Source organism: Salmo salar, chromosome ssa19 (assembly GCF_905237065.1).
Source record: "Salmo salar chromosome ssa19, Ssal_v3.1, whole genome shotgun sequence".
Classification (NCBI taxonomy): domain Eukaryota; kingdom Metazoa; phylum Chordata; class Actinopteri; order Salmoniformes; family Salmonidae; genus Salmo; species Salmo salar.
This window is the reverse complement of record NC_059460.1, coordinates 30084242-30201796: the sequence shown is the minus strand read 5'-3', so window position 1 is coordinate 30201796 and position 117555 is coordinate 30084242. Positions and strand designations below refer to the sequence as shown.

At 43.4% G+C, this 117555-nt stretch overlaps 2 protein-coding genes and 1 pseudogene across 10 annotated transcripts; 1 reads left to right on the top strand and 2 right to left on the bottom strand.

Annotated features, from left to right (window-relative positions):
* Window positions 1-729: 729 nt before the first annotated feature.
* Window positions 730-28896, bottom strand: LOC106578679 (transcriptional repressor NF-X1). Of its 3 annotated transcripts, none has more exons than XM_014157768.2 (24): window positions 28599-28896; window positions 26860-27879; window positions 26349-26510; window positions 25864-25941; window positions 19611-19716; window positions 19421-19492; window positions 17379-17518; window positions 17136-17235; window positions 16732-16949; window positions 16554-16651; window positions 11451-11481; window positions 11252-11334; window positions 10949-11057; window positions 10469-10588; window positions 10189-10268; window positions 9736-9966; window positions 9377-9450; window positions 9122-9220; window positions 8961-9002; window positions 7912-8010; window positions 6749-6815; window positions 5925-6070; window positions 5608-5715; window positions 730-1133 (listed from the first exon to the last, which is right to left on the bottom strand). In XM_014157768.2, exons 1-24 carry the CDS (start codon window positions 28618-28620, stop codon window positions 1058-1060), a joined length of 3381 nt encoding a protein of 1126 aa, XP_014013243.2. In that variant the 5' UTR covers window positions 28621-28896; the 3' UTR covers window positions 730-1057. The 3 variants fall into 3 exon arrangements, 2 of the variants coding, with proteins under 2 accessions (XP_014013243.2, XP_014013244.2); XM_014157769.2 differs by having other exon boundaries at window positions 862-1133; window positions 5604-5715; XR_001322500.2 differs by lacking the exons at window positions 730-1133; window positions 5608-5715 and having other exon boundaries at window positions 7895-8010.
* Window positions 28897-29978: 1082 nt separating this feature from the next.
* LOC106578677 (arf-GAP with SH3 domain, ANK repeat and PH domain-containing protein 1) lies at window positions 29979-104696 on the top strand. Of its 7 annotated transcripts, none has more exons than XM_045702193.1 (32): window positions 29979-30233; window positions 30584-30674; window positions 32135-32261; window positions 59794-59866; window positions 62685-62830; window positions 69972-70046; window positions 71358-71407; window positions 73088-73217; window positions 78001-78086; window positions 79388-79463; window positions 79686-79772; window positions 80944-80952; window positions 81319-81419; window positions 81552-81621; window positions 85241-85328; window positions 85687-85735; window positions 87646-87833; window positions 89832-89965; window positions 90164-90255; window positions 90621-90807; window positions 92128-92213; window positions 92921-93036; window positions 93169-93236; window positions 95446-95553; window positions 95740-95974; window positions 97628-97696; window positions 98626-98764; window positions 101687-101764; window positions 101899-101963; window positions 102089-102591; window positions 102852-102974; window positions 103298-104696. In XM_045702193.1, the coding sequence occupies exons 2-32, from the start codon at window positions 30664-30666 to the stop codon at window positions 103370-103372; spliced, it is 3444 nt and encodes a 1147-aa protein (XP_045558149.1). In that variant the 5' UTR covers window positions 29979-30233; window positions 30584-30663; the 3' UTR covers window positions 103373-104696. The 7 variants fall into 7 exon arrangements, with proteins under 7 accessions (XP_045558149.1, XP_045558147.1, XP_045558148.1 ...); XM_045702191.1 differs by having other exon boundaries at window positions 30584-30678; XM_045702192.1 differs by lacking the exon at window positions 80944-80952 and having other exon boundaries at window positions 30584-30678.
* An 872-nt stretch (window positions 104697-105568) lies between these two features.
* Window positions 105569-107043, bottom strand: LOC106578711 (elongation factor 1-alpha-like; annotated as a pseudogene).
* Window positions 107044-117555: the final 10512 nt, after the last annotated feature.

Genomic DNA, 117555 nt, shown 5'->3' with positions numbered 1-117555 from the left:
GTGAAGAAGCCGGATTGTGGAGGTCCTGGGCTGGCATGATTACTTGGTCTGTGGTTGAGGCTGGTTGGACATACTGCCAAATTTTCTTAAACGACGACGTTGGAGGTGGCTTATGGTAGAGAAATTAACATTTAATTATCTGGCAACAGCTCTGGTGGACATTCTTGCAGTCAGCATGCCAATTGCACATTCCCTCAAAACTTAAGACAGCTTTGGCATTGGGTTGTGTGACAAAACTGACCATTTTAGAGAGGCCTTTTGTCCCCAGCACAAGGTGCACCCGTGTAATGATCACACTGTTTAATCAGCTTCTTGATATGCTACACCTGTCAGGTGGATGGGTTATCTTGGCAAAGGAGAAATGCTCAGTAATAGGGATGTAAACACATTTGTGCACAACATTTGAGAGAAATACACTTTGTGCATATGGAACATATCTGGAATATTTTATTTCAGCACATGAAACCAACACTTTTGTTGTTGCGTTTTTTTGTTGTTCAGAAAATATATATCACCTGAGCATCATAATGTTGATAGTTAAATGCAACCCAATTGATCATGGCCAAAATAACAAACTTTAAAGATTACATTACAGAACATAAGTAAGCCTTTCATTTTAAAAAACACCTGATTATATTTTCATAAAGTATTATCTTGTGTAGTTTTATAGCATTTCTAACAATGTGAATACAGGTTCTCTGCATTATATTGTTAAAGTAAAGCATCAACACCATTGAAAAATTGCTTTATTGAAATAAGGTATGGCATGTCCCCTCAGAATACAACAATTGCACTTTGAGAACTAGTGAAAATGGTTAACTATTCAAATGCAATCCATGATTATTTTGAAAGTCTGGAGATTCGCTCATGGTATTTGCATATGGCAGTTAAACACTTTTCACTTGGTTACAAAACTAAAACAGTATTGCAGTGATATTTTCTCTTGAAGGCAAACAACAAATGAGGTGAGATGGCATTACAGATTTCAGACCATCTTGGAGCAGCAGATACATTATTTACTATTATTACTTCGAGGTTTGCTTGTTTTGGGCCTTTATTAATCCTGGACATCGAAGTAGTCGATCGCCGGCTCTTCCTTGACCGCCTTGGACCAGCTGCTCACACCATCAGTCCTGATGACAAACACAAGAACCACAGTTAACTAGCTGTAGCTGGATAGTTACAAGTCATTGGGACATTGAGAGCCTACAAACTAAGGTCCAATTCAGGCCCATGTTCTCAGTTCCAATTTAGGCCTGTGTGTGTGCGGAGTCTTTCAGTGTGTGGAGTGAGGAGTCTTTCATTGAAAATCCTAGTCATTGGCGACTCCATTACCCACAGTACTAGACTTAAAACGAATCATCCAGCGATCATACATTGTTTACCAGGAGGCAGGGCTACCGACGTTAAGGCTAATCTGAAGATGGTGCTGGCTAAAGCTAAAACTGACAAGTGTAGAGATTATAGGGATATTTTTTATCCACGTCGGCACCAACGATGTTAGGATGAAACAGTCAGAGGTCACCAAGCACAACATAGCTTCAGCGTGTAAATCAGCTAGAAAGACGTGTCGGCATCGAGTAATTGTCTCTGGCCCCCTCCCAGTTGGAGCTCATCACTCCCCCTACAGCCGAGTCTCACAACTCAATCGCTGGTTGAAAACTTTTCTGCCCCTCCCAAAAGATAGAATTTGTAGATAATTGGCCCTCTTTCTGGGACTCACCCATAAACAGGACCAAGCCTGGCCTGTTGAGGAGTGACGGACTCCATCCTAGCTGGAGGGGTGCGCTCATCTTATCTACGAACATAGACAGGGCTCTAACTCCCCTAGCCCCACAATGAGATAGGGTGCAGGCCAGGCAGCAGGCTCTTAGTCAGCCTGCCAGCTTAGTGGAGTCTGCCACTAGCACAGTCAGTGTAGTCAGTTCAGCTATCCCCATTGAGACCGTGTCTGTGCCTCGACCTAGGTTGGGCAAAACTAAACATGGCAGTGTTCGCCTTAGCAATCTCACTAGAATAAAGACCTCCTCCATCCCTGCCATTATTGAAAGAGATCGTGATACCTCACATCTCAAAATAGGGCTACTTAATGTTAGATCCCTCACTTCCAAGGCAGTTAGTCAATTAACTAATCACTGATCATAATCTTGATGTGATTGGCCTGACTGAAACATGGCTTAAGCCTGATGAATTTACGGTGTTAAATGAGGCCTCACCTCCTGGTTACACTAGTGACCATATCCCCCACGCATCCTGCAAAGGCGGAGGTGTTGCTAACATTTATGATAGCAAATTTCAATTTACAAAAAAAAGAAAAATACATTTTGCATAATACCCTAGATGCAGTCACACCCCTAAAAACATTTGTCATAAGAAACTAGCTCCCTGGTATACAGAAAATACCCGAGCTCTGAAGCAAGCTTCCAGAAAATTGGAACAGAAATGGCGCTACACTAAACTGGAAGTCTTCCGACTGGCTTGGAAAGACAGTACTGTGCTGAATCGAAGGGCCCTCACTGCTGCTCGACCATCCTATTTTTCCAACTTGAGGAAAATAAGAACAATCCAAAATGTATTTTTGATACTGTCGCAAAGCTAACTAAAACACAGCATTCCCCAAGAGAGGATGGCTTTCCCTTCAGCAGTGATAAATTCATGAACTTCTTTGAGGAAAAGATCATGATCCGTGTGGCTCAAATGGTAGAGCATGGTGTTTGCAACGCCGGGGTTGTGGGTTCGATTCCCACGGGGGACCAGTACGGAAAACATTTATGAAATGTATGAATGCACTACTGTAAGTCGCTCTGGATAAGAGCGTCTGCTAAAGGACTAAAATGTAAATCATTAGAAAGCAAATTACAGACTCCTCTTTAAATCTGCATATTCCTCCAAAGCTCAGTTGTCCTGAGTCTCCACAACTCTTGACACATTGATGAAAATAATCATGGCCTCTAAACCTTCAAGCTGCATACTGGACCCTATTCCAACTAAACTACTGAAAGAGCTGCTTCCTGTGCTTGACCCTCCTATGTTGAACATAATAAATGGCTCTCTATCCACCGGATGTGTACCAAACTCACTAAAAGTGGCAGTAATAAAGCCTCTTGAAAAAGCCAAACATTGACCCAGAAAATAAAAATAACTAAAATCGGCCTATATTGAATCTCCCATTCCTCTCAATTTTTTTGAAAAAGCTGTTGCGCAGCAACTCACTGCCTTCCTGAAGACAATGTATACGAAACGCTTCAGTCTGGTTTTAGACCCCATCATAGCACTGAGATTGCACTTGTGAAGGTGGTAAATTACCTTTTAATGGCGTCAGACCGAGGCTCTGCATCCGTCCTCATGCTCCTAGACCTTAGCGCTGCTTTTGATACCATCAATCACCACATTCTTTTGGAGATATTGGAAACCCAAATTGGTCTACACGGACAAGTTCTGGCCTGTTTAGATCTTATCTGTCGGAAAGATATCAGTTTGTCTCTGTGGATGGTTTGTCCACTGACAAATCAACTGTAAATGTCAGTGTTCCTCAAGGTTCCGTTTTAGGACCACTATTGTTTTCACTATATATATATATATATATTTTACCTCTTGGTGATGTCATTCGGAAACAATGTTACCTTTCACTGCTATGCGGATGACACAGCTGTACATTTTGATGAAACATGGTGAAGCCCCAAAATTGCCCTCCCTGGAATCCTGCGTTTCAGACATAAGTGGATGGCTGCAAATTTTCTACTTTTAAACTCGGACAAAACAGAGATGCTTGTTCTATGTCCCAAGAATCAAAGATCTTCTGTTGAATCTGACAATTCATTTTGATGGTTGTACAGTCATCTCAAATAAAACTGAAGGACCTCGGCGTTACTCTGGACCCTGATCTCTCTTTTGACGAACATATGAAGACTGTTTCAAGGACAGCTTTTTTCCATCTCTAACATTCCAAAAATCAGACACTTTGTCCAAAAATGATGCAGAAAAATGTATCCATGCTTTTGTCACTTCTAGGTTAGACTACTGCAATGCTCTACTTTCCGGTTACCCAGATAAAGCACTAAATAAACTTCAGTTAGTGCTAAACACGGCTGCTAGAATCTTGACTAGAACCAAAAAAATGGATCATATTACTCCAGTGCTAGCCTCGCTACACTGGCTTCCTGTTAAGGCAAGGGCTGATTTAAAGGTTTTACTGCTAAACTACAAAGCATTACATGGGCTTGCTCCTACCCATCTTTCCGATTTGTTCCTGCCGTACATACCTACACGTACGCTACGGTCACGAGACGCAGGCCTCCTAATTGTCCCTAGAATTTCTAAGCAAACAGCTGGAGGAAGGGCTTTCTCCTATAGGAGCTCCATTTTTATGGAATGGTCTGCCTATCCATGTGAGAGACGCAGACTCGGTCTCAACCTTTAAGTCTTAATTGAAGACTCATCTCTTCAGTAGGTCCTATGATTGAGTGTAGTCTGGCCCAGGAGTGTGAAGGTGATACGGAAAGGCACTGGAGCGACGAACCGCCCCTGCCTGGCTGGTTCCCCTCTCTCCACTGGGATTCTCTGCCTCTAACCCTATTACAGGGGCTGAGTCACTGGCTTACTGGTGCTCTTCCATGCCGTCCCTAGGAGGGGTGCGTCACTTGAGTGGGTTGAGTCACTGACATGGTCTTCTTGTCCAGGTTGGTGCCCCCCCCTTGGGTTGTGCGTGGAGGAGATCTTTGTGGGCTATATTCGGCCCCGTCTCAGGATGGTAAGTTGGTGGTTGAAGTTATCCCTCTAGTGGTGTGGGGGCTGTGCTTTGGCAAAGTGGGTGGGGTTATATCCTGCCTGTTTGGCCCTGTCCGGGGGTATCGTCGGATGGGGCCACAGTGTCTCCCGACCCCTCCTGTCTCAGCCTCCAGTATTTATGCTGCAGTAGTTTGTGTGTTGGGGGGGGGGCTAGGGTCAGTCTGTTATATCTGGAGTATTTCTCCAATCTTATCCGGTGTCCTGTGTGAATTTAAGAATGCTCTCTGTAATTCTCTCTCTCGGAGGACCTGAGCCCTAGGACCATGCCTCAGGACTACCTGGCCTGATGACATCTTGCTGTCCCCAGTCCACCTGGCCGTGCTGCTGCTCCACTTTCAAGGGTTCTGCCTGCGGCTATGGAACCCTGACCTGTTCACCGGACGTGCTACCTGTCCCAGACCTGCAGTTTTCAACTCTCTAGAGACAGCAGGAGCAGTAGATACTCTGAATGATTGGCTATGAAAAGCCAACTGACATTTACTCCTGAGGTGCTGACTTGTTGCACCCTCGACAACCACTGATTATTATTATTAGACCCTGCTGGTCATCTATGAACATTTGAACATCTTGGCCATGTTCTGTTATAATCTCCTCCTGGCACAGCCAGAAGAGGACTGGCCACCCCTCATAGCCTGGTTCCTCCCTAGGTTCTGGCCTTTCTAGGGAGTCTTTCCTAGCCACCGTGCTTCTACACCTGCATTGCATGCCGTTTGGGGTTTTAGGCTGGGTACAACACTTTGTGACATCAGCTGATGTAAGAAGGGCTTTATAAATACATTTGATTGATTTCAATGTGTGAGTGCAAAGATGCATGCCTACTTGCTGCTATGTTGTTTGATATGGGCAATGGGTGGGGGAGCCCTTGAGACCCCTGTATCTCTCTCTATCAGGGATGTCAGGGTTGAGTTAGGACAGGCAGACTTCCCCCTGCACACAGGAAAAAGTACAGTTACAGCATATCCTCAGAATAGCAGAGGCACAGCACTGTCTGAATTGTTCACAATACACATCCCTTCATACAAAATATACCCAGCTGATACTGTTGCACAGACAGTATTTACAAAGTATTTTTAAAGCTACAACATGCATCTATTTTGAGATTGTCATAGATTGTAATGCGCATGTGGAGGCGTTACCTGACGGCGGTGATAACCACGTTGCGTTTGGGCTCACTGTCGTAGCTCACGCTCTCTACGTTGTAGACCTCAGCCAGCTCGTGGACTATCTTCCTGTGCTCTCTGTTCATGGGCGGGAAGCAGTGGCTCCTCTTGGACAGTTTACCCTGAAAACGGGTTACACACACACACAAAACACGTCACTCAAGACTTCATGTTTCCACTATGAAAGATTGTTCCGAGTTACCATTTGATTTAAGGTTTAAATAAATGTTGTCCTAATAAACATCGCAAGCTACCGAAGCTGATTCACTGGACATTACGCTGACTAAAGTACTATTTTCCAATGTTCAGAACCAAAAGGGATAACCAACGACAAATAGAACCTTTAGCGAACATCATCAATACCCATCGTAATACCCAAGGACATTCAAATATTTAAAGTCTTTCCTGCACTGCTTCAACTAAGGGGACCAGAAGCTTTTAGCTAAATGCAGACTACGCAAACTGAAGGTCCTCTAGTAAGCTGGTAGCGGTTTAGGGAAACCCAGTCATGTATGGGAAATGCTGGCCCTGTATAAAGTATTTAAATCCAACACCATCTCATCTAACTGCTCTTAAATAATACACACTGTACTCAATTTAAGTGGTGGGTGACATTTCATGGCAAAGAGGCGTGTGTTTATTCTTGTCCCTGTGCTTTAATTCTGTGTTAAATTCACCCCATCTGTGTTCAAAATGGCAACCTATTCCCTATTTAGTGCACTACTTTTGACCACGACCCATAGGGCTCTTAGGGAATAGGGTGTTATTCTGCACACAACCTAAGTCTATTGGTCCCTTACCTTGCTGGCCAACTCAACCAGATTCTTGATCTCCTCTTCAACCTCGCTGACAAACTTCAGATCTTTTCTAAATTTGGAAAAATAAGAAATACGTTATGTTGTGGTAAAGCAGTGGAGAAGGTAGAAAGTTAAGTTCCTTAGCGTACACATTACGAACAAACTGAAATGGTCCACCCACACAGACAGAGTGGTGAAGGCGCAACAGCGCCTCTTCAACCTCAGGAGGATGAAGAACTTTGGCTCGTTACCAAAAACACAAACTTCTACAGATGCACAATCGAGAGCATTCATTCGGGCTGCATCACCGTCTGGTACGGCAGCTGCTACGCCCACAACCACAAGGCTCTCCAGAGGGTAGTGAGGTCTGCACAACACATCACCGGGGGCAAACTACCTGCTCTCCAGGACATCTACACCACCCGATGTTACAGGAAGGCCAAAAAGATCATCAAGGATAACAACCACCCGAGCCACTGCCTGTTCACACTGTTACCATCCAGAAGGCGAGGTCAGTACAGGTGCATCAAAGCTGGGACCGAGAGGCTGAAAAACAGCTTCTATCTCAAGGCCATCAGACTGTTAAACAGCCATCGCTAACATTGAGTGGCTGCTGCCAACATACTGACTCAAATCTCTAGCCACTTTAATAATACAAAAATGTATACAAATGTATCGCTAGTAACTTTAAACAATGGCGCTTTATATAATGTTTACATACTCTACATTACTTCTCATATGCATGTACTGTACTCTATACCATCTACTGCATCTTGCCTATGCCGCACCCCCATATATTTATATGTACATATTCTTATTCATTCCTTTACACTTGTGTGTATAAGGTAGTTGTGAAATTGTTAGATTACTTGTTAGATATTACTGCACGGTCGGAACTAGAAGCACAAGCATTTCGCTACACTCGCATTAACATCTGCTAACCAGGTGTATGTGACCAATAAAATTTGATTTGATTTAAAGACGATCCATCAATGAAATGTGAAAATGTTGTCTCAAAGGGCACCGGTAGTGGCTCGAAGTACATCGGTGCCATCAATTAGCCTTCAAATTGGGAAATACTATCCCCATAACATGCACACGAAGAAAAATATCTGAGAACATGCTTGGCATGCATTAATAATACATTACATGTATTGGTACACCACCTGGCATCTACTCGGAGGCTGTCACTATACGTGGAGGAGGAGGTGCGGATGTTGAAGGGGTCCACTGAAGGAGAAATCTGCAGGGCCACAGCCAATCGCCTGTCAGGACACATACACACAACTAAACATGGGCAGACATTAAAGGTCCACTGATCTAAAGAAGACTAGAAGAGGAAAAGGCTCTGACGTTGACTGCACAGTTTAAGAAAACAAAATCAGTTAGACAGCCTAAAGCAACGTGCTATCAAGTGGCTGTCTGTGTGCAGGGCTCCAAACTAACATTTCCCCTGGTGCCACTAACCTTTTCAGTTGTTGGCACCAGCACATGGTTTGGTCACACCAGGTTTTTCCCCCACAGCGTTAAGCAACAGAAAAAAAATGTGTAATCACTTTATAAAGTCATTCACAGTGCTTTAGATGGTATGATAGAATACTGAGATGTTAGGCTATTTAAAAAATTAGTTGTTTCATCTAACATGTCTAAGAATCCGGTGATTGTCATGAATTGTGGGTTGACAATAGGGTATTGTTATATTTTACTCTTAAAATATGACTCCAGAATGTTGTTGTTCAATAGAAATGAATTTGCCTTATTTATGTGAACTAAAACCATATGCAAAGTATTTTGGGCCCAATTCACCCCGAGGAAGTGAAAGTGATCTAATGTGTTAAGAGTTAACACTAAATATAATATCCAGTGCTAGTAGCCATTTCTTAAATCTATCAGTAAAGGTAATATCTATTTCTTTTTTTTGCAATTGTAGCCTACTACCCTATGCACTCGCAAGGGCCGATGCGCATTCCGCTTTCTTACGCTTCGTATCTCAAAACTATATCAAATTTCTTGCGATCGGTTGTAAAATAGTCTATTTAACAGTTTCAACAGTAGTTGCTTCCAAAGCTGTGTTTTTCCAGCAATTGGATTATTAAAAAATATATATATTCCCGGGGCGCACAACGGGCGGAGAGAGATCAGCAGCAGGCCCTGCTGTGGTTGCAGTCTGTAGCCCTGCTGTGTGCGAGCGCACAACAGCTGTGCAAAAACTGACCTGTTCCTTTCCAGTGCAGCACACCCTTCGTCACACTCCAACCTGAGACGGAACACAGAGACATTCAAATAAGCTGGAAACGGTACACTCATATTTTGTACAAGGTGAATAACTGTGTTTTGTATGCTATAAGCTTTGAGTCAGGTTTGGTCCCATCTTACTTGGTCTGTTTCATCTCCTTCTTAGTGATGAGACCGATGTCTACAGAGTCACCCAGCTGCATGTCAGACAGCTTACTGGCCATGGCAATGGCTGCATACCTACAGCACAGGGACACATACTGGGAACCACTGTTTGGCACTGCATGCACAGTCAAGTTCGGAAAAGTGCACATGGAATAAGTGATAACTCTGGTTTAGAGCACGCATTCAAGGTCGTTGTTTGATTCTACTGTACAGGCACATAAGGGCGCACACCTCTGATGGGCACTGGCTGCCTCCGTGCACACTACCGTTTCCTTTCTCCGGCCGCAGTCACACTGTAGCGCCACCTGTGGGACAGACGTGGAAACTGACATGAAACCCTGGCCACAAGAAGAAGACTGCTGCAGTCCAACACGGCTGCCTGTATCTCCACGTCTGACCCATGTGCCCGAGTATTTGAAGAGTTACGGTGATTTCGGGGGAAAATCTCCATATGTTTAGTGTCAGAATGTCACCCAAAATGTAGTGCAGTCTCTCTATAGCACAGGTGCCACATTTTTTATTTAATTAGCCTTTATTTAACCTGGATAAAATCCCTCGAGTCAGTTGGTTGAACATTTCACTTTTTGTACCTTGGCAGCGCAGGTGTTGCGTGGGCAGCTGGTGCCCTTGTGGCAAGGGGCGTTGCAGGGGTGGCCACAGTCGGCGCGGGGCAGCACACAGGGCTGGCGGCAGGCGCCCTCGGCCAGACATTCTCCCCGGTGGCAGATGCGGCGGCAGCGGTGGACGTCACACAGCAGCACCTTGTTGCAGGTCAGACCACAGGAGATGTCCTGCAGGTGGCACGGAATGTTGCTCCTTTGCTGTGGGGGCCGGGGGAAGAGAAGGCTTTAGTGAAGTATCCCAAATAGCACCCTGTTCCCTATATAGTGCACTACTTTTGACTACGGCCCATGGGGCTCTGGTCAAAAGGAGTGCACTATATAGGGAATAGGGTGCCATTTAGGACACAAACTATACTTTCAAAGGGAAGCCAGTTGAAGGTTAGATAGATGCAGCCAATAAGCTAATATCAGGAAAGTTACCTCATGCTTTCCCATGCACCACTTCTGAGTGAGGTAAGTACAGGGTGGGCAGTTCTCCTCACTGTGGCAATTATGGAACACTGAGGACATAGACAGTATGAGACGAGACCGAAGAATAAACATTCTCAGGCACTATAAAGAGAAAAGTTTCATCCCAAATGGCACCCTATACATATAGTGCCCTAAATAGGAATGCAGCTCGTAAGAGACGTCATGACTTGCAGTCTTCCAGGTGAATTGTAGTGATTTCTTTGGTTCTAGAGGTAGCTCGATTCTTTACCTTGGTGGTCACACTTGTGCCTCCTGGTACACAGGTTCTTACACTCTAAGGGCTTGGTGCCACAGGCGATTGGGGGGAACAGGACAGTCCCCCCACAGTGGCACGCCAGCTCATCAAAACCTATACACAGGAAACAGGCAGGCAATCAGAGCTAATGGGGCCATGTGATCTCAATGATCAAGACAGTGTACTGTATCGCACCAACACATGTTGATGTCAATTGGAGACTAAGTGAAAATTAAGTGGATGTTAAGATTCACCCCCAAAAGTCCACTGGTATAGTAAATGGACTTCCTACCTTGTGAAATAGGATGTGCTCTAGACTTAAGCAAGATAAGATATGGTGAGGAACATTGCCATTTCAACCACAAAGAATCGCAAAGCCTGGGTAAAATGACTAAATTGACTTTGGCGTCTGTGCATCTGCTGGCATGTGAACATCTGTTGGCAGGGCCACTGGGAACTTTGACTGGAACTCACTGGTTTGCCAGCATGGCTGGCAGTTCCCACGGTGACAGAGCTCTTGGCAGCGGTGGAGGCCACAGTTGAGCTTGTAGCCACAGACCAGAGAGCATGTGTGTTCTGCACCCTGTAGGGCGGGGGGGGCATATGTCAGTGTGACACCAGCTAGATAGTAGGCAGGCACATCTGGATGCCCTCTGTAGTGCCATCAGTTCATTCCTAATAACTACTACCAAATTCATTCAGGTATCTAGTGTATGACTTTTACTTTCTGACTGTTCTTTACAAACTGGGTGCCACACACTGCTTTCTGTCACTCACCACACAGCACAGCTCGCCACATTTGTGTCGGCCACAGGAGCGTTTCTTGAGGCAGCGCTTCTCACAGGTAAAAATCAGTCCATCTACAATTTGGAGGAAGGAAAGAGATGAGGACATTATGACAATGGAGGCACTTAAGTACAAGAAAAATCTACTTTTAGTAAGTACAGTGGCTACAACAGAATGAAAAAAATCTCACCTTCATTCTGGATGGTTGCACAGGGAACATCCTAAAAACAAAAAGAGAGTTGGTCTTCAGGGATGCTCTTTGGTAGAACAGAATAACACCTCCATTTGCAAACGTGCACAATCTATACAGAACTATTGAAATTGGCGCTGGAGGAGATGGCTGCCGTTTTACAGTCCCTTAACCAATTGTGCGTGTTTTTTCACGTTATTTGTAACATATTTTGTAGATAATGTTTCTGACACCGTGTCTTATGACCGAAAAGAGCTTCTAGATATCAGGACAGTGATTACTCACCCCGTATTGGAGGAATACTTTTTCCTTTAACAAGTCGGACGGGAAGGATTTACTTCAGACGCCCGACAAGGCCCTCATCCCCTGTCATTTGCAGGAGAAACAGAAATGTCGGGGACGAAGATCTGGGTGCCTTGTAAGGATCTGGCGGTGAGCGGGTCATCTCCATTTACCATCGGTCCTATTAGCCAACGTACAATCAATGGAAATTAAAATAGACGAACTACGATCACGTATATCCTACCCACGGGACATTCAAAACAGTAATATCTTATGTTTCACGGAGTCGCGGCTGAACGACGACATGAATAACATACAGCGGGCGGGTTTTAAGATTTTTCGGCAGGATAGAACAGCAGCCTCTGCTAAGACAAGAGGTGGCGGTCTATGTATATTGTAACAGCTGGTGCACTAAATCTAAGGAAGTCTCGAGGTTTTGCTCACCTGAGGTAAAGAATCTCATGATAAGCTATAGACCACACTATTTACCAAGAGAGTTTATCTATATTCTTGAAAGCTGTCTATTTACCACCACAAACTGATGCTGGCACTAAGACCACACTCAATGAGCTGTAAACCGCCATAAGCAAACAGGAAAACGCTCATCCAGAGACGGCGCTCCTGGTAGCCGGGGACTTTACCTGTTGGGGCTAGGGGGCAGTATTGAGAATTTTGAAAAAAATGTGTGCCCATTTTTAACTGCCTCCTACACCAACTCAGAAGCTAGAATATGCATATTATTGTTCAGGTTTGATAGAAAACACTGAATTTTCTAAAACTGTTTGAATGGTGTCTGTAAGTATAACAGAACTCATATGGCAGTCAAAACCCTGAGACAAATTCTGACAGGAAGTGGATACCTGATGTGTTGAATTACCTTTAAGCCTATGCCATTGAAACACACAGGGGCTTATTAATCGTTGAGCACTTCCTATGGCTTCCACTAGATGTCACCAGTCTTTACAAAGTGTTTTGAGTCTTATACTGTGAGATCTGACCGAACAAGAGCCTTGGAACGGTGGTGGCCGATTAGACTCTGGCGCGCGAGTTCATGTTGGGTACTCTCGTTCCAATACGTTTTAAAAGAGAATGCAATCGTCCGCCTTGAATATTATTCATGTTCTGGTTAAAAAAGGCACTAATGATTTATGCTATACAACATTTGACATGTTTGAACGAACGCAAATATTTTTTTCCCCCTCGTTCATGAAGAGAAGTCCGGCGGGCATAGATCATGTGCTAACAACACGGAGCTTTTTCGAACAAAACTACATTTGTTATGGACCTGGGATTCCTGGAAGTGACATCTGATGAAGAGAATCAAAGGTAATGGATTATTTACATAGTATTTTCGATCTCTCCAACATGGCGGTTAGTCTGTATCGCAAAGCGTATTTTTCTGGGCGCAGTGCTCAGATTATTGCAAAGTGTGATTTCCCAGTAAGGTTATTTTTAAATCTGGCAATCCGGTTGCGTTCAAGAGATGTAAATCTATAATTCTTTGAATGACAATATAATATTTTACCAATGTTTTCGAATAGTAATTATTTAATTTGTTGTGCTGATTGACTGGCGGTTATTGGAGGGAAACGATTTCCTCAACATCAACGCCATAGTAAAACGCTGTTTTTGGATATAAATATGAACTTGATAGAACAAAAAATGCATGTATTGTCTAGCAATGTCCTAGGAGTGTCATCTGATGGAGATTGTCAAAGGTTAGTGCATAATTTTAGCTGGTTTTCTGCTTTTGGTGACGCCCGTCTTTGAATTGATAAAACATTACACACAGCTATTGTCAATGTACTCTCCTAACATAATCTAACTTTATGCTTTCGCCGTAAAGCCTTTTTGAAATCGGACAACGTGGTTAGATTAAGGAGATGTTTATCTTTCAAAGGGTGTAAGATAGTTGTATGTTTGAGAAATTTGAATTATGACATTTAATTGTTTTCAAATTTGGCGCTCTTGATATTTCACCTGTTGTTCATTGGGTGTACCAGGGGTGGGACGCTTGCGTCCCACATAGCCCATAGAGGTTAGTGCAGGTACACTTAAATCAGTTTTACCAAATTTCTATCAGCATGTTAAATGTGCAACCAGAAGGGAAAATAAATAAATAAATAAAAGAAAACTCTAGACCACCTTTACTCCACACACAGAGACGCATACAAGCTCTCCCTCGCTCTCCATTTGGCAAATATGACCATAATTCTATCCTCCCGATTCCTGCTTACAAGCAAAAACTAAAGCAGGAAGCACCAGTGACACAGTCTATAAGAAAGTGGTCAGATGAAGCAGATGCTATGCTACAGGACTATTTTGCTAGCACAGACTAAAATATTCTGGGTATTTTCCGATGGCATTGAGGAGTACACCACATCAGTCACTGGCTTCATCAATAAGTGCATCGACAATGTCGTCTCCACAGTGACCGTACATCCATACCCAAACTAGAAGCCATGGATTACAGGCAACATCTGCACTGAGCTAAAGGATAGAGCTGCCACTTTCAAGGAGCGGGACTAACCCGGAAGCTTATAAGAAATCCTGCTATGTCCTTCCGACAAACCATCAGACAGGCAAAGCATCAATACAGGACTAAGATCGAAACGTACTACACCGGCTCCGACGCTCATCGGATGCGGCAGGGCTTGCTAACTATTACAGACAACAAAGTGAAGCACAGTCGCGAGCTGCCCATTGACACAAGCCTACCAGATGAGCTAAATTACTTCTATGCTCGCTTCCAGGAAAGTAACACTGAAACACGCATGAGAGCGAGCATCAGCTGTTCCGGACGACTGTGTGATCACGCTCTCCGCAGCAGATGTGAGTAAGACCTTTAAACAGATCAACATTCACAAGGCCGCAGGGCCAGACGGATTACCAGGACGTGTACTCCGAGCATGCGCTGACCAACTGGCAATTGTCTTCACTGACATTTTCTACCTGTCCCTGACTGAGTCTGTAATACCAACATGCAGACCACCATAGTGTTTGACCAAGAACACTAAGGTAACCTGCCTAAATGACTACCGACCCATAGCACTCACGTCAGTAGCCATGAAGTGCTTTGAAAGCCTGGTCATGGCTCACATCAACACCATTATCCCAGAAACTCGAGACCCACTCCAATTTGCATACCGCCCCAACAGATCCACAGACGCTGCAATCTATTTCACTCCAAGCTGCCCTTTCCTACCTGGACAAAAGGAACACCTATGTGAGAATGCTATTCATTGACTACAGCGTTCAACACCATAGTGCCCTCAAAGCGCATCCCTAAGCTAAGGCCCCTGGGAGTAAACACCTCCCTCTGCAACTGGATCCTGGACTTCTTGACGGGCTGCCCCAGGTGGTAAGGGAAGATAACACATCCACCACGCTGATCCTCAACACAGGGGCCCCTCAGGGGTGCGTGCTCAGTCACCTCCTGTACTCCCTGTTCACTCATGACTGCATGGCCAGGCACGACTCCAACACCATCATTAAGTTTGCTGATGACAACAGCGGTAGGCCTGATCACCGACAATGAGACAGCCTAGAGGTCAGAGACCTGACCGTGTGGTGCCAGGACAACAACCTCTCCCTCAACATGATCAAGACAAAGGAGTTGTCGCTGTTCGCTGCTCTGGCACCACAATGGTGGAACAAGCTCCCTCACGATGCCAGGACAGCGGAGTCAATCACCATCTTCCGGAGACACCTGAAACCCCAGCTCTAAGGAATACCTGGGATAGGATAAAGTCATCCCCCCCCAAAAAAAGATAGATGTACTAATGTAAAGTGGTTGTTCCACTGGATATCATAAGGTGAATGCACCAATTTCTAAGTCGCTCTGGATAAGAGCGTCTGCTAAATGCCGTAAATGTAAATGAGTTGATTATGTACTACAGGAAACAGACTGAGAATGGGGGCGTGCTCATCGACGGGGTTGTAGTAGAGCAGGTTGAGAGCTTCAAGTTCCTTGGTGTCCACATCACCAACAAACTATCATGGTCTAAACACATTAAGAAGAGGGCACGACAAAACCTATTCCCCCTCAGGAGACTGAAAAGATTTGGCATGGGGTCCTCAGATCCTCAATAGGTTCTACAGCTGCACCATAAAGAACATCCTGACTGGTTGCATCACAGCCTGGTAGGGCAACTGCTCGGCCTCCGACCGCAAGGCACTACAGAGGGTAGTGCGAACGGCCCAGTACATCACCGGGGGTCAAGCTTCCTGCCATCCAGGACCTCTATACCAGGCTGTGTCAGAGGAAATCCCTAAAAATTGTTAAAGACTCCAGCCACCCTATTCATTGACTGTTTACTCTACCGCACGACAAGCGGTACTGGAGCGCCAAGTCTAAAAGGCTTCTTAACAGCTTCCACCCCCAAGCCATAAGACTCATGAACAGCTAATCAAAGGGTTACCCAGAACCCTCTTTCACACTGCTGCTACTCTGTTTATCTATGCAGTCACTTTAACTCTACCTACATGTACATATTACTTCAAATACCTAGACTAACCGGTGCCCCCACACATCAACTCTGTACCGGTACCCCTGTATATAGCCTCGCTATTGTTATTTTACTGTCGTTTAATTATTTGTTACTTTATTTTCTATTTTTACCTTAACACTTATTTTTTCTTAAAACTTTGTAAAGCATTGTTGGTTAAGGGCTTGTAAGTAAGCATTTCACTGTAAGGTCTACACCGATTGTATTCAGCGCATGTGACAAATACAATTTGATTACATTTTAAGATTTGCCCTCACGATACAAGCATGATTCAAACACCATAGATGTACAGTACTCCTTTTTGGGGACTAACATTGATCTTAGAGCCACATCTGCATTTGATGGTGGAGGTGAGTGAGCAGGGGCCACAGCAGCCCTCATGGCACAGCTTCTCACAGATGTGGATGGTCTCTGTAATGACATAGGGGAACAAGTCAACACATTTAAATCCCATAGAAAGAACATACATGTGGACACACTGTCGGTCTTACCGTTGGATCCACAAGGCAGGGGTTTGTTGCAGGTCTTGCCACAGGAAGGGATGGGGTCAGAGCAGCTGCGGCGCTCGGGGTAGCCCAGCTCCAGGAGCTTGGCCAAGACCGTCTGCCCACAGGGGCAACTCCTCACCAGCCTGGGGGAGCGTGGGCACGGCTGGCACGGCCCACGGTGGCACACCTGCTTGCATCGGTGGGTCTCACAATCCAACATCCTGGGAGCAAGAAAATACTGCGAATCAGAATATCAATCAATAATATACAAGGCATGATTGGAGCAAGGAAAAGGATGCTCCGCAAATCTGGCAAAGACATTACTGACTAATCTTCAGGCGGAAATAGATCATATTCTCAAAGTAGTAAAATACAAAGTTGTTTCCTATCTGCTGGTTAGAACTTACTTGCCACATGCTTTCTGACAGGAGAAGTGTCCTGAGCCGTCAAAGCAGTCTTTATCCGTCCCACACAGCACCTCCCGAGAGACAACACCACAGTAGCACACTGCAACAGCACGTCAGCAAGTCAAAGGTTAAGAAAAACAGGAGACTGCATCAGTGTAACGCATTACCACAGCTAAGACATTAAGACCAGGACGAAGTCATCACTATTTTTTATATTATGTGGAACTTCTTGTAGCATCTCACCCTGCTGGACCTGTAGTTGGCACGGCTGGCACAGTCCGCTGTGGCACGCCTGGGTACAGCTGTGTTCGGTACAGTTGAGGATCAAGTCACACTGCTTGTCACAGTGGATGGCAGTGGCCTGGCCACACCGCATTGGCTGACTGTAGAGAGAAGAATGGATGCATTTTACTGTGAGTGGGGTGGGCTGAGGTGCAAAGTTTTTCCTATACAAATTGTTAAACCTTAGTAATAGTCACACAAAAATGACGAACATTTGGCAGCCTAAGCTAAGGTACAGTTGAAGTCTGAAGTTTACATACACTTAGGTTGGAGTCATTAAAACTTGTTTTTCAACCATTCCACAAATTCCTTGTTAACAAACTGTAGTTTTTGCAAGTTGGTTAGGACATCAACTTTGTGCATGACACTAGTCATTTTTCCAACAATTGTTTACAGACAGATTATTTCACTTATAATTCACTGTATCACAATTCCAGTGGGTCAGAAGGTTACATACACTAAGTTGACTGTGCCTTTAAACAGCTTGGAAAATTCCAGAAAATGATGTCATGGCTTTAGAAGCTTCTGAAAGGCTAATTGACACCATTTGAGTCAATTGGAGGCGTACCTGTGGATGTATTTCAAGGCCTACCTTCAAACTCAGTGCCTCTTTGCTTGACATCATGGGAAAATCCAAATAAAATCAGCCAAGAAAAATTGGAGACCTCCACAAGTCTGGTTCATCCTTGGGAGCAATTTCCAAACACCTGAAGGTACCACGTTCATCTGTACAAACAATAGTACGCAAGTATGAACACCATGGGACCACGCAGCCATCATACCGCTCAGGAAGGAGATGCGTTCTGTCTCCTAGAGATGAACGTACTTTGGTGCAAAATGTGCAAATCAATCCCAGAACAACAGCAAAGGACCTTGTGAAGATGCTGGAGGAAACAGGTACAAAAGTATCTATACCCACAGTAAACGAGTCCTATATTGACATAACCTGAAAGGCCGCTCAGCAAGGAAGAAGCCACTGCTCCAAAACTGCCATAAAAAAGCCAGACTACGGTTTGCAACTGCACATGGGAACAAAGATCGAACTTTTTAGAGAAATGTCCTCTGGTCTGATGAAACAAAAATGGCCATCGTTATGTTTAGAGGAAAAAGGGAGAGGCTTGCAAGCCGAAGAACACCATGCCAACCGTGAAGCACGGGGGTGGCAGCATCATGTTGTGGGGGTGCTTTGCTGCAGGAGGGACTGGTGCACTTCACAAAATAGAGAACATCACGAGGAAGGAAAATGATGTGGATATATTGAAGCAACATATCAACACGTCACTCAGGAAGTTAAAGCTTGGTCGCAAATGGGTCTTCCAAATGGACAATGACCCCAAGCATACTTCCAAAGTTGTGGCAAAATGGCTTAAGGACAAAGTCAAGGTATTGGAGTGGCCAACACAAAGCCCTGACCGCAATCCTATAGTAAATTTGTGGGCAGAACTGAACAAGCATGTGCGAGCAAGGAGGCCTACAAACCTGACTCAGTTGCACCAGCTCTGTCAGGAGGAATGGGCCAAAATTCACCCAACATATTGTGGGAAGCTTGTGGAAGGCTACCCGAAATGTTTGACCCAAGTTAAACAATTTAAAGGCAATGCTACCAAATACTATTTGAGTGCATGTAAACATCTGACCCACTGGTAATGTGATGAAAGAAATAAAAGCTGAAATAAATCCCTCTATTATTCTGACATTTCACATTCTTAAAATAAAGTGGTGATCCTAACTGACCTAAGACAGGGAATTTTTACTAGGATTAAATGTCAAGAATTGTGAAAAACTGAGTTTAAATGTATTTGGCTAAGCTGTATGTAAACTTCCGACTTCAACTGTATGTAAATAAACAGTGGGTAAGTTAGTACGATGTAGACATTTGTCAAAGTCCCAAAAGGCACCCTATTCCCTATAGTGCACTACTTTTGACCGGATCCCTATGGGCCCATTTTGGGACTAGGGTGCCATTTGGGACACAAACATTAGGTCAAGAGGATATACAGTACCTGGTTCTTCCACAGATGCAGGCTTTGGTGACAAAGGCAGGACACTGTGGACAAGGCCCGGGGTGACACAAGCTGCAGAGACAACCACAGCGGCAACACAATCAAGACAACCACTTCATGTTGTTGAACTACAGATTGTTATCTGGTGGTGGGATGAGGTTTGTTATGTATGTGTTGGGTTGTGTCTCACATGTTACAGGGGTGCTTGCAGTCCACGCCGCTCCTCTTCTTCCCACACATATCTCCACAGCTGTGTGGGATCTCGCTACGCTGGAACTCCGGGTTGGTCACTTTGCCTGCCAATCACACCAGAATAAGGAAACAGTACAGAGAAAGAACTCTGGACAAGGAAATTGATTTCTACTACTTGTTTATTTTATCAGGTCAGTGTCATTGAGATGATTCAACTTTATTCGTTTTGTACCATGGCATTGTTGAATAATCATGATTGTCTTGAAGGGCATTCTAGAGCAGTGGTTCTCAACTGGTTTTGCCTTGGGACCCAAATTGAACCACGTTGTCTCAGTCATGAACCAATATTCACATTGCATTATTTCCTTGTAATGCACGTTATAATTCAATGGCTATGAAGTTCATTCTTACATGTTCTATGTTTGAGCAGCTTTTGAAAGCAAAAGTTGAATTGAAAACATTCATTGTTGAATTCGATTTTTATAATATCAAGCTAGGACTGATGGTTTGGTTAGCTAAACTAGAAAGTATGTTTGGTTACCCAGGCAACTATTATTGCAGCTATCTAGTAAACTTGCAAGCTACTTCAGTGGATGTTGAACACATTTCTAATGTGTTAAATCATAGCCTGGTATAAAATGTAAACTGTCTCTGGAAAATAATGCAACGTGCAACGCCACGCATTAGCCATTGTATTATACTGTGCATTATAGGGAATTACACAACGGGTGATTCTAATCCTGATTGGTTAAAGACCTCATTCCAGCCAGTGTCTATTCCACCAATTACCACAGGCTAAATCTATGACCTTAAAATGACTAATCTGTTCCATCTGACTGCGCAATCCACGGTCTCAGCCAAACCAGGCAATTTATAAACTTGATCCCCACTATAAAAAAAGTATCTAGACATTATCTCACTTCTTTTAGACTAACATTTAGTTTCAACCGCGGAGACTTGCCTTGGTCGGTCTAAGACATTTGAATCATTGAATTTGAATGTTGAAACAATCTCCAGCTGTCCCATAGTAATGAACGTGTCAGGAGTTGGGATGAGACAGGCAGGCAGCGTTTCTCAGCCAGTCAAAATCATGAATCAGCTGGCATCATTTTTATGGACATATATAAAGAAATGTCAATTGAAAAAAGGTAAAACGAAACGAAGTACATCCAGTTTGCAGTCTTTCCAGCTTCTGTTTGAAGTGATTGTGTTAGCTGTGTAGTTGGCTAGCTCCTCTGAACAACAGTGTCCTGACCAGAGAGCACATTTTCTTTGCCAGGTGAAATCGCACCTCATTAGCTCATTGTTATAGATGTATCAAAATAAAATGTCTCTAGAAAACAGCTTGAACAAATGCAAACGCAGCTACTTTGCTGTTATTCTGGATGCACTTTTTGACGTGACCAAGTTAGCTACAGTTGGCTAGCTAGCAAGCAAGGGATAAGAACTCTGCCAGTCAGTACAGCAATGAAACATTTAGAACGAAAGTTACAGAACAAAAAGACTGCACGACTGGGTTATGTCTCTAGCAACCGAACTGATAGAACCAACAACCAGGGCTGTGGAGGTCACACAATTGTCATCCGGTGATTGTCAAGCAAATAACTGTCGGTCTCACGGTAATTTACAATGAACATAAACACATTTAGCATCTCCTGGCTTCCACACATTTTAAAAAGTAATAAATCCATGTAATATAGTCTAGGTCCTGATGTGCCAAATGGCTGTGGGAAACACCATTTCATTTAGCAGATAAGATTTGTTTACAATTCCGTAGCATTATTTTATAGTATGAAGAATACAATTGAACAAAGCTGAATAAAATATAAATTCTCTCCAAAGGATTTAAGGGTGTGCGCACATGCGTCTATTCTGTGTTGAGCGGTTAACAAAGAAATAGGTCCTCCTATATGCTTAATTTAGAGCTATTAACTTTAGTTGTTCTACAAACGTACAAAAGTTGTTGTAAGCTCTGCTTAGTTTTTTGTGCAGGCTGAACACACTCCAATTGTCTCTCACTCACAATTTGACAAGCACTTGATAATGCCTTGAATTTCCCGGCGGCATCCCATTTGTGGCCGTAATCGGGGACGCAACTGGGCGCTGATGAAAACAAGATGAGTAGGCCTAACGAAGAGCAAAAGCACTAGCCTATGTCAATCTACTATCCCCCATATTCCAAAAGTCGACCTATTCTATTCTGTGCGAGAAATAAATATTCCAAACAGTCTGGGACAGTTGATGGATGCGATAGATCCCAACTTAATACAACCACTAGCATGAAGAAAGGAAAAAAGAGTTTAGGCAATGTGGCTGACGCAACAGATCCGAATGTTTAGCTTAAAATGTTGATAGCCTAATAGTTTATTTCTTCACATTATAAGCGCAGTAATGCGCACATGCTAGTAGGCTAAAAGCGCGAATGTTCCATTAGCGGAAAACACCATTACCAAAAGTGACCGCAAATGCAATTATGCATGTAATGCTTTTATTATGAAGGTGAATTTTTATGGTGACAATTATCTTCCCCAAACTTGAAACTCACACGCTGCTTATACAGTGGCCAAAAAAATTACGTGAACCCTTTGGAATTACCTGGATTTCTACATAAATTTGTCAGATGAAGATCAGATCAAATTTTAAGTCACAACAACAGTGTGCTTCAACTAATAACAATTATTGTATTTTTCGTGTATATATTAAATACACAATTTAAACATTCACAGTGTAGGTTGGAAAAAGTACGTGAAGCCCTAGGCTAATGACTTCTCCAAAAGCTAATTGGAGTCAGGAGTCAGCTAACCTGGAGTCCAATCAATGAGACGAGATTGGAGATTTTGGTTAGAGCTTCCATGCCTAAAAAACACCACTAAATTTGAGTTTGCGATTCACAAGAAGCATTGCCTGATGTGAACCATGCCTCGAACAAAAGACATCTCAGAAGACCTAAGATTAATAATTGTTGTCTTGCATGAAGCTGGACAGGGTTACAAAAGTATCTCTAAAAGCCTTGATGTTCATCAGTCCATGGTAAGACAATTTGTCTATAAATGGAGAAAGTTCAGCACTGTTGCTACTCTCCCTAGGAGTGACTGCAAGAGCACAGAGCAGAATGCTCGAAGAGGTTAAGAAGAATCCTAGAGTATCAGATAAAGACTTACAGAAATCTCTGGAACATGCCAACATCTCTGTTGACGAGGCTACGATACGTAAAACACTGAACGAGAATGGTGTTCATGGTAGGACTCCACGGAAGAAGCCACTGCCGTCCCCCCCAAAACATTGCTGCACGTCAGAAGTTCACAAAAGAGCATCTGGTTGTTCCACAGCGCAACTGGCAAAATATTCTGTGGACGGATGAAACTAAAGTATAGTTGTTTGGAAGGAACACCCAACACTATGTGATAGTTGTGATACAAACCTTATTAAAACATAGGCCTATGGGCTAGGCAACATGAGGCGTCTGAAAAGTTGATTTAATCTGGTCTTTACATATACTAAATCATGTGACATTTGTTTCGAATTAGAATTGACCATTATCATGCACTTGTATCGAAACACGGATAGCGGGAAAAAAAAAAAAAAACTGGTAATCTATGCACTTACAGTTGAAGTCAGAAGTTTACATACACTTAGATTGGAGTCATTAGAACTCGTTTTTCAACCACTCCACACATTTCTTGTCAACAAACTATAGTTTTGGCAAGTCGGTTAGGACATCAACTTTGTGCATGACACAAGTAATTCTTCCAACAATTGTTTACCGACAGATTATTTCACTTATGATCCACTGTATCACAATTCCAGTGGGTCAGAAGTTTACATACACTAAGTTCACTGTGCCTTTAAAAACAGCTTGGAAAATTCCAAGAAATGATGTCATGGCTTTAGGAGCTTCTGATAGGCTAATTGACATCATTTGAGTCAATTGGAGGTGTACCTGTGGATGTATTTCAAGGCCTACCTTCAAACTCAGTGCCTCTCTGCTTGACATCATGGGAAAATCCAAATAAATCAGCCAAGAAAAATTGGAGACCTCCACAAGTCTGGTTCATCCTTGGGAACAGTTTCCAAACACCTGAAGGTACCACGTTCATCTGTACAAACAATAGTACGCAAGTATAAACACCATGGGACCACGCAGCCGTCATACCGCTCAGGGAGGAGACGCGTTCTGTCTCCTAGAGATGAACGTACTTTGGTGCAAAAGGTGCAAATCAATCCCAGAACAACAGCAAAGGACCTTGTGAAGATGCTGGAGAAAGCAGGTACAAAAGTAGCTATATCCACAGTAAAACGAGTCCTATAATCGACATAACCTGAAAGGCCGCTTAGCAAGGAAGAAGCCACTGCTCCAAAACCACCATAAAAAGCCAGACTACGGTTTGTAACTGCACATGGGGACAAAGATCGTACTTTTGGAGAAATGTCCTCTGGTCTGGCGAAACAAAAATAGAACTGTTTGGCCATAATGACCATTGTTATGTTTGGAGGAAAAAGGGGGAGGCTTGCAAGCCGAAGAACATCATCCCACCCGTGAAGCACAGGGGTGGCAGCATCATGTTGTGGGGGTGCTTTGCTGCATGGGGGACTGGTGCACTTCACAAAATAGATGGCATCATGAGGCAGGAACATTATGTGGATATATTGAAGCAACATCTCAACACAACAGTCAGGAAGTTAAAGCTTGGTCGCAAATGGGTATTCCAAATGGACAATGACCCCAAGCATACTTCCAAAGTTGTGGCAAAATGGCTTAAGGACAACAAAGTCAAGGTATTGGAGTGGCCATCACAAAGCCCTGACCTCAAGCCTATAGAAAATGTATGGCCAGAACTGAAAAAGCATGTGTGAGCAAGGAGGCCTACAAACCTGACTCAGTTACACCAGCTCTGTCAGGAGGAATGGGCCAAAATTCACCCAACTTATTGTGGGAAGCATGTGGAAGGCTACCCGAAATATTTGACCCAAGTTAAACAATTTAAAGGCAATGCTACCAAATACTATTTGAGTGTATGTAAACTTTTGACCCACTGGTAATGTGATGAAAGAAATAAAAGCTGAAATAAATCATTCTCTCTATTATTCTGACATTTCACATTCTTAAAATCAAGTGGTGATCCTAAGTGACAGAAGACAGGGAATTTTTACTAGGATTAAAATGTCAGGAATTGTGAAAAACTGAGTTTAAATGCATTTGGCTAAGGTGTATAAACTTCCAACTTGAACTGTAAATAGCAAATGGAGGACGCTTTGGCGGCAGGTAGGCTAGTGGTTAGAGCGTAGGCAAGGCAGTTAACCCACTGTCTCCTGGCGCAGAAGACATGAATGTCGATTAAGGCAGCCCCCCGCACCTCTCTGATTCAGAGGTTAAATGCGGAAGACATTTCAGTTGAAGGCATTCAATTGCACAACTGACTAGGTATCCCCCTTTCCCCCGTGGTTTATTTTCATGCCAGCCAGGTAGCCTATACTCCTGTTGTAAATATAAGCAATGCTAAGCTTAATATTAGGAGAGTTGAGAAATAAATATAGTAGGCCTAGCCTATAGAAAGCTGATGGGATCCTCTTTTTATTAGCGTCCATCACTCTTGTTTTCTCCTGCAATTGCATAGCCTATAGAAACGTTCCACAACATGAGCTCATGAAGTGTTTGATTTTCAAATACATTTGCATTGATTTAATAATTACAGGGACAACAGAGTGCTGAGTACCAGGCAGTTAGCATGCTTGGTAGCCTACTAATAACCATCAGCAGTATCAGAGTTTGGAGAAGCCTAACTACTGTGACCAATCGTTCAAGTGAAATTTGACTGTCTCGTGAGGCGGTCATACGGTCACCGCAACAGCCCTAGTTGCAACCCTAGATTTGTGTTGGGACTATAGCGTGTGGAAGGATTAAAAAGTATGAATAATATATCAAGATAGCGTTTTTACTGAAAATATGTCAATCATTATTTGAATATGTTGGTAATCCGTTGTATAAAAGTGATAATGCCCTCAAAGCCAGAGTTTGGAGGATATATTAGCACAGTTTGCCGGGCCTCGACGATCTCGGGCCTTATCACTTAAATAACGCATGCTCTAGAATGCCCTTCAAGCCAATGCGAAACGAGTCATTCATTATTTTCCATAGAACGCATAACCCCTTGTTGATTATCCCTTACATAATGCGCAAAGCATCTCAACGAGAGAGAAAGAATAGGGATGCACTACTGTCTGAGAATAATGACTATTAGCTAATCACTTACCACAGAAGCACTTGTAGGTGTTTGGGGGTTGGAAGACAACATTCTGACAAGCTGGACACCTCCACCCATCATTTGTTTCTGCAAATCAGAGCAAAAGCTTGCATTTCACATATAGCATCCTTCACAGATCTCTTTTAGAATGATGGTTATCCACAATATGTGCACTACATTTTAAATAAAGTTGTAATATACAATATATTGTGACATTGTTAGTACAGAAGTAACAGCGCACTTTAGCTGCAATTAAGATAATAGAAGGCCACTGCAATTAGGATAAGGTCACTGGGGCCACATTTTTGCTAGTGGATATTGTAGCCTCATCTGTCGTGCAGAATTTGCACTCCTGTATTGTCTGGGTGGAGCGGCAATGTGCTATCTATGGAGGACTATTGTGTTAAACTCATGAATAGATGCACAGCTGAATGAGTGACTGTTGGGCAGCGCTTAATTGCACACGTGTCTGCCTGTTTATCTGTTCGGCCTACCGTCTGCCTGTGAGGCTGGGGAGCGGGCCCACTTCTTGATGCAGTTGAGATGGAAGACATGGAAGCAGCTGAGACAGCTCCAGACTGGTGCCATCACCCTGATCACCTCACAGCACACCATGCACTCATACTTCTCCTCAGACAGCTGCTCAATCAGGCAACCTGGACAGAGATGGAGAGTCACTAGACTCCAAAACATAACCAGCACCAGTCCAGGAGGGTAAGAGCCAGAGTGGACCATAACTGGAGTGGTCTTAATAATGATGGTTCAATCCAAATGGCATCCTATTCCCTATGTAGTGCACTACTTTTGATCATGGCTCATAGTGCACTAGTTTTAACCAAAGCCCTATGTAGAGAAAAGGGTGCCATTTGGAACATACAATGATCATGATAACTACTCTCAGAACAAACTCATTCACAAATGACCGATCTAATAAAAAATGTTCAGATTTTCTTTAGCTTAGAGTTTTCATTTGGTAATTTTTTTTCTGTGAAACTGCCCTCTCACCTGTCTGTGTCTCCTTGCTCTTATTGGGCATGTTGTCCCTTCTCTTCTGCCCAGGCCTGTAGTCATAGTTGGGTGTTCTCCTCTGGCCTTTGTCCTGCAGGGGGGTGCATTTCCCCTGACCCCTCCAGTTGGGCTCTTCTTTAGTGCTGGGGCCCAGTTTGTCATGATGGGCAGGAAGGATGTCTCTGCCGCTGGCTCCCCTTTCAGACTCCTTCCTCTCCTGGGGATATTCTTTGATCGGCCCCTGGCGTCGCTTTGGCTCTTGGAATTTATTTTGAGGGTCAACACGGGGGTTCCTGTCCTTGGTCCTACCGCCTTTACGGTTTCTGGTTCCCATTTCTAATAATCGGGTTTCTTCTCTGGGCTCAACCGGATCCCAGCCTCCGCCCCCTCCTCCTGTAGCATGGTTTTCCTGGTTCTCCTGCTTGTCCAGAGAATGAGGTGGTCCTTTATAGCTCCTCTCTCCTCTCCGTGGCTCCTGGCTGAACCTCCGGGGCTTTTTAGGCCGGGTGTCCTGGTGGTCTTCGTGGGCAGGCCCCACCTCTCCCCCCCGGCCCCCAGGGTCTCGACGCCAGCTAGGCCCGTCTATGGGGGGTCCCCTCTCCATGTGGAGTGTTCCAGGCCTGTCGCCTCCACCACCACCAACCAGTCCATGGTAGCCCCCAGGTAAGCCAAGGGGCCCAGCGCCAATTTCAACTCCAGGCCTATTCCACCTCGGATTCCGGCCCCTTGAGCCCCGGCCACCTCGTCCACAACTTCCATTACCCCCTCTTCCTCGACCCCTCTGTACATCCTCTCTGTGGTGGGGAGGAGGATGGAAATTTACTAGGACATTGTCATGGACATGAGATGATTTGACCCCATGGTGAAAATGGTCTGGCTGCTGCGGTGGCAGTGGGACATAATTATTAGGACTACTCCAGGTACGGTTGTGGTCCACTCTGGCTCGACCCCTCCTGGACTGGTGTTGGTTATGTTTCTGTCGTGATGAAGGCCCATCTGGATTCAAATCCGGAGAGTCTATACATGAAAAGTCATAACCTACGGGTTACTGAGTGGCTTAACATGAGTAGCAACCACTGTGTTAACAAACTTGACAGGCTGCAAGTACATCCTAGACACTTTACTCCAAAGACAAGGCGTTTATGTTGACATCTTCGTTCGCCTTGTCTTTGGAGTCCTGTCAAGGATCTGAGTATGACAGATCACCTCTTCTGGACTTTGATACTAGAGCACGTCATCTAGTTAGTTAGGCTTAGTCAACTATCATCACACAAGTAGGCAACAACGTTCACTATTTGTTAGAGGTTCCCACTGGCTTTCCTTAGACAAGCAAGGGCATAGCCATTGCTAAAAGTCCGCATGAGTCCACCAATACCTAGCTTAGGCTATGTAGCTAACTAGCCAGCTTCTCAAGCTAAAGTTAAATGAACACGCGTCTAACAGTGTGGCCACACTGACAACCAAAGACTAGCGAAGTGAGTCACTGAGTGGGAGAATATGTCTCTGTCCGCAAGCTTGCTAACTAGTTAACGTAACGTTAGTTAAGCTAATGTCGAGTGCAATTTCACAACAACGCTTAAAACAAACCCTGTAATTTGACTTTGATATGATTTAGCTAAAGAGCATGCGTTCTAACTAATGGGTTAACGTTAGCTATTCTCTTTAAAACTAAAAGGAGCAAGCTAACTAGCCATCAAGCCAAGTTAGCTGCTAGCTAGGCTACCGTTACATCTTACCTGTGACTGAGCACTCAGCCATTCAACCCCAGCTGATGTAGTTGGCAGTGGCTCACGTTCTTCTCCCACGCGAAGGTTTTTACAGTTGTTGGGAGATTAAATGGCACTGTTTGCATTTATTATTCCCACAATGAAACATAATAAAACGTCTCCTCTTCTTACATAATTGCTATCTCTTGTCTTGTGGTTGGCACGAGCTCCGACGATTCTTCCAGATCCTGCAATGGGGTTTGAAGTTATGTCACCCAACTTTATTGAGACTCAGGGGCAGGACTGTCCGTCCTTCTGCTTGGAATAACCAGCAGGGGGACCCTAGGTCATCATGCACCATGATCCACAGTGTCACCAGTTACCATTGGGTGATACTTTTTCCTGGAGAGAATAGAATGGAATGGAATTAAATAGAACTGATCTGAATAGAATAGAACTGAATGGAATAAAAAAAGAATAGAACTGAATAGAATAATATATTGTCCCGCATGGAGAAAATTATTCCCACAGTCTTGTACAGACAAATGATCCCACCCTTAGGCCTACACACCCATCACATCCATAGTCACTCAGTGAGAAAGCCAGACAGACAGACAGACAGACAGACAGGCGCAATAGACTGGTACCTATGGCCTAAGGACAGTCTCTCTTAGCAGTAGTGTAATGGGATCAAGGTCGTCAGAGGCTTTGATAAAGGATTTGTGGACTTGGGTCACTAGGCTGTTGATTTAAAAATATTTCAGAGATAATGCAACTCTGCAAATCTTGAACTCTCTGAGATGATACACCAGGCTATAACATTTCTGCATAATGAGCTAGGTCAAACACAGAGTCTATGCTTTTATTTCAGTCAAGACTTTTTCAGTTAATGAGATCTCATCATTGTCTTTATATAGATGAGGTGTCTTAGGGTTGAGTCACTCAGTCGGTTGTGTGAAGATGTCTGTTCAGACAGTCACCACAATGAAAAACAGGAAAATTACTGGACGCATAACAACCACGTGTATAGGCTTTTTTTTTTTACAGGGAGAAAATATAGTTTTGTAATGGGGAGGTGCCAACTGGGAGCCCCAGTCTGAGGGTAAATGGAAGACAGAACAGGGAAGATTCCAAATGTTTTTGTTGAAGAATATAGTGTCCTCAAACCCTTTAGTATTTTTTTTCAACAATAAACTTGAAGCTATTGTAAAATTAAACATTGATTTCAACAAAGAACTGTATGTGGTTATCTATGACAAATAGCCTAACTTTCCCCCAGCTGTAGTTCAAATCAGCTCCAGGGGGCAAGGACACTTCTTGGCTTCTTCTGTTTACCAGATCCCACATTTCCTGTTTGACTGCCTTATGTATTTCCTCAGTTCCTGTGCCATGAGCTCTTAGATCCTGCTCATTGTAAGTGGCTATTTTCCTGCTCACATGGTCGGTTCGGTATCTCCCTTCCTGCCCCGCGCTGTAACTGATCTTCACGAGATCCTTTGCGGGAGGACATCACTCTCTCCTTCTCTCAACTCTTTACTCTGTTGAATGAATATTAAAAATGAGCCTGAAATGATGCGCGCAGCAAATAGGCCTATTCTTCTTTGCGTTAATCAAGTGGACATTCACTCTCTGTTCAGATTCCAAATTGGATGTGCATCGATTTCGGTAAGTTTAGGCGTGGCAGTGTATATTATTTCTCTTACGAATATGAGCGCTCTTGAAAGGGTTAGAGATTACATTTTTTTTCAAACAAATGTTTTATAACTTGTTGGCTACCCAAGTTGGCTACCCAATGAACCTATTCAAATCTATTTATTAATGTATGCAAAACAATGCTTTCTCATCAGAGTACATTCCAGGGTGGTAAAATGATTTTGAATAGACTAGTTGCCTATAATAGGCATATTATAAAAAGTTGTGTTGTCTTCATTCATTTTCCTCAGGCTATACCACACGATCTGATGTCTAGAGAGTAAAAGAACTCTGCTCATGTGATTCTTATTTATTTGATTTAGGTCATAAGGTGACAGTCAATGAGTCAAGTCATGAGATCCTCCTCTTCCCGTCTGTCAAGTTTCTCTTCTAAAGATTCTTTATGGAATCCGAGTAGGTAAGACCCTCTCAATTCTGTTGGTACTAGCCTTCATGTGAAACAGTGTATCACATGATAATATTCAGAGACTATTCTCTTGATACTTTGTATCTAAAAGCATTCAGTCAAAAACATGTTGGGGTATTTCTAGTTTAGTAACCTGTGTAAATGGACCAGGAGCCTTCCCTATCCGATTAAACACTTCTATTCACTGACAATGTTTTTTCTCAAGGTTGGAGCGCCAAAATGAGAACATTCCAATGATTCCATACAGCAGTGTTGCATGTACTTAATTTTATCACCTGCAGGACACACACTTGTAGCACCAGAGAATAAAATCCCTATTATGGGCAATGGAAGTTACCATCAATGTGAATGGATATGTTTTCAGATCTAGCACAGTAACACATTTAAGAGATCTGATAAATATAATAAAAATTGTCCAGTAAGTAAGCTACAATGTACACCATTGAGGTTTTTCAGTCAGATAAATTATGTTTTAATGCATTTCTTTAGGCTCCAATTAATATAAACTATTGTGCATGTTAATAAATAAGCTAATTATATTTAAATAAAGAACACAGTAGTACAGTCAATTAGTATTTCTAAATCTATATATATAATTGGTAAATATCAGTTGCTATCGGCTATTATGATAATAAATAATAATGTCTAGGCTTATGCTCCAGATGCTTGGAATTTTATATCTCGCCTACATTTTCCTTTTCACGTCGCATATTATTCGATGACTTCAGCAGAGCCCCATTAAAAGATTACATAGGTCGGAAATGAAATAGCAGTAGAGTTTTTACTGCGGACTGTCTCTGGGTATTATGTCGGAGATCATGGACATGCGCAGTTCTTCCTCGTTTGTCCCCATCATCCGAGGTGGGTGGGTGAGCGAGAGGGTGAGCGAGAGAGCGGGGGAGAGGAGAGTGGTTGTGAATGTCAAAACTGCGTTCTGCATTAAAAATAGAACTGAAAGAAGATAAGAAAAACGAAACGAAATCCTGCAATTCGAGAGAGCACGGATTATGATAGATTACATACAAATATTTCTGATTGTAGAAAGTATTATCGGCAAAAGCCTATCTTAATGAACATCCGCAAAAACGTTATGATGGAATCCGCTATTCTATTTTACAGCAAGGCAGCATAGGACAGTAATTAAGCGTTTGTGTTTTGGTAATTTAAGCAAGGGATACGGGCGAGGGGAGAAGAGAGGAGGGGGGTGAAATTGTGTCCATTCCCTTTTCCCTTGGGGACAGTGAAGTCATAGGAGAGAACCAACCAAGTAATTCGAGAAGAGACGCGTCTTTGTCATTTCGATTCTATCTCTAGTTTGTAAACTATCAGTTTTCGATCCAGTCACTGAGTTAGACATCTCGTACTTTTCCTCGCCAGTTGTTTTTTCATGATTTAGGATTTTCTCAACAATTCTTGCAATCCTCTTCTGGGCAATTCCCTGCTGAAGGATGCCGGATCAAATATCGGTGTCCGAGTTTCTCTCCGAGACAACAGAGGATTACAATTCTCCTACCACGTCCAGCTTCACGACCCGCCTGCAGAGCTGTAGGAACACAGTCAACGTTCTGGAAGAGGTAAGGCCACATCATGTTAACATTGAGTCAGCCATAGCTGCAGATGGAATTACGTGCAACTTCGTGCAAGAGCGACCATTGCGCATTGATGAATCATGACACCACGGAGATGACATAGCTACAATAGGCATAGGCTACCCAAATTGTACAATTTATGGAAATAGCCTATCCTAAACTCCATTTAGTAGTAGCAGGGGCCTGAGCCACTCATTAAAATAGACTCTGCATCTACGTTGGCGTGTCCAAATGCCCATGCCCAAAGTTGTACTGTATTCTGTATAATAACCTCAGAAAGTGTCCTTCACAGACAGCACTGTTCTGTTGTGCAAACAATACAAAAACAACATTTCTGTGATAAGCATTCCACCATGGCAAAGTTAGATTGTGATGGCTTGGAATTACTCTGTTTACATGCCGATTATTATCATTATAAACTGCCTGCTATCAATTGTAATTATTGGAAACTTTGTAACACTTATGCTTCCATTTGCACAAGTTGACATAAAAGCCAAGGGTCATGTGATAATACAAATCTGTTTAATAGGGTTGGGCATATCCAGATGTTCATACCTTTATGCCGTTCCTGTACCATACAGGGGTACACGATATTACCGGCAGTGAACACAAGGGGCGCAATTATTATTATTATATATTTTTTTTTAAGTACAAAACAAATTTAGTCAGCAGGGATCTTGATCCAGGAGGGGATTGATTGTCTCTGCTGTAACCAAGAAGATTGATCTCGCAAGCGAGCCACTTAGCTAGCAAGTTAACAAACCAAATGGATCGCTGGATTGTTAACTTATGGTTAGTTATAAGCAGTGGCTAAGCATCCCCCCTGAACTTTAGGTGCCCCAAACCCAATAAAAAAAATATATATATGTGGAATATATATATATATATATATTTTTTTACGGTATTGAATTTCTGTATTTCAAAATTCCCCGATATACGGTATATACGGTATACCACTGAAGCCTAGTTTACTGTCCTTGACAAGCTTGTAGAATCAGTTAGTTCTGTCTCTGCCCTACCCCGGCCTACTAGAAGCAAAACAGCCTATATCCAGTTAATATGTATCCTATTCTTTCAAAGCCTAATCATGTGATGTGAACATGCTCTGTATAACACACACTGTCAAAGAACTGTGCTGAGTTACAATGTTACAACATACAATAATGGTATCCAAAGTATCAGCATAAATGTTGTTTTGCGTTTTGTAGTGTAGTGATGATGTCATGATAGTCTTCTGTGGTTTGCTCATGCTGAAGCCTATGTTAATTCAGTGCAGTTCGATGAAGCTAGTTTAGCTACTACTGCTGCTGGCTGGTGTTGCCAGGCAGAGGGGGAGGATTGGATATGATAGAGGAGAGTAGAGTAGCCAGGCTGTAGCAGCGGAGTGTGTTGGCTGTCTCCACACAGAGTGGGGGTGGGGACGGATGGAGCAGCAAACCCTCCAGCCTCCAGCCACTCACTGAAAGACATTGGCATTTACAGTGATTCCGAATTGGAATGGCTCCACACATATAGCGTTGACATCAGCCTGATTCTGAACCTCAGCATGTTTTGATAGTACAGCTGCAGCCTCCTCTTTCAATCGCAATTAGTGATGGAAGAGCTTGCACGCATGCATGTATGGCCTACGCACGCACGCATGCATGCATGCACGCACACGCACACACACGCACACACACACACACACACACACACACACACACACACACACACACACACACACACACACACACACACACACACACACACACACACACACACACCACGTCTGATTAGCAAGGTGAGTGTAATCAGGTGAGACAGGTGGAGACCATGGGGAGCCATGCATCTCCATACTACCCCCATCTGCGTTGTCTTTGCCTTTAGGAAATGGGGCAACAAAGAAGGCCAGCAGCATGCACCTTTGCCATTCCCTATTAAAACCAACACAATCTAATTTTTTTATGAATAAAATAGCGATGAAGTCAATGTTGCATCTCTTGAAGTCACTGGTTTAATTTCTCACAAAGTGTATATAAATAGTAGCCATGGCAGATAATCAATGCTGATAATCATTGCTCTCCCTATTGATTCTATATCACAGTGTCAGTGGTCTCATCCTTCATTTCCAACATGTAGCAAGAGAGAGAACAGAGAGTTTTATAGATTCAGTATTTGAATCCATTGCATTTTGCCACTCCTTCAAGCCAGGAAACAGCAGACTGTCATATACACTACAGCCAGGCTTGTTGAGAACTAAGACAAATGCTAGGATGTTGCTGCATCCTCTGAAAACAAGGCTAAAGAAACACCTTAAAGTAATCAAGAGAACTTAGGTTTCAATTAAATAACATATAAGACAATCTCTGTTTATTGTTTCTCACCCAATAGTGATAGCAATGTTATTATCAGTGACCTCAAGTTAACAAAGTCCTCCACATAGAAAGAGCCATAGTAAATGGAATATCCAATATACAGTACACTTAGAAGGAAAGTTGATAGTACATGCTGCACAGATGTACGAAATGGTTGACAAATGATCCTTTTCTCTTAGAATGGCTGGTCATGGGCATTGTGTCATAGCATTTAGAAGTTCCAAATGTCTCTCCCCGAAGGTTTATAGTACAATAATAGAAAAATCTGTAAAACAGAACCGGACTCATGTTTATTCTCCACACGGTGCACATTTTTTTCGTTTAGTGTAACAAGGAAAGGCTCGCGTCATGAATCACCTTTCTGGCTCTGTGCCTTCCAGTTCAGAGAGAGAGAGACTGCAGCGCAAACGAAAAACATCTGTTGGATGGGCCGCCATGTGCTCCCTGCCCGAGCTGTAGCGGTAGCCACTCTTAAATCCTAGCCCGGATCACATGACGGGAACTAAAGAGCAGAACACCCCGTCAGGGTCCTGCACTGGGATACGACATCCACCTTCCAGGTGGCATTCCTCCTCACACACTTTATGGATCTCCAACTCTGTAAAAGTTATATAGTATTCCAGGACTCCTGCAGCATTGCCATGACCTCTGACAATAATTAGGGTGAAAAAGGTTGGTCATGTAGTATTTGAAGAGAAACAACCAAAGACATTAAAGTATTAAAGTAGGCCTGTTTGTTATTGTCTATATTTTCAACATAACCAGTGAGGGAAATTGGGAGGCCATTCTCTCATCTCTCTCTTCTCAGAAATGGTAAAGAACGCCCCTAATAACCTCTTCCCATCTTCATTCACTTTGTTTGAGTGCAGAGCAGTTAGAAAGCCATACCCCAAGACTTACCGCTCCTGTACTCACTAGACACCTTCTTCCAAGGTCTCCAAGTAATTTCCTCATTATGTTGATGAGGTAAATTATGCAAAGGTTCAGGGTGAATATTTCATGGTGTAACCTGAGAGGGGAGAGCTGACCTGCAAGTAGAGTCTAACAGTCGTCAGCCTCCCTCCTCAGGCTTCTAAACACACAGTCATCTAAAGGTGCAGAGAGGGAGAGCTGCAGCGACATACAAACTTCTTACTCCAACTCCACGCCTGAATTATTTATGGGTGGCTGCTTGGAGAGACAAAGAGGTTCACGATTCCCCCCTCATTCCAGCACTGACCTTATTAACACAACCCAGTTCGCCCAGTCACAACAGGGAAAAGCTCCCTTACATGTTTACTGTTTATGTTTGGATCAGTGCTAAAAATAAATATGGAAAACAATGAACAGCGAGATGGGCAAGATAGATGGCTAATAATAACCAGAGCCGCGTTCTTAGGTGCCGTCTTGGATAACAGGAAGTGACATCATTATGGTGTTGGGGGGCAGTAATGGAAGCTTGTTGGGTTAATTCACACCTATGCCCAATAATACATGAGGAATGTTCTAAAGAATGGTTAGACGATATTCATTCTCATCTGCAATTCAATTCCCTGAAAGGTTCAGAGAAATGTGTGGAGAAGGACTTCATGTGCAGACAGGGTTAGTTAAGCTTCCCTCCCTTTCTTAGGGAAATCGTAAGAAGATTTCTGCAGCTTTTTCCAATGAGAAATTTGAAGTTCCAACTTATCCTGATCTTGGCATCTTTGACCTCTATTCTCATCCGATGCAATGTGGAAATTTGGGTAATATTTGGTTGAGACAAATGTTCCCTCTAAGCTGCGCGCAACACGCACAGCTCCCCGGGACTGCCGGGCAGAAGAAATATCAGCCTGCACAGAGAAGCACAAGATTGAACTTTACTCAACTTTATAGTTTTCCCCTTTAGTTAACACTATCAACTTTTCCCTCTACTGTGCGAATTGTGATCGAATCAAGGCAATATTAGCCACTTTCAATGCAACATGCCGAAACAAAAGGAACTATGCAAGAGATTTTCTTGTAGTCAGAGCGCATTGGAGTAGGATTCTATTGCATTGACAGGCATGACTCAGGCCCATACTCTACACAGACCAGTGCGCCATAACCAATCAGAGCTGCCGTATTCCTATATGCAAATAGTCCATTTCCATATATGGATCTGTGCCATTCACTTTGAACTGGACTGTGTTTACAGCAGGAGTAGTTGCGAGTTGATGTGCTTTTTTTGAGATCACAGCAAGAGCTGCATGTACACGACCATTCAAAAGTTTGGGGTCACTTAGAAATGTCCTTGTTTTTGAAAGAAAAGCACATTTTTGGTCCATTAAAATAACATCAAATTGATCAGAAATACAGTGTAGACATTGTTAATGTTGTAAATGACTATTGTAGCCAGAAATGGCAGATTGTTCTATGGAATATCTACATAGGCGTACAAAGGCCCATTATCAGCAACCATCACTCCTGTGTTCCAATGGCACGTTGTGTGAGCTACGTGCCAAGTAATCCAAGTTGATCATTTTAAAAGGCTAATTGATCATTAGAAAACCCTTTTGCAATTATGTTAGCACAGCTGAAAACTGTTGTTCTGATTAAAGAAGCAATAAAACTGGCCTTGTTTAGACTAGTTGAGTATCTGGAGCATCAGCATTTGTGGGTTCGATTACAGGCACAAAAGGACCAGAAACAAATAACTTTCTTCTGAAACTCGTCAGTCTATTCTTCTTCTGAGAAATGAAGGATATTCCATGCGAGAAATTGCCAAGAAACTGAAGATCTGGTACAACACGGTGTACTACTCCCTTCACAGAACAGAGCAAACTGGCTCTAACCAGAATAGAAAGAGGAGTGGGAGGCCCCAGTGCACAACTGAGCAAGAGGACAAGTACATTAGAGTGTCTAGTTTGAGAAACAGACGCCTCACAAGTCCTCAACTGGCAGCTTCTTAAATAGTACCCGCAAAACACCAGTCTCAACGTCAACAATGAAGAGGCGACTCCGGGATGCTGGCCTTCGAGGCAGAGTTGCAAAGAAAAAGCCATATCTCAGACTGGCCAATAAGAAGAAAAGATTAAGATGGGCAAAAGAACACAGACACTGGACAGAGGAACTTTGCTTAGAAGGCCAGCATCCCGGAGTCGCCTCCTTACTGTTGATGTTGAGACTGGTGCTTTGCGGGTACTATTTAATGAAGCTGCCAGTTGGGGACTTGTGTGGCGTCTGTTTCTCAAACTAGACACCCTAATTTACTTGTCCTCTTGCTCAGTTGTGCACTGGGGCCTCCCACTCCTCTTCAGTTGTGCACTGGGGCCTCCCACTAGCCAGAAACAAAGAACAAAAGTTATTTGTTTGTGGCCATTTTGAGCCTGTAATCGAACCCACATATGCTGATGCTCCAGATTCTCAACTAGTCTAAAGAAGGCCAGTTTTATTGCTTCTTTAATTAGCACAACAGTTTTCAGCTGTGCTAACATAATTGCAAAAGGGTTTTCTAATGATTTAATTAGCCTTTTAAAATGATAAACTTGGATTAGCTAGCACAACGTGCCATTGGAACACAGGAGTGATGGTTTCTGATAAGGTGCCTCTGTACGCCTATGTAGATATTCCATAAAAAATCTGCTGTTTCCAGCTACAATAGTAATGTACAACATTAACAATGTCTACACTGTATTTCTAATCAATTTTATGTTATTTAATGGACAAAAAAATGTACTTTTTTTTTCAAAAACAAGGACATCTCTAAGTGACCCCAAACTTTTGAATGGTAGTGTATATGTTTACCCCCAAAATATACAGGGGATTGGAAATGATGAAGACAATTACATTGATGGAATCTACAATCTATATGCAATATTAAAGTTGATCCACCCCCCAAAAAATGTAAATAAAATAAAAAGAGCTTCACCTCTATGCGCTCAAATGTGATCAGACAAACACACAAGCACAGGATATATAAAATCGAAAGACATACATCTTGAAGGTGAGCCAAGTACAAGACTGATGACACTGGTGAAATGTTATATCATCACGATGAGCATGAATGTGTTGAGTGGCGGTCAAAGTGGCAGACTGCTGCAAAGTCCAGTTGTATTTGAACCAGCTATTGGAAGTGTCTTTATAGCTGGTGTTTACTAAGACCAGGGTGAAGATAGCGTGGCTTAGGGATGGGCATTTGAAATTATTTCACTATTCGAATATCATTGATTTTTTTCTGTTATCCGGATAGTCTAAATGCATGGTAAAGAAAAAAAAAAAAAAAAATATATATATATATATATATATATATATATATATATTTTTTTTAACATCAATGTGAACTTGCACGCACAACTCAGGAGAGGCGGTGCACTCTGCTTGTTGTTTCAGCACAGACGGGTGGGGGAGGGACCGGTGTGTCACAGGAAGGAGAGAGACAGAGAGGCCCATTGTAAATACAACCCATATTTATGTTTATTTATTTTCCCTCTTGTACTTTCACTATTTCCAACACTGTATATATATATACATAATAGGACATTTGAAATGTCTTTATTCTTTTGGAACTTCTGTGAGTGTAATGTTTACTGTTAATTTTTATTGTTTATTCCACTTTTGTTTATTGTCTACTTCACTTGCTTTGGCAATGTTAACATATGTTTCCCATGCCAATAAAGCCCTTGAATTGAATTGAATTGAATTGAGAGAATGTAGCCAAACCGACTCGCGTAAGTTAGACAAACTCGTTTCTGCTATAGGTTATCTAGCATCTCATCTGGTAGTGTCTGTCTTGACTGCATCAAATTAATGTAAAGAAGCTAGCTAGCTAGCGACACTAGCCAGCTAAGTTAGGTAGCCAGCTAGCTAGCGAGTCTAATTGAGGTTATTTTGCTTTGCTCCCAGTGTCCTTGTCTACAACAACTCAATTCATATTAAACAACAGCCTACCTGTTGATTGATCATCGAAGCCTACTCCTTATTTAGCCAATTTAATTCCGTAATTGGTATTCCATTTGCATTGATTAGACATCTCCCACTTCACTTGCTACACGTGGAGGCTCTGACGTTGGTGCTGCTTTGATTGACCGACAATAACAAGCTACACACATGAAAAGTGTGTAGGCTACCGGTACATCTGTTTTTATGAGGCTCACTCATAAAAACTGTCATAAAACTGTTGTTTTATTAAAATGTTTAATTGCATGGTCTATCCGATTCTCCGTTCATTCACTTTAAAGACATTCATCCATTGCTACATAATGTATATAGCAATGTCACATAGATAATATTCATTACATTTTAGACAATGCCTTTTCATTAAAATAGGCCTATATATATATATATATATATATATATATATTTTTTTATGCATACTCTTGCAAGTAATTGAATACTAACGTCCGTTCGAATATTCTAATATTCTAATAACTGTGCCCATCCCTAGTGTGGCTCAAACAAGCTTCAGTAAGTCAATCACAAGGCCACCAAAGTGGTTAGACTTTGACAAGAGAATATGCCTCTACAACTGAAAATGTTGTCTTCCCCATTTGTCAAAAAATGGGGCACGATTCTAACAGGAAGGGCGGAGAACAGATTTCATTGGCAGGACATGAGTGAACATCCCTTTCTCTGGCCTGGAGCTGGGGGAAGCCTGAACTTTCCGAGTCAGGACAAGGGAAATAGGCGGATGTAACATTTCCAAAAGTAACTGAGGTCAGACTATCTCACATAGAAAGATTTAAGGCATCTTTTGTGTCCTAGCCTGCCTCAGGTGTTGGCCAGAGAGGGAGGCAGGGCAGAGAAGGGAACATGTGTTGAGTAAAGGCTGAAGAGGGTGGCTGCTCAGCTGTGTTGAGTGTGGTCAGGCTATGGAGGAGGACTATGAGTCTGGTTCCAGGTTTCAACACTGGCTCAAATCAGTTGTTGATAGGACTTAGACAAGTTGTAAATGCAACAAGTATTGATATTGTATCATATAATAGCACTCACAGCTATAAAAACAGATACTAAATAATCTGAGACATTTATGGTCTGTTTACATATATTTTAGAGGCTATTTATACAGAAATGGGTATAAAAACTGTATAAACAGTATTTATAATTATATGACAATTATTTACATCTTTCATGGAAAACATTCACCACGGAGCTATCCGCATAAGGCTGAATTGCCTGTGCATGGCCAAGAGAAGCAAAGGTTTCCTCTTCAACCCCACTGTCCACATCAACCCAGTAACCTCAATGAATGACAGTCACAAAGTTCATGATTAAACATGAACTCTGTTCACTAGATATGGGCTATGCTTGCCTACTCTCACTCCGTCACCTGAATAAAATGGAGAGCAGGTCAATTTGAGAGTTGCTTGACGTTCCCTTTAAGAAAACTTGACCAAAATGTAAATCACTAACTGAAGTAGCATAGGGTACGAGGCAATTCCTTTTGTGTAACTGAAAACATTTTCAAGTGCAAGACCTCTTTTAAGTTAAATTCATTCTCTGTTCGTTCACTTCAAAGACATTAATCCAAAATAAATATTTTGGAGACGCAGTACAAACAGCCACCTCTCATTGAACTACCTTCTTTGTTATCAACCTTCAAGCCAACTTATTGATTTATAACACCATCATAAGGGAGGAAAATAGTCTGAAAACATTGAAACTGTCACAAAAATATCTAATAATCTCTCTCACCAATGTGATGTAGGTCAGCAATGAGGCCTGAGGGTATGAGTACAGTAAGCCGAACTCCAATTCCACCAGTAACACAAACAAACCATTCAACTCAAAGTAACAATTGTATTATTAATCTTGCTCTTATCTGATCAGTGATTGGCTGATATCTCTACCACTACCACCTCAGCTTCCTGCCCTCAAACCACAAGCAGTAAATCCAAAGGCATCTGGCTGTGAGAGCCAAGGAATGAGCCGCTCACCCCGCTTCGATAAAACACACAATCAGAAGTAGCGTATTATTTCTAGTCCCTAAGTATTTTCGTTCCATTCCACACCACATGGACCTGAACCTTACCAGAGTCACAGCCTAGATTCCTGCGCTTTACAGTATTCCTTGAAGTTTTCTAAGGACATGTATAAAGTTTCACAGTTTATGGCATTCCGTCGGTGAAAGAGCCGCTATTCCAAAACCACAAGTGTATACATTCTCACTGGCCACGGTGATATCCACACACTTGAGCAGTAGGAAATACCGAACAGGGATATTTTTACTGAGTATCTCCTCACTCTTTCCTCTCAACCTCAGACATGATGGCCTCCCTTCTACTGCATGATAATGTCACATTCAGGAGATAGTCATGTCGGAAGTAGTATCGGTGTATCCTAGAACAGTCCTCTTAGACAACATCATGTTAATGTTGTAAGATTTCCTCTCATTGTTGTTATCAACTGTCCTAAGCCAGTGTTAAGGCAGTTCCAGGGGGGCAGAGTGACCTCTGTAGGCACTAGGGAAACCTTGCCGTGCTGAGGGAGCCAGCTTGTGTAACTCCACATCTGAGCCAACAAGCCATCTCCTGGCAGGCATGTTCAGCACATCAGATGAAACGCTATATCAAATGCCTAGCTGACAACATACACAAAACCGTGTGCATGCACACACACACCGGGGCTCAACACCATGGTCTCCTCTTAAAGCAGAGAATCAGCGTTGGAGTGTTTACCCCTCAGGCCAGAAGAAGAGCATCCATTAGTGTCAACGCTGCCTTCCCCAACCCCCAGGCCTTGACTCTCACAGTCCTAGAGGAAAGCCATTGACCCCAGCACTCATAAACTCATAGAGAAAAGGAGGGGCTTGTTGTAAATGAAGGAAAAGAAAATACAGATTTAGGGTTCTTTTGTTTCAATACGGGTTCAGACACTGGCCGAATCCAAGCGTCCCATTGCCAATTTTCCACGCCTCAGGACGAAGACGTGTTGTGACCCGGTTAGGACACCAACACACCCTTTCCAAACCTCCTTAAAGAAATCCTCCAGCGATATTTCGAATCTATCTGTGGCGTGTCTCTTTCACAGCGGGAGGGTTTGGGGGCTTTGTGTTTGGATGCTGTTTCAGTTGCTTGTTTGTTGGTTTGTTTGCTGTCTGAGAGATCAGGGAAATCGGATAATCAGTCTCTGGTCGGGGCTTCCAGCTGTTGGCCTACCTTCCCTTCCTGCCACAGTTGCACTGCATCATCAAGGGCTATTAGCAGTGGATTAGCCCCTGACCATGCTTAGCTCCAGCAGTGGGGCTTTCAGGGCTGTGATCCCTGCTCTTTCCCTGATTTAGGCGAAGGGAGGGTGTGGGATACGGAGTGGCCAGGGCGAGGGGGTTCCACATCTCTCTGGGGCCCTCCATTGAAGACCACTGGTGTTAAACTGACTTGGACATGAACTCGGACACCCCCACCATGCGATCGCCAGCCTTCTCCTCTCGCTCTCTAATGGAGCTCAGCAACGACAGAGCCATCAGATCTGATGGGCTTACATGGCACTTTTAAACAGTGACCTCCGATTTAACCCCCCTTACTATGGAAGATACTGCCTCGCTCAGGGGATTATGAGTCACAGTTTATAATGCTGACAGTTTACCTAACAAACATTTTTATATGACATCCCTTTGCTTGCACTTTTAAATGACAGTTATGTGGTTGAACTAGCCTGGAAAATGTGATGGGACATCAGTGTGAGAGAGGCAAGTAATGCAATATGCCGCTGTACACTGTTCTGTTTCATTTGCCTGTATGTGACACAGGGGCCAATTCTAAAAAGCCCAAACTACATCATTAATTCAGCTTACCACATCTGTCCTGAGTTGTGAATGTTATTGAGGTACGAAACCTGCATATAGTCTGCAATCATTGTGTTATGTAAAACCTGGCTATGATGAAACGTCTCATTCTCTTGAATTATTCAGTTTTATATGACATTTTCTTGTTGGGAAAATCGCATTTTACCAAACCGAGAAATCTATGCTAGAATAGATCTTTCTAATCGCAGGTTGAGCAGTGCAATAAAAAGTAGAAAAACCATACGATGAAATAGATAAATACACTTTTACACCTCTGTTGCTAACAGAAGACCTTTAAAGGCAGATGCATCATGTGATTTCTCCATTTTATTGTTGACCAAAATGTATGTCTTATTTAACCTCACAGGGGTATGCAGCAGATATTTTCAGTAAAGTAGACACTGAAGCTGTAATAAGTTATAATGCTGATACAAGATGGTGCCGACAGACACGGCGCCCTGGTTCTAGCTCCTAGACAAATTTGCAGTTTTCTCCCTGCTCATCCAGTGTCCCATCAGCCCAGCCAGACAATTCATTAACCTGATCTCCACTGTTAAAGGCATCTAGACATTATTTCCCCTTGCTTCTATCCTAATATTTGGTTTGCAACAATGAAGGGTTGTACAAACGTTGCTGACTTGTCTTTCAACATTTGCAAAATAGTTTCAATATTGAAATTTGATCTCCACTGTCCTATTGAGAATAACGTGTCAGGACGAGACTGACATCTTTTTTCAGCCAGTCGAAATCATGAATCAGCATAATTCTTATGGATATATACGGTACTCGGCTCCGCCTCGTAACCTATGACCGCAGCACAGCCATGCTAAAAAAGTAGCTTAGCATGCCCTCTCGTGTACGATTTCTTTATTTTGTGTGTGTGTTATTTCTTACTTATATTCTCAGAACATTAATGGTATAATTTCCTACAACCAACAACAACTTCTAGACATTAGGGGCTCTATTTTAACAAACCTAACGTAATGGTAAATCTAAGGACTCTATTTTAACTAACCTAACACAATGGTAAATCTAAGGACTCTATTTTAACTAACCTAACACAATGGTAAATCTAAGGACTCTATTTTAACTAACCTAACACAATGGTAAATCTAAGGACTCTATTTTAACAAACCTAACGTCATGGTAAATCTAAGGACTCTATTTTAACTAACCTAACACAATGGTAAATCTAAGGGCTCTATTTTAACTAACCTAACACAATGGTAAATCTAAGGGCTCTATTTTAACTAACCTAACACAATGGTAAATCTAAGGGCTCTATTTTAACTAACCTAACACAATGGTAAATCTAAGGGCTCTATTTTAACTAACCTAACACAATGGTAAATCTAAGGGCTCTATTTTAACTAACCTAACACAATGGTAAATCTAAGGGCTCTATTTTAACTAACCTAACACAATGGTAAATCTAAGGACTCTATTTTAACTAACCTAACACAATGGTAAATCTAAGGTCTCTATTTTAACTAACCTAACACAATGGTAAATCTAAGGACTCTATTTTAACTAACCTAACACAATGGTAAATCTAAGGGCTCTATTTTAACTAACCTAACACAATGGTAAATCTAAGCGCAGACATAGGTTCAGGGGTGTGTCAGAAATATTTTTGCTATTTTCACTGTCACATTTATCAGCGCACTTGCTGGCGTTGGCGAGAAAGGGCTGGGTTTTGATGAATAAACAAGTTGTGGGTGTGTCGAGGCTTGGCCCCTCACTGGCCAATCAGAACGTGCTCCATGTGTTTGCTTCAAGTTGTATATTTACGTTTTTTTATGTATTGCCTTGGAATCAACTCCAATTCCAATGTTAGTTCCAATGTTGGCGCCGAAGAGGATGGCTGACGTTTTAATCCAAATCCCCGTCATTTACGTGAAGAAAATACAGAAGAAAAGGGGGCGCAGAATCCGTAGGCAAGTAAACTCCCACTGCCGTCCGGTCTACTGGCTAATGTGCAATCATTGGAAAATAAAATTGATGACCTACGATTATGATTATCCTACCCACGGGACATTCAAAACTGTAATATCTTATGTTTCACCGAGTCGTGGCTGAACGATGACACTGATAATATAGAGCTGGCAGGATTTTCCATGCACCGGCAGAACAGAGAAGAAGCTACGTCTGGTAAGATGAGGGGTGAGGGTGACTGTCTATTTGTCAATATCAGCTGGTGCGCAATGTCTAATATTAAAGAAGTCTCAAGGTATTGCTCGCCTGAGGTAGAGTACCTTATGATAAGCTGTAGACCACACTATCTATCAAGAGAGTTCTCATCTATATTATTCGTAGCCGTCTATTTACCACAACAGACCGATGCTGGCACTAAGACCGCACTCATCCAACTATATAAGGCCATAAGCAAACAAGAAAATGCTCATCCAGAAGCGGTGCTTCTAGTGGCCGGGGACTTTAATGCAGGCAAACTTAAATCAGTTTTACCACACTTTTACTGGCATGCCACATGTGCAACCAGAGGAAAAACATTTTTAGACCACCTTTACACCACACACAGAGATGCATACAAAGCTCTCCCCCGCCCTCCATTTGGCAAATCTGACCATAATTCTATCCTCCTGATTCCTGCTTACAAGCAAAAACTGAAGCAGGAAGTACCAGAAAGTGGTCAGATGATGCAGATGCTATGCTACAGGACTGTTTTTCTAGCACAGACTGAAATATGTTCAGGGATTCATCCAATGGCATTGAGGAGTATACCACCTCAGTCATCGGCCTCATCAATAAGTGCATCGACGGCGTCGTCCCTCAGTGACTTGGGGTTCGTTCCTTGTTCCTTGTCAATCATTGGCTCATTGGCAAAATTAGCATTCAGACAATATCTTTAATTAAATCAATCAAAAACCTTTATTAATGCAATTGCAGACAGGAGTTGACAACAGGAACATAGCACGCATGTTTCCGAGTAAGTTCAGCAAAATAGTAAAGGGTCCAAGTTATTTTGTTAAGCCCGAAGTCCAGCCTTAGTGATGTCACTGCCTACGTCATTACCTTCTACTCATGAGACCAAGCCCATGCATACACAGCTATACAAACAAGAGTTTCAGTGTTATCTAAAGGCTCAGCAGTAAATGTCCACTCCCCAAGTTGATTTATAGTGGAATGTCTGACTAGTCTCTTATCTCTTTCACTCCCCTGCAGAGTTCTGTCTCACAGTCACACATCTCTCAGACCATTTCTTTATAAGAGGCAGAGACTAGAAAAGACTGTGGAACAATATTAAACATTATAATGAATATATATATTGTTAATCTGTAGTCTAGGACCCTATAAATGTAAGGAGGGAGGGGTCTTATAACCCCTCCCCTTCTATTAATACAACATAAGCATAATCAATTATTATAATACATCAAACATTTGGTACAGCCCCTATCATGACCCCAAGGTGAACCCGACAGACTGTACGTACATATCCCAACCAGAAGCCATGGATTACAGGCAACACCTGCATCGAGCTAAAGGCTAGAGCTGCCATTTTCAAGGAGCGGGACACTAATCTGGATGCTTATAAGAAATCCCACTATGCCCTCAGATGAACCATCAAACAAGCAAAGCGTAAATACAGGACTAAGATTGAATCCTACTGCACCGGCTCTGAAGCTCCTCGGATGTGGCAGGGTTTGAAAACAGTAATGGACTACAAAGGGAAACCCAGACGCCAGCTGCCCAGTGATGCGAGCCTACCAGATGAGAAAAATTCCTTTTATGCTCGCTTCGAGGCAAGCAACACTGAAGCATGCACGAGAGCACCAGCTGTTCTGGATGACTGTGTGATAACGCTATCGGTAGCCGATGTGAGCAAGACCTTTAAACAGGTCAACATTCACAAAGCCGCTGGGCCAGACTAATTACGAGGACATGCACTCAAAGCATGCGCTGACCAATTGGCAAGTGTCTTCACTGACATTTTTAACCTCTCCCTGACCGAGTCTGTAATACCTACATGTTTCAAACAGACCTCCATAGTCCCTGTGCCCAAGGAACGAAGGTAACCTGCCTAAATGATTACCACCCTGTATTACTCACGTCAGTAGCCATGAAGTGCTTTGAAAGGTTGGTCATGGCTCACATCAACAGCATCCTCCCGAATACCCTAGACCCACTCCAATTTGCATACCGCCCCAACAGATACACAGATGATGCAATCTCAATCACACTCCACACAGCCCTTTCCCACCTGGACAAAAGGAACACCTATGTGAGAATGCTATTCATTGACTACAGCTCAGTGTTCAACACCATAGTGCCCACGAAGCTCATCACTAAGCTAAGGACCCTGGTACTAAACACCTCCCTCTGCAACTGGATCCTGGACTTCCTGACTGGCCGCCCCCAGGTGGTAAGGGTAGGCAACAACACATCTGCCACGCTGATCCTCAATGTGGGGGCCCCTCAGGGGTGTGTACTTAGTCCCCTCCTGTACTCCCTGTTCACCCATGACTGCGTGGCCAAACACAACTCGAACACCATCATTAAGTTTGCTGACGACACAACAGTGGTAGGCCTGATCACCGACAACGATGAGACAGCCTATAGGGAGGTCGTCAGAGAACTGGCAGTGTGGTGCCAGGACAACAATCTCTCCCTCAATGTGAGCTAGACAAAGTAGATGATCATGGACTATAGGAAAAGGCGGGCCGAACAGGCCCCCATTAACATCGACGGGGCTGTAGTGGCACTCCAAGACCATCCCGTTTTGATTTCTATTTGCCATATATTTTTAACTGTGCTGTTTCACAAAAGTTCTGAACCTATATGCATTTTACGGACACAGTATATTTTACATTAGTTATCTTGTTGTTTTTAGTCCCACCTTTCAGATCCACTCAACCCCTCCCATCTGTCTCTTAACACCATCCATATTGGATTTCTATTTGCCATATATTTTTCAACTGTGCTGTGATGCTTCACAAAAGTTCTGAACCTTTCTATTCTCATAGTTTCTACAGATTGTAAATGAAAGATACATTTTTGTTGTTGAAATAATTATTATATTATTGATCGATTGACTATGACTTTTTCAAATCACCCTTTAATGCTATCTGCAGTGTTAGCTCCAGGTAAATGTTGCGATTCTTCAGCCATTTCTGGACCTGTGACCAAAAACAAGCTACATATGGACAGTACCAAAATAAGTCATCTAATGACTCTCCCTCCTGGCAGCAAAATCTGCAGAGCTGGGAAGGCTGTATCCCCCATACAGTGAGGGAAAAAAGTATTTGATCCCCTGCTGATTTTGTACGTTTGCCCACTTACAAAGAAATGATCAGTCTATCATTTTAATGGTAGGTTTATTTGAACAGTGAGAGACAGAATACCAACAAAAAATCCAGAAAAACACATGTCAAAAATGTTATAAATTGATTTGCATTTTAATGAGGGAAATAAGTATTTGACCTCTCTGCAAAGCATGATTTAGTACTTGGTGGCAAAACCCTTGTTGGCAATCACAGAGGCCAGACGTTTCTTGTAGTTGGCCACCAGGTTTGCACACATCTCAGGAGGGATTTTGTCCCACTCCTCTATGCAGATCTTCTCCAAGTCATTAAGGTTTCGAGGCTGACGTTTGGCAACTCAAACCTTCAGCTCCCTCCACAGATTTTCTATGGGATTAAGGTCTGGAGACTGGCTAGGCCACTCCAGGACCTTAATGTACTTCTTCTTGAGCCACTCCTTTGTTGCCTTGGCCGTGTGTTTTGGGTCATTGTCATGCTGGAATACCCATCCACGACCCATTTTCAATGCCCTGGCTGAGGGAAGGAGGTTCTCACCCAAGATTTGATGGTACATGGCCCTGTCCATCGTCCCTTTGATGCGATGAAGTTGTCCTGTCCCCTTAGCAGAAAAACACCCCCAAAGCATAATGTTTCCACCTCCATGTTTGATGGTGGGGATGGTGTTCTTGGGGTCATAGGCAGCATTCCTCCTCCTCCAAACATGGCGAGTTGAGTTGATGCCAAAGAGCTCCATTTTGGTCTCATCTGACCACAACACTTTCACCCAGTTGTCCTCTGAATCATTCAGATGTTCATTGGCAAACTTCAGACGGGCATGTATATGTGCTTTCTTGAGCAGGGGGACCTTGCGGGTGCTGCAGGATTTCAGTCCTTCACGGCGTAGTGTGTTACCAATTGTTTTCTTGGTGACTATGGTCCCAGCTGCCTTGAGGTCATTGACAAGATTCTCCCGTGTAGTTCTGGGCTGATTCCTCACCGTTCTCATGATCATTGCAACTCCACGAAGTGAGATCTTGCATGGAGCCCCAGGCTGAGGGAGATTGACAGTTCTTTTGTGTTTCTTCCATTTGCGAATAATCAACTGTTGTCACCTTCTCACCAAGCTGCTTGGCGATGGTCTTGTAACCCATTCCAGCCTTGTGTAGGTCTACAATCTTGTCCCTGACATCCTTGGAGAGCTCTTTGGTCTTGGCCATGGTGGAGAGTTTGGAATCTGATTGATTGCTTCTGTGGACAGGTGTCTTTGTTACAGGTAACAAACTGAGATTAGGAGCACTCCCTTTAAGAGTGTGCTCCTAATCTCACCTCGTTACCTGTATAAAAGACACCTGGGTGGCAGAAATCTTTCTGATTGAGAGGGGGTCAAATACTTATTTCCCTCATTAAAATGCAAATCAATTTATAACATTTTTGACATGCGTTTTTCTGGTTTTTGTTGTTGTTATTCTGTCTCTCACTTTTCAAATAAACCTACCATTTAAAAGAATAGACTGATCATGTCTTTGTCAGTGGGCAAATGTACAAAATCAGCAGGGGATTAAATACTTTTTTCCCTCACTGTATATATACAATTATATTCATTGAAAGAATTTTGTATAATAATTAAAATTGCAAAAATTCAAAGTTTTGAATCTGCCGTTTGGCATGTCAATTCATAAACCATGTGCCATGGAATCGGTACAGCGAAAATCTCTTCCCAACTATTTTGCGATCTATAGCACAGCTGTCCTTAAATAAAACTGGTATATATTTTTATTTATCACAATTTTCTTTAACCAATTTTGGTCTTTAATGCATGGTCGACAGTGAAGCTCTTAGTTACAAACGAGTCTTCTTAAACTAAGGGGGACATTGTGATACCAGGACTCATATGGTGTTGGTTCTTGAACTCACTACAAGGCACTGCGTCATCATGAGTGTCAGCCCACTAATGTCAGATAGACAGACAGATAGACAGAATGGTTAGACTAGAGAAACTTGCTGATGTGCGAGACAGCGCGATCACATCTCTGTGGCAACCGCGTTACTGTCTGTCTGTACGTGTGACTGATGTTGTTATGAACTGAGTGACAAAGTTATGAACTGAGTGAGTACCAATTGACAGAGAAATTTGCCGTCCACAAATTTCACAGTAGAGAAATTAATCTAGATAACACTTCTGTAACTGTGGTCTATAACTTATCTGCAAAACGCGGTTTACCATAAGTTGCCAGTGAAATACCATGGTGTTATAACTAATAGAGAGACAAACCAGGAGGTCGCTGCTGCTCAGTGACAGTCAGGCCTGTTGCTTCCTGTTTCCTATGGAAGAAGGGCTGGAGGGGAAATGCCAGGTCTGCTCTGCACTGGGAGGATAAGACCTGGGGCAGGAACTTCAGAACTGCATCCCAAATGGCATTACTTTAGTGCACTACTTTTGATCAGCACAGCACAGATCAAAAGTAGTGCACTATATAGGGAATAGGGGGCCATTTGGGACACATACCAGGAAGTGTTGAAGCTGTAGCTTCTCTACCTTCCCGTCTCCCGTCACACACAGCCACAATGTCTAGCTACCAGCACAATACGGGCTTTCATGGTGGTAGACGTTTCACAGGGGAATCAACACACTGCCATATACTGTGGGCTAGGTTCCCTTTCAGAATATTAGGTATGAAACATCTCTATCCCCTCAACTCTTGTTTTGAGTCATTGGCCCACCCACCAATCACACTGGATTGTGTCAGAGCTGAACATTGGCTGTTGGTCGATCAGAACAAAGAATTGACTATATTGAATAGTTTGCAGGCTTTGTGAGGGAATTCTTGCTAGAGCTGAGATGCGTTCTTACTGGTTGCCAGAGGGTGCGGAGGACTGTTAGCCAAGTGAGCTGTGTTCCATTGAACTATTTTGACCCTTGGAGACTGAGCTGAATGCTCAAAGCCAAATTCCCCTCCCTCCTTCACATCTAGTGTTTATCCTCATTGATTTGATGGTAACACTTGCTTGCATATATTACAGTAAACCTAAAACAGTGTTTCCACGACATATTGGAATGAGTGTGAATTTTCCTGAACCCACCCCAAAGTCTTTACTGTGCTTTCTGTGATAATTATGTAAGCGATTTTGAATGCCAGTAATGCAATTGACAATTGACCTTGTTCAGTCGTAACTGAAATCTATACGGTTGTCACACACTGTCTGTTGCTTCATCGTCAATAAAAAATGGCCTCAATGGTGGTTTGCTCTGTGAGAAAAAAAACTGAAGCTTGTGCTACAGTAGGACAAAGGCCTCTAAAAACCCTACTCCTGTGGTCGCAAGGACCCTGGGAACACAACACATATATCCCTGTCCCTGTAATGTCAAGTCGACGTTACATGTTCCCTACTAATGTAAAAGCATGTTCATATCAAAGCAGAATATTTAATTACCGCAACGCAGACACAGAGTGGATTATGGGTGACCTTTGGCGGGGGTGCCAGCTGCTCCTCTCTCTCTCTCTCTCTCTCGCTCTCTCTCTCTCTCTCTCTCACTCTCTCTCGCTCTCTTGCCCTGTAACATGGGCACCATTAGAGAGGCAGTCTTCCTGCTGCTGCTGCATGCATTGCCTTTGATCCCTCTGGAGAATTCATCTCAGTCTACTGCCTCTCTGAATAATCATTCATGGATTAGGGTGTCAGGGGGTCCACCATGATGCCTATGACCTTGTCTGTGTCCTTGGTCTACAGTAGCCTATATTCTTATCATATTATGATGATGTAGTATATCACTAAGCAAGTACAGACTAGAGATAAACAGGTTCTAGACTATAGCCTAATATTTATGAAAAGGATGTTGATTATACCAACCACACTCTCTACAAAGTTGCCTTCTCTGTGAATACACAGAACATTCTAGTCTAGATAGGACCACACTGAAGGATCACATACAGTATGAGAGTATTTGTATGTAGGCTACTAGGTAACGGTACATACACTAGCGCCAGGTCGTGCTCCTGCGTTAGAGAGAGAGAGATCAAAGCACAGTGCAATGGGAGTAAGGGCACTGAAGGCCCCGGGGCCATACACTACTGCAGCCATAAATTGTGTAAGAGCGACGTAAAACTGTCCAGGGGACAACCGAGACTGGGCCTTAATTGCATCGTGAAATTGAATTAGCTCGACCGACGTTGTAGGATGCCTCCCCTGTGATCAGCGGAGCCCAATTTCATGTATTTATGTTGGTGTTTATCATCTCCATAAGTGTGCGTGTGTGTGTTTATGTGTGTGTTCTTCTACACATCTGAGTGTGTGAGTACTGTTTGTGATACAATCAAATCCTCTTAACCTGAACATTTGTTTTGGCACATCAAACCTCACAGTCATGTAATCTGGCTCTGTGGCGAATGGTACAGAAAACCCGGCATTGAAAAACACAAAAGCGAAACCTTCGACCTGCGCAGACGTTCTACACTTCCACAGAGCACAGAGATTTTGAAAACAAGCGCATTTCCAAGTAGGCGTTAGTAGTGCTGTGAGCCAAGAACAGAGTATGCAGAGTTGCTCTGCCCTCAGCGGCGATAAAGCATGACATCAGCGTTCTCCTAATTGCACGCTCTGTGCGGCGAGAGGGTCTGGCCCATAGGGCTCTGGTCAAAAGTAGTGCACTACTTTAGTAAACAAACATCTGCCTTTGATTCAATCACAGCACAGATCATAATCAAGGAAATATGCCTTGTAAATGAGTGCTAGAGACTTCATTACTGTAGGTATAACAAATCTTGTTAGAGTTATCCAGTATTTTATCACCATTTAGACAGTGAACTTGGACAGATACTGTGTGTGTGTTAGTGTAGTAGTCAGTGTGTGTGTATTTTTAGGGCTGGCCCCATTTAGTTGACTGGTTTGGTCGATAGCATGTTGGTTGACTTAGATTTCTTTAGTCGAGCAGTAGCAAAAAATGGATAACAAGAACAAATCATGGTGTACAAGACACCTGTCTGATTGGCTCCTGTCTGAGTGGACTGATCCATTGTGGAGGCTGTGGGGATGGCACAGTCCATCATTCTAAGACGTGCTACTGAAATTGTATATGGTTATAATATGTAAGAACAATTGTGCAACACAAATCAAAAATATATTAATTTAAAACAAACGCGCTTTCTCCTGCGTTGGATAACAGTCGCTGTCCGTGGTTCTGAAACGCATCAGTGCGCTGTTGAATTGGCGCCTTTTCCTAGACCATGTTGCTATGTGCATAATGGAAAAGTTAACCAGCATATTGGTGTTGAGAACAATGTGGCGGAGGCAGCAGCAGAGTTAGGAGACGAGAAAACAGCCCTTGCCTTAATTGTCTAAGGAAAGTGAGGAGAGAGGAAACCCCAACTTAATTAGGTCTATAATCAATAGCCTAACTGTTAAATGTGCCTGAATTTATAAATCATCCATATACTGTACAGTGGGGGAAAAAAGTATTTGATCCCCTACTGATTTTGTACGTTTGCCCACTGACAAAGAAAGGATCAGTCTATAATTTTAATGGTAGGTTTATTTGAAAAGTGAGAGACAGAATAACAACAAAAAAATCCAGAAAAACGCATGTCAGAAATGTTATAAATTGATAAGTATTTGACCACCTCTCAATCAGAAAGATTTCTGGCTCCCAGGTGTCTTTTATACAGGTAATGAGTTGAAATTAGGAGCACACTCTTAAAGGGAGTGCTCCTAACCGCAGCTTGTTACCTGTAAAAAAAGACACTTGTCCACAGAAGCAATCAATCAATCAGATTCCAAACTCTTCACCATGGCCAAGACAAAAGAGCTCTGGAATGGGCTACAAGGCTGGAATGGGCTACAAGGCTGGAATGGGCTACAAGACCATCGCCAAGCAGCTTGGTGAGAAGGTGACAACATTTGGTGCGATTATTCGCAAATGGAAGAAACACAAAAGAACTGTCAATCTCCCTCGGCCTGGGGCTCCATGCAAGATCTCACCTCGTGGAGTTGCAATGATCATGAGAACGGTGAGGAATCAGCCCAGAACTACACGGGAGGATCTTGTCAATGATCTCAAGGCAGCTGGGACCATAGTCACCAAGAAAACAATTGGTAACACACTACGCCGTGAAGGACTGAAATCCTGCAGCGCCCGCAAGGTCCCCTTGCTCAAGAATACATATACATGCCCGTCTGATGAGCATTTGAATGACTCAGAGGACAACTGGGTGAAAGTGTTGTGGTCAGATGAGACCAAAATGGAGCTCTTTGACATCAACTCAACTCGCCGTGTTTGGAGGAGGAGGAATGCTGCCTTTGACCCCAAGAACACCATCTCCACCGTCAAACATGGAGGTGAAAACATTATGCTTTGGGGGTGTTTTTCTGCTAAGGGGACAGGACAACTTCACCGCATCAAAGGGACGATGGACGGGGCCATGTACCATCAAATCTTGGGTGAGAACCTCCTTCCCTCAGCCAGGGCATTGAAAATGGGTCGTGGATGGGTATTCCAGCATGACAATGACCCAAAACACACGGCCAAGGCAACAAAGGAGTGGCTCAAGAAGAAGCACATTAAGGTCCTGGAGTGGCCTAGCCAGTCTCCAGACCTTAATCCCATAGAAAATCTGTGGAGGGAGCTGAAGGTTCGAGTTGCCAAACGTCAGCCTCGAAACCTTAATGACTTGGAGAAGATCTGCAAAGAGGAGTGGGACAAAATCCCTCCTGAGATGTGTGCAAACCTGGTGGCCAACTACAAGAAACGTCTGACCTCTGTGATTGCCAACAAGGGTTTTTCCACCAAGTACTAAGTCATGCTTTGCAGAGGGGTCAAATACTTATTTCCCCTCATTAAAATGCAAATCATTTTATAACATTTTTGACATGCGTTTTTCAGGATTTTTTTGTTGTTATTCTGTCTCTCACTGTTCAAATAAACCTACTATTAAAATTATAGACTGATCATTTCTTTGTAAGTGGGCAAACGTACAAAATCAGCAGGGGATCAAATACTTTTCCCCCCCACTGTATATCTACAGACATAAGACAGATCCTGCTTCTGTTGCCTGTTTGAGTGATTGTTTAATAGCCTACTGATTCCGTGAGCACCAAGCCTCACGAATTTGGCTTTTATTAACCTTTGCTCTGCTGTAATAAAGGTTTTCCACTTTTTTTTTCAATAGACCAGCCTTTCTGGTATTATTTAATTTATTTAGTGTTGTTTAAACTGTTCCAAATTGTCCGATTTTTGTATTCTTTTATAATAATAACCCACCTTTTTCCTTTATCTCCTTATTACTATTATTATTATGATCAGCATTATAATAATAAGTAATGTCAATATCATTAGTAGGCTTAGTATAGCAGCCTTGCATAACCACCATCGAGTTGTGGGCCTACAGTGCCTTGCAAAAGTGTTCACCCCCCTTGGCATTTTTCCTATTTTGTTGCATTACAACCTGTAATATACATTTATTTTTATTTGGATTTCATGTAATGGACATACACAAAATAGTCCAAATTGGTGAAGTGAAATGAAAAGTATAACTTTTTCTTTTTTTACGGAAAGGTGGTGCATGCGTATGTATTCACCCCCTTTGCTATGAAGCCCCTAAATAAGATCTGGTGCAACCAATTACCTTCAGAAGTTACATAATTAGCTAAATAAAGTCCACCTGTGTGCAATCTAAGTGTCACATGATCTCAGTATATATACACCTGTTTTGAAAGGCCCCAAGAGTCTGCAACACCACTAAGCAAGGGGCACCACCAAGCAAGCGGCACTAAGACCAAGGAGCTCTCCAAACAGGTCAGGGACAAAGTTGTGGAGAAGTACAGATCAGGGTTGGTTATAAAAAAATATCAGAAACTTTGAACATCCCACGGAGCACCATTAAGTCCATTATTAAAAAATGAAAAGAATATGGCACCACAACAAACCTGCCAAGAGAGGGCCGCCCACCAAAACTCACAGACCAGGCAAGGAGGGCATTAATCAGAGAGGCAACAAAGAGACCAAAGATAACCCTGAAGGAGCTGCAAAGCTCCACAGCGGAGATGGGAGTATCTGTCCATAGGACCACTTTAAGCCGTACAGTCCACAGAGCTGGGCTTTACGGAAGAGTGTCCAGAAAAAATAAGCGAACACGTTTGGTGTTCTCCAAAATGCATGTGGGAGACTCTCCAAACATATACTTTTTTTTAAATTGAGCTATTTTGCCATCAAGGAAAACGCTATGTCTGGTTCAAACCCAGCGCCTCTCATCACCCCGAGAATACCATCCCCATGTTGGCAGCATCATGCTGTGGGGATGTTTTTCATTGGCAGGGACTGGGAAACTGGGCAGAATTGAAGGAATGATGGATGGTGCTAAATACAGGGAAATTCTTGAGGGAAACCTGTTTCAGTCTTCCAGAGATTTGAGACTGGGACGGAGGTTCGCCTTCCAGCAGGACAATGACCCCAAGCATACTGCTAAAGCAATACTTGAGGAGTTTAAGGGGAAACATTTAAATGTCTTGGAATGGCCTAGTCAAAGCCCAGACATCAATCCAATTGAGAATCTGTGGTATGACTTAAAGATTGCTGTACATTAGCGGAACCAATCCAACTTGAAGGAGCTGGAGCAGTTTTGCCTTGAAGAATGGAGAAAAATCCCAGTGGCTAGATGTGCCAAGCTTTTAGAGACATACCCTAAGAGACTTGCATCTGTAATTGCTGCAAAAGGTGGCTCTACAAAGTACTGACTTTGGGGGGGTGAATAGTTATGCATGCTCAAGTTCTGTTTTTTTGTCTTATTTCTTGTGTTACGAACCGGCTTGAAGTTCGTAACAAAAAGGGAGACAACATGGAGATAAGGAATAACAAAATACATTTTTTAACTGAAGTAAACTAAATACAATTTACAGTGGTGTGCGTAGTCAGTAATCCGTAGTGTAAGTGAGTGTTTGCGTGCATAAATGTGATAATGAGGGGTGTTGAAAGGTGCCAAAGCAAACAAACAAAACAGCCACAAAAATGCCATAACCAAACTCTATCAGTGTGTCTGCATGTAGAGAGTCTCCTCAATGAATGGGGAAGAGGTGTATTTATCCCGGGACAAACCCTGGCCCAGGTGTGTCCCATGTTGCTGACGACCCTCCCAGCTCCTCCCGCCGACATCCTCATAAGGAAAACAAGAGCAAAGAGAAAGAATATGGCAGACAGAGTGGGAGGGTCGTCACACTTGTTTGTTTCACAAGAAAAAAAAAGTCCACCCTCAATAATCTATTTTAATTCCAGGTTGTAAGGCAACAAAATAGGAAAAATGCCAAGGGGGGTGAATACTTTCGCAAGCCACTGTAAGAGCGCATCCTGTTTAGTCTTATTAATAAGGTAACTTACTTAGGCCTGTATTTAAATTCTTATATAGACTACTGTATCAATCAATAGTTTATTTGTTCATATCATCACACAGTATACGAGTCATTCATGATGTGAAATGCAATCAACCGTTTTTAAATAAAATAAAAAAGCAACCATTGAATGATTAGCTTAAACAATGAATAGGCCAAAACGTTTCAACAGACTCTGGTACACTTATAATTTATTTTGTGTTGTTTACATTGTTCCAAACGGTCAGAAAAATGACATTGTAATCTAACAGCACCTGTTTAGTACACAGGGCACCTTGGTCCCCTTTCATCACAGCGGTCGATGAAAGGGGACCAAGACGCAGCGTGTAGAGTGCTCATTCTTACTTTATTTCACGAGAACACTTAAACAAAATAACAGAACGACAGCCAACAGTTCCGTAAGGTACTCAGACAAAACGGAAAACAACTACCCACATCCCCAAAGGAAAAACAGGCTGCCTCAGTATGGCTTCCAATCAGAGACAACGAAAGACACCTGCCTCTGATTGGAAACCATACCCGGCCGAACATGAAAACCAACACATAGAAAATGATAACTAGAACAAACCCACATAGAAACAGAAAACCCAAAATACCTACAAAACAAACCCCCCTGCCACGCCCTGACCACTCTACTATGGCAAATGACCTCTTACCATCGTCAGGACGTGACAATGCAGTGCTGGCTTCATACCTTCTTTTTCTTGATCTCCTGTATTTCCCCACAACTAGTTACATTTATTCCACACCTCTGACATCCCCTTTACCTCCTGCGCAACCAGTAAACATTACCCCTTTTCGAGTTTACTTGTTCGTCCTCTGCATCCATTTTGCTGTCACATGTGTTACGGTGTTCAGAGTTTGTTATAACCAATTTATTCATGTGATTATGATATGCTATAGGTCAGGCCTTATTGTCACGTAAAGAGAGCAAGGGAATAGAGAATGTTTTTCCTAAACAAATTAAGGGTTTCGGTAACAACTTTTCAATCAGAAATGGCTGTAATTATGTTGCAGTTTCAGCAACACAGACAGCGCGATACACACTGCTGATGTTCTGTTCTGTGGTGGTCGCTGCAGCAGGGAGGAGAGACAACAGATGCTAGGCACACAGTCAATCGCTGTCTTTTTTTTAACACAGCGCAGCAAGTCTAAGCCAGGTCCGGCTCAATCAAGTTTGCTTAAAGCATCAGACAAGTGCAGTGCATATCGTTGATTTGATTATAACACATAGCATGTATCTATATATGGAAATATACACATAAAAAATACGACCAATCGATTGGTCGAAAGAGCAGACGACTCTTTGTTCGACCAATATTTATTTTAGTCCGGGACAGCCCTAGTGTTATTCAATGCTATCTCAGCTTTGTGATATTAATAGATTTTTAAAACACCAACAGAATAGCAGGACTAGTCGAATAGCAAGAAGGGCCATGGTCTTGCTCTTTGCGAAACAGAGAAGCGTGGAGAAGAGACAGCTGCTCTACCTGAGGCGCAACTGTCCTAATGATGCTACTGTATGGAACCCTTATATAACAAACAGTTTGGAATTTCATTTGGAATGTTGATAAGCCATATTTCAGGTCATGTGGTGCTTTTTGAGCATTTGATAAATTGTTATGCCCGTTTTTATGCCAGCACTGTAAAAATGTCATAGTGTTCAGAAGGTTAGCTTCGGTCTCTGAAATGACTATAATTTACAGTATAACAATTGTGTTGTGTTTTGGTTACAAAGTTCAGTCTGTGATGCTATTGTAAATCCTTAACAATCCTCTCTCTCTCTTTCTCTCTCTCTCATTCTGTGTTTACAGGCTTTGGATCAGGACAGGACTGCGCTGCAGAAGGTGAAGAAATCAGTCAAGGCCATCTACAGCTCAGGCCAAGGTGAGAGAAAGCTCTCTGTCAGTTTTCTAGGCTCATTAACCAGAGGGTTGCGCTTGTGGAAGACATTGAAAAAGGATGATCTCTATATAGACTGGTCTGGGTGAGTAATTATACCCTCTTATGAAACTAAATATTTCAGAGTTTGAACCTTCTCTCCACATAGTCAGTTTTAGTTTGTTAGTGCCTTGAAGAGGGGGTTTCTGGACCCTTTCTGACCTGGCCCTGCTCAGGTATCCTGTCTGATTTTGGATACAGTTCAATCCCATATACAGCCCTGCAAATAGTCTGAGTAGCCATTTGACAAGATGTTCAGGAGTCTTATGGCTTGGGGGTAAAAGCTGTTTAGAAGCCTCTTGGACCTAGACTTGGCGCTCCAGTACCGCTTGCCGTGCGGTAGCAGGGAGAGCAGTCTATGACTAGGGTGGCTGGACTCTTTGACAATTTTTAGGGCCTTGCTCTGACACCGCCTGGTATAGAGCTCCTGGATGGCAGGAAGCTTGGCCCCAGTGATGTACTGGGCCGTTCGCACTACCCTCTGTAGTGCCTTGCGGTCGGAGGCCGAGCAGTTGCCATACCAGGCAGTGATGCAACCAGTCAGGATGCTCTCGATGGTGCAGCTGTAGAACCTTTTGAGGATCTGAGGACCCATGCCAAATCTTTTCAGTCTCCTGAGGTGGAATAGGTTTTGTCGTGCCCTCTTCACGACTGTCTTGGTGTGCTTGGACCATGTTAGTTTGTTGGTGATGTGGACACCAAGGAACTTGAAGCTCTCAACCTGCTCCACTGCAGCCACGTCGATGAGAATGAGGGCGTGCTCGGTCCTCTTTTTCTTGTAGTCCACAATCATCTCCTTTGTCTTGATCACGTTGAGGGAGAGGTTGTTGTCCTGGCACCACATGGCCAGGTCTCTGACCTCCTCCCTATAGGCTGTCTCATTGTTGTTGGTGATCAGGTCTACCACTGTTGTGTCATTGGCAAATTTAATGATGGTGTTGGAGTTGTGCCTGGCCGTGCAGTCATGAGTGAACAGGGAGTACAGGAGGGGACTGTGCATGCACCCCTGAGGGGCCCCTGTGTTGAGGATCAGCGTGGCGGATGTGTTGTTACTTACCCTTACCACCTGGGGGCGGCTCGTCAGAAAGTCCAGGATCCAGTTGCAGAGGGAGGTGTTTAGTCCCAGGGTCCTTAGCCTTTTGATGAGCTTTGAGGGCACTATGGTGTTGAATGCTGAGCTGTAGTCAATGAATAGCATTCTCACATAGGTGTTCCTTTTGTCCAGGTGTGAAAGGGCGGTGTGGAGTGCAATAGAGATTGCATCATCTGTGTATCTGTTGGGGCGGTATGCAAATTGGAGTTGGTCTAGGGTTTCTGGGATGATGGTGTTGATGTGAGCCATGCCCAGCCTTTCAAAGCACTTCATGGCTACAGACGTGAGTGCTATGGGTCAGTAGTCATTTAGGCAGGTTACCATAGTGTTCTTGGGCTCAGGGACTATGGTGGTCTGCTTAAAACATGTTGGTATTACTGACTCAGACAGCGAGAGGTTGAAAATGTCAGTGAAGGCACTTGCCAGATGGTCAGCGCATGCCCGGAGTACACGTCCTGGTAATCTGTCTGGCCCTGCAGCCTTGTGAATGTTGACCTGTTTAAAGGTCTTACTCACATCGGCTGCGGAGAGCGTGATCACACAGTCTTCCGGAACAGCTGGTGCTCTCATGCATGTTTAAATGCTATTTGCCTCGTAGCGAGCATAGAAGTAGTTTAGCTCGTCTGGTAGACCCGTGTCACTGGGCAGCTCTCGGCTGTGTAGTACGTCAGAGCCGGTGTAGTTCAATTTGATCTTAGTCCTGTATTGACACTTTGCTGTTTGAAGGTTCGTCGGAGGGCATAGCGGCAGCTCCTTGAAAGCGGCAGCTCTAGCCTTTAGCTCAGTGTGGATGCTGCCTGTAATCCATAGCTTCTGGTTTGGGTATGTACGTATGGTCACTGTGGGGACGACGTCATCGATGCACTGATGTGGTGTACTCCTCAATGCCATCGGAGGAATCCCGGAACATATTCCAGTCTGTGCTAGCAAAACAGTTCAGTAGCTTAGCATCTGCTTCCTCTGACCACTTTTTTATTGATCTAGTCACTGGTGCTTCCTGCTTTAATTTTTGCTTGTAAGCAGGAATCAGGAGGATAGAATTATGGTCCGATTTGCCAAATGGAGGGCGAGGGAGAGCTTTGTATGCGTCTCTGTGTGTGGAGTATAGGTGGTCCAGAGTTATTTTTCCTCTGGTTGCACATTAACATGCTGATAGAAAGTTGTGACAGATCCTGGTTTAGCTGTACTATAACAATGAATGCGAGTCTACCCCCATTGCATCATGCACCAATCATTTTTCCTAATGAAATGGCAGTCTACCAATGCCCCTCTTCAACCCATTCACCCACACCCAGTTAGCAAGATCTACCCCTTCATATTGAACTTTACAGAATGACAATCTGATTTAAGTTGTAAAAGTGATTAGAAACCACACTAAGCTGTTGCATTTGTAACCAGATGGCAAATGGCAAATGGCAAATGTCAACCTTTCAATGCTTGATCACAATTACCTGTCCCTGGCTGTGTCCTAAATGGCACCCTATTCCCTATGCACTACTTTGACCAGAGTCCTATGGACCCCTTTATATACTGCACTACTGAAGTAGTGCTTTATATAAGGAATAGGGTGCATTTTGGGATGCAAAACCTAGCAACACTACCCTTGTTATCAGTATTTCAAATTCAAACTAATGTTAACCTTGATTGTCTCCCTCTGTCTCCCTCTCCCAGACCATGTCCAGAATGAGGAGAACTATGCCCAGGCTCTGGATAAGTTTGGCAGCAATTTCATCAGCAGAGACAACCCTGACCTGGGAACAGCCTTCGTCAAGTTCTCCACCCTGACCAAGGAGCTGTCGACCCTGCTCAAGAACCTGGTGAGACACACAGGACTTTTTTACAGTTCAGTTACTCATGGCTGATAATGCCCAGAATGTCCACCATTTAATTGACAAAGAGGTGACAGTGCCAACACCTTCACATGAGGGTTTCCCATCTTGGGATGGACTTGACTTGGGTACAGATGTCCTATCTTAATTTTATCACACTGTTGTCTCAGATAATTTTCGTGCGCAGCAGGATTGTAGTGTAATCAACGTTTAAAAAGGCTTCTGAAGTTTGTAATTTCCACTTTAAAATGTCAGATTTATCTTAACAAAAAATGTGTCAACCACTTGAAAATGTACATTAATTATAATCAACATAATAATTCACATTTCCTGTTGCTGCAGGATTATTTTCCTGCTGTGAGAAGCTGATCAAATTACAAATGCACACCTGTGTGTGTGTAGGTTTGTGTGTGTCTGTGCTTGTGTGTTTGTGTACACATGATAGTGTTATACGTTATACAGAAACATTTACTAGATCATGAAAAATGGTTTGATACAAGAATTTGTGTTACTTTCAGTACTACTGTAAAATGTGTCTCACATCTGATATGGATTGAGAGGACCGAGTCTGTCTAGTATTTTGTCTGAATCTTTTCAAGAGGGCAATAAGTAGTAAGCTAGCCAGGCTACACTGACAAAGCGGAAGCCACTCTTTAGAAGCAAGCGAGAGAGAGAAAATGCAGACAGCATGGCTTTTTCAAACCAAAACATCATACCTCCACACCCGCAGCTTGTTGACAAAACTGGCTCCAGAAGCAAACTTTGGAATACTTTGCTTACAGAGCAGATGATGAGGGCCAGCCCACTGAAACAACTATGCAAAAGGTGTTACAAAGCAGTGCAGTGCAAAGGAGATTTACTTCCAAAAGGACATAAAAAAACGATTTTACACATGACATTTGCATTGTAGCCACACTCTTAAAGGGAGTGCTCCTAATCTCAGCTTGTTACCTGTATCAAAGACACCTGGGAGCCAGAAATCTTTGTGATTGAGAGGGGGTCAAATACTTATTTCCCTCATTAAAATGCAAATGAATTTATAACATTTTTTACATGCGTTTTTCTGGATTTTTTGACATAATTTGAGTCAATTGGAGGTGTACCTGTGGATGTATTTCAAGGCCTACCTTCAAACTCAGTGCCTCTTTGCTTGACATCAAAATAAATCAGCCAAGACCTCAGAAAAAAAATGTAGACCTCCACAAGTCTGGTTCATCCTTGGGAGCAATTTCCAAACTCCTGAAGGTACCACGTTCATCTGTACAAACAATAGTATGCAAGTATAAACACCATGGGACCACGCAGCCGTCACACTGCTAAGGAAGGAGACGCCTTTTGTCTCCTAGAGATTAACTTACTTTGGTGCAAAAAGTGCAAATCAATCCCAGAACAACAGCAAAGGACCTTGTGAAGATGCTGGAGGAAACAGGTACAAAAGTATCGGTATCCACAGTAAAACGAGTCCTATATCGACTTAACCTGAAAGGCCGCTCAGCAAGGAAGAAGCCGCTGCTCCAAAACGGCCATAAAAAAGCCAGACTACGGTTTGCAACTGCACATGGGGACAAAGATCGTACCTTTTTGAGAAATGTCCTCTGGTCTGATGAAACAAAAATAGAACTGTTTGGCCATAATGACCATCATTATGTTTGGAGTAAAAAGGGGGAGGCTTGCAAGCCGAAGAACACCATCCCAACCGTGAAGCACGAGGGTGGTAGCATCATGTTGTGGGCGTGCTTTGCTGCAGAAGGGACTGGTGCACTTCACAAAATGGATGGCATCATGAGGGAGGAACATTATGTGCATATATTGAAGCAACATCTCAACACATCAGTCAGGAAGTTAAAGCTTGGTCGCAAATGGGACTTCCAAATGCACAATGAGCCCAAGCATACTTCCAAAGTTGTGGCAAAATGGCTTAAGGACAACAAAGTCAAGGTATTGGAGTGGCCATCACAAAGCCCTGACCTCAAGCCTATAGTACATTTGTGGGCAGAACTGAAAAAGTGTGTGTGAGCAAGGAGGCCTACAAACCTGACTCAGTTACACCAGCTCTGTCAGGAGGAATGTGCCAAAATTCACCCAACTTATTGTGGGAAGCTTGTGGAAGGCTACCCGAAACGTTTGACCCAAGTTAAACAATTTATAGGCAATGCTACCAAATACTAATTGAGTGTATGTAAACTTCTGACCCATTGGGAATGTGATGAAAGAAATAAAAGCTGAAATAAATCATTCTCTCTACTATTATTCTGACATTTCACATTTTTAAAATAAAGTGGTGATCCTAACTGACCTAAGACAGGGAATTTTTACTCTGATTAAATGTCAGGAATTGTGAAAAACTGAGTTTAAATGTATTTGCCTAAGGTGTATGTAAACTTCCGACTTCAACTGTATGTCTTCATTAGAGGTGGCTGCAATAGTTTCGAATTCCACTGAATATTCCAAGCTATTATCAAGCAATTTTTTGTTGTTGTTGAAATAGACCACCCTGACAAAACCGGCCTCACAATCACCTCAATATAGGTGACTGCTGCTTCATCTTTCTCTTACGTTCTTTTTTCACTAGTCTGCTCTCATCTCTCTGCCGTAGATTTCCCAATATTTCTTTTGAAAAATGTGTCCTGTTGGAATCCTGTGTGTGTGAGTGATTGTTGTTGGAAGAAGAGGCCATCCCTTCAATTGATTGGACATGATTGAAAAGGCACACAACTGTCTATATAAGGTCCCACAGTTGACAGTGCATGTCAGAGTAAAAACCAAGCCATGAGGTCGAAGGAATTGTCCGTAGAGCTCCGAGACAGGATTGTGCTGAGGCTCAGATCTGGGAAAGGGTATCAAAAAATGTCTGCAGCATTGAAGGTCCCCAAGAACACAGTGGCCTCCATCATTCTTTTTTCTTCTTCAAATCAAATTAAATCAAATTTTATTTGTCACATACACATGGTTAGCAGATGTTAATGTGAGTGTAGCAAAATGCTTGTGCTTCTAGTTCCGACAATGCAGTAATATCCAACGAGTAATCTAACCTAACAATTTCACATCAATTACCTTATACACACAAGTGTAAAGGAATGAATAAGAATATGTACATAAAAAAATATATGAATGAGTGATGGTATAGAACAGCATAGGCAAGATGCAGTGGATGGTATAGAGTACAGTATATACATATGAGATGAGTTCTTAAGGATATGTAAACATATAAAAGTGGCATTGTTTAAAGTGGCTAGTGATACATTACATCAAGATGGCAAGATGCAGTAGATGGTATAGAGTACAGTATATACATATGAGTTGAGTAATGTAGGGTATGTAAACATTATATGAAGTGGCATTGTTTAAAGTGGCTAGTGATACATTTATTACATAAATTTTTCCATTATTAAAGTGGCTGGAGTTGAGACAGTATGTTGGCAGCAGCCACTCAATGTTAGTGATGGCTGTTTAACAGTCTGATGGCCTTGAGATAGAAGCTGTTTTTCAGTCTCTCGGTCCCTGCTTTGATGCACCTGTACTGACCTCGCCTTCTGGATGATAGCGGGGTGAACAGGCAGTGGCTCGGGTGGTTGTTGTCCTTGATGATCTTTTTGGCCTTCCTGTGACATCGGGTGGTGTAGGTGTCCTGGAGGGCAAGTAGTTTGCCCCCGGTGATGCGTTGTGCAGACCTCACTACCCTCTGGAGAGCCTTGTGGTTGCCGTACCAGGCGGTGATACAGCCCGACAGGATGCTCTCGATTGTGCATCTGTAAAAGTTTGTGAGTGTTTTTGGTGTCAAGACGAATTTCTTCAGCCTTCTGAGGTTGAAGAGGCGCTGCGCCTTCTTCACCACGCTGTCTGTGTGGTTAGACCATTTCAGTTTGTCCGTGATGTGTACACCGAGGAACTTGAAACTTTCTACCCTCTCCACTACTGTCCCATCGATGTGGATAGGGGGGTGCTCCCTCTGCTGTTTCCTGAAGTCCACGACCATCTCCTTTGTTTTGTTGACGTTGAGTGTGAGGTTATTTTCCTGACACCACACTCCGAGGGCCCTCACCTCCTCCCTGTAGGCCGTCTCGTCGTTGTTGGTAATCAAGCCAACCACTGTAGTGTCGTCTGCAAACTTGATGATTGAGTTGGAGGCGTGCATGGCCACGCAGTCGTGGGTTAACAGGGAGTACAGGAGAGGGCTGAGAACACACCCTTGTGGGGCCCCAGTTTTGAGGATCAGCGTGGTGGAGATGTTGTTACCTACCCTCACCACCTGGGGGCTGCCCGTCAGGAAGTCCAGGACCCAGTTGCTCAGGGCGGGGTCGAGACCCAGGGTCTTGAGCATAATGACGAGTTTGGAGGGTACTATGGTGTTAAATGCTGAGCTGTAGTCGATGAACAGCATTCTCACATAGGTATTCCCATTGTCCAGATGGGTTAGGGCAGTGTGCAGTGTGATTGCGATTGCGTCGTCTGTGGACCTATTGGGGCAGTAAGCAAATTGGAGTGGGTCTAGGGTGTCAGGTAGGGTGGAGGTGATATGGTGACTAGTCTTGACTAGTCTCTCAAAGCACTTCATGATGACAGAAGTGAGTGCTACGGGGCGGTAGTCATTTAGCTCAGTTACCTTAGCTTTCTTGGGAACAGGAACAATGGTGGCCCTCTTGAAGCATGTGGGGACAGCAGACTGGGATAAGGATTGATTGAATATGTCAGTAACCACACCAGCCAGCTGGTCTGCACATGTTCTGAGGATGCGGCTGGGGATGCCGTCTGGGCCTGCAGCCTTGCGAGGGTTGACACGTTTAAATGTTTTGCTCACGTCGGCTGCAGTGAAGGAGAGCCCGCAGGTTTTGGTAGCGGGCCATGTCAGTGGCACTGTATTGTCCTCATTGGCAAAGAAGTTGTTTTATTCTGTCTGGGAGCAAGACATCCTGGTCCGCGACGGGGCTGGTTTTCCTTTAATAGTCCGTGATTGACTGTAGACCCTGCCACATACCTCTCGTGTCTGAGCCGTTGAATTGCAACTCTACTTTATCTCTATACTGACGCTTAGCTTGTTTGATTGCCTTGCGGAGGGAATAGCTACACTGTTTGTATTCGGTCATGTTTCCGGTCACCTTGCCCTTCTTAAATGGAAGAAGTTTGGAAACACCAAGAATCTTCCTAGAGCTGGTCGCCCGGCCAAACTGAGCAATTGGGGGAGAAGAGCCTTGGTCAGGGAGGTGAGATTTCCTCTGTGGAGATGGGAGAACCTTCCAGAAGGACAACCATCTCTGCAGCACTCCACCAGTCAGGCCTTCATGGTAAAGTGGCCAGACGGAAGCCACTCCTCAGTAAAAGGCACATGACAGCCCGCTTGGAGTTTGCCAAAAGTCACCTAAAGACTCTTAGACCATGAGAAACAAGATTCTCTGGTCTGATGAAACCAAGATTGAACTCTTTGGCCTGAATGCGGAAGGGACTGGGAGACTAGTCAGGATCGAGGGAAAGATGAACGGAGCAAAGTACAGAGAGATCCTTGATGAAAACCTGCTTCAGAGCGTTCAGGACCTCAGACTGGGGCGAAGGTTCACCTTCCAACAGGACAATGACCCTAAGCACACAGCCAAGACAATGAGTGGCTTCGGGACAAGTATCTAAATGTCCTTGAGTGGCCCAGCCAGAGCCCGGACTTGAACCCGGTCGAACATCTCTGGAGAAACCTGGAAATATCTGTGCAGCAATGCTCCCCATCCAACCTGACAGAGCTTGAGAGGATCTGCAGAGAAGAATGGGAGAAACTCCCCAAATACAGGTGTGCCAAGCTTGTTGCATCAAATCGCAAAGACTCGATTCTGTAATCGCTGCCAAAGGTGCTTCAACAAAGTACTGAGTAAAGAGTCTGAATAATTATGTAAATGTTTAAAAACCTGTTTTTGCTTTGTCATTATGGGGTATTGTGTATAGATTGATGAGGGGAAAAAAGTATTTAATCAATTTTAGAATAAGACCTTAATGTTACAAAATGTTCAAAAAGTAAAGGGGTCTGAATACTTTACAAATGCACTGTAGTTGTCATTTGAGTGTTTATTGAATATATCCTTTTGATAAGTGCTCCCCAAGGGCTGGTGTCAGTGTGTACTACTATTGGTAAAAGTATTGATACATCACCATTGGTTATTGACGTTGCTATTATTCTGGCGGACATTTTGCTCTCTCTCTCTCTCTCTTTTTCTCGCTCTCTCTCTCTCTCTCTTTCCCTTGCTCTCTCTCTCTTTCTCTCTCTCTCTCTCTCTCTCTCTCTCTCTATGTATGGAGTAAACTCTCTATATGCTGACACTAGTTTGTGGTATTTACCACCCATAAATAAGGGGCCTCTCTCTGGAGAGCAGAGTGAGAGGAAGGAGACCACCCTGTTGGTCTGCTAGAGTAGTGAGTAGTGGGGTTGAGCCCAGGTTTCAGGCCAGTCTTAGTAGTATCCATCCACTCCAAAAAGTGAGACATCCCAAATGGCACCCAATTCTCTTTATAGTGCACTACTTTTGACCAGGGCCCATAGAACCCCCATAGAGCTCTGGTCAAAAGTAGTGCACTATATAGGACATAGGGTGTCATTTGGGATGCAGACAGACAGACCATGGCCAGCTCTAATAGTAGAGCAGCAGCCAATAAGTAGGTGATTGATTTAGACATTGGGTCTTTGCAACGGAGGCACTTAAGCAACACATTAGTGGCCATTAAGTGTTGTTTGTTTCCCGGACCGGATGGGACTTGGCACTGACCATCACAGGCCCAAATGGAATAAATGCTCAGGAATATTGACTTGCATTGATCAATGTGGTTACAGCGCTGTAAGCAAATGGTAGTCAAATTGCTTTTGCTGATTCCTAAATAGCTTAGCACACTTTAAGAGTCTAAAATGTTTTTGCTGGTTCCTAAATAGCCAAGATTTAGTTCACCCCTAAACTGAAGATAATACTGTCAAGGTTTCTTCGGGCCATCACAAGTATTTGTTGATGTACTCCAGATGAAAGCTGAAAGAGTAGCCATCCTGGCTCTTGCCCTGGTGACCGAGTTACTGAACAACTCTCTCTCTCCCGCTCTCTCTCTTTCTCTTTCTCATCCTAACCCTTTTCTCTCTCTCTATCTCTCTCGCTCTCTATCTCTTCAGCTCCAGAGCATGAGCCATAATGTGATCTTCACCCTGGACTCGCTGTTGAAGGGGGACCTGAAAGGCGTGAAAGGGGTAAGATTTACAATAAAGACCCTCCTTTCCTTGCTCTCTCCCTCACTCCCGCTCGCTTTCTCTGCCTTACCTCCTAGGGGAGGACCTAGCACTGGAGCCCACTCAGAGTCCACTTAGCAGATCTGTCGATTCATGTGTGCGTGTATGTTAGTGACGGCTGTTCCTGCATCATAGCTTGTTCTTCTTCATCTTCTTTTTAAATAGTGAGCCAATTTGGTTTCAGCACTTTTTTATTTCCATGACTGATCATGACTCTCTCTTGTCACGGACATACACTGAGTATATAAAACATTAAGAACACCTGCACTTTCCATGACATAGACTGACCAGGTGAATCCAGGTGAAAGCTATGGTCCCTTACTGATGTCACTTGTTAAATCCACTTCAATCAGTGTTGATGAAGGGGAGGAGACAGGTTAAAGAAGGATTTCTAAGCCTTGAGGCAATTGAGACATGGATTGTTCAGAGGCTCAAACAAAATATTTAAGTGTCTTTGAACTGGATATGTTAGTAGGTGCCAGGTGCACCGGTTTGTGTCAAGAACTGCAACGCTGCTGAAGAACTGCAACGCTGCTGGGTTTTTCACACTCAACAGTTTTCCGTGGACATCCAGCCAATTTGACACAACTGTTGGAAGCATTGGAGTCAACATGGGCCAGCATCCCTGTGGAACATTTTCAACATCTTGAGTCCATGCCCGACAAATTGAGGCTGTTGTGAGGTCAACTCAATATTAAGAAGGTGTTCCTAATGTTTAGTACACTCAATGTATATGGTGAGATATATGTTTGGAACATGGAATCGCAGTAAAATCACAGCATTGAATCGCACCACATATCGAATTGTGTTAATCACAATACATACCGTATCGGCATCTAAGTATCATGATAATAACTCATCATGAGGTCCCTGGCAATTCCCAGCAATAGTGTGGTGCGTGTGCCCGTGCGTGTATGTGTGTGTGAGAGTGTGCTTGCATTTGAGAGAGTGAAAGAGAGAGGTGGAGAAGGGGAGGGTATGGACTAGTGGGCCTGACTGTTTAAAAGATCACACTGTAAATCTTCTCGTAAACAGTGTCCTTGTGTTGTGCCTGAAGGCGAGCGCCACTAATAAAGGGGTCATGAACCCGTGAGGTTGGAAACATGGAGTGGTAGTGGGTTTCCAGAACATAAATTGTGAGGATGAGGCCTTGGCTCCTTGGCTGCAGTGGCGGTGTCGGCCTGTGTTGGAGAGAGAGTTAACACTACGCTGTAGGATTCCAGATTGACCTCATTACTGCTGTTTACTCATACTCTGTCCTATTTCTTTCAGGACATAAAGAAGCCCTTTGACAAAGCCTGGAAGGATTATGAAGCTAAATTGTAAGTGTGTTAATAATAAATGTCTACATTAGGGATTAAAATTGGTAACCGGACTCTCCCGGGAATACTCTTCACATTTCCCGAGAAAATGTAATGACAAGACCCGGGAAATAAACAAAAAAATCCCCCAAATGTCGCACTAAAGCAATTCCACAACATACGAAACATGCACGGAAGCAGATAAGCAAAAAATAAAATAGCACATTATCCATAAAGGTTGTCGCATGGAAGCCTTTAGCCTAGCATATTTACTTCACACAAAGTCGCCATTAATTCAAAGCACACGCATAATTGACACAGACGGACTGCACATGCGACCAGAACGCAGTTAATAAACCCTATTGGAAACCCCTGCAGTATAGCCTATAAAATAACTGTGCCTATCTGAGCTGTCATTGTGAGTTTTTAGACAGCCACACATTTGATAGGCCTATGCACAATTCACTACATAGGCATCTTTGTCACAGAGAGGCATGCGGGAACATTCTATCTTCTCCTGTCCTAGAGCCTGGGTTATTTTCCTATCAAGTATCAATCCCTCTGAAACCCCAAATCCTAACTCCTGTTTTGCATGAACATTTTTAACTTTATTCTGTAATCCATAGGTTGCAATGCATTATCAAAGCATGTCTCTCGCCTATACATGTCAAAATATCGCCGCTATAACATTTTCCCCGCTTCTCTGCGCTGTAGGCCAACTTGGTTCCCGTATGAGATTATCGGTAAAGAATGTGTGATCAACAGATATTATGAGAGTAGATATGGATATTTTTTTTAACAGAGTCTGTTCTTGTTAAAATACCGTTAACTATTTCCACTCTCTTCTGCCAGTTATTCAAGAGTTGATCTGCTATCTGTATAATCATCAGCTATATAGATTTTGCCAAATATAGGAGATATTCTGTCATTCGTTGAAGGAGGTTATCTAGGAAGCTTAGCAACTTTGGTCATTTAACTGCCGTTACAAAGTTTGTCTGATTCAACAACGCTATACTCGGGGTGCGTCCCGAGCGCGTTCTGTGTCGAGATAGACTACTGCCGAACTGCACTGAATTGAGGAACGTGAAAACGCTCTGAATTTATGGACGCCCTGTTTTGCAAATTCACACCGTCATTGGCGATCAAGATAGTTACTCTATCATTATTAAATATCAGTTTTATTTGTTACATTGTGGCGCAGCCAAGCCGACAAGGTGGTGCAGCACCCCTCTTATTTGGAGAGAACTCTGGAATAGTGACCATATCTTGGTTTTAATCAATTTAAATGGAGACTTCTGATTTTTGCAAAATTTCCCAGGATTCACAAGATAAATATGAATTATTACTGGTATTGAAACTTAGTGGATTTTGTGGAAAATATTGATCCCGAGTGTAGATGTACATAGCTGTGTTGGGACACCTGGGGTTTGCACTATATATGGTTATGTCTTCGTACAGTTGTTTATGGTGTCATGACAATGTCAGAACGGAGGGACTGTATATCACACAGAGCAACATCATCATTTAACTGGAATGTTCCACCCTGTGAAAACTCTACTTCTTCCGGAGAATTCCATCTGATTTAAAGAGTTGTCATGGACTTAAACACTGTCTGTTGGTCTGTCTGCCTGCCTGGTTTCTCTAACACGGTCGGTCTGTCGGTCTGTCTGTCTGTCTGTCTGTCTGTCTGTTTGATTTCAGTACAAAGATCGAGAAGGAAAAGAGGGAGCATGCCAAGCAGCATGGGATGATTCGCACGGAAATAACAGGCGCGGAGATCGCTGAGGAGATGGAGAAGGAACGCCGTCTCTTCCAACTCCAGATGTGTGAGGTAGTAGTGGACACTGGGCACAGATTAGTGGGCAATGATTAAGTACAAACTGGGCACTGACTGAGATATACAGTATGTAGTTTTCTGTAAACCAATGCTTGTGAGTGAGCTGTATCCCTCTAGAGCAGTGGTATTCAGAGTTGGGGTCGCAACCCCACTAAAATTGCAGTGGGGCCACCAAATATATATATATATATATATATATATATATATATATATATATATATATATATATATTATTAATTTGTATTTATTTTTTAAACACTATATATAGTTGAAGTCGGAAGTTTACATACACCTTAGCCAAATACATTTAAACTCAGTTTTTCACAATTCCTAACATTTAATCCAAGTAAAAATTCCCTGTCTTAAGTCAGTTAGGATCACCACTTTATTTAAAAAATGCGAAATGTCAGAATAATAGTAGAGAGAATGATTTATTTCAGCTTTTATTTCTTTCATCACATTCGGAATGGGTCAGAAGTTTACATACACTCAATTAGTATTTGGTAGCATTGCCTATAAATTGTTTAAATTGGGTCAAACATTTTGGGTAGCCTTCCACAAGCTTCCCACAATAAGTTGAGTGAATTTTGGCCCATTCCTCCTGACAGAGCTGGTGGAACTGAGTCAGGTTTGTAGGCCTCCTTGCTCGCACACGCTTTTTCAGTTCTGCCCACAAATGTACTATAGGATTGAGGTCAGGGCTTTGTGATGTCCAAATTTTTTTCTGAGGTCTTGGCTGATTTCTTTTGATTTTCCCATGATGTCAAGCAAAGAGGCACTGAGTTTGAAGGTAGGCCTTGAAATACAGTGAGGGAAAAAAGTATTTGATCCCCTGCTGATTTTGTACGTTTGTCCACTGACAAAGAAATGATCAGTCAATAATTTTAATGGTAGGTTTATTTGAACAGTGAGAGACAGAACAACAACAGAAAAATCCAGAAAAATGCATGTCAAAAATGTTATAAAATGATTTGCATTTTAATGAGGGAAATAACTATTTGACCCCTCTGCAAAACATGACTTAGTACTTGGTGGCAAACCCTTGTTGGCAATCACAGAGGTCAGACGTTTCTTGTAGTTGGCCACCAGGTTTGCACACATCTCAAGAGGGATTTGTCCCACTCCTCTTTGCGGATCTTCTCCAAGTCATTCAGGTTTCGAGGTTGACGTTTGGTAACTCGAACCTTCAGCTCCCTCCACAGATTTTCTATGGGATTAAGGTATGGAGACTGGCTAGGCCACTCCAGGACCTTAATGTGCTTCTTCTTGAGCCAGTCCTTTGTTGCCTTGGCCGGGTGTTTTGGGTCATTGTCATGCTGGAATACCCATCCACGACCCATTTTCAATGCCCTGGCTGAGGGAAGGAGGTTCTCACCCAATATTTGATGGTACATGGCCCCGTCCATCGTCCCTTTGATGCGGTGAAGTTGTCCTGTCCCCTTAGCAGAAAAACACCCCCAAAGCTTAATGTTTCCACCTCCATGTTTGACGGTGGGGATGGTGTTCTTGGGGTCATAGGCAGCATTTCTCCTCCTCCAATCACGGCGAGTTGAGTTGATGCCAAAGAGCTCCATTTTTGTCTCATCTGACCACAACACTTTCACCCAGTTGTCCTCTGAATCATTCAGATGTTCATTGGCAAACTTCAGACGGGTATGTATATGTGCTTTCTTGAGCAGGGGGACCTGCGCTGCAGGATTTCAGTCCTTCACGGCGTAGTGTGTTACCAATTGTTTTCTTGGTGACTATGGTCCCAGCTGCCTTGAGATCATTGACTAGATCCTCACGTGTAGTTCTGGGCTGATTCCTCACCGTTCTCATGATCATTGCAACTCCACGAGGTGAGATCTTGCATTGAGCCCCAGGCCGAGGGAGATTGACAGTTCTTTTGTGTTTCTTCCATTTGCGAATAATCGCACCAACTGTTGTCACCTTCTCAACAAGCTGCTTGGCGATGGTCTTGTAGCCCATTCCAGCCTTGTGTAGGTCTACAATCTTGTCCCTGACATCCTTGGAGAGCTCTTTGGTCTTGGCCATGGTGGAGAGTTTGGAATCTGATTGATTGATTGCTACTGTGGACAGGTGTCTTTGATACAGGTAACAAGCTGAGATTAGGAGCACTCCCTTTAAGAGTGTGCTCCTAATCTCAGCTCGTTACCTGTATAAAAGACACCTGGGTGGCAGAAATCTTTCTGATTGAGAGGGGGTCAAATACTTATTTCCCTCATTAAAATGCAAATCAATTTATAACATTTTTGACATGCGTTTTTCTGGATTTTTTTGTTGTTATTCTGTCTCTCACTGTTCAAATAAACCTACCATTAAAATTATAGACTGATCATTTCTTTGTTAGTGGGCAAACGTACAAAATCAGCAGGGGATGAAATACTTTTTTCCCTCACTGTACATCCACAGGTACACCTCCAATTGACTCAAATGATGTCAATTAGCCTATCTGAAGCTTCTAAAGCCATGACATCATTTTCAATCATTTTCAGAAATTTTCCAAGTTGTTTAAAGGCACAGTCAACATAGTGTATCTAAACTTCTGACCCACTGGAATTGTGATACAGTGAGTTATAAGTGAAATAATCTGTAAACAATTGTTGGAAAAATGACTTGCGTCATGCACAAAGTAGTCCTAACCAACTTGCCAAAATTATAGTTTATTAACAAGACATTTGTGGAGTGGTTGAAAAATGAGTTTTAATGACTCTAACCTAAGTGTTTGTAATCTTCCGGCTTCAACCGTATATATATATATATATTAAAAAAAGAGAAAGAAAAATTAAGAATTCAGATTATTTTATGGGACAATGTACAAATATTTTTGAGAAAGATCATTTGTAGAAGAAAAGAAAATGGAGTAAATGCATGAAAATGAAAATTTAATTAATTGAAGGTTATTTGTTGTGAAAATTTAAACGTACTGATTTTAAGGTTGTGTCATTAGAAATTGAATACCACTACTCTAGAGTAAAATACCAAATTGTAAGAGCGATGCGCTCAGCTGTGCCATCGAGCTACCTCCCGGTGGGCGTAAACGCATACTCCACTCTCCCTCTTTATGTACAGATTATTTGCTCACATGGCATAACGGTACTGATAATTGATATATTAACCTAGTGCTTCACAATGGGATTCTAATTGGAGCCGTTACAGAGGCGCTCAACCCATGCACCTCTATTTCTGTGTGCAGTGAGAGGGGGTGGTTTGCCTCTCTTGGGTTTTTAGGGTGATTTCTTATACGTGGTTTGTTGTTGTTGTTGATATTGCTTCCAGTGTTGTGCTAGAGGGGCCCAGCGTTTATAACTTGGGTCCAGAGTTTTTCCTGGGCAAGTCATATGGTAAGGAAAACTCCTGACCCTATAAGCTTGACTGATAGCAGTGCTAGTATTGTGTGAATTATACTAGCAATTATACTCACCAGATTAGAGGAAGCTTTCAGTGTGAATCCCAAATGGCACTCTATTCCCTATATAGTGCACTACTTTGAACCATGGCCCGTAGGGCACTACATACGGAATAGGATGCAATTTGGAACGCAGACTCACTCTCCTATCCCACGCTGCTCTGCTGCTGCTGCTGCTGATAGTGTGGAGAGGGCCAGGCGATGCTCATCACAGCAGGCTGTATTACTGATCTGAGACCAGCCACTGATACAGTAGCATCCATCCATCGCCTCTCATTCCCACAAAGCCCCCAAACACATGCACCATCAGGCATTCACAACACACACTAAACCCACACCAGACAAATTTGGTTAATCTCTGAGCCGCACACTCTCAGGCAGACAAAAGCAATGTGTGTGTGACTGTGTGTGTGTGTTTTGTTTCAGGGGAGCACGCAAACGTGCACACAGACACACACACACACACACACACACACACACACACACACACACACACACACACACACACACACACACACACACACACACACACACACAAAGATGACTGCATTGTAAGCAATGCTGCAGAGAAGCTTTGGGAGCACAGGGACAGGGGGGCCTCACAAGGGCATTCTGGCCTACATAGTGTCTCTTCACGAACTGTTCTAGGTTGGCACGCCATGGGATAAACGTAAGATTAAGATGATGTTTTATTCATTTGTTCGCCGGGCATGAATTTGTTGGGGGAATTTGTTCTCTATCTTTAGACTGCCTCGTTTAGGATGCTAGTCAGTGAAACACACTTTCTCTGGAGGCCCGAGTGATTTCTAAAAACCAAATGAAAATCACAATTCTAGTTATCCATTTCAAACACAGTTTACTGTAAAACCAGGCAAATTACATCTTTCTCTCATGATATTCTATGTTGGCATTTCTTCCAGTGACGTTTAGATGTTTACCACTTTGTTTCCGGCTCCCACAGACTCCATGCTGTGTTGGCAGTGTAGATCAAAGGATCATCCTCCACCATATGGGCATTCTGATAGGATTATCCTTCAAAGTGTTCAGAAGACATATTTCAATATTTCACACAAACACATATTTTCTATGGTGGTTTAATGCAAGGGTGGAACATTTTGCGCTCAGTTTCCAATTATGTGGGTGGGTGCAGGCTTTTGTTTCAGCCAAGCCATGAAGATTTACTGGTTCATAAATGATAGCCTTCAGTTCAAATAAATGATAGCCTGCAATTAAGACCTTCAGTGATTGTCCACCCCTGGTGTAATGTATCACCATATATAAGCAGTGAAATACTCCAAAATCATGTAACAGAGCATTCTATTTCATGTCAGTTTTCACAAACCACCTCTTGTGTTTTCTCTGCAGTATCTGATCAAAGTCAATGAGATCAAGACGAAGAAGGGAGTGGACCTTCTCCAGAACCTAATCAAGTATTACCACGCACAGTGCAAGTAAGTACATTTATTTTTTTTAACCTTTATTTAACTAGGCAAGTCAGTTAAGAATAAATTCTTATTTACAATGACGGTCTACCGGGGAACAGTGGGTTAACTGCCTTGTTCAAGGGCAGAACGACAGATTTTTACCTCGTCAGCTCGGGGATTCGATCCAGCAACCTTTCGGTTACCAGTCCAACGCTCTAACCTCTAGGTTACCTGCCGCCCCCCACGGTGCCACAGTATATTCCTCCTTTACCATAGTGTGAGACCCCCTCCCAACTAGTGAGATGTGTCTACTTAGATGCGACTAATTGGTGGAAAACACTTAATGTATCGTACATTCACGGGAAAATAGAAACATTTTTCGGAGGGAATTATGTACTTTCACGACTAGCTATTCAAGTCTGGTCGCGATTGCTATTTGCTCTTTCTCTCTCTCTCTCTCTGTCTCTCCCTCCCTTCTCTTTATCCTCTCAACACCCCCCCCCCCTCCATCCCTCTCTCTCGGGTGGGGTGATGGTGATGCATGATTCACAGGTCTTGGGTAGGGAGGATTGCGGAGTCATATTTAGCTCTCATAAATATGCATGAGCCTTCATGCCGATGCGTTGTGACAGCCGTGGGGGTTTGTGGTTAAATAACGGCAGTCCCCTGGCTGCATCACCGACAGGCCTGACAGCCTCAGCGTTGCTGGGTGGTTATGTCACAACAAAACAATGCTGTTTTCTTGTTATCTACTCAACCCAAACCTATGGCTGTCCTGCTGTTTCTGACGCTGACAGCGAAAAATCACTATGTAGAGACGTGCCTTATAGAACGATGGAAAAACAAAGGTAGAGAAAACTGTACGTTTCAGCAGGATGAGTGGACTGAGGGAGGATTGATGGATGCCTAGAGCGAGGGAGATGGAGAGAGGTTGTTAGTGGAGTTGAGAGGATGCAGAGCTGCATTCTGGTGGGTGCCACTGACACTGGCAGATCCATAATGGATGACAGGAGGTGCTTAGCATTCAACTCTGGACACAGCCATAGTCAGCCAGAGAGAGACAGGAGAGAAAAAGAGAGAAGGAAAGAGAGAGATACATCTCTTTGCCAAAAGCCAGAGAGCCAAGCAGTGTTATACACTGCATCAGTATCATTCTCATTCACCCCTCCACTCCTTATGACCTTCCTAATGCCTATATAAACATTCTATGACACTTGACATTTCTAAATGATGTAAACGATGCTACGCCCCATCACATGACTACCCTTTGTCTCACTAAAGTGAAAATGTCAATGGAATTCTAATATCCGCCCTGTATTCTCTTGCAGTTTCTTCCAAGATGGCTTGAAGACAGCGGATAAGCTGAAGCAGTACATTGAGAAGCTGGCTGCTGACCTCTACAATGTAAATACCCACCCACAGACTTCTCTCCATCTGATTACTGCTACTCTGCAGACTATTGTTATCCAGACTCATTGAGTGTGTGTGTGTGTGTGTGTGTGTGTGTGTGTGTGTGTGTGTGTGTGTGTGTGTGTGTGTGTGTGTGTGTGTGTGTGTGTGTGTGTGTGTGTGTGTGTGTGTGTGTGTGTGTGTGTGTTAATCTCTCCCTGTGTATCTCCTTCTCAGATAAAGCAGACCCAGGATGAGGAGAAGAAACATCTGACTGCTCTCAGAGATCTGATCAAGTCCTCCCTTCAGCTGGACCAGAAGGAGGTAGGCAGGAACCAGGCCAAACAGGGCCAAACAGGACTAAACAGGGCCAAGTGGGCCCAAGCGGGCTATAGTTGGCAAACATATAAATTGCATTCCAATTCTCTACCCTTCTCCTGTGCACTTGTACACTACCCCTTGTGGATTTAGATGGAATGGACTGGTGTTAATTTAAGAATATAATGGAAACTCCCTTCAGCCATGCGTTCACAAAATCTTTGCTTGGTAGAGAATCAGACTGTACACTCTTCACCCCTAACCCGTAACCTTTGACCCTATGGTGGGTGTACCTACTTGCTAGCTTCCTGTAGCACAGAGTGAGCATCCAGTGCTGTACTATGCTGGTAGCCAGTGTGGTGCCTCACTGGCTGATTGGTGGAGAGCCAGTCACTGTCTTAACTAACCTACCCTAATCTCTTTCTGAGCACTCACTGGTCACAACTGCCTTATACACAACAACAACGTGGTTTTCCCCTCAGTCTCATACCCATATTGAGATTTTTAGTGGATGCTAGCTGCTCACTGTGTTTTGAATGACGAATAGTGTGCAGAGCCTAGCTGAGATGGACTGGGCTGCCGTGTCGACAAAACTGCAAGTCTCTGCTAGTGGTTTAGTCCCAAATGGTACCGTATTCCCTACATAGTGCCCTACTGAACAGGGACCATACACTCTTAGAAAAAAGGGTTCCAGAAGGGTTCTTCGGCTGCCCCCATAGGATAATCTTTTTTTGTTCCAGTCAGAACCCTTTTTGGTTCCAGTTAGAACCGTTTTGGGTTCCATGTAGAACCCTCTGTGGAAAGGGTTCTACATGCAACCCAAAAGGGTTCTACCTGGGTTCTTCAAAGGGTTCTGCAATGGAGACAGCCGAAGCACCCTTTTAGGTTCTAGACCCTTTTTTTCTAAGAGTGTATGGGCCTTAGTGCAGTAGTGCACTATATAGGGAACTGGGTGCCATTTGGGACGGAACTGACGAGTCATACTAAACATCCTGTGTTTTATAACACCCACATACTGTCACTCACTCACTATCCCTCTACTTGTATATATTGTACTAAACTAACACCTACACTCTATGCATGCATGCAGGCACTGTCTCACGCCTACTTCTCAGCTGCTTCTTTCACACTCTCTCCCTCTATCTCCCTCTCTACTCGCTGCTTGTCTGGACTCAAGTCTAGAAGAGTAAGTGTGCACGATTGGCATGCTTCTGTTGGTCTTGCTTGCATTTGACTTCTGAGACATTTTGAAGAGCATGCACTCCACTCTGTTTTTCATTTAATAGTGTGTTTAGAACATGATTGTGTCCCAAATGGCACCCTATTCTCCATGCAGTGCACTACTTTTGACCAGAGCCCCGGTGAAAAGCAGTGGACTAAATAGAGAATAGGCTGCCATTTGGGACGGACGCCATGGTCCTTTGAACATCAAACATTAACCGATAAATAATAACAACCCTGGCCTGCACTCTCCGTAAGAGGTATATTTGGTTGGTTGTTTGTGGTGATTTGCTGAGTTTTCTGTGTCTGAACACTGTGTGACTTGCCGCAGGACTCCCAGAGTAAGCAGGGTGGCTACAGCATGCACCAGCTACAGGGCAACAAAGAGTTTGGCTGTGAGAAGAAAGGCTACCTGATGAAGAAGAGTGATGGGTAGGTCTCACACACATACACACATACACACACACTGAACAGTACTGAAGAAGCGTTTATATTAATACACTCAGATATGCAAAGCCCTTATCTGATCTTTTGTTGTGCCTTGGTGTTGCTGTCTTCCTCCAGGCTGAGGAAGGTGTGGCAGAGGAGGAAGTGTTCAGTGAAGGGTGGCATGCTCACCATCTCTCATGCAACGGTGAGAGGCAAACATACCACACACACACGCGCATACACAAACACACACACACTTATGGAGGCTAGATCAGAGGCAACATCCGGTATGAAAGAAGCTGTTTAGAGCACTATCAATCTGGCAGTTGGCAGAGAGGAATAGACATGGATGGGTTGCCAGGGCAACCCCTCAGCCCCCCCTCTCCATTTGCTGTGGTGACTCATCTCTGAGTTTGCTGCTGGCTCTTCTCTTCCCTGGGCATGTGGATACTGTGGAGTATAGCAGCACTGGATCAGATATTCACTATCTGCTGCCGGGAGCTAATACAATAAGCAATGTTGAGATAGATAGACAGAGATACACGTGCACATGCAACAGAGAGAGTGCACACAGACACAACTAGCATGTCCCAAATGTTGTATAATTCCACTTTAGATTGCGGTGGATCCCCCAAATATCATAATACTATCATCTCATTTACTGGATATATAGACACCCTCCTTTCAAGGAAATGATACAGTGTAGCCTATGTACGAGCCTGCCTGTCTGCACCTCCATAAAAAAGAAAACGCACAGAGAATCCATGTACTTATCTTCAGTTCTTTGTCTGATGGCATGTTGCAGCTCCGCTCTGTGTTTATTTCCCATCAGCCCCTGTGGCAGGCCAGGGAGCTGAACTCTGGGTGACCCTGCCTGCGAGGCGCGGTGCCAGTCAGGCGGCCTCACCTCAGGGCTCATTTGGTATTTGTTATTTTATTAGGATCCCCATTAGCTGTTGCGATAGCAGCAGCTACTCTTCCTGTGGTTCACACAAAACATGGAACATGACATACTGTGATACAGAACATTAATAGACAAGAACAACTCAAGGGCAAAACTACATAAATGTAAAACGTCACACATGGCCAACATATCAATACACACACACAATATCTAGGTCAAATAGGAGGGAGGGGATGTGCGCTGAGGTGTTGCTTTATTTGTTTTTTAAAACCAGGTTTGCTGTTCACTTGGGCAATCTTTGATGGAAGGGAGTTCCATGCAATCATGGCTGTATATAATACTGTACGTTTTCTTGAATTTGTTCTGGATTTGGAGACTGTGAAAAGACCCCTGGTGGCATGTCTGGTGGGGCTCATCACAGCCTGTTAACATTTTGTTAACCCCCCCTCTGCCCGCCCGCTGACCGCATGCCCGGGCACAGTCACAATGCAGTGCCCAGTCTACACACGTGCTAGCTGGGCACAGTGGTATTATCATATTATGACAGTGGGTACTGTACTGTAGCCAACCCAAAGTGGTGCTGCCTGGACCACAGCCAGTACTGAGGGAATACCTGGGATCCTCCCTAGGCTAGCTACACTGTTGTGTCTAGTGTTTAGGCTCTGTGTCCCAAATGGCACCCTATTCTCTATGTAGTTCACAACTTTTTGACTATTGGGCTTTGGTCTAAAGTAGTGCACTACATAGGGAATAGGTTGCCATTTGGGACACATACAGTGCCTCTGGGTCACTGAGTACAAGTTATCATTGTATCATATTTGGTCATTTATTAGTGGCACAGTTACAGTATTCTGTGGGGCTGTTTCTATTTTCAGAGACATACAGTAAATGTGGACAAATGTAATCAATCAATTACTCTGGTCTCAGTGATTCTAATGATGTAGTAGAACTGATTGATTTAAGGCCGTGTTTCAAAGCAAAAAAAAGGTCACTTGAATCAACATCCTGAGATAAAACGTTAGAGATTTTAAAAAATATATATACAGTGCATTCAGAAAGTATTCAGACCCCTTGACCCCTTTTTGTCCATTTAAAATAACATCAAATTGAACAGAAATACAGTGTAGACATTGTTAATGTTGTAAATGACTAGTGCAGCTGGAAACAGCCAATTTTCTATAGAATATCTACATAGGCGTACAGCGGCCCATTATCAGCAACCATCACTCCTGTGTTCCAATGGCACGTTGTGTGAGCTACGTGCCAAGTAATCCAAGTTGATCATTTTAAAAGGCTAATTGATCATTAGAAAACCCTTTTGCAATTATGTTAGCACAGCTGAAAACTGTTGTTCTGATTAAAGAAGCAATAAAACTGGCTTTTAGACTAGTTGAGTATCTGGAGCATCGGCGTTTGTGGGTTCGATTACAGGCTCAAAATGTCCAGAAACAAAGAACTGTCTTCTGAAACTCGTCAGTCTATTCTTGTTCTGAGAAAGGAAGGCTATTCCATGTGAGAAATTCCCAAGAAACTGAAGATCTCTTACAACGCTGTGTACTACCCCCTTCACAGAACAGCGCAAACTGGCTCTAACTAGAATAAAAAGAGGAGTGGGAGGCACAACTGCACAACTGAGCAAGAGGACAAGTACATTAGAGTGTCTAGTTTGAGAAACAAATGCCTCACAAGTCCTCAACTGGCAGCTTCATGAAATAGTACCCGCAAAACACCAGTCTCAACATCAACAGTGAAGAGGCGACTCCGGGATGCTGGCCTTTATGTCCCTTTAGGCAAACTCCAAGCAGGCTGTCATGTGCTTTATACTGAGGAGTGGCTTCCGTCTAGCCACTCTACCATAAAGGACTGATTGGTGGAGACCTGCAGAGATGGTTGTCCTTCTGGAAGGTTCTCCCATCTCCACAGAGGAACTCTGGAGCTCTGTCAGCGTGACCATTGGTTTCTTGGTCACCTTCCTGACCAAGGACGATGACCCCGATTGTTTAGTTTGCCCGGGCTACCAGCTCTAGGAAGAGTCTTGGTGGTGATGGAGGCCACTGTGTTCTTGGGGACCTTCAATGCTACAGAAATATTTTGGTACCCTTCCCCAGATCTGTGCCTCAGCACAATCCTGTCTCGGAGCTCTAGGGACAATTCCTTCGACCTAATGGCTAGGTATTTGTTCTGACATGCACTGTCAACTGTGGGACCTTATATAGACAGTTGTGTGCCTTTCCAAATCATGTCCAATCAATTGAATTAACCACAGATGGACTCCAATAAAGACCCTAAGGATGATCAATAGAAACAGGATGCACCTGAGCTCAATTTTATTTTACTAGGCAAGTCAGTTAAGAACAAATTCTTATTTTCAATGACAGCCTAGGAACAGTGGGTTAACTGCCTGTTCAAGGGCAGAATGACAGATTTGTATCTTGTCAGCTCAGGGACTCAAACTTGCAACCTTTCGGTTACTAGTCCAAAGCTCTAACCACTAGGCTACCCTGCCACCCCGACATAGCAAAGGGTCTGAATATATCTGTTTTTAATTTTGTATACATTTTTCAAAAAATCTAAAAACCTGTTTTCACTTGGTCATTATGGGGTATTGTGTGTAGATTTCTGAGAATTATTTTTTTCAAATACATTTTAGAATAAGGATGTAACGTAACAAAATGTGGAAAAAGTCAGGGGGTCCGAATACTTTCTGAAGGCACGGTATATAGTTTCTTTATTCAGCCGAGACAAAAGGACATATCCACAATACCAAACATCAAAATATTAATTGACCTATTACTCTACCACCCCACCCTATCCAGAGTCAGGTAGGCTTGTAGTGTTAGTTTCATAGGACCAATACTGGTCGATGTACAGACTCATTTTCATAATTTCAAGTAGCTAAGTTGTCTGTGTGTTTGTGCAGTCCAACAAGCAGCCTGTGAAACTCAACCTGCTCACCTGCCAGGTCAAGCCCTGCGCTGAGGACAGGAAGTGCTTCGATCTAATTTCCCGTAAGTACCCCTCTTACCATAACCCTTATGCCAATACAGCAGTTACTGTGGGTGGTGCATGGGCTGGGTGGCCCGTGAGAGAAGGGGCCTTTTAAATGACTTCTTATGGACATTCAGAAACAGGAAGAGTTGAAGAGACCATTTTGTGTCATAGGGCGCCAGTCGCTCTTTGACACCTACTCTATTTTCTGACTGGCTGAAGAATGGCGTCTCAACATTGAGAGGAAAACCTGAAACACTCTGTGCTTGTGAATTACCCAACATGCATCTCACAACAGGGCTATATTACATGACATGATTACACAGTGTTTGCAAGGTCTGAGATCACATTCCCCTCTAATCTTGTCTCTGCCCACAGATAACCGGACATATCACTTCCAGGCTGAGGATGAACAGGAGTTTGTCATGTAAGTGTATCAACACAGTCATCACATTATAAACATTGTTTTACTGTAGTATCTAACTCTAAAGGCAGGTACAAAGTAATACACTGAAGCAATGAACTTGGCCCTGATAATGTAGCTATGGGCTTGAATGATCAGTGAGATTTAACAAAGAAAGACAGCGCCTTTCATGCTCCATTGACAGGGTGTTTGTATTACTTAGAGAGAGAAAAGGGACTGCTAGGTGCTAGCAGCAGTAAGGGTTTCTATCTATCTGGATCTGTGGTTGTCACTTGCTCAGGTGCAGACACATCATTCCTTTCTCTCTCTCACTCTTTCTGCTACTTCCTACCCACCAATCAGTAATTCTAATCTTTTCCAAATTCTCTGTCTTCCTAAACTGTCAGGGCCATGACCCTTATGAACCACTACCTTTAACCACGCTCACATGAACGTTACTGCGACACAATAGGCCTTGCCTCTTAGCCTCGCCTTAGGATACATCCCAAATGGCACCCAATTCCCTATGTAGTGCACTACTTTTCACCAGGGCCCATAGGGCGTGGAATAAATGTTTGAAATGAAACATTTATTGTTTGAAAGTATAACGTCCCTGTGTTATGCAATCACACGTTCGCCCACCCACGCCTTGTGTATCGCAAGTAAACAACTCACCCTTAAAGACACGCGTACACCCACGTATCTTCATACTCATTTCTTGTTATTTCTCGCGTGCACGCTCGCACGGACGCACACACACACACACATACACACACAGAAACATACTTTAATTAACACAATGATTGTCTCCTAGCCGACACACACACTCACACATTTTAAATACTTTATTTGAATCCACAAATCACATTACATTCAAGTAGGAAGGAGCTGTGCTGTACTGTGCTGTGCTGAACAGCGGGTGGGTTGGCAACAGCAGCAGTTACTTCCTGGCTGACTCTTAATGAGCGCACTCAGACAGACGGCTGTGAGGAGTCTGTGCTGTTGAAGGACTTCCTAGGTTAACTACAGTGTGTGTGCGTACGTACGTGCGTGCGTGCGTGCGTGCGTGCGTGCGTGTGTGTGTGTGTGTGTGTGTGTGTGTGTGTGTGGAGGGTGTTCAGATGTGTTGGTTGACACTGTAGGCACATTTAGATCATATCTAGGGTGGATTCAAAACAATAAGAACATAACATACAGACTGACCAGGTGAATCCAGGTGAAAGCTATGATCCCTTATTGATGTTACCTGTTAAATCCACTGCAATCAGTGTAGATGAAAGGGAGGTGGCAGGTTAAAGAAGGATTTTTTTAGCCTTGAGACTATTGAGACATGGATTGTGTATGTGTGCCATTTAGAGGGTCAATGGGCAAGACAAAAGACTGAAGTATCTTTGAACGGTTATGGAAGTAGGTGCCAGTCGCACCGGTTTGAGTGTGTCAAGAACTGCAACGCTGCTGGGTTTTTCACACTCAACAGTTTCCCGTGTGCATCAAGAATGGTCCACCACCCAAAGGACATCCTGACACAACTGTGGGAAGCATTGGAGTCAACATGGGCCAGCATCCCTGTGGAACGCTTTCAACAGTCCATGCCCCGATGAATTGGGGCTTTTATGAGGGCAAAAGGGTGTACAACTCAATATTAGAAAGGTGTTCTTAATGTTTTGTACACTCAGTGTAAACGTCAAGGGCTCAAGATAATACAGTATACATATTAATACATACAGTATAGAATATACTGTCAGATGGAGTTGGAGTTGACCCATCCCCTTGTCTAAAAGCCTCTACCTAAGAGGCTTATGTACACAGAAATCCCCAAAATGCACTCTTCTATATACAATTCTCATACATTTTTAAAACACCCTTGCTCTGTAATAACTTGTTTCTCTGTTTGCGTATCTGTCTCTGTGTGTATGTGTTGTGTGTGTGTGTAGCTGGATCTCGGTGCTATCCAACAGTAAGGAGGAGGCTCTGAACATGGCATTCTGTGGAGGAGAGGACGGAGGAGGTGGAGGAGGAGGAGGAGGAGGAGACGACGGCCTCGAGGACCTGACCAAAGCCATCATAGATGACGTGCTGCGCATCCCTGGCAACGAAGTCTGCTGTGACTGTGGCGCTGCAGGTGCATATACAGTACAATGTTTATGTGTGAGTGTGTGTGTGTTTGACCACCACCTCTATGGATTTCCAAGGGCCTCATATTGTATATCATCCCCTATATACCACTACTTTGTGCATACTCACCATTCACCTTGTTATAGGAGAAGACAACAACACCTTTGCTTCAGCATTTTAACTCGCCCTTGAGCTCACACACCCCTATAGGTACTTCATCATCTTCAAGGTTGTCCCTCCGAAATCCCTGCTCAGCCCAACATCGATCCACTGTTCTGCACTGTCATGGCTGCTCCCTATCTCGCTCAGTAGGTGACACCTGAGATATGCTATGCAGCCAGCCTGATGTCTTTACCCAAGCAAGCAGCAAAGCAGCAGCATCAGGGGCCTCTGTATTCTTGATATAACAGTGGTGTTGGCCCTTTCTGGCCCCTGTTCCTCCAACTTGATCCTCCCCTGCTGTAAAAACAGACTCCCCAGAGCAGAGACACCCTGGCCTTTTGACTCCCCCAATACTCACACGCCCACGCACGCACACACACACACCGCCTCAGTTAATCACCCTATCCACCTCTGTCAGCATAAACACAACAGAGCCCACTGAGGGAGTTAGCAGGCTGCTAGCGACAAATAAACCTGTGTTTCTTGCAACATCAACATCATTACATCACTGTGTTACATAATTCACACACATCCCCCCCCCTCTTTGGAGCGAGTTCATTTCACATTTAACAGGTCGATAATGCGCCGGTCTGGCCATCATAAGCCACACCCGTTGTTTTAAGCATGCTAACAGACACAGGCTGCGTCCCAAAGTTACGGCATCACAGTGGGAGATTGGGAGCCACATTTGAACTGCTCTCTGATGCTTTCTACTTCATTCTGATGCCTTGCTAAGCTGCTCTCATCCTCCCAGTCGACCAAGCTGCTCCTTTGTAGCTATGCGACACTGTCATACTGTGTAGAGTGACCCCTGGCTGTGACAGGGCCCTAAAACGAGTCCTCCAGCTAGTGTACTGCAGGCTCATTTATGGTGCTCCTTTGACCCCGTCCGGTCTAAATACAACTCTCTAGCGGAGTATTAGTGGCAACTATTTTGCAGCTCTAGAGCTCTCACCCCACCCTGTGCATTCTGTCATCTCTATGGCCATCTATTTTTTTTATTGATGTAACCTTTATTTAACTAGGCAAGTCAGTTTGCCATCATACGTGTGCTGTATTGATGTTTCATCGCCTCTGACACCCTTCCACCCGTCCGTCCGCCACAGACCTGTCAAATTCAGACACGCTAGCAAGCTTAGCAGCTAACAGCACTCAGCCATCTGTAAAGATAGTTTGTTTACATCGGCGCAGCTGCGTATGGCTCTCAGGCTTGATATCAGGCTGGGTATAAGCCACCTTAAGTTGCATCACTCAGGCTTGGCTGTGGTGTCAGTCGCTGTAGTGGTTTACAGGGAAGAGCTCAAAGCTTCTCTAGCCCTCCACCACATAGCTCTGCTGTCAGAGCATGTTCAGGCATTCTGCTTGACACAGAATGATGCAATGTATTCTAGTTGCTGGGATCTGGTAGTCCAGTCAGTATGGCTGGTGCTCCTGGGGTTGCCGAGGCCCTCTAGTGTTGTGTGCTGTGTGTTGCCACTGCTTACATTGATGGGGATGGTGGACTTTAGTGCAAACCGTAGCAAAACGTTTTGCAACAAAATGGAAAACATTTATTTCTTATTGGACAAGTTCAGGTTGTCATTCCCTGTTTCAGTCCATTTTCTTTAATTTGAAGCCTAATGAATACCACCCTGAAATAACACGTCAGCTTAGTACTTATAATACTTAACCCCCTTCAGCATTTTCATTCTGGATTTCAAATATATACTGTATGTTTATGGTAGTACAAAAAATATCTATATTTCTGTTTTTGGAACCAAAACGTCTGTACAAGACAGCCAAGACAGCTATCCACAAGCCTGTGTGCAACAAACGTATGTTGTCATGTTGTCTGTGCCCTTAGATCCAAAATGGCTGTCCACTAACCTAGGCATCTTGACCTGCATCGAGTGCTCTGGTATCCACCGGGAGATGGGAGTGCACATCTCACGCATCCAATCCATGGAGCTAGATAAACTAGGCACCTCTGAACTCTTGGTGAGTAAATAAAATACGTTTAGATTTTTTTTCACAGTAAATCAACATACAAAATAGACTCAAAAACAGGCTAGAAATAAATCAATCTTTATTTTACGATGTGATTATGATTACGACAATTAAAGCAAAGTGCTTACGAGCATCTTAACATTCATATGTTGACTTGATACTTAGGCAAATGTCTCTCTTCCTTCACAGCTGGCCAAGAACGTAGGGAACAGTAGTTTCAATGAAATAATGGAGGGGAACCTTCCTTGTCCCTCACCAAAGCCCACTTCTTCAAGTGATATGTAAGTACACAGCATCATCAATAGCAACAACTACATGAACTGCTTAGAGACTAGAAACTCCATAGAAATTTGACCTCACCTTCACTGGATGCATAATCTGGTGTATGCTTGAGCTTATATGCAGTTAGATGTGTCTGGCAGGAAAAGCCACATAATTAAATATAACACTAGAATGGGCATGGGCATCCTAGCAACTTGGCCAAAAAATGGCCATCTTGGTCAGGAAAACATTCTTGCTAGAAACTGGATTATAGGATCTCTATGGCAAAAGCTATCCGCACAAACATTCCAAAACCCTCTCCATCTCTTTATTCTACTACTCTTCTTCTTCTTCTTCTCCTCCCCCCCTTCTCCCCCTCCTACAGGACAGTGAGGAAGGAGTTCATCAATGCTAAGTATGTGGACCACAAGTTTGCACGGAAGACCTGTACCTCCTCGGCAGCTAAGACTATCGAGCTGTGTGAGGCGGTCAAGTCCAGGGATCTGCTGTCTCTCATCCAGGTGTACGCTGAGGGGGTAGAGCTAATGGAGCCCCTGCCTGAGGGTGGACAGGTGAGTCTGACCTCATAGACCCTGGACTGTATTATTATCTCATCTCACCTGATCAGGGCCCATACTCATAAACCGTCTCATAGGATTGCAGATCTAGGATCAGGTCCCCCCTATCCATATAATCTTATTCATTATGATACCCAAAATAAAGCTGATTCTAAATCAGCACTCCTACTCTGAGATGCTTTGAATGCAGGCCCTGATTTGGTATGGTGGGTATTATTTGACAATATGAGCAGAAGTCTACTGTTTCATAGGGAAATAGTAGGTTGTACTGAGCCTGTAAGGAGGCTGCACTGTATATGGGCAGTAATGAGCAGTCCACAGAGAGCAATTGCGTTTTCTACTCCCTTTACTAAGCAATGTTGGACAAGACAACATTGCTCAAACGAGTAAAGTCACTCAGTTGAGCTATAAGTACAGTGGCCCACCGAACGTTGACCCACGTAGCGATGCGGTGTGCTCTCAGAAGTAGTCTATAGGGAATAGTGGCCAGGGATGTATCACTGACTCTGTTTGAAGGCAGGCAGAGCTCCCAGTCCAGGCTGACTCACTGATATCAAATACATTCCTGTCTGTCAGTGAACCTGATTTGAGTCTCTCTCCCAAATGGCACCCTATTCCCTTTATAGTGCACTGGCCAAGGCTCTGGTAAAAAGTAGTGCATTATCAAGGGAATAGGGTTCTATTTGGGATGCAGGCTGCGTGTCTTCAGCAGATAGCTCATTACCCAGAGTCCCAGACAGCGAGGGTCCCAGACAGAGACCCAAACAGATACCCCAGCTGTACTCCTAGTAGTTGGTATTATTGTGTCAGTGTATGCATACTCTTCCCAATAAGTTTCCTTTCTGGGGACTCACACTTGTAGAGATAATTACCGACATAGCTACCAGTCATTTTCAATGAAAAGAGTACCAGGAGACGCAACATGAATGCTGCTTGAAGGATACATCCACCAGGGGAAATCTCAACGACTTGATGGCTGATTATCTCGGCAAGTGTGAGTGTGGAATAGTTCACCCATGACCAGGGAGGTGGTGGTGGCATTTGTTCATATTGGGACGGGCGGGCTGTAGACTGAAGCCAGCCTTGAATCCTCATTTCAGTATCTGCTACCGGCATCGGTACATCCAAACCTCTCTATGTCATGGAAATGTTCGCATCACGCTCGCAGTCTTGCCTTGGGGGGAGAGAAGCACATTTTAGGAGCCATTTTGTTGTCTGCAGCCTCTTTAAATGCTGTAAAAGAGAAAGAGAGAGAGAGATGTTCTCTCCATGATGTCTTGCATGTCTTTTTCTGTGTGGGATCGCCCCCCTCAGGAGGCCGGAGAGACTGCACTCCACTACTCTGTGCGCACTGCTGACCAGACCTCACTGCACCTGGTCGACTTCCTCGTGCAGAACAGGTAAATTGCCAAATAAGGGAATGTGAAATTAAGTGAAAATAAGCATATTATGCCATACGTGAAGCATTGTGCTGATTGGAAATGGGATTTTAACAGCAGTGAAAACTCACAACATCATAAGCTGTCTTGCTCAATTACTCAAAAATATAACAGAATACTATAAATAAATAGTAATTCCACCATTACGTCATGTAAAATGAAGTCTTAAATGTGACATTTTGATGGAATACCTTCATGGAAGCCAGTGTTCTCTCCTCATCTCTCCACTACTGTAAGAGGAAGATGAGCAGGGTAGAGCTCAGCACAGCTTAGATTCCCACAAGGCAAACAGAACTGGGTCAGGCAGCCACTTGTTCCCCGCCTTAATATAATCCTCTCAGTCTTCTCGATGGTTTACTCCCTGCCTCGCTGCCCCTCAGGCAGACCGGGAAATGGAGGATCCTCAGTAATTAATAGGTCTACCTTCACAATTTCATGCTAACACTTGCAAATTGGCTGAATTGTTTTCCATTTGAGGATAGATAAAATGGGGACCAACCACTGACCTGTCAACACGCTAGTGTGGCTTACAAGTATATTTAGATGTTTTTATGTCTGTTTGTTTCTTATGATCAAAGAGTGAATGATAATGTGACACCTTTACCTCTGTGTAAAAGAGCCTCTGGGGTGTGACCGTGACATGACCTTGTTGTGTGTTTGTGTCACAGTGGGAACCTGGATAAGCAGACAGAGTGGGGAAACACTGCCCTGCACTACTGCTGCATGTACGAGAAACACGAATGCCTCAAACTACTGCTGAGGGGCAAACCAGCCACTGACATCAGTGAGTAATACACACGCATGCACGCACACACACACACTTTGATTATGTGAACATGCCTGTTCTCAATCAAAATTGAGTTTTGATGGAATGTGTCAGACTCATGTGTAACCAATTTCATGCCTGTTCTTTTAGCCAATCAGAATGGTGAGACGGCACTGGAAGTTGCCAGGCGACTGAAGAACAGTCAGTGTGAGGAGGCAGTAAGTATCTCACTGTGAACATGAGCCAATATGCTCCATATCCACTATATGTTTGGCTATTTGTATTATTTAATAGCAATACCCAAAGATGCAATCCTGTTCTTTGTTGAAGTAGTATCCACACTATATCTGATTCTGTAGCAGCACAGTAGACGGGTATAGATTGAAGGGACTTGTTGACCACCACATTTTTGGACACTAGAGGGCAGCAGCCAAAGGCCCACCCAGGGCTGTAGTGACTAGAGAGGAAGAACCTCAATTGCGTTTCCTTGACTCCTCGCACCATCTCTCCTCGCCTCCTCCTTCTTCTTTGGTCCGCAAACAAATGTCATAGGTGCATGCCGCCACCTACTGTATTGGCTGTGTATCAGCCTACTATTCTGTAGTATGAATTCATTACACTTTGTGAAAAAATTGCCCTACCAACTAACCCTACACCCATTAAAACCTCACCACTTTTACTCTACTTTGGCCTTATCTGATCCTACTCCAGGCCAGCAGCTTGGGAGGACGGGACCCTATCGTTCAAAACATCTTGTAACTCTTCTGCCGTAAAATCTTGCACACCCAAGTATTTCTCTGCAGCTGCCACCACAACATCTATCCTCTGTGATTTACGTTCCATTCCTGCGGTACAATTGACGACCATGGCCATGAACGCCCAAAAACTCATCTTAATTAAGCACATGTTATTCCTATCACTCTCTATTGGCCTCAGCCTACTCACAGGGAACCTCTTAGGATCTCTCACCCTGGACCCATCTTCCTCTACTACTCTCTTCACTGCCTCAGCATATGACATCTTCTGCACTACTCTGATCCTGGCAACCTCAACCTGCCTTTCTTTCACCAGACACCTCTGATCTCCAGCACCATGGGCACCCCTACAGTTTACATACACAACTTTCTTCAGATATACTACACATTCCTTTGTCTCATGTCCTCTTGCACGCTTCTCACATCTAGGAATCTCCTCCCTACAAGCTGCTGCCACATCACATGACCATAAGCTTGACACCTAAAACACTGTAATGGATTCGGGACAAAAGCTCTCACGGGATAACTGACACATCCTAACTTGACTTTATCTGGTAAAAACTCTGCATCAAAACGCAGTAGTACAGACTGGAGCGGAATGAGTGGAACGGTATTCTCTGTTTCACCACAGTCTCCATCGGGTCTACGTCGCACCAAACGGCGGTCGTCACAGACACGGAGAATCTTCAACTTCAGTTGATCCTCCTCAACACTTAACACCACTCCAGTTATCACTCCTTTCAACAGCGGCCTGCTCCAGAGAGGAAAGCAAGTCACAGTTCTTGTTCCCAGTCGCATATAGCAGAGCGCACGCGCCATCTGGACGGCAAAAACGCAAAAAATCTACACGATTCACTTTCACCGACCCAACTTTCCTCAACCTCTTCTCTACCCAACCTGACGCCACATATGGATCTGCCAGAAGGCAAGGACCCATTCCCTCCAAAAATCTCATTCCCACTGGGCCAGATTCATCTTTGTCATCATCAAGACGAGGCTCAAGCTTGGCGGTCTTCACCACAACTGCCATCGCAATTATTTAATCCTCACTCTCGTCACGTTCAATTTCCTTCTGTAGCTCTTCCAAAAGTTCTGTGTGATCCACCATTTCATATTCCACTTTTCTCCTTTTTTCCTGTCCCCCATCTTACCCCCATCTCATGGCCACACCGGCAGCTATCCCAAAAAGTAATCTCTCGTTGTCTCCTTCTCAAAACACATAGTATAAGAAAGTCAAAGGTTCCTCCCCTCTGACATTTTCCTCCAATGGGTTTTGAGAAGGAGACAAGGAGAGCACACGATGAGTCAAGGAAATGCAATTGAGATTCTCCCAGAGATGAAACCATTACTGGTGTAAGGTTACCATTGGCACTTTGTACCAGAAAACCCTAAGTTGGTGCTTTGCCATCAAGGATATTATGTCATGTTTTGCACATCAAAATAAAGAACAACATTCTTGTTCATGTTTGACGTAATCTATTCATTGTGGTAGATTGTTGGTTAAAATACAGTTCCTTTCGACTGACTTGCTTTGTGGAGTATAATCGCAGTGTGTTTATTTCTATAACCTATTAAACATTTAGGTCCTCCTCTGTATTTTATTGTTTCATTGTGGATCCAGGTAAAGTAATCAAAATGTGTGTGTGTGTGTGTGTGTACGTGTGTGTCCCAGCTGTTGCAGGCTGCAGCGGGAAAGTTTTACCCTCACATCCACGTGGAGTATGAGTGGAGCCTGAGGCTTGATGAGATCGACGAGAGCGATGACGATCTGGATGACAAGGTCGGACTGGGACTTGACGCTCACACACGTCTGGACATAGCACACACCTTGAAATCAACACGCAGAGTTTCAATATTTGCACCAATCTCCCATTGACATCAATGCATGATTTAGGCCTATGTTAAAGTCAAAGTCCCCAAGTTGACGCCTCGTCTCTTGTCTCTCTCTCCCCCTCTCTGTCTGCAGCCTAGTCCCATCAAGAAAGACCGCTCCCCCAGGCCGCAGAGTTTCTGCCACGCGTCCAGCATGTCTCCTCATGACAAGCTGTCTCTGCCGGGCTTCATCAGCCACCGGGACAAGCAGCAGCGCATGTCTTACAGCGCCATCACCAACCAGATGTACTCCGCCTCCACCGACCTCACTTCCTCTTCCTCCCCTGTGGCCGACGCTCCCCCTCTGCCCCCCAGGAACCAGGGCAAAGGTGAGACCTGATTGTGATTGGCCAAGGCCCAGACTCTTATCAGTGTAGGGTGAAGTTGCCCATAGACGCTGATCTTTGGTCAGTTTTGCATTTTCCCCACTCATGGTTATGGATAGGAATGGGGAAAGAGGAAGCTGTTTCTAGATCTGTACCTAGGGGAAACTTCAACCCGGAGCACTCTTATCAGTGTGACAAGCATGACAAGATACATGGAGATATAATGAGATCATGTTTGACCTATCTCCTCTTTTTGCATTGATGTTCATGCAAATTTCTACCTTAAATGCAAATGCAAATGCAAATTGTGTGGCCAGTTGTGGAATGTTCATTGGATACTCAGCCATATTGTCTGGTTGGCTAGCATTTACATGTATGGAGACTTGCAAGTTGTCTCTTATCTCTAACACTGGTACTCAGGAATAACACAGTAATACGGTTTACTGTTTTGCTCAGTATAAAACATTGTTATCATAACACTAGTTAACCAAGTTGCTGATATGATTCGTCTTTTCCTCTCTCTCTCTCACACACACACACACACACACACACACACACACACACACACACACACACACACACACACACACACACACACACACACACACACACACACACACACACACACACACCCTTGAGAGGAATGTATTTTGTCAATCAGGGTGGGAAGCGGCTGTCATATAGACTGTTTACACAAGCAAGGCACCTCCCGGGAAATGATGGCTGCAGGCGAGGTGGGCGTGAAAGGGGAAGTGGACACGCACACAGCCAGATAGGATAATACACCCGGCTGATCATTTTAATGCTTCATTTTGGGAATCCAGGGGTGCGTCCCAAATGGCACCCTATGCCCTACATAGTGCACTACTTTTGACCAGAGCCCTATGTGATTCCCTATGGGCCTTGGTCAAACAGTGCACTATATAGGGAATAGGGTGCCATTTGGGACGAAGACCAGCACACTTCCTTATCATCAACACTATCTGACAGTATACAAACAGACTTCAGGAGGCAACCAGCAGTCAGCACAATTATAATGAACCATAACATTCCTCCCTGAAGACAGGAGTTAGAACACAAACACTCACACCACAGTTTACTATTCACTATCCTTGTTACAATACAGTACATTGTTGAAGCCAATACAAACGACTATATCCTTGTTACAATACAGTACATTGTTGAAGCCAATACAAACGACTATATCCTTGTTACAATACAGTACATTGTTGAAGCCAATACAAACTACAATACAAACTAAGAAAACCAGCGACTTCGTTTTACCCACAAGAGATTTTACCCGCAGTTCTCTTTTTAAGTGGTCATTGGAGTGGCTTGCTTAGGCATTTGCTGGTGCGATTTCTCCTCTTTTACTTAGCTTGTCACTGATAAGATTTTATCGGCTGCTTTATATTGTCGACGTCCCAAAAGGCACCCTATTCCCTATATAGTGCACTACTTTTGACCAAGGTCTACAAAGGACTCTGGTCAAAGGTAATGCACTACATGGGGAAAAGGGTGTAATTTCAAATGCAAACCAGTGTGTGGGAGAAGCTCTCTGAGCTTGACATAGATTCTGTCCCACACTCTTCATCCCTCTCTCTCTCTCTCTCTCTCTCTCTCTCTCTCTGTTTTTATCCTTTCTTTCTCTTTCAGCGCCCCATTTGGCATTCCTCGGCTCTCACTCGCACTACGCCACTCTGGCTGGCACTCGACCATACATCAGTGAATATCCAGTTTTTACATTTTGTCCTGCTGTGCAGTTGCTGTGCAGTTGTACTAGTAGAACTTTACGTCCCAGTAAAAATAAGGGTGGTGGCGTCTTGAACTTGTAACAATGGCACTGTAGAAGTGCGGTTCATTATTTTTTACTTACCCACAGTTTCATTACATTTTGTGACATGTCACCACCCCTGAGCTGTAAAGTGTTGACATCATATTCCCTATGTAGTGCTCTACTTTTGATCAGAGCCCTATATAGGTAGGATATAGGGTTCCATTTGGGATGCAGCTTCACTTTCCTCTCGGACTGGCTGAGTTCTCTATTAGCCACATTCTTCTAACGTCTGTTTCCAGGCTTACACACTGCTGGGAATGGGACTAGCTGCTTTGGGATAACTTACCGTAGGTCCCAGAATCTCAGGAGTGTGTACACCACAGGAGGCTGCTGAGGGGAGGACGGCTCATAATAATGGCTGGAATGGAGTAAATGGAATTGCACCAAACACATGAAAACCATGCGTTTGGTGTATTTGATACCGTTCCACCTATTCGGCTCCAGCCATTACCACGAGCCCTTCCTTCCTCCCCAGTTAAGATGCCACCCACCTCCTGTGGTGTACACCCACCTACAAAGATAGGAAAACACCTCTAAAACGACACACACACAATACATATACATTGTTCTCTGTCCATCTTCTCTGTATTCCCATCCAGGATTTGTTCTGTTCACCAGTATGTTGTTTTTTACCTGCATTGATGTTGTGTTAACATATCTCCCCCACGTTGTCCAGCCATTTTGTTGAACCCTGTCCTGATGGCAAGACACCTCCCTCTCAAACTACCTTCCCCAGCCCCTCACCTTCCTGTTGGTATCCCAGGTGTCCATCGCCTGTCCCTTCACTGCATGAGTTTGTATGTTGTCACCCCTCCAGCTCCTCCCTCCACCCTCACCCCTGGAGGCAGCTCCACCCTGTCTAAGAAGAGGCCTCCGCCCCCCCCCCCTGGGCACAAACGCACCCTGTCTGACCCGCCCAGCCCGCTCTCTCACAGTAGAGGGGGCTTATCCGGGGGGTGAGTCCTCCCTCTGTGGCCAGACCCAAGCAGGCACATCTGAATACTTCTTGGTCGTCTTTATTAGAAGGACATGATCTATAATACATTCAACTCTCTGGTCCTGGAGAGTCGCAGTGTGTGCAGGCCTTTGGTCCAGCCCAGCACTAGCACACATGATTGAACTAAGGTCAATCTAATTGCATACCCACACTGAGGCCCTACAGGACCAGAGTTACCCATATCTGTCCAAGTATTGAGGTTTCCAACCATATTTTCCCCATGACCAGAGTGTTTCAGTGTTGTTTATGAATGACACAGACACAGCCTGATCATTTTGTTGTGTGACGGCAATCCTGTTTAATGTATGTGTTAGATGTCAGATCATTTTGTTTTATTATTTTGTCTTGTCTGTCATGTGAAATACAAACAGCATATTACAGTCTCCTCTTGCTGTGAGACAATGTCCTCAAACATCATTAGTATGGAAGAAAATGCTGATCATTACCTGAGGAATACCAGATCCCTAGCATACAGCTGTTGTACCTCATAATAGTCCATAATGGTAGCTAATGGAAAGCTCAGCCCCCTACCTCTTCTACTATAAAAATTGCATGTTGGGGTACAGCAATGTATTTGTATACCAGTTATAGTACAGTATATTCAGACCCCTTCACTTTTTCCATATTTTGTTACGTTACAGCCTAAAATGGATTGAATTATAATTTTCTCGCATCAAACATTAGCCCAGGCGCCAAAGACGTGGATGTCGATTATGGCAGCCCACCGCACCTCTCTGATTCAGAGGGGTTGGGTTAAATGCGGAAGACACATTTCAGTTGAAGGCATTCAGTTGTATAACTGACTAGGTTTCCCCCTTTCCCTTTTCCTAATGACAAAGAGAAAAAAGTTTTTTAGAAATGTTTGCAAATATATTTACATAAGTATTCAGACACTTTGCTATAAGACTCGAGGTGAGCTCATTGAGCTCAGGTGCATCCTGTTTCCATTGACCATTCTTGAGATGTTTCTACAACTTTATTGGAGTCCACCTGTGGTAAATTCAAATGATTGGACATGATTTGGAAAGGCACACACCTGTCTATATAAGGTCCCACAGTTGACAGTGCATGTCAGAGCAAAAACCAAGCCATGAGGTTGAAGGAATTGTCAAATCAAATCTTATTGGTCACATACACATGGTTAGCAGATGTTTATGCGAGTGTAGCAAAATGCTTGTGCTTCTAGTTCCGACAATGCAGTAATATCTAACAAGTAATCTAACAATTTCACAACAACTACCTAATGCACACAAATGTAAAGGGATGAAATAAGAATATGTACATATGTACATATGGATGAGTGATGGTCAAGCAGCATAGGCAAGATGCAATAGATGGTATAAAATACAGTATATACATATGAGATGAGTAAAATAAGATATGTAAACATTATTAAAGTGGCATTTTTTAAGGTGACTAGTGATCCGTTTATTACAGTGGCTAATGATTTGAGTCTGTATGTAGGCAGCAGCCTCTCTGTGTTAGTGATGGCTATAGAGCTGTAGAGCTCCGAGACAAGCAAATGGGAAAGGGTACCAAAACATTTCTGCAGCATTGAAGGTCCCCAAGAGCACAGTGGCCTCCATCATTCTTAAATGTAAGAAGTTTGGTACCACCAAGACACTTCCTAGAGCTGGCCGCCCAGCCAAACTGAGCAATCGGTGGAGAAGGGCCTTGGTCAGGGAAGTGACCAAGAACCCGATGTTCACTCTGAGTTCTGCTTTGGAGAACCTTCCAGAAGGACAACCATCTCTGCAGCACTCCACCAATCAGGCCTTTATGGTAGAGTGGCCATACGGAAGCTATTCCTCAGTAAAAGGCACCTAAAGGACATAAGAGTCTGCTTGGAGTTTGCCAAAAGGCACGTAAAGGACTCTCAAACCATGAGAAACAAGATTATCTGGTCTGATGAAACCAAGATTGAACTCTTTGACCTGAATGCCAAGCGTCACGTCTGCAGGAAACCAGGTACCATCCCTACGGTGAAGCATGGTGGTGGTAGCATCATGCTGTGGGGATGTTTTTCAGGGGCAGGAACTGGGAGACTAGTCAGGATCAAGGGAAATATGAACGGATCACAGTACAGGGAGATCCTTGATGAAAACCTGCTCCGGCGTGCTCAGGACCTCAGACTAGGGCGAAGGTTCACCTTCCAACAGCACAACGACCTTAAGCACACAGCCAAGACAACACAGAAGGGGCTTCGGGACAAGTCTCTGAATGTCCTTGAGTGGCCCAGCCAGAGCCTGGACTTGAACCCGATCAAACATCTCTGGACAGACCAGAAAATAGCTTTGCAGCGACGCTCCCCATCCAACCCGACAGAGCTTGAGAGGATCTGCAGAGAAGAATGGGAGAAACTCCACAAATACTGGTGTGCCAAGCTTGTAGCGTCATACCCAAGAAGACTCAAGGCTGTAATTGCTGCCAAACATGCTTCAACAAAATACTGAATAAAGGGTCTGAATACTTATGTAAATGTTTTTTAGATTTTTATAAATTTGCAAACATTTCTAAAAACCTGTTTTTGCTTTGTCATTATGTCATCATTTGATCCATTTTACAATAAGGTTGTAACGTAACAGAATGTGGAAAAACTGAAGGGGTCTGAATACTTTCCGAATGCACTGCATACCAATACGTTATGTATAGATGGACTTCAAATATTTTTACATACGAATCATAAGGAATTATTATGAATTATAATAGTAACAATTGAATAAGGAGAATTAAATCCAACATACAAGCTGTGCTTATTTAGGTGACCATTTTGGGACTTGGGGAAATATAGGGCTGAATATATTATTAGTGTCTATATATTATTATGTATAGACACAGAGCAGCATATTTCCATCTTTCACAACCATCTCGATATTTCAGGAAGTGACTCCACCCCTCCTCCTGCGAACAAGATGTCACCTTTATCCAACAAGTTTGAGGGCATTCCACAGCAGCAAAGGTACATAGACATCCATTTTGGATGCAGGCATTTAGAATATTTTCCAGAATATTGTTTAGGTATAATAGCCAGATTGAGAGTTTTGATCTGATGGTCATGTTTCATTAACTTCATATAACCATCTGTTTTTTTAGCACTACTTCTAGCAACACAAAGTCTACACTTGGTCCAAGGGTTCTACCCAAACTACCTCAGAAAGGTACGTTGAAATGGGATTAGCAATGCCTATAACTGAAAGTGGGAGCACATTATTTGTGGCATATGGCCCAGCATTAGAGTCAGCATATGTTTAATATAGTACTTGTGTCCTGGTTCTTCTCTTAGTGGCACTGCGTAAGATCGACACCCTACACCCATCTATGGACAAACCTGGCCTGCCTCCGGAGGTGCTCCAGAAATCCCCTCCCGGACCTGAATGCCTAACAAAAGCCATCCTTCCCGACAAGCCCCAACTAGGGGACCTTCTCCCCAAACCCCAGCTCTCTGAACTGCCCCCTAAACCTGGAGAACTGCCCCCCAAGCCCCAGCTCTCCAACCTCCCACCCAAACCCCAGCTAGGGGACCTACCGCCCAAACCCCAGCTCAAAGACCTACCCCCCAAGCCTCAGCTCTCCCAAGACGGCCATCTGAAACCAGGGGCAGCAGATCTGCCCATTCCGAGACCACCCCCTGGAGAGCTTGCGCCGAAGGCCCAGCCCCCCGACTCACCGGTGGCTAATCAACAGGCAGAGACGGAGAGCCCGTCCCCCCAGGGCAGCGAGGACACCAATGGGAGCCCGGCGTGTGCTCCAGAGACACCAGTGCCCTTGCCCCGGAAGATCAACACGGTAAAGTTCACTCAAGGACACACAGCAGAAACCATAGTGCTTTTCTGGTATTATTGAGTAAAATAGGTAGTTCTGCAAATAGTAGTGGGTTCCCACTGGTGGGTTGTGGCCAGTTCCTCTTGGGTTGAGGCCACAGACAGGGTTGTGGTGGCATTGTTAATTGGTGGGTCACAACACAGAATGTTTTAGCAACCAGACCAGTCCACATACTATTGACTTGTCTCTAGTGACATTTTGGTAATGTTCATGTGTGTGTTTAGGGGAAGACCAAATCTCGGCGGGTGAAGACAATCTATGACTGCCAGGCTGACAACGATGACGAGCTGACGTTTGTGGAGGGAGAGGTGATCATAGTGACAGGAGAGGAGGACGGGGAGTGGTGGGTGAGTAACGGCCCCCTAGAAGGCTCACTGGTGCTACACTTAAACTGTTACACCCTTACTGGTGTTACCCTAACCCATTTTCAGCCTAACAGGCTCCTTGGTGTTACCTTAACCTAGTCCCAACCTAGCAGGCTCACTGGTGTTACCTTAAACTAGTCCCAACCTAGCAGGCTCCCTGGTGTTACCTTAACTAGTTACAACTTTGCCGTACTCACAGCCAAACAGACCTTATTGCAGGCTAAACATTGAACAAGAACACTGTTCAGTGCGGTTGCCCTCACCTAACACCTTATCGCTCTCTCTCTCTCTCTGTTTCCTTTCAGATCGGCCACATTGAAGGGCAGACGGAAAGGAAAGGGGCGTTCCCAATGTCCTTTGTCCACATCCTAAGTGAATGACAGCCAGATGAGGCTTGCACTATAACCCCCCACCCACCCTCACCCCTAGTAGTATCCCTGTTCTGTAAATAGCTACTGTAACAACATATGAAACCAGTGTGCTAAAAAAAAAAACACAAGAAACCCAAGTAGGCTCAACTAGCCACTGGATGCTGAGCACATCCATGTTGTAAATAAAATGAGTATTCTTACCAGTATTATCTTAACCTTAGAGCACGGCCTATGGCTACCATAGCCACTCTCAAAACCTAGCACTTACCCTAAAGTCTATGTTCATGCTGTTACTGTGTGTATATATATATATATATATATATATGTATGTATATATATATTTCTGTGTGTGTGTGTATATACATGTTTTATTGTACAACCATGTACAATTATACATGTGCTCTCTGCCTGCCAGATATCAGGGCAGCCGTGTTTGAATATTATCTGTAATCATTTTACTGGTGGTCATCACTGATATCATTGCTTGCATTTCTGGAGAAGGACAAATATGAAAGAAACCATGTCACTCGTCTCTCACCATTTCGTCATCCTACACCCCATTAGACTGAAGAGATTCTCATGTCTCCAACTGAAACCTACCATGATAACTCATGATGAAATAAGTATTAATTCAGTGTATTCCTTGTCGTTGCTCGCTTTGTGGTGCACATGTATTAGGATTGTTTCAGTATCACACCTGCTGCTACTGTATGGTGGGATATCAGAAGCCCCTGTGGAACCTCACAGGTCACCAGTAGTTCTCTCCTCTTAACACCGTTTCACTGTGTGACCAGTCATCTCCACCCTACTATGTAGACCTTTCTGTGCATGGTAGAAACATGACTGGAATTGAGCAGTGCTATTTAAAAAAGCCACTCAGGGTTTGAAGAACCACTTCTGATCGCTACTAACACTCATGCGTACATGGGAAGGTTAATGAGGTCAGTCTAAGCAATATTTGGGGAGAATTCTCAGATGGCCTAGGGAGAGATTTGAACAAATGTCCATTGACACTTCAAACCCATACAGGGTTAAGTCAATCAGGATTTATACATGGGATACGTCATAAGTGCCACTGTTTAGACAAACTAAGATGTAGCCGGTGTGGACATTCAAATTCATCCAGAAAGAGGCAGTCGAGCAAAAATAAAGTTTGCCTAGCCCAGCGTTATCCTTAGAACGCGGAGTACTTTTTGGACAGGTCATTGCAAATAGATGGAACTGATAGATGTGTTCTTTACTCCCCATTGACTAATTCCTCTGGTTTACACTCCATGTAAAGGAATATCAACCCCAATCATTCCATTGTATTAAAGTGTTTTGTTGTAATGGATTTGAATCAGTTGCCTTCTTTATATGCCAATAGTAAGAATAAATGTCACCAACCTAGCTGCCTTAATTATACTAATGCAAAACGAGAACAGCATGTACAGAAACTAACACTTATGTAGTCACTTCTAAAGAAAAAGTTGTACAAGATTCGCTACTAATGTACAGAACTTCAGTGAAAGTAAAATACTTCAGTCTGAAGCTTTTTGCACATTTCAACATTGCAGTCTAAAATGCAACAGGCCATTCAATTCCTTAAGTCATTCCAGAGGAGTTGTAATATGGTCTGTGTGTAAGCTTGTATAGAGGAATCAGGCACAGGACAGCAGATATGAGTATATAAACGTAATTTACTCAAAATAGACAAATACAATACAATAAAGCGAGGCCACGTAACGGACCGTATAACATACAAACAATTACTCAAACATAGGGGAACAGAGGGTTAAATAATGAACTAGTAATTGGGGAATTGAAACCAGGTGTGTAAGACAAAGACAAAAATGGAAAATGAAAAGTGGATCGGCGATGGCTAGAAGGCCGGTGACGTCGACTGCCGAACGCCGCCCGAACAAGGAGAGGGACCGACTTCAGCGGAAGTCGTGACAGGAGTCAAACGTAAAAGCAACTTCACATTCAAAAACAGTGCTTTGTGTTGCAACACACACAGTCAACTTGATGCTTCAAGCTCTTTTCATAACAGAACTGGTAAACTAAAATTCACTCATTTTGAGACATGGCCTTTCTGTGCGTGCTTCTTTGATCCTTATCCACTGACTTGATGACTCCCAGAGCAAACGTTTGCTTCAAGTACCTTGCTGCAAACCGACCTGAAGGAAGGAACACAGTATTGCCATGTAATTGTAAAAACCGAAGTCAGCCATAATCTAGATGGGGAGCACCTGGTGAACAAGCAGCCATTTGTAAAAAAGACCAGACATGTACATGAAGGAAGGAAAGCCATGTGCTAGTAAAACATTTGATCTAGAAAATGTTATGCAGTAACAGCTACAATTTCTAAGCTTACTGCCAGTACCCTGAAAAGATGGTGAGAAGTGTAGTGTACCTAAAGGAGGGTAGGTGAAGAAGCTCTCCACACAGAGGGGTCTGTTGGGGATCATCTTGACAGTGGCAGCATCTCCAGACTGCAGGATCTGGGGAAAGTCCTCTAGTGTCTTCCCTGTGCGACGGTCAAGCTTCTCCTTCAGCTCTGCAAAGCGGCAGGTCACGTGGGTGATGTGGTAGTCCAACACAGGCGAGTAGCCTGTCTTGATTTTGCCAGGATGGTTCAGATTATGAGCTGTGGGAAGTAATACAGAATTAAATGAGCACAGTACAGTACAATGTTCTCAGCCACATCTTCGCAGCGGAAGTTCTTCACAGACATGTTCTTGATGTTGAAGCCCACGTTGTGACCGGGCCCAGCCAGCTCCAGACCCTGGTGGTGCATCTGAATGGACTTGACCTCTGCAGTAAGCTTTGCAGGGGAGAACGACAGGATCATGCTAGGCTTCAGAATCCCAGTCTTGATCTTCCACACTGGAAGCGTGCCCACTCCTGCAGCACAGAGAAGAGACAACTACTCCGTTTTTCCCCCCCAGTAGATTTCTCCCATTTGCATGCCTCTCCGGTCTCCTGACTTTCCAGCCTTTGAACAATGGCATCTACACAGCAGACATCTTTATAAATTAAATCAAAATTCTCACTTTCTGAGATGGGAGAATATGCTTGACCCCGGTCCAGCCCGAGATTGGAAGGAATTACACAGCAGTGGGATCGTAGCTGATTCTTGAGGAAAATGCTCATGTTTTGGGTCACTTTGTCAAAGTGTTTCTGGCTGTTTGGTGGCTCAGTCACATCCATCTTGTTCACTGCGACAATTATTTGTTTGACACCGAGCGTGTAGGCGAGCAAGGCATGCTCCCTGGTCTGGCCATACCGGCCTCGAACTTCCCTCTGACAGCAGACACCACCAGAAGGGCAACATCAGCCTGAAATGAAAGGTGAACAAAGGCACAAGATTAGGTTACCACCAAGACCAATCATTCGCATTGGCCTAAACTAGGGATAGACAACTAGTCCTATGGGGACTGATTGGTGTCACTTTTGCCCCAGCCAACACACCCGACTCCAATACTCAACATCTTCAGTTTAGAATGCAATTACTTTAACCAGCTAGGGATGGGAAAAAGTGTGAAACCACACCAACTCCCGAGGACTGGAGTTTCCCCATCCCTGGCCTAAACTGCAAACCCCCACAGGCAGATAGGCTACCATGGACAGCTTACCTGTGATGTCCCAGTGATCATGTTCTTGATGAAATTACGATGGCCTGGAGCATAAACTATCATAACGGCGTATTTGTGGGTGTTGAATTTCAACAATGAAATGTCAATGGTTATTCCTCACTCCCTCTCCCAGGCATATTTGAAAGAGCTCTTACCCATCTGTAGGAGGATAAATTAAATTAGCTACAATTGCAGTTGCTCAAGGAAATGTAACTGATGTTGCTCCAATTAGTTTGCTTGCTATTTGTTCCTTACCTGGGCTGCAGTCTTCTCGTACAACACTACAAAGTTCAAAATTATTGCACATGCGGACTACTCTGAAGTGCGCATGTGCAATAACTTTGGAGGCCAGCATCCCGGAGTCGTGTGCTTCACTCTTGACGTTGAGACTGGTGTTTTGTGGGTACTATTTAATGAAGCTGCAGGTTGAGGACTTGTGAGGTGTCTGTTTCTCAAACTAGACACTAATGTACTTGTCCTCTTGCTCAGTTGTGCACTGGGGCCTCCCACTCCTCTTTCTATTCTGGTTAGAGACAGTTTGCACTGTTCTGTGAAGGGAGTGGTACATAGTGTTGTACGAGATCTTCAGTTTCTTGGCAATTTCTCACATAGAATAGCCTTCATTTTGCAGAACAAGAATAGACTGATGAGTTTCAGAAGAAAGGTCTTTTTTTCTGGCCATTTTGAGCCTGTAATCGAACCCACACATGCTGATGCTAATCTAAAGAAGTCCAGTTTTATTGCTTCTTTAATCAGAACAACAGTTTTCAGCTGTGCTAACAATTGCAAAAGGGTTTTCTAATGATCAATTAGCCTTTTAAAATGATAAACTTGGATTAGCTAACACAACGTGCCATTGGAACACAGGAGTGATGGTTGCTGATAATGGGCCTCTGTACGCCTATGTAGATGTTCCATAAAAAAATCTGCCATTTCTGGCTATAATAGTCATTTACAACATTAACAATGTCTACACTGTATTTCTGATCAATTTGATGTTATTTTAATGTACCAAAAAAAATGATTTTCTTTCAAAAACAAGGACATTTCTAAGTGACCCCAAACTTTTGAAAAATGTATGTAGCAATCTGTCAGTCGATGACAGTCGACAACGTAGCACGCAACCATTGGTTGATGCATGATGCATGCAACATCTGAGCAGCGGAACACGACCAAGAGCTTCCTTGCTAGCAGGCAGCCTTGGGGAATGTGATTACCACGACAACAGCCATAAACAAACAGCCACTTCAAACAGAGATCGCTACATTGTCAAACAGAGATCGCTACATTGTCAAACAGAAATCATTACATTTCATCTAGGCCAAAGGTAGTCCGTCTTCCATCTGTTTTCCATTAACAAGCGCTGTAGCATGGAAATGTAGGCCCGTGTGGGAACCCTAACACTATACGATTTTAATCAATTAAACGTTTTGTTTTTTAAAATTATTTCCCACTGATATGAAAGATAAGGTCCTTATGCTTCCAAAACTGTACCACAAGCGATGCGTGTTAATGTTCAGACCGAGCATTTGATATTGTTATTATTTTATTTGAATGATTATTTCATTGGCAAAGTGGGCAAATTTAGGAAGGAAATGCCAACCACGAACAGTGAGCCATCGTCTTCATGCATCAAAAAACTAATAATGAAAGAAAAACTGTGTAAGTTAGAATTTTGTAAAGTTAGGGTGGATTTTGTGAAGAGGTGGGGAAATGATTGTTATCTATCAATAATGACAAACCTGGCATTGCCGAGTTATTGTAGATAGAAAGCTACTGAGGATGTTAGCTGACTCTATCTGTCATATCTTTAATCTGAATTTAAAGGAAAGTGTTTGTCCTCAGGCCAGCTCCTAGAAAACTGTTGGAAAAAAATGTGTTTGACTAAATACAATGCTGCAGGCTCTAGTTTGATCTTATCTTGATTATTGTCCAGTCATATGTTCAAGTGCTGCAAAGAAGGACCTAGTTAAGCTGCATCGGTCCAGAACAGAGCAGCCTGTTTTTCTCTTCATTATAAATCAGGGGGCTAATATCAATACTATGCATGCCAGTCTCTCCTGGATAAGAGTTGAGGAAAGACTGACTGCATCGCTTCTTGTTTTTATAAGAAACATTAATGTGTTGGAAATTCCAACTTGTTTGCATAGTCAACTTACACACAGGACTGACACATTCACTTACCCTATGAGACAAGCCACCAGGGGTCTTTTCACAGTCCCCAGGTCCAGAATAAATTCAAGGCAACATACATTATTATACATAGCCATGATAGCATGGCTCTCCCTGTGGAGCTACAAAGCTCCACAGCGGAGATTGGAGTATCTGTCCATAGGACCACTTTAAGCCGTACACTACACAGAGCTGGGCTTTACGGAAGAGTGGCCAGAAAAAAATAAGCAAACATGTTTGGTGTTCGGCAAAAGGCATGTAGGAGACTCCCCAAACATATGGAAATATCATGACTCAAGGCGAGACCCAGATGCAGCCACAGGAGGAAGATGGTTGGAGTCTTACAATGTTTATTAATCCAAAAGGAGTAGTCAAGAGAATGGTCGTGGACAGGCAAAAGGTCAAAACGAGATCAGAGTACAGGAGGTCAGATGAGACTAAAATTGAGCTTTTTGGCCAACAAGGAAGACACTATGTCTGGCGCAAACCCAACGCCTCTCATCACCCCGAGAATACCATCCCCACAGTGAAGCATGGTGGTGCAGCATCATGCTGTGGGGATGTTTTTCATTGGCAGGGACTGGGAAACTGGTCAAATTGAAGGAATGATGGATGGCGCTAAATACAGGGAAATTCTTGAGGGAAACCTGTTTCAGTCTTCCAGAGATTTGAGACTGGGATGGAGGTTCATCTTCCAGCAGCACAATGACCCTAAGCATACTGCTAAAGCAACACTTGAGTGGTTTAAGGGGAAACATTTAAATGTCTTGGAATGGCCTAGTAAAAGCCTAGACCTCAATCCAATTGAGAATCTGTGGTATGACTTAAAGATTGCTGTACACCAGTGGAACCCATCCAACTTCAAGGAGCTGGAGCAGTTTTGCCTTGAAGAATGGGCAAAAATCCCAGTGGCTAGATGTGCCAAGCTTATAGAGACATATCACAAGATACTTGCAGCTGGGGGTGAATAGTTATGCATGCTCAAGTTCTGTTTTTTTTGTCTTATTTCTTGTTTCTTTCACAATAAAAAATATTTTGCATCATCAAAGTGGTAGGCATGTTGTGTTAATCAAATGATACAACCCCCCCCAAACATCCATTTTAATTCCAGGTTGTAAGGCAACAAAAGAGGAAAAATGCCAAGGGGGGTGAATACTTTCGTAAGCCACTGTATGTGCACCCCATCATTGCACTCTCTCTTGCTCTGCTGTGTGTGCATGATGTGCCTCTTGCTAGCTGTCACTCAAATGGTGGGAAATGTAGGGACAATGGCGCAACACAGCTTCCAGAAAAATAGTCTCTTTCAAATTAAGGATTTCGTGGCAAATTGCGATGCTACATGTGGGTGCTGCTATGGTGACCAGTGAGATGAGATAAGGCGGGGCTTTGCCTAGCAAAGACTTATAGATGACCTGGAGCAAGTGGGTTTGGCGACGAATATGTAGCGAGGGCCAGCCAACGAGAACATACAGGTCACAGTGGTGGGTAGTATATTGGGCTTTGGTGACAAAACAGATGGCACTGTGATAGACTGCATCCAATTTGCTGAGTAGAGTGTTGGAGGCTATTTTGTAAATGACATCGCCGAAGTCAAGGTTCGGTAGGATAGTCAGTTTTACGAGGGTATGTTTGGCAGCATGAGTGAAGGATGCTTTGTTGCGAAATAGGATGCCGATTCTAGATTTAATTTTGGATTGGAGATGCTTAATGTGAGTCTGGAAGGAGAGTTTACAGTCTAACCAGACACCTAGGTATTTGTAGATGTCCACATATTCTAAGTTAGAACCATCCAGAGTAGTGATGCTGGACGGGCGGGCAGGTGCTGGTAGCGATCGGTTGAAGAGCATGCATTTAGTTAGTTACTTGCATAGTTACTTGCATAGTTAGTTACTTGCATTTAAGAGCAGTTTGAGGCCACGGAATGAACTACACATTGAATGTATGTATGAATGTATGAACTACACATTGACACATCCAGACTAAAGTGGGAGGTGTAGCCCTTTCCTGCAGTCCAATGACCTAGTGGCCTCATGGGTGGAATGTTATTAACATTTTTAATAATTTCCTAATTAATAAACATATATTTTTTTTAACTGCCGGAAATCCTGTGCTTCTATGTCAAACAGTTGTGTTATATTTCAGTCTTTTGTCATGTATATAAAGTGTAATATTGGGATGCAAACTCAACATGTAATACATTTCAACTCTATATCTGACATGGTACAGGTGTCTTTTTTAAAATCCCATAACCATGTGTGTGAGGTGTATACTTTTGTTTCAAAGTGTATTTGTTTATGACTACCAAGAAACACTCTGTATGACCCTGATTTAGCCCACTGCAATAAAAGGTTATTAAAAAATACTTAGTAGTCACCAAAGTTCCTTTGTCTTTAACCCCTACCCTATGCCTAACCTAAAGCATAACCCTTACCTAAACCTAACCTTAAACCTTAACCCTAACCTTAACCACAGAGTTTCTAAACCCAGAGGCCCAACATCTTGAGACATCCCGGAATGCTTGCGAAGCAGACTTGGCAGACCAGACAATATTCCCTAAAAACACTCCTCTTTGATACAGCTAAAACCGGAAGTGACTTTTTCGTAGCAGGATAGAACTTACGCAACAGATTGTTCACTTCATTCATTGAGCAGAGGATAATTAACATAGCAGGTTAGGATATAAGGTTAAGGTTAGGAAAAGGGTTGGTGTTAGTGAAAATTCTCTCCTAATCTGCTGCTAAAAGTCACTTCTGGTAGTAGCTGTATCAAGTGGCGTTTTTAGGAAGTCTCAGACCGGGGATGAGAAGCCAATGAGAGTAGTGAACAATTCTTACTTAGTTAATTTCCTTGAAATCTAAAGGCACAACCTAGATTTGAGCCAACATCTTAAGTAGCTGAACATGTTATTATTCCAACCTCACGTTTGAATGGTAAGGCGAAAGCAACCAACTGTGTTGAAGAAAGTTGAGGAGTGAAGTCGGGGAAGGTGCATCTGTGACAGAACGTCGGACAGTAACAGTAAGGTTTGTTTATAAAGTCGAATAAACATGTCTCCAACCACCATATTACACAATCACACAAACTGAAACCATGTAGATTCAACTAGTGAGAGAGAGCATCAAATATCACAATAATTTGTATACACTCAGAGGCCAGTTTATTAGGTATGTGGCTGTGGCTGGTTATATAAAGCAGGCAGAGGGGCATTGAGGCATTCAGTTACTGTTCGATTGAAAGTTAGAATGGGCAATTCGAGTGACCTAAGCGATTTAGAGAATGGTATGACCATTGGTGCATGAGTCCATGGCTCCATCCTTCCTGGTGTCAATGGTACTAAACTGGTGGCGGTGGTGTAATGGTGTAGGGAATGTTTTCCTGGCACATGTTAGGTCCCTTGATAACATTTGAGCAAAGTGTCCATACCCCGAAGAATTCCAGCAGTTCTGGATGTACTAGATGGGTGTACCTAATTAACTGGCCACTGAGTGTATATGTGAATCGTAGCAGTTGGTTCTGTTTCAGTCATGTCTTTGGTCACGTTCGCGTGGGTCAAACAAATCAAATCAATGTTTTTATTTGTCACATGTTTTGTAGTGCTTACAGGATGAAGAACAGTTTCTAAGACTGTGTATCTAAGGCTCTGGCCTGTCCAAGAAGTGAGGGTAAACTGCTATCCACTTAATTGTTTTAATTATTATTTTGGGGATAAGGGAGGGTCACATGTTTGTTTTTTCAAGCGTTCAGGGAGGGTTTAGGTAAAATATATTTTGCTGAAGGGAGGGCCATCCATTTACATTTTCATTTTGGAGAGGTCTGATTTTCTCCATGTAACCTTTATTATAAATATCGTTCACTCCCTAAATGCTTTAAAATTCACAAAAAGCTGATGAAGAGTATCTCATAGAACAAAACATATAAGATCTCCCAAGCCTGTGTTTCCCACAGACTTCATTTTCTGCGTTTATCCCAAAAACTCTACAAAAGCACAATTTATTTCCACATAGGCTTTGTCCAACGAACCATGGAGTTTCTGAAAAAATGTTTTTGCTTTGTCATTATGGGCTATTGTGTGTAGATTGATGAGGGGGGGAAATGATTTAGTCCATTTTAGAATAAGGCTGTAACATAACAAAATGTGGAAAAAGTCAAGGGATCTGAATACTTTCCGAATGCACTGTACATGACAACAGGAATAGAAATTAAGCTCGCCCGAGGCTAGTACTTTTCAGACTGGGCTAGTAGACAATGTGCCAAACTAAACTGACACAGCAGTGAAATTTTGCCTTTACAAACATTGCATCCCACAGATTTAGGACCTGAATGTTACCAGGGCTGGTAGAAATCATGGAATGCTGGCCAGTGCCCAAAATCCTTATGTTCCATCCCTGCATATCAGTCCCTTTCAGACGACCCCCCTATCATTGTTGGTTCTCCTCAGTGACCTCATAGCTGAGGGTTTTAACTTCCCTCTTGAGAATTACAATCAGAAGTACAGTCATATAGCTCATTGCAATACTTCATCCCTTCTGGGAAATAGTACCCTAGACTGTCCTGATCATCTACTTGAACATTCCAGATAATTCCTCCATCCCAGTAGAAATGTCTCGTCCACATAGCAGGATTTAGGATGTGCAGATAGACCAAAGACCAGTCTATTTTACCGTTACTATAGTCTAGTCTGTGGATTATGGTGTTTTAATATATACAGTATGTTACCATTTTAGTTATTAACTTAGCTAGCTAGTAAAGGTAACTTTCTTTTCTTTTTTTCAGACGGGTGGACCGGAAATCCAGTGACAACACTTGGGTCTTCAGGTGCCATTTTCCAGTGGGAAAGAAAAATGGTCCTGTATTTACCAGAAAAGGTGCTCATCCTCCATGGCGGAAGAGGAAGATCCGGACAGTTGATTGGGAAACAAGAACAAACAATAAGACATGAGGATTGGGTGTTGAGGGACCACTTGTCACATTGTCCAATGTGAGTTTGTGTTATAATAAAGAATGCGTTTTCTGTCCAGATAAAGATGGTGATATAGCATTGAAAAAGATACACCACTGACCACGTCTCTTTGTTTTCCATTACAACAGAGTGCATCCCTCAGGCCTTCCGGTACATGGATAACCTGTGCCAGTGTGATCCGAGCGCAATAGTCCAGTTGTAGACTACAGCAGATCGAGCTTGTGGACGGACAGCTCAGTAGCTCATCAAATGTGATACAATATAGTGTACAACAATACATTTGAAGATATATCTGCACAGTATGTTTGTCATGTTTGTCTATGGTTCTCATGACTTATGATTGGGTGTTGAGGGACTACTTCTCACATTGTCCAAGGTGGGTTTGTGTTACGATAAATAATTTGTTTTCTGTCCAGATGAAGATGGTAATACAGTTTTGAAAAAGATCCACCACTGACCATTCATTTAAATATTGTCAGTTAATCATTCCACTTAAACTGGCTGGCTAGTTAGCTGACAAATAAACATACTGTGCAGATATATCTACAAATTCACCTGGCTAAATTATAGTTTGAGGAGTGACATAATGCTGTAATGATACATTTTTAAATGGGCTGGTTTAACAGCAAAATGAGCTAAATGGAAATATCTGCTAACTACTTTAATTATTGCATTATTGCAAATGCTCAGGCAGCTGCCATTTTCCAAATGGCCCTGCATTTACCAGAAAAGGAAGCTCCACACAATGAAGGGGGTAAGAAATAATTTAAACATCACAGATATAAGTTCTCAGACCAGCCATTGTGATTGAACGTACATTAAATACATTACTTTAGTTGGCTGCTTTGAGCAAAACTTGTATGTATTGTAACCTATTCTGGGAGCCTAGTGTGTGTGTGTGAACTATGTGGAATATTTTTGGACCTTAGGCTTCCTTGAAAACAGGTACTGACAGGAGGCGCGACAAGAACGCTGATCCAGTGCCCCCCCTCAAAAAAACTGATTGGAATAAAACCTTAAGATAAGAACAAAAACTGATTTGTATGCAAAAACAATTTATAAGATATTTACAGATGTTCACTGTTGCAGTGACAACTTTGGGAGCATGTGGTCCTTGAAAAACTCCTCTAGTCCAGCAATATGAGTCTGCCAGAGGTCGTCACGCTGGATGGGGATGGTGATGGAGGCTTTGGTGGTCCACTCAATGAAGAAGCAACTGTCCCTTCTAGTGGAGCGGCCCTTGGACCTGGTGCCAGTAAGGATGATCTTCACGGAGGCGGTAAGACCCTCACTCCTCATTGTTATAGAAATCCTTCAACTTCACTGGGTCTTCAATGGTAAAGTCCCTTGCACCATACGGACACTTGACCTCCACCACTGCTGTGGTGCCCACCAGACCATCTGGTGAGGTACCCAGGATCCCAGACCCTGTGACCCAAACCCCTGACTCCTGCACATCCATCCCTGTAGCCATTTTGAATGCCTTGATGCCCTCCTCTTCATTATCTGTACCCCACTTTACAGACAACACCCCATCCAACAACTGTGATCGGAGGACCCTTTTTTTAGCAGCGACGGAGTAATGCGCTTGGCCCTAACCACTGCTACAAAATTGCTGGATGTCAACCTCCTCTTCTCATGGTGTGCCAGTTGGGGTTGGTGCTCTGTCAAACGGTTGCCTGCTGTATAGCGTCCTGCTGCTCCACTGGCAGCACCATGCCAGCCAAGATGCCTGCATGCCCTAGGTGCCCTTATTTTTTAACAATGTCCGGTACAGACAGGTTGTTATGGCTCAGGTTGAAGGAGCCATGCCAATCCACTGAACCTGCACCAGAGACTGTTCCTTAGCCACTGAAGATCCTCTTCTGTGGGCTCTCGGGACAGAGGGTTGTAGTCTTCTGCAGGGTACAAGTCCTCCACTGACTGCACCTGGTTGGGCACGACTGGCTTCCTCTACTCGCATTCCACAAACATACAGCCAATATTGTGAACAGCAAAAATAGCCAATGCAGCCACATGGCTAAACTTATGAGCTCCACGGCAGCATTCACATGTGGTAGATAGAATAGCCCGGTCACCTATAGAGAACTGCCAAGAGAAAGGATTTTAAGTGCCACGTGCCTTTCAATGCATGACTTTGAACACCATGAACTGCATTTGTTGTAAGAAATGTGTTATATAAAGTTTGATTTAATTGATGACATTGCAGCTGTAGAATATTTAATAAACAGTAACTTTCATGAGCCTTCCCTGTAGCTCAGTTGGTAGAGCATGGTGTTTGCAACACCAGGGTTGTGGGTTCGATACCCACGGGGGGCCAGCACAGAAAAAAATGTTTATGAAATTGTATGAAATGTATGCATTCACTACTGTAAGTCACTCTGGATAAGAGCGTCTGCTAAATGACTAAAATGTAAAATGTAAATGTAATGAGGACAAGTGCAGTTTTTCCATAAACTTTTAATTGATTACTTGGGATTTTATCACGTGACATACTGTATCAATCATACAGTGGGAAGGATCCTATAAATCAAGACTGTGTGAATGCATATACCACTCAGAATAAATAAATACTGTGTCTTTGAAGATTTGTCTCTGGTCAGGCAACTACAATACAGACTGTATGTCTAAGCAAAGTCAATTCTGAATGTCAATAGATTTTTAGATTCATTCTCATCAATAACAACATTCTAGAACTAAGTTACTGTATTACTCATTCCTTCTGACAGAGCTGGTGTAACTGAGTCAGGAATATAGGCCTCCTTGCTCGCACACGCTTTTTCAGTTCTGCCCACAAATTTTCTATAGGATTGAGATCAGGGCTTTGTGATGGCCACTCCAATACCTTGACTTTGTTGTCCTTAAGCCATTTTTCCACAACTTTGGAAGTATGCTTGGGCTCATTGTCCATTTGGAAGACCCATTTGCGACCAAGCTTTAACTTCCTGACTGATGTCTTGAGATGTTGCTACAATATATCCACATAATTTTCCTCCCTCATAATGCCATCTATTTTGTGAAGTGCACCAGTCCCTCCTGCAGCGAAGCACCCCCACAACATGATGCTGCCACCCCGTGCTTCACGGTTGGGATGGTGTTCTTCGGCTTGCAAGCCTCCCCCTTTTTCCTCCAAACATAACGATGGTCATTATGGCCAAACAGTTCTATTTTTGTTTCATCAGACCAGAGGACATTTCTCCAAAAAGTACGATCCTTGTCCCCATGTGCAGTTGCAAACCGTAGTCTGGCTTTTTTTTATGGAGGTTTTGGAGCAGTGGCTTCCTCCTTGCTGAGCGGCCTTTCAGGTTATGTCGATATAGGACTCGTTTTACTGTGGATATAGATACTTTTGTACCTGTTTCCTCCAGCATCTTCACAAGGTCTTCTGCTATTGTTCTTGGGATTGATTTGCACTTTTCACACCAAAGTACGTTAATCTCTAG

What these genes read in the sequence shown, in the direction of transcription:
- LOC106578679 (XM_014157768.2), bottom strand. Translation starts at nt 28,620, where the DNA reads ATGGCTGAGTGCTCAGTCACAG. An exon ending in GGCTGAGTGCTCAGTCACAG is followed by an intron (nt 27,880 to 28,598) that starts GTAAGATGTAAC and finishes TTTCATGTATAG; the next exon opens with ACTCTCCGGATTTGAATCCA. An exon ending in CACCTACAAGTGCTTCTGTG is followed by an intron (nt 19,717 to 25,863) that starts GTAAGTGATTAG and finishes TGTGATTGGCAG; the next exon opens with GCAAAGTGACCAACCCGGAG.
- LOC106578677 (XM_045702191.1), top strand. Translation starts at nt 30,602, where the DNA reads ATGAGTCAAGTCATGAGATCCTCCTCTTCCCGTCTGTCAAGTTTCTCT. An exon ending in AAGGATTATGAAGCTAAATT is followed by an intron (nt 71,408 to 73,087) that starts GTAAGTGTGTTA and finishes GTTTGATTTCAG; the next exon opens with TACAAAGATCGAGAAGGAAA. An exon ending in TCCAACTCCAGATGTGTGAG is followed by an intron (nt 73,218 to 78,000) that starts GTAGTAGTGGAC and finishes TTTTCTCTGCAG; the next exon opens with TATCTGATCAAAGTCAATGA.